Genomic DNA, 122,271 nt, shown 5'->3' on the forward strand with positions numbered 1-122,271 from the left:
GTTGATGAGACATCTGTTGACCACGGTGGTCCTTTCTACCCTACTGCTTTATCATTGTCAAAATGTAAGTTCACAGGTTAGGGAAGAGCATATGTCTCCTTTTAAGGACTCCAGATTGGCCAGAACTAAACTACATCCATTTGTCAAAGAAACTTGGAAAATATAGTGAGTACTGAAGGTGGTCATAGGATTAGCTGAAACCTGGGGTTCCATAAGGGATAACTGGAGAATGGATAATGGGGAACAAACCCATCTTTGAGCCTACCTCCTTATCAGCAAACATTGTGGCTAGTTATTTGGTGTAGCCTTTATAAGATATTTTATATAAATATATATGTATATGCATGCACACATACACATCTCTATCCTAAAAAAATAGAAACATACAAATTATACTTGATTTTTTTTCATAAAGTGTATCTGGAAGATTGTTACATGTCTGTCAATATAGATTTATCATCTTTAATGGCTGCAAAGTTTCCCACTAAAGTGATAATCACAACCTTACTAATGACATTTAATTGTTTTTGGTGTTTTGTACTATATAAATGACTCATACTAAAGCTGCTCATTTAATTTTGCAAATAAATCTGTAGGATATATTTCTAGAAGGTATGAGTAGGTTTAAATTTTGATAGCTATGTGTTCCATCAAAGTGTTCCATATTATACCTCCTCTTAAAAACACGTGATAATGCCTATTTCCTAACATTTTAGCTTCATGGTGTGCTATAAATATTTTTTTCATTTGCCTGGAAGGTGAAACATATGACATTTTACTTGCAATTATCATGTTCTCAATCATTTTAAAATCCCTTTGCATTTTTTCTATGAACTCTGCTTATGTTATTTATCATTTTTCTACTGAAATGTACATTTTCTTAGTGATTTCTCTTTGAATATGAAGAAAATTACCTCTTCTGGTACATGTACTGCAAAGCATTTTTCCCTAGTTTTGTCTCTTGATCTTTAAGGTATTTTGCACACTAAAATATGTTATTTAGGTGTCTCAAATATGTAAGCTGGCTCAGCTTTTTAAAATCTTGCAAAATTTGTTTCTTGCATAGAAAGGGCTTACCTATTCTAATATTATAAAAGAAGTTTTCCAAATTTTCTTCTAATACATTTTTACTTTCATTTTAGGCTTATTTTCTATGTGGAATTTGTTCTGTTATTAAACCTAAGGGAAGCATCCAGTTTTACTTTTTGCCAGATGGTTAATCAGCTATATAACCATTATTTAGTGAAGAGTTCATCTTTTCTTTTTAATTTTTAATTTTTTATTAACACATTTGCAGTTCATAATATTTACATTCCTGTGGGAAGCTGGCACATGTACACAACACGTTTTAATTCATTTTTCATCTTTTCTTCTTTGAATTAAAATACCACTTTTATCATGTTTTAACTTGCCATTTGTATCTCAGGCTATTTCTGAACTCTTCATTCTGCTCTATTGATCTGTCCTTTCAAGTACAATTGCCAAATCGTGTTAATTACTCATACTTTCATATATAACATAATGTTTCCTTACTTTTATTATTAATCAGATTTTTATTTTATTCATCAGGATTATTTACATTCCAAGCTATTTTGGCTTGCTTAATTTTTCAATAAAATTCAGGATCTGCTTGTTTAGTGCTAAATTAACAATGAATAATTTGATAGCAAGTAATATGCTTATCATGTTGAATCTTTGATCTCAGGTAATACTGGAAAGTTTTCTTCATACATATTTTGTGTTTTTTATGTATTTATTTTTAAAGGGAATAAAACAACAGTAAAATGAAATGTAACAGTGAGAAGACAGTAGGAAATCCCCAAAAGTTACTAGGGCTGGGGATTTAGTTCAGCAGCATAAGTGCCTGCCTTGCAAGCGTGTGCTTATTAGTTAGATCCCTGGTACTGATATTAAAAAAAAAAAAAAAAAGTTAGTATATTGCATGTTGTTGTCCTCTAAATAGTTGCTCAGACTACCAGTTTTAGGCTGACTCATAGGTGGGGGCTTAGCTTCCTTCCTGGTTCTCCCCAGCTCGTGCTCCTGCTGGTTCACAAGTGGGAGGAGCATAGCTACCTTCCTGGTTCCCCCTGGCCGAGGCTCCAGCTGGCTCAAAGGCAGGGGCATTACTTCCATTCTGGTTCTCCCCATTCCACGCACTGGCTGGCTCACAGACAGGGGGTTAGCTTCTTCCTGGCGTTCCCTGGTCCATGCTCTGGGTGGCTTACCAGCAGGTGCTTAGCTGCCTTTCTGGTTTCCCCTGATCCATGCCCTGGCTGGCTACATTTTGTTTTTTTACTATTGAGTTTATCTCAGTCATATTTTTTGTTGTTGGTATAATTGGTTGTTTCTCCATGGAGGAAAAATTTTGTTGATTTTTCTTATAGTTTGCAACAGCTTTTCAATGCATTTTCCTACGTTTTCCAGATATACAAATCACATCTACTTCAAATAATAATTGTTCAGACACTGCTTTTCTAATTTTTATTCCTCTTATTTCATTCTAATTTATACTGATAATATTTTCAGAACAAAATAAGAGGAAAAAATCATCTTCCAAATATATTGTGTCTTGGAAACCAAATATAAAAAAGCGATGCATATAAAAGTAATGCTGTTTTAGTTGACGTGAGGAACTCCTGACATTCACCACACACACCTATTTCCTTGCCTCTACACTGAGTCAATGTGAGAACATCTATGATTAATGGAAAACAGTTTAAAAGTCACTCACTGATCTTGCCTAATAACTTTGCTGATGAGGAATCAGATCTAAAGACAGTAAAGATTTGCCCAAAGTAAAAAGAGAAAAAAAGTTAATCTTTTTAAGACAAAAATACTTCAGGCTTCTGGGAAGATGGCAAAACAGTAAGCAGCAGAGTAAACAGCCTCTCTGAGAGAAGCAGTCCAGATGCTGGAATATAGCATCACGGGGAAGACAAAGACGAAGGAAGTGGATCCACCGGACCCAGGAAGAATCTGAAGTGAGTATTGAAGTTCACAGAAAGAGTAAAAAGAAAAACTTACATGAAGAAAAGACTGGTGGTGCTCTCAGCCAGAGCCAGACCCACTGTGCCAGAAGAGCTGTTGGAACCTGGGGACACATGGTCACAGTGACAGTGGTGATTCCGGAGGCCTCTGCAGAGAGATACAGCAGTGGAGGGGAGGGAGCAGTGGGCATGGAGCTCTGCACCGGCTGGTGGAGAGTGCAGGGGACTCAGTCTTCCCACAGGAGGGGTGACTGGCCTGGAGCCATTTTTGGAGTTGGGCTGGATAAGCCCAGAACCAGAACTGCTGCTGGCTTCCCCCAGCTGGTCCATCCTCTGTCTAAGCCACTCCCCAGTGCACATTCCAGCAGCCATCAAGGAGATTCTCTGCCAGTAACCAGCTTGGCCTGGAGCCAGTGGCCAGCCCTGCCCCCACATGCACCCCAGTGGTTGTTGGGGAGTCAGCACCAGCTGGATAAAGCAGCAGACAGACCTGCACCAGCACACCCAATAGCCACAATCAGATATCTAGCGAGCGTTGGCTAAAAGAACCAAACAGTCTTGCTTCAGGAAAATTGCAGCCAAAGCAGAGTGTGCCTGGGACCCCACTACAGGAAAATGTCAAGACAAAGAAACAAAAGGTAGACTCGGGCCTGCAACCCAAACAGAACAAGTCCAGGAGATGTAAACACAGAAGAGATCAGGAAACACACACCTGAAATTTCTAAAGTGATGGCATCTGAAGTAAACAAACAATAACTCTCAGGTAAAAAAAACAAAAACACTAAAAAATTGCTAAGCACCTCTATAGAAGACACAGATTAAAAAAATAGAGCACAGGAAAATGAGGGAAACCTAACCTTGAATGAGCAATATAAAAAAGATTTAGAATACATGAAACAGATTCAAAGAGATATCCAGGAAGTTGAAAACTTCATTGTAGCTAGCAAAACTGCTCGAAAGAAACTAAAGATGGACTTTCAGATCTTGAAGACAAGATTGTAGCTAGTGATTGTGAAAGGAAAGATCTCTTAAAAATAACAAGGAACCAGGAAGTAACAATTCAACAGCTGCAAGATAACCAAAAGAAACACAATTTAAGATACTATGTGAAAGTGAAAAAGCAACAGATGACATTAAAAGTCTATTTACAGAAATAATATCAGAAATCTTACTAAGCAGGGGAAAAAGTGACATTCAAATAAGTGAGGCGTATAGAACTCCAGCTAGCCATAACCAAAATAAAACCATACCCAGACTTTCAGAGCCCAGAAATTCAGCACAAAAACACAACAGCACAAGAACAGATTAGAGAAAAGAAATAAATCACCTATAAACAAACCCCATCAGAATCATGACAGACTTTAGCACAAACCATCAAGTCAAGAAGAGTTTGAAGTGTTTCAAAACCAGAAAGAAAAAACTTCCAACCCAAACTGAAGTATCCTGCAAAACTATCTTTCAAAATTAATGGAGAAACAAGATATTCCCATGAGAAACAAGATATTCCCAGGAACGGTGGCAGAAGGAGGAATGGAATGGAGGGGAAAAGTAGACAGCCAATGGCAGGAAGATAGCATGACAGAGACAAGCCAGTGCGTGTTGGCCATAACCATAAATGTAAATGGCCTCAATTCACCAATCAAAAGAAACACAGGCAGAGTGGATCAGGAGACAAGATCCACCAATATGCTTTATACAAGGAACACATTTGACTCAAAAGGAGGTGTACAGATTGAAAGTCAAACGGGAACAATGCTCTATGTGACAGGGAATCATAAACAAGTGGGGATAGCTTGCTCATCAGAGTAGACAAAAAAAATACGGTGTTTTTATACAATGGAAAGCTACTAGTTATAAAGAAAGATAGCCTCGAAGCTCTTTTAGGTAAATGGATATAACTTGAGATCATGCTCATGGGTGAAATGGTTCAGTCACATGAATGAACATTGTGTTTGTTTCCCAAGTACAAAAACTGAAAGAGTTAGTGAGATCCAAAATGCACAATAGATATTGTGAAAGTGAAAGGGGAGGAAATGTCTAAAAAGGGAAGGCAGTGATCATTGTTAATCTATTGTTCCGTTTTGAAACACTGTTTTTTTCATTGTTCTGTTTAGATTGTTTTTATTCTGTTTTGGTTTGTCTAATTTTATTATATTTTATGGCATGGACAGCTATTTCAAAGATAACAAAATATGCTATGGTAGCCATTATCGATTTCCTGTTATCCTGTTTTGAATCTCTGTATTGCTTTGTTTTGATTGATTTTATTCTATTGTTTTGTTTGACTGTATCATGTATGATGGTAGAGGCAACTACTTTGAAGATAATGCATTATGATAGCCACTGCTGTTTTGCGTTTATCTTGTTTTGAAGTCCTGTACTGCTTACATTGTTTTGTTTTTATTGGTTTTATTCTGTACTATTTTGTTTGATTTTATTATGCCTGATGGTATGGACAGTTATTTTGAATATAACAAGAGGTATTATGGTAGCCATTATTGATTTCTTTTTATCTTGTTTTGAAGTCATGTACCATGTTCATTGCTTTGTTTTGACTAACTCGATTCTGTTTTATTTCATTTGGTGCTTCATTATGTGAAATGAGTACTTCATTATGTGAAAAAAAAAAGTATTTTCTCTATAATTATTTTCACTTACTCGTTAATTTGCTTAATAACAAAATGCTAACATAATATTATCTATAAGCCTACAGTCCAGGGCAGAGGTGAAGAGACCAAAGTTTATTGGCCTAACTTTTGCCTACTCTGTTTTTATAGGACATGTGAGCTAAAAAGAGTAAAAAGAAAAAACAAAAACTAAAACAGAGTTAAAATGAAGAAAAAGAGAAACGAGTCCAAAAGAGTTCCTCTTTATTTTCAAATGAGAAGTTTCTGTCCAAGGTTTGCAGCCCTGGATCCACCAGATATGGGGGAGGGCTGTGACTCACTCCTGAGACCTATTTTGCTTCCCTATTTACGTTTTCATGTGTGAATGCTGAATCCTGCCCTGCCTTTCCTGCTGGGTGTCACTCATCAGTGGTGCCTCCGTAGGGCTGTGTACCTCCAGCTGCTCCCAGTTTTTGTACCTGTCTGCCCAAGTCATGGCTTTCTCTGTGTGTCTGTGAGGTGCCACCCCCTGCTCCAGAGGTCCCTGCATTCATATATCCTAGGCCAGGGGTGGTGAACCTATGGCACATGCACTGCAGTGGGCACACAGAGCCCTCTCTTTCAACACATGAGCCAAGTTGCTTCAGCACTGCCCCAGCGAAAGAGCCAAGTGTCAGATAACAGGGCATACAGAGGCCATGTGCACGCTCAGAAAGGAGCAGTGGTACCAGGCTATGACAGCACAAACCATGGCTCATTAGCATGACTTGTCTGAGCTTTTGCATGGCTGATGAGTACACTGCCAAAGAAATATCTGCATGTATTTATTTGTATCTGTAGATATCAGCTATATCTCTATTGATATCTATATATCTATGGCAGTATCAGTATCAATACAGATGATATAGGTATATAGATATATTTGTATAAAAAATTGAAATTTAATATCTAAGACTTAACAAAGATGTTCTAATTAAGAGACAGAGATGCTCTTAGTCGCCCTGGAATATTTGAATCTACATCACATTTAGTTGTCTGTGAAGAATTTATGAAAACAAGAGCAAAGAGACATATATAATATACATATTTGCACAAATGTATATTTATATATGTATATATTTCTGTATATATATTAATTTTTATATATCTGTGCATATTTATATGTATGTATACATATATATATTTTGGGGGGCTTGGACTGGCTATAATTTTAGCAGAAGCCCCCACAAGGTAGGAAACACACTCAGATGCCTTTTCTGAGCAAGCTAAAAGCTGGTGGCCAGTGGAACTTTTCCCCCTTGTGCTAGTGGTCAGCAAATTCAAGAGGAGTCCCAGCCAGAAGTCACTGCTGCAGACTGTTGACTCAGAGACTATCCAGTTCTTTACTGTTAATAAATAATGTTAGCTATTTTCGTATTGCTTCATTTTTTTTAAAAAAATTGTGCTTTTGTAGACTCCAAGTCTTGAATGTCAAAAAAATAAAAATAACCGAAAATGAACAGCAGAAGACCATCCCCAGAGGCCTGGACAGGCCTTTGAAATGGCTGAACATGATGGAAGTTACACATTCTGTGTAGTGAAAGGGCTGTGCACGCACATCAAGTGTTGGACGGCACTTTGACACTACCCGCAAAAGCGTTGCCAAAGTTGGTGAAACTAAAAGTTTCTCTTCAAGGGAAGTGATGAAATATCAAGTTTCTCAAACATCTTTCAAATGTATCATCTGACAGTTCTGTTTTCACATTTCACTGTGCATAGCAAAACAAGGTAACCACTTCTGTGATGGGGATTTTACCAAAATGACCATGTTGTCTGGGAATAATTTCCTTTTTCATGGTTTCCCAGAAAAGCATAAAATTATGCAATGTATCTCTGAGATGCCACTTAGCAGATCGAGTCCTGCACATGGCAAGTAATGATAGTCAGCAGAGCACCAGTGCTTTACAAAAGGCAGCCTGGGATGTGAGGACAATCTGGCTGCATCATCTGTCACCCCACTTATTGCCAGGACTGAGTCGGCTGATCTGGTTTACTAGGCAGGTGTCCACTTCCTCCCTCAGTGCTCCATATGCATCCCTCCCCAAAAGCAGATGATCTTCTCCAATACAGGAGGACCATTGGCTCAGCCACAGGTATACAAGTAGCTGCACTTCCCTGCTAGAACCTTCAAATAGCTCTCAAAGATAGCTTGTTATTCATGTGCTCAGATGAAAGCACAGATATGAATAATCAGGCAAGGTAAGCAGTAATTTTGCATTATGCTGTTGATGACATCATGAGAGAAGAGCTGGTGAAACTATTGTCTTTGGCTGGAAGAATACAAGCAATCAATATCTACAATGCTGTGATGGATGCTTTTTTGTCACAAGACAAAACACCAGAAAAAGTGGTTCTAATTACGAGTGATGAGGCACCTTGCATGATGGAGGCAACATCTGGTTTCATGCAGTTCTTTGTTAAAGAAGCAAAACATCCACTCATTCAGCTTCACTATATTACTCACCAAGAGGCTCTTTGTGCCAGGGAAAGCAAAAATTATACAATAACCTCAAAGATGTCCAAATATGGAGAGTTATGTCATGGCTCATGCTCTTAATTTTTGAGTTTCAAGCACTTCTTGATGAGATTAAGGCACAGTACTTACGCACAATAATGCTTTACTTATGCACAATGATGTCATAGAACAGAAGACAACTCCTGGAAAGATCTGTAGCCTACTTGGATGAAATCAGGTTGTTTATGAATGAAAAAAGACAAGAATATCTATGGCTCATTAATATAACCTGGCTTAACTTCCTCATTTTTATTTTATTTTATTGTTTGTTTTTAAAGATTTTACACTACATTTCAATGAACTGAACAAAAAATTAAAAGGTGCAAGAAAAACTGCAGAAAGGATATTTTGTGATATCAAACATTTGAGAGCAGGCCTTTGAAACAGACCTTGAAAATAGGCAGCTGAAATATTTTCCAAATCTGAAAGTGCATTTAGAAAATTCTACATTTGCAGATAACCCTGCAGACATCATGAAACCTACAAGGAATTTTCTAGCATTCTAACAGCTGCAAAAGAGTTTTAGTAACAGAATTTTACAGTTCCATAAGATGGAGGCAATCCTGTTTTCTTCTCCAGATAATGCTAAGTTTGAAGAACTTGATCTTTCCTAGTTATGTTGGTTAGATTTTGGAAATCTGGAAATGTAGCTATTGGAATTTCAAGAAAGCTCTATCTGGAAAAATAAATTCTATGGTCTGTACACAGCACTTGAAAAGAGAGGGAAGATAGTATGAACAGATGACAAAGGACAGAACAGTTGTTAGTGCTGAAAATGAAATCTGACAGGTATGCAATTCTCTCCAAATCTAAGTGTATGAAATCACTTGGGATTGCTTTTCTTACTTTGTTTGGATTCTCTTATACTTGTGAGTTGTTGTTTCCAACTTTGAATTATATTACATTTGATACAAGAAACAAATGGATGGCCTGACTGTTGCTGTGTTGCTTCCAAACTAATGAAGTATGAGTCAAGGTTTGACAAATTACTAAGTACACATACATCCAGAAAGATCACATTAATTGTACAAAAGCGTGCCAAATACACACTCTTACCTTCCAATTACTGAGTATTGAAAGCTCTGTTTTAGTTCTTTGTAAACTAAAATCTTAACATTCAGATTTAATGGCAATGTTGGCACTTCGTGATAAATAAGTGGGTTTGGGACTGCAGCTGGGTAACTTGGTCTCTGAAAGGTTCGCCATCACTGCCCTAGGCTAGGGCAATTGTCCACACTGATCACATTGGCAGACAGAGAAAGTGACCAGTGCACTGAACTGTGTGCTGTCTATAGGCAGCAGGTTGGAAGTAGCTGTCAAGCCGTCTGCTTGACTTAGTGTAAACACTTTCAGATCAGCCCCCACCCCACCCCTGACCCCCCAAAATACACAACTAGCCCAGCTTCTCATGCAGAGGGCAGGATTCCCATGGTCTTTCCAGCCTAAGCTTAAACTTCTTAGGGGGCCCATGTCTAGCCTGAGCCCTCTCTGCAATTGTCTCTTGTGGCCATCTGCCACCCAGTCACTGGGGTAGCATGATCCCCAAAACTGTTGCTCTGTAGCTTATTATTAACCACTTAACAGTTCACACTAGGCCTCACGTGGGCAGCACACCTGGTTACACACTGAGCATCACGAGCTCCACTGGAGTAGGTATCTTTTCAGTCAATTTCTGCTTGCAGGAGATACACTCACAGGTCTACTTGTTTTGTATCAGCTTTTTTTGCATACTTTTTGCCTTTGATATTTCTTTCTAGTGAAATCTAATAAATTCTAGTTATCTTTTTACTAATTTGTGTTTGTTTGTGAAAAATAACCTGTAATTTTGTGCTACAACCTATAAAAATCCTTATAATAAAGATCCGTCCATTTTATTTCATCTTTCAAAGGATCAACTCTTTAATTCACTGGTTCCTTGTACTGTTTTCTTAGTTTGCATTTATTTCTGCTCTGATCTTATAATTTCCTTCCTTGTTCAAGATTTGGGCTTGACTCGCTTTCCTTTTGCTAGAAGAGGTTCAACATTAGTTTATTTGAGCTCACTGTTTTCCTCATGTGGGTATTCACTGCTATAAATTTCCTTCATAGAAGTGCTTTGGGTCCTGTAGGTTCTGCTAGGTTGTGTTAGCATTATCATTTAATTGTAGAAACTAATTTCTTCTTTAATTTCATCTGTGGCCCATTAGATGCTCAGGAAGGTGTTATTTAATTTCCATGTGTTTATGAAGTTCTTGTGGTTTCTTTTGCCATTGATTTCCAATTTCATTGCATTATGGTCTGATGATATGCATGGCATAATTCAATTCCTTTGCATTTACTTAATCATGTTCTCTGAGCCAGTATGTGACCTGTTGGGAAGAATGTCCCATGCTGCCCTGGATTTCTTCTCCAAATGTTAGCCTGCCATGTGGAAGGAACTACTTTCAGAAAAAAGCTCCATGTTGTTTCTGCAGTTTACAGTAGCTGTGTGTTTTCTTGGGGCTAGCATCGCAGGCCTGGCCCCCCATTTCCCCCTGCAGCTGCTGACCCTTTCTGGGCTTATCCTTTGATAGCAGAGACAAGTCTCCTTCCGTGGAAGGCAGAGTCAGCTTTCCAGGCTGTTTCACCTTTTTTTCTGTATTATGCTGTTTCTCCAGTTTCTCTGCATTTTCTAGTTTTCCTCTGAAGAGCTATTTTTTTTTTTTTTTAACTTCTTCATTCAGTTGTTTTTCAGGCATCTCCATTCCAGGCCCCGAGAGTCTATATTTATTTTGCTGTCAGTCTTTACTCTGCTATTTTTAATCTCATTAGTCTTTTTCATAAGTATTTCTGGAAATTGTTTCTATATTCTGAATATAAGTGTATAAATACTTCCTCCAAATTTAAACTCATTTTCCCTCTTTCGTTTACAAAAGTCCTTACATTTATTGTAGTCAAATTTATTATTTTTATCTTTTACTATCAGTACTGTTTCTTGCTTACAAAATCATTGTGCTGTCCTCTTAAAGATATTTTCTCTATTTTCTTCCAATCATTTTGAAGTTCTGGCTTCATATGTACATCTGTATTGATATTTATCATGTGAGGAAAAAATCAAATTTCAATTCAATCACCTATTACAGCAGGAATGTTTGCCAAGAACTACTTTCTCAACTGATTTGTAATGTGGTATCTTCCATATATTAGCATCAACATTTCTGTTTTTCTTTATACCAAAGTTAACGATCTTACTTAGCACACTTTTCAGAGAATCTTGGTATCCACTTGGTCAGTCTTGTCGCTCAGTTCTTTTTGAATCAAGTTGTGAGACAAAACCATCTTGGCAAGGATTATCATCTTGGCAATATAAACACATTCCTTCATCTATTAGATTGAATGATGGCTCCAAAAGAAATGTCAATATTCTTCCCCCTGGAAACTATGAATATAATCTTACCTTAACAATCTCATAATGATATAGTCCTGGCATAGCCTTAATATAGCAAAATGTCATAAGTGACACAAGAGAAAGATATATGGTTACAGAGGAGACAAGCTGTGTGAAGACAGAGACAGAGATTAGAGTTCCACAACCACCCAGAGTCACCAGAAGCTGGAGGAAGCAAGGACGGATTCTCCCCTAGCATCTTCAGAAGGAATGTGGTCCTGTCAATATCCTGATTTTGTACCTCTAGCATCCAAAACTGTGAGAAAATAGTTTGAAAGCCAGGCGTGGTGATGCACACCTGTAAGCCCAGCACTCAGGAGGCTGTGGCAGAAGGATTATTGCAAGTTTGAGAACAATCTGGGCAATAAAGTGAGCTCAAGGCCTGCCTGACCCACATAGAGAGACTTTGACGAAAGAAAGAAAGAAAGAAAGAAAGAAAGAAAGAAAGAAAGAAAGAAAGAAAAAGAAAGAAAGAAAGAAAGAAAGAAAGAAAGAAAGAAAGAAAGAAAGAAAGAAAAGAAAAGAAACTTTAATAATTTGTTTTGGTAGCCCTAGGAAACTCATATATTTTCCATAAAGTTTTATAACTTCTTATTAATGATCTCATATTATTTTTATATTTATTTCCAAATCCTTTCTATTGCTATCATAAATAGCATCTTTTAAAATTTATTTTGTTAGTGGTTTATTGGTGATATTCAGGAAAGCTATTAGTATTTTGACATGGATCTTTTACCAGAAAGTCTGACAAAATTTTTATTTTAATAAACATGTGATAATATCTTATTAAAACCTTGTATGCAAGCAAGAAAAAAAATGTGCTTTGAAGTTCAATTAAAATATTTATTCCTGGTAGAAAAGTTTATAGGAAAATAAAACAGATATTCACTGTTAGACTAGATATATACCCCAAAACTCATCTCATTAAAGGTCATTTGACCCTTGATTGGCAGCTGATGATACACAATTGACGCAGAATAAGTTTCCATTACATCAAAATTACTGTAAACTTCCAGGAAGATCTGTTAGAAATCCTAGTTCTTAGGGCTGGGGATTTAGCTCAGCAGCATAAGCACCTGCCTTGCAAGCAGGCAGTCGTAAGTTCGATCCCCAGTACCGATAAAAAGGAAAAAGACCAAAAAAAAAAAAAACGAAAACTATATAGAAATCCTAGTTCTTCCCGGAAGGAGGGTATGAATTATAGCCTATAAAAGGATTTTCTCCCCAAACATTATTTCTTTTATACTGAGATCATTGCTTCACCAACAGATCTTCCAACTTTAACTCCTGGTCATTTCCAATTCATTCCCCAATCTTCAACCCTTTAAAAAACACTGTTGCCCAGCTAATCTGGTTACCAGTACTCACTAGCAAAGCCTCCTTGAAGTCAAAATCCCTGAACGGCCGGTTATCCTGCAGAATGTGGTACCTCAGTCTTAAGTCTCACCTCTCGTCACTCTTGTCTTTGTACCCTAGATTATGGCCCCAGTAGGTTTCTCTCAGCTTTAGAGAATAATATTCCTTTGCCTTGTCAAATACAGGTATCCTCCATATCCATGGTCACAGCAGACACCAAATCCAAGGATGTTTAAGTCCTTTATAGAAACTGAAGTATTCTTTTCATACCTACACACATTCTCTCACATACTTTAAACCATCTCTAGATTACTCATAACATCTACTACAAGACAAATGGTATGTAAATAATTGTACTGTATTGTCTGTGGGACAGAGTAATGATGAAAAAGTCTATACATATTCACTACAGATGCAATTTATTAAAACTATTTTCTATGCATTGCTGATTGAATGCCAAATGTGGAACCCATGGATGTTAAAGACTGACTGTACTTCTGTAAGTTATTTCCTCTACTCAGAATCCTTTTTCCCCATTTCTCCCCTAAGTCCTATCTTTTACTGCTCAGTTAAAAGTCGCTTCTGCAGTATCCCTCAACATAAGTTAGAATACCATTTTCTTGTTTCTTTTAATCCCAAAATCTTTCCTATCAGTACTCATGGATTTTTCCCTACTAATTTTAAATTTTTTATTTTTAAATTCATATTCACTGGGGAATTCATTTCCTGTTGTTGCACAGTTCTGAGATTTAACAAGTGTATAGTCATGTTGCCACTACCACACACAAGACTACTCACCCCCAAATTTCTTCATACTATCTTTTTTGCAATCAATCTCTACTTTCACTTGCAACCCATGATAACCACTATAGTATTTCCTTTTCCAAATTGTAATTTAAATGATATCAAAGAATATGCAAACCTCTACATATGACTTCTGGGATTCACTGCAATGCCGTTATAATACGCTGTGTTAGCTTGAGAAGCCTAGAAGCTTAACTAAGTAACTCAGCAGCTCTCCATGCTGGTGTACAAAGTATATGCCCTTCACTCTTGAGAAGGTCAGAGGTTTAACTAAGTGACTCAGCAGGAGGCCAAGGTCTTAACCTTATAAACATCCTCAGCATGTGCAAGAGGAAGGTGTGGCAATGGGGTAAGTGCTACATCCACCGAGTGGCATAGCCTGCTTACAGTGTGAGGGAGAAAAGGGGCTTGTGCTCCCTCTTTTGCTCTTGCTGCTTTTGCTGTCTTCTGCTGCAGTGAACTGTTACCCCTGGGCCATGCCACCTTGATTATGGACTCAAAACCTTCACAAACTGTGAGCTAAATAAACTCCCCCTCCCTTAATTTGGGGTGTTGAGTATTTTGTCTCAGGAATGACAGAAAAGTAACTAAAACAGTAGGTGTTCCATACCCAGAATATGATGAGCCAGTTTAGTTGAGCATTTCTTACATAAATTAACACAATCAGTTACCATCTCACTGTACATTGTCCTAAATACTTGGGCAGTTTGTTTTCCTAACACTGAGTTTTGAGGGTTTTTATGTTTTCTAAACACATATTCTTTATCAGACATATGATTTTCAAATATTTTCTTCTTGTGTATAGCTAATAATTCTTGTAACTGTCTTTTGGAGAAAAAGGGTTTTTAGTTTAGATGAAATCTAATTTATCTGGTTTTACGCCATGTTGGAACTTAGGACTCTGGGAAGCCAAGCCAGCACCTCCCCTCCCTGGTAAGTGGAGGCAGGGTGGCAGACTGCAGCCAATCCAGGGGGAGAACTAGCAGTGTCTCCTGAAATCCACTCCATGTTGGAACTGAGGATGCAGTGAAAACAAATGACCTTCTGCCTCCCTGCTTAGCAATAGTGAACCTACTGCTACATGGCCTAGAGTCAAATATCCCACTTCCCCTATCCTCCTTCTCCTCCCCCTCCCCGTCCACTAGCAACAGCAAGTGGGAACCAGAAATCTGAGCATCTCCTGGGAGGTTGACCATAGCAAATAAGGAGGACTTCCTTCTACCATTTCTTTGAAGGCAAATATTTTTATTACTGTTAGGCTCTTTTCTGATTAGTGGTACTGCTCTATTCAATATTCTGTTTTGATAAGTTCTATAGTGTTCTACATTTCATCTCATTTTGATATACGGGATTGAAAGAACAACTATTATAAAGATAACAAAATATACTATGATACCTATTACTGTTATCCCGGTAAACTGCTGTGAAGTTCTGTACCAATTTCACTGTACGATCTTAGTTGGCTTTATTCTGACTTATTCTGTTGTATACTTTCAAAATAAAAAAAAAAATAATTTATCTGGTTTTTTTGTTTTCTTTTGCTTATTGTTTACTTTTTCTTTTATGGACATGCTTTCCTTTTCATTTTTTATTTTATTTTAAATAGGATGAAATTAAACACAACAAAAGAGAACAAAATAGGACATAAGAAAGCAATGTAAGAGATAAAAATTTCAAAACTAGATGACCTGAGATCTTCACTGTCAATCATATTGTCTCTTGTTTTCTTCCAAATAGTTGTCCATGTCTTCACATACAGAGAATTCATACAAAACAACATAGTATAAAACTGATCCAAACAGAATGAAGAAAGTGTTTTAGGTCTTCAAAACCAGACAATAGGGAAGTCACTAATGGCTATGGCAGAGTCTCTCATTCTCTTAAAATAGTTGTCCATACTTTCGTGTATATTGAAGCTCAACAAAACAAAACAGGCAAGGAGGAGGGATTGCTTGGTTTCCCAGTTCTCCAGGTCCCAGCATGGTGAGGGTCCCAGTAAAGGCTGGTGGCTCCCATTCTGGGCTGCTGCAACCCGCCACACTCACAGCTGTTCACGGTGTGGGGTGGGGGCTGCTTCAAGCTGTTTCTAATGAATTGACCATTTCACTGCCCAAGTTCTGAAATGGCCAACGGACCATAGAAAAACTTCTCTTTAGGCTCCTGCTTGAAACCAGCAGCATCAGGAAACTGCCGACCTTGATTCAGGGCCAGAATGTGGACACGCTTTGTGTGTCACAGAAGTTTTTGACTCACAACCACAAAAATTTTTCCTTTTTTCTTCTGGGAAATTATACAATACTTTTGCATTTTACATTTATCTCTGAGTAATTTTTAGGGTTTTTTTAAAGTATGAAGTATAGGTTAATGTGTTTTTAGTTTTGAAAAATGTAATTGTTTGAAAAATGTAATTGAAAAATGTAATTGTTTTAGCACTATTTGTGAAGAAACTATGTTTTCTTGACCTTTGCCTGTTGGCCACATGCAATAGACATAAAAATCTATTTTTTTTCATTAGGGTCAAAGAATCTACTTTGTAAGACTTCTATTCTTTACACACTTTAAGGTCTACTTTAGAACGTACTACATGGTCTGCCTTAATGAATGTTCCAGGTTATACTGCAAAAAAATCTCCAAGGCTTTTATCCTTGTGGGTTTGCTGCCTATTTGTTCTACTGATCACTAAGAGGCTGGATCTGTTGGCAATTATTGTTCTAGAGATTGCTGTGGGTACTGCAGTACACACCTCTTTCTTCATCTGCTTGGAGCTAGTATTTTGCAACCTCAAATAAAACCAGGTGCCTTCTAGTCTAGTTGATTCCTTCACATTTGCCCCTTTATATTATAGTTGTCATTTGTATTACATTGCAACCACTGCTGGACAATGCTAACCTTTTTTGCTTTTAGCTATTACACACATTTGAAAGAATTTAAGGGGGGAAAGTCTACTGTATTTATCCAAATACATGCCACTTTTGTTGCTTATTTTTATTCTTGAAATTCCCAGACCTTCCTGCATGTCATTCCCTCCTGTCCAAAGAACTTGGAACTTACTTTATTATTTCTTTTAGAGTCCATTTGATGGTGACAAATTCTGTTCATCTTCCTTCACATGAAATATTATTTTGCCTACATTTGTGAAGGATATTTATTTTGTTGTATGTAGAATTCAGGGCTGATAATTCTTTTTCTCTCAGTAATTTACATTGCTTCACTCTCTTCTTAATTTTTATGCCCATTTTCCTATTCTAACACTGAGTTTTACAAGTTTTTATATTTTCTAGTTACAAGTTCCCTATCAGACATATGATTTCCAAATACTTTCTCCTGATCTATAGCTTATTGTTTCATCCTGATAAGAAATCCACCGTCATTGGAAACATTATTCTGAGCTTTTCTCTTTTCTTTTGTTTTTCTTTGGTTTTAGGAGTCTGTAAATTTTGTTAGCATTTTTAAGAGCCAAACTTTGACTCCACCCGCTCATTTCCACCTCTTTTTCTTTTATATTTAAATAGACTGTAGCTGTTTCTTCTTATTTTGTTTTTCCCTCTACTGGTTTGGAAGACACGTCCTCTTTTTTCTATTCTCTTAGTCATTAAATAAAAATAGATACTTAGCTTCACAGAATACAAAGTTATCCTGTAACTATCTCACATACAAATATAAAGATTTTGGAATGTTTTCACTAGATCTACCTTGTTGCTGCTTGTTATGCAGTCTACCTTAATTTTAGCTTCATACCATAACCACAGTTAGTATTCGTACCATGCATATATTTTTACACATCCCTACATGTTACCATAATCTTTTCTCACTGTTTTATCTTACACCTCAAGATATCTTGAAGTACATTTCTTCTTCTTCTTCCTCCTCCTCCTCCTTCTTCTTGAAGTACTTCTTTTCATAATTGTTTGAAGCAAGAGCCTTTTTTTGGTAAATTATATTTGTCTTTTATTGAAATGGCTTCATAATTTGTCTTTGTTCTTGGAAAAGCATTTTTCTGAATGTACATTTCAGGTTTCTGGCTGTAGCATCTCACACTTTGAAAGGCTCTGTTACATGTTTTCTGTTTTTCACACCCTTAAAGTAAGGTGTCAACAGCAGCACTGTCCTTCCTTTGTGATATCTTTTCTCTTTAGCTATTTTGAGAATCTTAATTCTGTAAGTTGAATTTGAATTATCTAAACTTCATCAAATTACCAACCATAAAGTCCTGGAAATTTTTATTTTAATCTTTTTTCAACTTTGTCACCCTTTCTTCCTCTATCCTTCATTTGTCACATTTTCCCAGATCTTACTATTTCTAAGCAGCTGTTACTTCTTTTTATCTACATACTGTTACTTATTTTTATTTTCCTTAATTTTTACTTCATTGAGTTTTCTGCTCTTTAGAACTTCCATTGTATTTTAAACTTTACTTATTTCTATATCCAGAAGGTAAATTCAATGAGATCAAATATTTTGTATCTTTTGCTCATTGCAATAAATGTAATTACTAGGAGAGTGTCACACAACAGATGCTCAATAAATATTTGTTGGCAAACAATATTCCTGGAAATTGTATTTGGTTTTTTTTCCAATCTATTTGTTCAGTGCAGTGTTCTCTTGTTTTTTGTTGGGCATTATTTCATTTTTTTCTTAAGCAATAACATTTTATTTTGTATCTTAAAGCCACTAATTGTAAATATAATTTACTGTTCCAGTTTTGCTGCCCGTTGTTTCTAATAGTCCTTGATCAAAGTAACTTGTTTCCTCTTAGGTTTTAGGTTTGCCTGAATTTTGTTGTAGGGATTCTTTGAGACCTAAAATGAAAGAGTAGACTCCAGGGAAGTTTGGTGTTAGTTTTCTATATGCTTGAGGACACTTTCATGTATTTTAAGCTACAATCCTTTGTCAATGGTTCCTAGGACCATGAAAAGAATATAAATTCTGCCAAGTTCACAAAAGAGGTTTTTAGGGGAAGACATTTGTTTTCTTTAAACTCTACCCACAAACATGTTCAATGATGCTGTCTACTGAGAAACTTGTTTTTCTAGTTTACATTTTACCCAGGGACATAGCCTTCCTGTGTAAATGTCCTGCATTTATACAAAATGGTTTCTAACAAATCTGTGTCTTACACTAACAACGCAATGCTTTGTTTTAAAATGACCTTTATGCCCCCAAACTGTAGACCATTCATATAGTGGCTTCAATACATGAAGAGGATTCAGGCTGTGTTTAATGTATCAGATTGCTAGGGGATAACAGCAAAGCACCATAGACTGTGGTGGCTAATACAACACACAGTTATCTTCTTACAGGTCTGGAGTCATGAAAGTTCAAATCAAGATCCCTGCTGACTCTGCTTCTGGTGTAGACTCTTCCTGACTTTGTACTGCATCCTTACATACCCTTTCTTAGAGTGTGTTTGCAAGTATAGACACAAAGCAAACTCTCTGGTGTCTCTTGCAAATCAATCAGAACAGATCAGAAGCCTGTCCTCATGATTTAATTTAATCTCAACTACTTTTTAATGACCCCCATCTCCAAAAATAAACCACACTGACTTGAAATGGTTACAGCTTTAAAATAGAAAATGGGAAGGAGGCAATCTCTGCCTGGAAACCAGCCCCATATGCAGGCCACTGCCTGATTGGGGACAGCCAGACGCAAGCCTCTCTGTGAGTTAATGCTGCAGAGGGAGAGAACCAGGTCTCACTAGGAAGAGATCCCTACCTGGAAATCATATCATTGTCATTGTTTTGTTGGGCTGGGTTTTATTGTCTTTTATGTTAAATCTGATGGCATGAGCAGCTATTTAAAGCTAGCAAGACATATTATGGTAGCAATTTTGGATTTACTGTTGGCTTGTTTTGAAGTCCTTTATTGCATTCATTGTTTTGTTTTTATTGTTTCTATTTTATTCTGTTCTGTTCAATTTTTACTACATCCAAAGTTATCTGCAGCTATTTTAAAGACATCAAAAGGCATTATGGTAACTTCTGTTTATTTTGTAATGTTTTGAAGTCCTGTATCTCTTACACTGGTTTACTTTGATTGGTTTTATTCTGTTTTATTTCCCTTTCTTTTATCCTCCTTAAAATAAAAAAAAATAGAACTTGGGGAAGATATGAAGGTCTTTTTGTGACAGTTATCTCCAGGTTCTCTTGTCACACTTCATTCCTTACTTCATAACATTTTGATTAGTTTCCCAAAAGGCTTATTTGATTATTCCAAAAGTTTTAACAGAATATTTTTAGATGTTACATAGCCAACATAAGTTTCAGACTCTCTAGCTTTCCATAGTGCCAGAAAAACATCTCTCCTCTATGTATAATCTTGCAGTAGGCAGTTCCATCCAAGCTCATATATATGCTTCAAATAACACATCAAATTTATATTTCCACCCTGACTTCTCTCCTGAGATTGAGACTCATAGCCACTTGCTACTTGGCATCTTTAGTTGGAAGTTTATAGAATATCAAAAACAAAGTATCTCAAATCAGAACTCATGGTTTTTCTAACAAATTTATTCTTCCCTGGACTTCACTACTCCAGTTAATATCACAGCAAACTACTAAGCTGCTCAAGTCAAAACTTTACACCTCAAACCTTATTCCTATTTTCCCTTTCTCCCAGGTGTAAACCAAGAACAAGCCCCATCTGCCTTATTTTTGAAATTAACCTGCACCTCCTTTCCTACCACCTCCAGCCGAGTCATCCTCATATCTCATCTGGTTCCTTCTCCTGTCCCCTGAGCAGGCACCCTGTGTCTATACTCAGCCTCACCCCAACAGCTCAGGCTCCCCAAAGCTGTTACAGGCATCCATTTAAAAGGCAATGCACACCATATCTCACTATGTTAAAATTCTCCATTTGCTCCCCAGTATCCGGTCCTGACCTAGATTCCCAATCTCCCAAACAAGTGTACTGCATAGGTTAAATAAAAAGAGACAAATTGTATGATTTTTTGGGGCTCCAGGAGGGTCAAAACCCTTTGATCAAGCTCAGGACTCCGAGGGATAAGACAAAGACTTCTCTGGACCACCCACTTTATTTATGAGGTCCAATAACAAGAGGTGGGGAAACTGAGGAAAGCGTAGGCAATGAGCAGGACCTTGGGAGTCACTTCAAGGATGTCTCCAAGTAATGAATCAACTCATTTCAGTAGCACTATCTTATCATGAAGTCATGGTAGGAGTAAGACAGTAGGAGTAATTCCTGCAGCTGCAATCTCTATCTACTTAATTGATGTTTGAGCCAAGTGTCCAAAGCCGTGGCTTTATCTTGGCCTTTGAGGTATCTCTGGCCTCACAGGCCCCTACAGGCCTCAGCCAGGACCAGTGATTCACAGAGGTTCACTTACTATGAATCAGCTCCCGTCACCAGGCAAGAGGCCGAGGCCTTGGGCAGACTCACAGATAAACATGGAAAGCCAATTAGTAAAATTTAAATCCTGCTCAGAGCTGCTTCATAGTGGTCTCCAACACCCCAGAATACCTCAAATAAAATATAAACTTGCTGTTATCTACAACTGTCTGAGTTATGGTACACACTCCCCTGTGCTTCATTGCTCTAGGCATTTTTGGTCCTCTTTTTACTTGTTAAAAAGTCTATTCCTATCTCAAACCCTGGATACTTGCCTTATTGCATTCATTGTATCCCTCTGTAGGAACACACTGCTTTCCTGTGGTCTTTGCTTCATCAAGGTTTCAGCTTAGATCCAACTCTTCAAAAAGACCTTTTCATATAGGAAGTTCAGAATCCATGTTTATTTTAGAAAGCAACATTGCAAAGAATGAGGACTTTTTGTTGTTGCTGTTCCCAGATCTACCACTGACTCACTGTTTAAATTGTGAAATCTTGTCATCTCAGATCCTAAATTTCTTCACATGAGAATAAAAAGTCTCTTCTATTCCTAACATCAGAAGACTTGTTAAAGATTACTATGAATCTAAACATGAATATAAAATGTGAAGCAAGAAACAATTGCAAGCTTTCATCTTTTTATAATGATTGTAATTATTAGTGGGACATTATTTGGATCAGAACTTTTTTTGTGCATGTGGTATTGGGGATAGAACTCAGGGCCCTGTGCATTCCAGGTAAGCACTCTACCACTGAGCTACATCCCCAGCCCTCAGAACTTGTTCTTAATGGTAAAATGCCTTTGAAGAAAATAAAATGGTTGATCAATGAAATTCAGGGAAGATCATGTTAAAGTTTTCTTCAGTCATTTTTTGATGCTGAGGATTAAACCCGAAGCCTCATGCATTCTTGGCAAGTACTCTACTACTAAGCTATATCCTCGGCCTTAAAATAAAGTTTCATTATCTCAGTGAGACTTAAAACTCTTAATACACCAGAGTATATTTGAGTTTTGCACTTGAAAATAGCATATACTGCTTTTTCTAAATGTACCTGCCCATGAAACATCTTTTATTCAATGTATATCATAGGATTAGGAGCTAAACAAAGCTACAGTGATAAAATCAGCATAGTACTGGCAAACAAATAGACCTGAGGATCAGTGAAACAGATTGGGAGATGCAAACACAACTACAAAGACACTCAGCCACCTGATATTTGACAAATGGGCTAAACATGTTCACTGGAAGAATGACAGCCTCTTTAATAAATGGTGCTGGAAAAATTGACTTTCCACATGCCAAAGACTGAAATTAGACCCATGTCTATCAGCATGCACTAAACTAAAGTCAAAATGGATCAGGGATCTAAATATTAAAATAGAAACAATAAATCTACTGGAAGACAAAATAGGTAGAAATCTTGAAGACATAGGAATAGGCAAAAAGTTCATGAACAAAATGCAAACCACACAGGAGGTGCTTCAAAGAATCAACAACTGGGATCTCATTAAAAAGTTTTTGCACTTCAAAAGGAATCACCAACAAAGTGAAAAGAAAACCAACAGAATGGGAAAGAATTTTAGCTAGCTGTCCCTTAGACAAAGGACTTATATCCAGAACATATAAAACATTGAAAAACATCAGGCTCCCCAAATTCAAAGACCCAATCCAAAACTGGGCATCTGAGATGAACAAACACTTCTCAGATGAAGAAATACAAATGGCAAATAAATACATGAAGAAATGCTCAATATCACTAGTCATTCAAAAAATGAAAATTCAAACAACATTGAGATCCCATCTCACTCCAGAAAGAATGGCTACCATCAAGAAATCAACCAATACAAATGCTAGCAGGGCTGTGGGGGAAAAGGAACACTTCTCCACTGTTGGTGGAAGTGTAGACTGGTGTGGCCACTGTGGAAATCAGTATGGAGATTTCTCAAAAAACTAGGACTGGAAGTCAGCTATTCCCTTTCTGAGTATTTTCCCAGAAAAATTGAAAACATCATGTCACAATAATGTATGTGTACCATATGTTTATAGCAGCACAATTTGTAATAGCTGAATCTTGGAAACAACCAAAATGCCCATCAACCCTGGAATGGATGAAAAAATATATGGTATTTTTATATAATGGAATATTACTCAGTTAAAAAAGGATAATCTTGAGGCTTTTATAAGTAAATGGATGCAACTTGAGACTATACTAAGTGAATAAATCAGACTCATATTTATAAATATCATATTGTTTCCCTAGTGTAAAAATAAATAATAATAGTAATAATTAACTGAAAGGGTAATAAGATCCAAAATGTACAATAGATACTATACTAATGAAAGAGAAAGGAAGTGCTCAAAAGGAAAGAGCATCTGTGATAGGGAAAAGGAGAAATGGAAAAAAGGAAAAGACTATATGTATATAGGTATACACATTACAACTGCATGTATGTATAACTGTTCTCTGTTAGTTCATCAAGAAGAATAGTTTGTGCTGTCATTGTTTGTGTTCATTTTTTATGCCTAGATTTTGTAACTTGAACAATGAACTGCTTTTAAAAGAGCAATATGCAGTATATTAACTAGTGTTGATTTCTTACTGTTTTTTTAAAATTCTGTATTTTTTTCTGCTTTGCTTTTTTTATTTTAAAGAAAATAAAACAAAAGAGAACAGAACAAAGAAAATCAGAACAGAACAATGCAATGCAAGCACTTCACAACAAGACAATTGGACATCAACAATAGCTATCATAATGTGTGTTTTCTTCCACATGGTTGAGCATTCCTTCACACACAATAATAACAAACATTAAAAAATGCTATAAAACCATTTAAAAGAATGAAAGCATTACAGGAGTTCAAAGCCAAATGACAGGAAATGAACAATGACTACTATAATATCTCATTTTCCTCAAAAACTTTTATACCATCTCACACAATAAAATCAAATAAAACACAATAGGATAGAACCAATCAAAACAGAAGAACAAAAGCATGGAAGGACTTCAAAACAAGATGATAGTAAATCAGCAGTGGCTGCCATGTCTTGTTTTCTTCAAAATAGCTATTCATACCAACACAATAAAATCAAACAAAACAATAAAACCAATCAAATCAATGAATGATAGCATTGTAAGACTTCAAAACACTATAACAGGAATCCATGATTACCATAAAGTATTTCATTATATTCAAAATAGCTGCCCCTATTATCTGACAGCATAAAATCTAACAAAATAAGACAACAAAGCCAAACCTAACAAAACTGTGTAAACAATGCAAGAGTTCAAGATAAGACAAAAGGAATTGACAGTAGTTTCCACCTTTCCCTCCCAGGTGTTTCCTCCCCTTTGCTCTTACATTAACTGTTTTGCTTTTGGATCCCATTGACTCCTTCTGTTTCTTATGCTAGGGTCCCAGCATATGAGTTTGAACTCTTTTGCACATGAACATGATCTACAGAAGCCTTATATAGCTGGGTAGCTTTCCACTGCATGAAAATACCATATCTTTCTTATCCATTCTGAAGTTGATAGGAAAGTTACTCTTGCTTTTTTTCTTTCTTTTTTTTTTTTTTTTTTTTTTTTTTTTTTTTTTTTTTGGTCTCTCGTCGCATGAAACAATTGTTCTCTCTCCTTTGATTTTCAGTCTGTGAACTTCCTTTCCAGTTAGATGTTTCTTGTATGCAGTATATCGATGGATCTTGTTTCTTGATCCACTCTCCTTGTCTTTCTTTTATTGCTGACCTGAGGCCATCTACATTAATGGTTACAACCAGCATACATTGGTTTGTCTCTGCCCTGCTATCCTCCTGTTGTTGGTCCTCCATTTTTCCCCTTCAATTGCCTGTCTTGCTTGATGATTCTTCTCTGCTGCTGTTCCTGGAACCATAGTCATCTTTATCTCTTTATATAATATTCTTTAGTACTTTCTGTACGGTTGGTTTGGTAGTCATGAATTCCTTCATTTGTTCTTTATCATGGAAGTTTCTTAGTTTTCCATCAATTTTGAAAGGTAGTTTTTCTGGGTAGAGCAATATGGGTTGGAAGTTGTTTTCTTTCAGGGTTTGAAACATTTCACTCAAAAGTCTTCTTGACTTGATGGTTTGTGTTGACATGTCTGCCATGATTCTGATGGTTTTCCATTATAACTGATCTGTCTCTTTTCTCTAACAGCTTTTAATATTCTGTTCTTGTGCTGAATTTCTGGGATCTTGATTATTATATGGGTGTAGATTTACTTTGGTTATGGCTAGTAGGAGTCCTATATGCCTCATTTATCTGCATGTTTTCTTCTATTATTTTTGTGAATATCATTTTAATTTCAATTGTGTTGACCCGATTCTTCAGTGATACCTATCACTCTTAAATTATGCTTCTTTGCATCATCTTGCAGCCATTGAGTTCTTCATTATTTTTAAGAGTTCTTTGTTATTTTTAAGAGATCTTTCCTTTCATGATCACTAGCTGCAATCCTGTCTTCAAGGTTTGAAAGTCTATCTTCAGTCTCTTTCAAGTGGTTTTGCCAGCTTTTGATTGAACTTTTAGTTTCCTGCATCTTTCTTTGGATCTGTTTCATGCACTGTAATTCCTTTCTACATTCATTCAAGGTTTCCATCATTTTCCTATGCTTCTGTCTATGCCTTCTTTAGATGTGCAGAACAATTCTTTCGATGTGTTTGTGATTTCTTCTTTTACCTGAGACATTATTTCTGATTTGACTGCTTTTACAATCTCATGAAGTTGTTTCCTTACTTTGCTTGCTATCCTCTCAGAGATTTCAGGTGTGTGACTTCTGTTTTCTTCCATGACCATATCTCCCAAACTTATTGCTAGAGGTCTGTGTTTGCCTTTTGCTCCTTGGTCTTGACATTCTCCTGAGTTCCTCCCAACAATCTGGTTGTGGGGTCCCAGGCACTTCCCACATTGGCTGCTCCTAAGCAGTGTAGGGGGATGGGACAGGCACCTGGGTTCCTCTAATTCCAGATTTACAGGGAGGAGGTTGGGTATGGAGTGGGCTTCTCCAGAGCTATGCAACTATACTGGGGCTTTGCTGATGATCAGGGGTGCATGTAGGTGGGGTTGCTTCTCTCAGCCTGTGTGTCTACACTAGGACTCCCATGATGGTGGCAGACATACACAGGTGTGTTTGTCTGATTCTGCTAGTGGATGATGGCTGTCTGAGGGAACCAAGGGCCTCAAATGGTGGCCTACAGATGCACACAGCTTAGCTGGCTGTGTGTCCTTGCTCCTGTGTGTCCTTGCTGCTGCAGGAAGGAGCCTCTGGTGGCAGCTCCCTAAAGGTGAAAGTGGATCTGCTGGTTCTCTGAGCCTACACCACCCTCTGTAAGATGTGGCCTTTTGGTGGCGGTGCATAGTGGGCAGAGATAGATTTGTCTGTCTCTTTTCAGCCTGCGCTGGGTACATGGGGCCTTCTGGCAGCAGCACCTGGCAAGCAGAGGTGAGCCTTCTCCTGGTTCTCTCTGCCTGCTGAGCACAAAGAGGAAAGGGCCTTCCAACAGTGGTGTCCAGCAGGCAGAGGTGGGCCTTTTCCTGGTTCTCTCTGCCTGCTTTTTAAAATAAAAAAAAAAAATTAGGAGCTGAGAAATGAATTGAGATTTCTAGAAAACTCCAAGTTACCTGTAAGGTACAATACACTTTTATATCAAAAGTGGAGAGAGAAAAGAACTGCCAGGTCTAGATGCAAACAAATCATTGTCAATATTATCCAGCTTCAAAGCGGCATAAATTGAATGGCATAGAATGAGAAAAATTTCACAGGTAAATCTCTTTCCTTGCAATACGTATTACAGGGCTTTTGAACTCTGCTCTTACCCTGCTGTACATCCAATGAAAATTACACCCTTTCATGTTTTTTGTCATTACTATATGTATCACAAAATAGAAGAAAGTTTTCAGATTGTGACTCACAGTGGTGACCTCCACTAGGTGCATCCACGTTTTCATGAGGTCAAGCACATCTGTGTGCAAACCTCCTCTTACTGTGAATGAGACGTCAGGGTGCCTGGGCTACAGAGTCATTTCCTACCATGAGATTGAATTGTCCAGCAGAGATGCTATGATTCCTCATGCTGCTCCCTGAAAGTGGAGTCATAAACTTGACCTACTAGGTTTATGAGTAGCTAGAGCCACAGAAAACTGTAATCCAGACCCCTTACTATAAAGGTACATAGTGAGTTACCCGAGATCTTCAGAGACTTCTGTATGGTCACAGAGGCAGCCATCCCAGGGGCAGACAGCTTTGCCTTGATTTGCCTGGAGAGAATGTGCCCAAGGTGCTCCAGCTACCCAGCTCTAAAGACTTCACTCCCAGCTAGCTTGGCTTCCTGGACTGCACTGAGAAGCCTGATCCTAGAGACTAGATATTACTAAGCTTCAGAGAACAACTATATTTCTTTTTTTTCACGGACAACTATCTTAAGAAACAAGCAGACAACCAGAGAACTCTGAGAGAAAACTGGAGTCTGCTCATCTGGTCAGACCTTAAATGCCATCTTGGACCACAGCCTGCTCCAGCCCTGGGTAAGCTCCTCCAGATACACAGCCTACCACAGTCACTCGGTGTCATCTACCCTTCTCACGAGTTCTCATACCCACACCAATCTGGCATTCCCTCCTCCTCCGCCCACCGTATGTGGCATCGGCCTGTTATGTGGAGGCCTGGACACCAGATACCGAGAAAGCAGTTTTTCACTCAAAGTGTGAAGGCTGGAAGAGAGAACATAGACACAACTTACAGAGGCATGCAACAGGTAGTGAAGACCAGCACTGCATTGCCACTCATGCATAGACCTTCAGGGTTAGCAAGGTGAAGACTGAGTCTCCCACTGTCCTCCCATCAGGTGCCATCCTCCGCCATACCTCTGCTTCTGCTCTGACTGAGCTATGCAACACCTTCCATACTGACTCACTACAGCTCATTTAGTAAACTGCTCAGGGTTGAGTGTTTGTACTATATTCCTATTTATGTGTGAATATTTCTTTAGAATAAATTAATGGAAATGATAGTACTAGAGGACTAAGGATATAGCTCACTGCACTTTCCTCTTATGTACAAGGCCCTGGGTTTCATCCTCAGTACCAGAAGGAAAAGAAAAGGTGGAAATGGGCAAACACTAACTTTTTCTAAGCCTTTTGTCACACATTGCTTTCCAGAAAGCATATCAGTTTTCAAATACAGTCTGACAAAGTCATTTTTTTTACATACTCACTTTTAAATTCCTACTGTTTATTACTAGACCATAATAAACTACCAATTAATGTTATTTTTTTCTCTTTAATATCTTCTTGATGTTTTTCCTTTTGCTTCAAATATCTTCATTATAATCTTTCCTTTGGACCCAGTGAACCAATATTAGAAATTTCTTTTTTCGAATAAAGATGACATTTTCTGATTAGTCAATCAGCAAAGATATATTCATGTAAATACAAACTCTTAGATATTAGCCATGGGGATATTTGCCTTGATACATATAATATATATTGGTATATATAATACATTGATATATTATATTATAAATATATATTAATATGTATTAATATAATATATATTAATATATATTATCTATATTGCCTTTCCATAGGGAAGGTTTGTTTCTCTGACACCTACTAATAGATATGGGTATGGATATAGATATAATATATATATATATATATATATATATATATATATATATATGTTATGAATGTATAAGTTTTGGTGAATGCGAGAAAAACAATATACAGTGTGGGGCTTCCTTAAACTGATCACTGGATGTCTTGAGTTGTGGGATGGAGATTTCCATCTGAGATGCTCTAGGAAATATGACTGCCTATGAGATATTGATACACAAATCAATAGCACTATATATTGCATGAGCCACTGAATATAAGCAATTCAAGAACAATTCAAAAACAGATAACTTAGTGATTACAGTGGAAGAGTAGTTATTGAAGAGTAGGAAGGCTGACTTGAGAAGGAGTGTGAGAAAGGCTGATGAAAATATTCTGTATTTGATCTGAATAGCAGACATGTGCCTCTACACAAATGTAAAGTGTTACTGCGAAATATAATTTAGATTTGTGGTTTTCATAACATAATATATTCAGAAGTATGTATGTGTTTACTGCTTTCTCAATAGGGATGTCAATGGAAGATATGAAGTTTTAAAGAATGACATGGAAAAATAAATGATTGCGTGAAATACAAGGGAAAGAATGAGTGGAATATGATAGTTTTATTTATGAAAAATCTAATAAATTGACGTGATTACATCTGAGTAAGACATCAGGAGAATGCCAAGATATGTGATATGTGATATGTGAGTGTACCAGTTTCAAAGGTGAATGTAATTACTAGGGATCACACACTAATAAAATTTTTATTTTATTAATCTGAAAGTATATATTAATTCATAAGGAAACACATTTTAAAAATGAAGTTACTTTCCATGTGCACCAAGTACTGATGTAAGAATTATATGTTTTGTTGGTTTTTTTAAAGCCCAGGGCTGTGGATGTATTTCAGTGGTAAAGCAGGCATTTAGCACACATGACACCTTGGGCTCCATTCCCAGCACCAAAAAGCAAAAATAAGTCAAACTGCATACTTTATATAATCAACAAAATACCAACATAGATTTGTATATCCAAAATAATTAACTAGCAAACCTTTTGCCAGTTTTATAGTTTCATTATCAACTGACTTGGCCTTTTTATATTCATTTAACAAGTAGAGATTAAGTTCCACACAGAGGAGACTGTTCAAGTATAAAATTTGCCTGTTTTCTTGGGCAATTTTTACTGTTTAAACCGTTTGGAACTTAGGCACTTGTCGTTGATTTCAGTTATAACTGGATTCAGTTCATCAGGAATTTTTTTTCCCAACCTTTTAACGACATTCAAATTGGGAAAATTCATGAAGAAGATAGGTAGGTTATAAATACCAGATGTGGATATTTTTGGCACTCTGACAATTCCTTCTCTTGCATTTTAATAAATACCAACTTCTGTTAACTCTCAGCTGATACTTTTCATTATATGTATGAACTTTCACAATAAAAGTATTAGTTTATTATTTATTTATTTTTGAGACAGAGTTTCACTATGTAGTTCAGGTTGGCCTTTAACTCACTATTTATGCCAGGGTGGCCTTGAACTTGAGGTGATCCTCCTGCCTCAGCATGCTGAGTGCTAGGATTACAGATGTGTGTGATCATGCCTGGAAGAAAGCATTAGTTTTTGAAGAAACTCAAATGAAAGTTTGCCGCTTAACCACTAGTTAGGATTTCTAACAAGAAATTATTTTAGAAGCATCATCTACTTCATTTCATATTTTTATATTAAACAATTATAATTCAGGGGAAAATAAAGGAAATAGTATTCAGTGATAAGACATTTCAATTTAAAGGGTTCTGAAATTAGATGATTTATGGGAAATTTTTTATAAAGACAAATGGCTGATTTTTCTTCTTTCACAAAATTTTTATGTGTACTTCCTCAATGAAATAGATGAAGCTTAGTAGCCTTTCCCCCTTTTGAAAATTGCAAACATGAATGTGTAATTATATTATCCCCCAGGAAAGCTTTAAAGGTGGGACATGCCTTTCCCTCCACCTTCCTTTTGACTGGGATGACAAGAACTGTCTTTCTCGGTGTTTTTCTCCTCCTCTGCCTCTTCCACGGTAAGTCACTGAGAATGTAACCCCAAAGGAGGGGTGGTTACTTAATGCAGAGTCACTGCATGACCAAGTGAAGTGGTAAGTGAGATCATTTCAAAAGCACTGCTGTGTACACCACCACCTCCTGCTTCTTGTTCTAAACCCCCTTTTCTGAATGTTAAGTTCCACCCTGTAAACTCCAGACACTTACACCAAAACCTGAGTAAGCTCAGCTAATAATAATAAGAGCTAGCACTGATGAGCACTTACTGTATTTCAGCTCTGATCTGAACATTTTACTTACACATATGAACGTATTTAATCCTTGTGACAGCCCAGTAAGTTAGGCAGGTTTTCTGTTCCCCCATTTTATAGAGGAGAAAGCCAAGATGTAGTGTATTATACATTATTATTCCTAAACTAGAACACACACACCAAACTAAATTGAAAGTACTTATAAATATGGCCAAATGAGTAAATTAAATTGAAAAAGAGGAAGCATAGATGCAGCTTCCTAGCACTTATTCCTCTTATGAGTGTTCTTTTCCACTAATTTCAACATTCCTTCACTTATAAAAAGAACCACAAAAGGAAATGATAGTTTTCAGTTCCTTTAGAGGAATTGAAAGAACATTTACAGTGCCTCAAACTAGGTGCTATTCATAAGCATGTCTTCAACAGATGCATTCAAACACCATCATGGGATGTTTTTATCTCTCAGTAAAATGCAGAGATGCTCTGTGCTGGATCAAAAGTTAATAAAGCTGAACCTCTTAAAGTCAAGGGATTGCAGAAGGAGCAGAGAAGACCGCAGTGTCAGAGATTTAATGTACACAGGCACCCCTGGGGGTCTAATGAAAAGGAAGTGGTCTCGCATGAAGCCTGAACTCTGCATTTCTAACCAGCTCAGTGTACGGATAATACTGGGTGTGGAGACCACAGCTCAGTAGGAGGAATCTATATTCACAAGCATCTATATTCATTCTTGGAGACTTGTGGTTCCAAATCCTGAGGTCAACAGCTTGTGAGCCTAAAATGAACAGATGCTATACACTGAAGAAACCGAGCAGCTGTACCCCAATGGGTCTGCAGCACTAGGCATTGCCACTAGGGAGAAAGCAGAGCCAACCTCTGCCAAAGCTCCTGGCTCTTCCTGGAAAGCTGGAAATGTGAATGGTATGAGAACTGCCCCAATTTTAAATGATTGACAATTAATATAAGTTTTGAAAATTATATGCAAGAAAAACACACCGAGCCTGGTCTACAAACCCACAGTGAAGGCCTCTGTTTCCTGCATCCCTTCTATGACTAAATGCAGTGGCCCACAGTTCTGATTGTTCCTTGTAGAGATGAGCCAGACTCAAACTGCATAGGTTGGGCCTCTGCTGCATTGTAATTCCTTATAATTCTCCCCTGCAAAAGAGAGGAAAAATTAATAGGTAAAAACTCAAAGAAAACATCTTCAATGTTTTGGATAGTGAAAAATGATTCAGGGGAATTGCATTACTTTTGCTGAACACATGGGAAGACAAGAAAAAAGAAAATTCAGCATAAAAGGAAATTTGGTTTTTGATACTTCTCAGAGCTGTCCATAGAGCAGAAGGTAGTTATTTTAAAAGATATCATCATCTTGTTTATAACACATGTTTAAATATCTCCATCTATTCATGACTCTATATAAAATAAATTGTATACAGGATATTCTTCTATTAATAAAGTCATACATGGATAACACACTTCAGAAATAGTCATATAAAAAGAATATTCATTTTATATCTACCTTAAAGCATTATACACACTCAGTGGTTGAGTTGGAATATATCGGGTAGTAGACATGTTAATAAAATCAGTACATTTTTAGAGACTGGAGAAAGGATATGGGATCTGAGAGCATAACTAAGTATTCTGGAAACTGAAGAACTAGTCACCAAAAAGATTTGCAAGTTAATGTATCTTTAGCTGCAGTGAAAAATGTCAGGACAGAGGTGTTGGAAGGAAGAAGGCTATGAATGCTGAGTGTGGAACCCAGTAGACAGCTGAGAGAAAGAGACACAGAGACAGAGAGAGACAGAGCTGAAACTGCCAGAAGGAGTGCAGGACCTGCAGAGAGGTCGAGGGTAAGGCCCCATGTGAGCTCTCCAACTCTGGGCCCCTAGCACAGATCTGAGTCCTGGGTGGGTCTCCAAAGGCAAGCGATGCGCTCCATTGATCATAAATGCAGGAGGAAAACTTCCTCGGGCCTGTCCTAAAGAACAGATTATATAATCTCCCAGGCAGCTGATGCAGTCCAGGAAAAACTAAAGCATCCAGCAGGAAGGGATGACAGAAGGCCTGGAATACACAGAAGCAGCTGGGGACACCGTGCATTTGCCAAGAACAAAGGCATGGACTTCAACCAAATTCTTTGTTTTGTATTTGTCTCTGCCATTCATGCAAGTTTAATTATTAAGACTGCATCTTTCCTTAATTGCAAATATAGCAACTAGCTGAAAGGAATGTTTTGGGAAACAGTTCATTTTAATTGTCTAGTAAAAGCTCCTTTCTTAAAAAAATTTTGTTGTTGTTGCTTGAACATCAGCTAAGGATTGAAAATCTGTTACAGTCAGTGAGAAAACAAACATGAATGTTCCCAAGTGTCTTTAGATGAAGTTGAACCTAACAACAGTCAACAGGTAAATAAGACTCATCAGCCAAACTGTTTTCTATTAAATTGCCTCTTCTAAATAAAAAATAAGTTACAAATCCTAAATTGGCATAGGGAGATAAAAAATGTATCATACAGAATATCTACTATGTTTTTTAGATTATCAATTATCATTATTAAATTATAAAGTACAAACACGGTGGTGATCATTATGTATTGAAAGATGGAAACAGTGAATCCTAGGTTTCATTTTTTTCTCAGGTACAGAACAGTTTTGTTTTGTTTTGTTTTTTGTACCAGGCATTGAACTCACAACCGTGAGCTTACCAGGCAAGCGCTTATGCTGCTGAGCTAAACCCCTGATTCAGAAGAATATTTTATTCTGAGCTATTTTTAATGGTAACGAGCTCCTCATCACTGGTCAGAGTTCCCCGTAGGAATTATTAGAGAGCAGAGTTCCTCACCATCTGGGCCTGTTAGGAAGCAGACCCCACAGCAAGATGTGAGTGGTGGGCCAGTAAGCAAAGCTTCATCTCTAGTTGCACGCTCTCTCCCATTGCTCTCAGTGACACCTGAGCTTCCTGTCAAATGAGCTGTATCATTAGATTCCCATGGGACTGTAAATCCTATCATGAATTTTGCATTTGAGGAACCTAGACTATGTGCTCTTTATGAGACTCTAAAGCATGACACTCTGAGGTGGAGCTGAGGACGTGATACTAGCTTTGGGAAGCAGCTGCAAATACAGACTAACGTTAGCAGACAAGTTTGACTACAGAAGGACCATAATAAATCAATAGATTTCAAAACCCTATCAGTAAGTGGCAAGTAACAATTAAGCTGCACCTGGTGGCAGGTTTGATAGTGGCAGGGGAGTTGATGTAGTTCAGCTATATAGCTGCATCTGGAGAGGGCTTTAAGTCAGAATCTGATATTTATCTTAGTGCATGTGTGGCCCACTCATTTTATTTACCACTTCTATGTCTTTTTCCTCCACATTGTGCTCTTATCCCAGTAACAGCTTTTGGTAACTCCACAAATCAATCCTAGCCAAAATGAGAAAAAAAATCACTGGAGAGCTTCTAAGACTGTTAGAAAAAAAAGAAAGCTGAATTAAAAGAAAATATCAGGAGTTCTATTTAAATTATGCCTTCATTACAACAAACGCTTTACATTCTTGAAGCCCACTTTATGTAATACGTGTCCATTTAAATCATAAAACCTTCAAAACTGCTTTGCCACATGGAAGCCAAGCACCATACAATAAAAGACAAGTCTGGAGTCTCTTTTTTAAAAAAGTGAACACAAAGCACAGAAGCATTGATGGCCAACACTCCATCAAATGTGTTTCCAATGGAAGCATCATTCTTAGTGGACAATATTGCTAAAGCTAAGAAGCCCTTTACCATTGGTGAAGAGTTGAACTTAGTCGTGAACTTTTAGGAGAGGTTACAGTTTTAAAAAACCAGTATGTGTGCCTCTTTTGGCTAACACCATGACTAGACAAATTGATGAGACAGCAGATGATATTGACACATGATTGTCAGATTTAATAAGTCACTGTGGCATCTGATCCAGGTTGACAAGTGTACTGATGTTGACAAAAAGTAAACAATGCTTTTGGAGAGGCTGTATGTGAACATATGTTATGTGCACATCTGTTGGGGACCAACATCCCAGACACAGAACTATTCAAGTCTTTGATTATATATCAGGAAAACTGACTTGGTCATTTTGTGCTGGTATGTGGATATAGTGGTTATCATGTCTTGCTGGCTTTCTGGTTTCACTTCTCTGGTGAAAGAGGTGGTTTCAAAATTAGTCCACACTTTTGTGTCATCCAGAAAGAAATGCTGGCTAGCCAAAAAAAGTCACCTGAACTTGACAACATTTTGCAGGATGTGACTAAAAATAGTTAAATTACAGAAAGTACATTCCCTTTACTCATGTGTGTTCATACAGCTGAGTAAGCAAATGGATGCAGGACACACATCTCCTGTACACAGAAGTGAGGTAGCTGTCTTAAATTGCTGCCCAGAGTTTTGGAGTGACAGTGACACAGAATGGGTCACAAAACATACTTAGTTGCTTGACATATTCAGCCTGCTCAATGAAAACCTTCTCTCACTTCGGTGGAAAATGATAGCTATGTTGAAGCTGGTGGGTAAAAATGGCTACACTCAAAGTCAAGCTGGAATTATGAGGGCAATGGGTGGACACTGGGATTTCTGACATCTTTCAAACATTAACAGGGATTTTGAAAAAGACTGAGCCAGGTTTTTCCTTCCAGCTGGTGACTGGTCATCTGTGTCCTTTCTAAAAAGTGTTCCACTTATGAATAACATAGTCAAGCCCACTTCATTTATGCCAGAAGATCAACTGCTTGAGATCACAAATAACTGTGACCTCAGAACAGTACATTTGAGACAACTTTTAGTCACCATTTGCTCTAGGTCAAAGGCAAGGCAGAATATCATGAGACTGCCCCCACTGCAGTGAAAAGTCTACCCCACTGCCAGTGTTCTACCTTTGTGAAGCAGAGTTTTGTGCAGTGACAGCCACTAAAATGAGATTTCAGAATAGAGAAGACAGGAGCAAATCACTGTCTCTCATCACCATCTAGTTACAGGCAAACAAGTGCAGGGCTCCCACTGCTTGTGTATTATGGTGAGTGATATACTTATTTCATTATGCCTTACAATGTAGTAATGATAGAAATGAAGTGCACAGTAAGTGCTATAATGCTCTTGACATCACCAAATCATCCCTCCCCATCACCGCAACCAGGGAAAAGTCATCTTCTACAGAACTAGTCCTTGCTGCTGGGTGGTCTGGGAACTGCTGCTAGAAAGGACTTCTGAATTGATAAACCCAGTGGCTCCCCAATGCTAGTTTAGGCATCCATAGCCAAGTCATACCCCTTCAGTTATGTCTCCCTATCTACAAGGCAAATTCCCAGGCCCATCTCCTACTGACTAACACAGGTCCATGCTAGCTCTAGGCATCTGTAGATTTGATTTTAACCACGCAGATACGTCAGATACACATAGAGATTTAGAAACCAATTTCCTAGATAACGTCTTTCCAATCTTATTTATGCCACCTGAATTCAAGAATTTATAGGCTAGTTTCTACATTATCAAAGTTAATAACATTTTTGAGCCACTGAATTTGAGTACTAAAGATAACAAATATGTATTATTTATCATGTAACAAATATTTATGACAAACTATTATGGATAATATGCTACCTTAGGCATTGAAATGAAGTCCTAACAATGGATATATCACTGAAATTAAATCAACTGTTTTAATTAGGTACCAAAAATTCAATAAATCTTAATCGACTAAGTTGTTTAGACCACCTGTCCTCATTTCTAACTAGTCCAATTCATTAATGCAGTATACGCCTTAAAATTTTTCTCACTAAATACTCAAAATAATTTAAATTTTGTGCATTTTCATACTTTTTTGAAATGCTCCTACTCTTTGAAATTTGAAAATCACAGCTTTAATTTTGGATCTCTCACTTGCTCATTTTTTTCTGATCTTTAATATTTTCCCTTTATTTTTATTCCCGTACTTGGAGATGTTGGAAGTGTGATTTGTAGGTCATGTAATCTCTCAGTCCCCTTCCATGGATGCCTTCTAGACTTTGGAACCTGCAAAACAAAGCCTGGTCAATTTTGCATAAAAGAGACTCATGTGAAAGGTAAGTCTTTATAATAAAATCCATGTATAATTACAGTTAAGCGCTGGGAAGATCCTTGTAGCAGAGAATATTCACTGAGCATTCCAGATATTATACTAAGGGTTTTGTTGGGACAATACTACACCAATAATGCAATGACATGAGTTGGATGTCTCCTAGTAATATTATCATTTTAAAACGGAAAAATCTAAGGTACAGAGAGATTAAGTTATTTGTGCAAATTACACAGCTAATGACTGCTGTAACCAACATTCAAATACAAGTAATTTGACTCCTACAAACCTCATCATTTAAACCATTCATATTTTTATGTGTATATGTGATACTGGGGGTTGAACTCAGGTCCTTCATAATGACCTACATTCCCATATCTCTGTTAAATTACCCAAACTTGGTTAAAATTCACCTGTAATTCCCACCTTAGTCTCCCAGACTGCTGGGATTACAAGTGTATACCATGAAGCCAGGCTCTTACAAAAATCAATGCGTAATTTGTGGAGCCCTTCTAAAGGTAGCCCTGTGCATCAAGACAGAGCATGTTCATACGAAGCTGCTTTGTTTACTGTTTTTGACTAAAAATTTAAATATAAAAAAATCCAAACAATGAAAGCAGTAAAACTGCATGTCCTATTTAAAATTTCAAATAAAGGAGGCCTCTTTAACACACAAAACCCAAAGTCAGAAAGGAAATGATAAATTCTAAAAAGAAAAAAAAAATCAATGAAATAGGAAGGTAATTCTTAGAAGAGACAATATAAATAAACCAAAAAACAAAAAGGCTACTTAGTTTTGTTATCAGAAAAAAAGAAAATTCAATGTAAGTTACCGAAATAATGAAGACTTCTTACCCTTCACACTGGAACGATGTATAAAGTTTTAACCAGGTATGGTAGCCCAGGCTTGTAACTCTAAGTACTTGGGAGGCTCAGGTAAGAGGACTGTGAGATTAAGGCCAACCTGGGCAACTCTGTCTGAAGATAAACTGAAGAGAATAGATACATAGCTCAGTGGTAGACTGCCTGCCCTTGGGTTCCAGACCCAGTACACAATTTTATTTTTAGCAACGTTTAATGACAGTGTGGGGAAGTAGTAACTCTCATACCTTTCCAGTCACAGTTTAGATTCATTCAATATATTTTACATAATTTGTATATTTTCATTAAAATTTAAATGAGCACAGATCTCTACAAAGGAGTTCTTTTCCTTGGTATTTACCACAGAGAACTGTGTATATGTAAAGGCATATATCAAAGTTATCATTACAGCATTATATTTAATAGTGAAGCAACAGAACTGGCTTAAATACCTAGAAGAGACTGTTACATTATGTTATATTAGAGCTATGGAATGCAATGGTGCAATGCTTGGAATGAACTAGATCCATTTGTTAACATGTAAATGTTAACAAATGTTGCTCTGTGTACTGGTCAGCTTTCTTGGTGCTAGGACACAACATCCAACACCCACACTTTAAAAGGAGAGAAATTTAATTCAGTTCATGATTTTAGAGGACTCAATCCATGACTAGCATGCCCTAAGGCAGGAACATCACGGTGGAAGGGTGTGGTGGAACACAGCTGCTTAGTTCATAGTGATAGGAGAGCAGAGGGAGGGAGCAGTACCAGTTCAAGGTCCAAAGCCTGGAAGCCCATTGTAAAGCTGTTGATCTGATTCCACACTGAAAGACAGAAGAAATGATGTCCAAAGGTAGTGGCAGTAAGACACCTGCTCGAGCAGTCTGGAGCTGTTTCAAAAGGAGCCAGTTTTCCCTGTTTCTCTTTCATTATTCCATCCTGGCTACAAGCCTATTAGTTGGGGCCATCCACAGCCAGGGTGGGTCATCTTCCTTCAGTTTACTGGCCTGTCAAGTTACCAGTCCTCTCTGGAAACTTGCCACAGACACACCCAGAAGTATACTTTATTAATCTAGGTATTTATTAACCCAGTCAAGTGACATAATTAACATTCACACTGAGAAAAAAGTCAGTTGCAGAATTATACAGACAGCGTATCACATATGATACCCTTGATCTTAGCCCAAAAGCCACGAACAGTATTACATGTGCATATAAATCAACAAAGCAAAACTCTTAAATTTCTCCATGGAATTAGAAGTAGAGAACATTTAAAGGGAATCAAAGTTAATTGGGAAAAGAAGGAGAATCATGGGGTCACTTCTCAAAGGCTTTTGGTATTAAGAAGATCCCTGAGCTCTTTTCAACAACCTCCCCTCTCTAAGCTCTGCGTCCCTCCCCTCCGTTGGCAAAGCCAAGGCCCCTTGTGGCTTTACATCATTGGCTCCCAGATGCTACCTTCTACTCCTGAATGAGGACAGAGACCCCGACACCAAAATAAGAATGTGTTCTCTGTCTAAAAAAGAGCCTAGGAGCTTACACAGCAAAATATAAACAACACCTCCTGACAGTCAAAGATCTAGAATGAATGACTGTAATGCTATGGGAGGAAGAGTTTCCTAACGGGAAATTTTGCCATTTCACACTAAAACAACAAAGTCAGCCATAATATTTTAATAGTTTCTTCAATAGGATTTCTCAACATAGCATTATTGGCATTTGGCACAATGACAGTAATTCTTTATTATGGAGAGCAGTTGCTATTATTTGGACCTTGAATGTAGCTGAAAGGTCCAGATGTATTGACGGCTTGGTCCCCCATGGGCTGCTGGCAGGTAGTGGAACCTCCAGGAGGTGGGCCCGATGGGAGGAAGTTAGGTCATTGGTCGCATGCCCCAGCCTGCACCCCACTCCATTCCTGTCTTATTTCCTGGTATGAAGCAGTGGCTTCCTTTGCTGTGCTCTTCCCTCATGTTTGCACTATCTAATTGACAGGCCCCCATGCAATGAGCCAATGGACCATGGACTACCAGCCAACATACAGCTTTCATCTTTTTAAACCAGTTATCTTAGATATTTTGTCAGTGTGCAGAAAAGCTAATAGAAGAGTCTTCTGTATCGTCAGCTGTATCACCCTACCAATATCTACTTCTGGAGTGCCCAGAGCACCTCCTCTACTTATTTCACTGCCCCATCCAGTTGTGATAATAAAAATGTCTCTGGGCCTGTCTAACATCCTGGAGTCAGGGATGCAAAAACACTTCCAGCTGAAACACCACTGTTTCTCGTGGTGTTTCTCATGCCGCTATACGGGAATTGTTCCTCGTGTCCTCCTCCATATGATCAAAGCTCAGGAGGGCAGAACTGAGGGAAGTCATGTCATTTATTCTGTTTATACTTTTATGCATTTTTGTTTACATTTTCTACAGTAAATACTCTTCTTAAACCAGGAGAAGAAATAAGTAGGATCATATATAAGCCCCATTGCTGAGAACTTTCTTATTTCTGTGATTTTTCTTTGGATTTGGCCACTGAGTAACTTCTGACCTGGGCAAGTTAGCAAATATTATCAGCCAGCTTCCAAACAACTGCAAACACCACAGAAATTTCTACACAGTCAGTGGCAATCACATGGCTTTTATTAGCCTGACGTGGAAAGCTATTCTGCTTTGTAATTTCAAAACCTGTGTATTGCAACTAAACTAAAGTAAGAGTTCTTAAAGACAAAAGGATGGAATGAGTCATTCTTGGAGGTAGAAACTCTAGATTTGATAAACCTGGAGGTTTACTGTGTTTTTCTTTGTCTTAAAAGTTAATTCAGTGAAGCATCTGAGGCCAGATGGATTGTACTTCCCAAGATATTACCCTGTCTCAATGTGGTTTTTTTCTCGCAGGTGGCATTAAATGGTTTACAGTTAAAGGTTGTACAGAAGACGTATCAGAGTGTTCCAGGCTTAAACATATAAACGTCTATGAAACTCACTTTACCATCTGCTGCCGTGAAGCTCTGTGTAATTTCTGAAAAAGTGGCCATATTTCAAGTTGGTCGGTCTCAAAGCCTGACTTGTTTCTCATAAGATGACAGCTACTGCCAATTAGCTGTCTTCAAAAACCTTAGACTTTTGCAAGTCATGGAGCTTACAATCTGAAATTGACTTTGGCTTTCAAAGTACTCGACTCCAACTCAGAGACAACTCTCAACACCATCTCTCTCCTCTCCTCCTTCCACTTATTAATCCCATTTCCTGTCACGGCAATTTAAAACAAGGAAAATGAGTCTTCACGTGAAACTAAGCACACTGTGTCTTATTAGTTTATTTCCCAAAATATTCCCATACTGCAAAATATATTTATGAATGAACTGAATTTCAAGACACTAAGTGATGTAAGAGTTCATTCAGCTTCCAAAATAGACTATCTTGTCCCCATAGAGTATGGTAGGGGAGGAACTGACTTAATAAACACCATACGAAAAAAATAAGCCATGAATCAGTAAACCACGCCAGTGACAACTAAGTACCCAAATGGCAGAGACAGGGTGAGGGCATTTATTTCTTCCATTGGCATCAGGATCTATCTAAACCCTGTATCTCCATACCTCCCACGCCAAAGGGCTTTGTCTAATGCTGGTAGATTAAGCAATCCTAGTTAAGTGGGGGAACTGGCTGTCTTTAAAAGTTTTAAAACAGGTGTGACTATATTTTAAACTACATCTCACATTTTTCTGATATTGATTATTCCAATTTAGTGCCTTATTTTTGCTACTGAGTATTGTGTTTTAAACTTAAAGTTGTGTTTCTCTGCATTTTCAGGAGCTCAAAAAATAAACAGAGTAAACAAAAGCTTCTTTGGTTGTCTTTTTCTAAGGTCTTAAGACGTCTCACATGTGGGCTTTAACTCATCCTTTTCTATACATTTCGATGAAAAACAAATGTTTTTTAAAAGCCCAAGAAAACTAGGCTTTATCCTCCCACTCATTTTAGTTTTGTTCCTCAGATCATATTTCTGGGCCTAAGGGAAAAGAAAATTCCTTCAATTTTATATTTAAATCCAGCTGCCCCCATACTGTTACTCTGCATAAGTCCCACCGGTAAACAGTGGTTGTACGATCAGCAAACTTCAGAGCAATTCAGTTTTTCGCTTTTGTTTTTTTCATTTTTAGCCCAGTATTATGGGACACATGATAAGAATACACAGTCAGTGACTTGATCATATGCACAGTCCATAGTCCAGGGGACATCACAAGAAGAGAACCAGGAAGCAGGTGCTCTTAGCTTGTGACTAACTAGTCGCTGACCTTGGCACGTCAAGTTGGCTGTCTATAGCCTGTCTTTCTTGAATAAAGAGGACAGGGTCACCCAGACTCTTAGGTCCCTTCAGGTTTTCATATTTTACAACTAAAGATATCTTACTTTCTTGTCTCACTGCTGAGACAAAATACCTAATACCCAGTTACAGGGCGAAAGGTTTATTTAGCTCACAGTCTGCAGAGGGTTCAGTCCACCAGCTGGTTGCAAACAGAGCTGCGTCACAGGGGAGCACAGCTCACAGTGGACAGAGAAAAGCCAAAGCAACAAAGGACGGTAACAGCTTCTTTCTGCCGCTTTTATAATGTATCTAGACTGCTTGGATTAGGGCAGCGCTAGACTAGTCAGTGGACTAATTTAGTAATCACCCATCCTTAATCTCAGCATCACACACTGTGAAGTCAGCCAGCTCCCTGTGTGAGGCTTTAGGGGGACATCTAGACACAAATCAACCCAAGATTGATCATTACTTTGTTGCTGTTTACTTAGATTAAAAATAAGTCTTGGTTTGACAGATAATGATTCCCCAGTTTTGTATGATCCAGAAAACCCAAAGGAGAAATGGAAGCCATGAATGTAGTCACTCTGAAGCCAATTTGACCCCAAAGTCACCACAGAAACAAAAATAACGATCACATCTTCATGTGGTTGGCTGAACTGTGACCTCTGATAATGTCAATGTCTTAGTTCCTGGAACCTGTGACTATATTTCTTTCTTTGTCAAAAGGACCTGTGCAGATATGCGTCAGTTAAGTGTGAGATTAAGAGACCGTCTTGGACTGCCCACCTAGGGCGCACATAACCACAAAGCTCTTTACAAAAGGGGAGTGGGCAGAGGCAGAGGAGAAGGTGTGATGGAAGCAGACATTGCAGATTTGAAGATGCCCCCGTGCTGGCTCTGAAGTGGGAGGAAGGAGGTCATGAAGTGGGAAAGGCAAAGACAGAAGAATGCAGCCCAGCTCACATTTGGACTTTCCACCTCCTGAACTGCAAAAATCATCTTGCTTTAAGTGTGCTAATCTGTTAGAGCAGCCATGGGAAATGAACACATTGGGTGTGTGGTGAATGAGGTGGCGTTTCCTCTCCCCCAACTCAATGGGGAGAATTACGCTGGGCCTGCTGGCTTCAAGAGAGGCACCTCACATCCCACGGTCCTTCCCTCCTTTTCCAATTTCCCAGTCACAATTTCCCTTGAAACCCACACAGATGGACTGCGGACTTTCCATCACCTCTCTCCTGATGACACCTCCCCCTCCAGCCTCTATTCTTTCAGGATTTCCTCAGCTAACAAGTTTTTTTCTTTTCAAATCTTCACACCTACATAACATGCTACCAGATTAGCCTGCATGTGGTCTATTTATAAGACATCAGGCCAAAGGACTGGTGAATACTAGTATCATCTTTGATCTTCTGTCAGGCTGGCTTTCTGCTGGATTACATTTTTTTCTCTAAAGGAAACAGCAACTTCAGTGGTTCCTGGCTTTTAATTCATTTTAGAGAAAAGTCTCTGAGGTTGATAAGTTGGTGACATCTGAAGAAAGTGGCAGAGTAGAGGCTGAAATGACTCTATAAGCAAAGGAGGGACAGAACATTCTGCCTACTGGCTTTCCATTGCTAGGTTTCTGAAATCCACTAAAGCTGAGACATTGTTGCTTTCCCTGCTGTCCAGTGACTGGGCAGGAGCCCAAGCCTTGGGAATGTTGCTCTCTTGTTCCCTGAGAAATGAGGCAGGCTCGGGGCTCTCGCAGCAAATGAAAGAGTAACGAGACAGATAGGCTGATGATTGATCCGTTCTGTGGACAGAAAGGCAGGTTCATACTTATCTTAACAATTAACTTTTTACTAGACGTATACTACTTAACTTCTCATCCCTATACCAACACTAAAAAGAATGAACACTCCCGCCATCTAAAATCACTGTGCAGAGTAAGGCGCATTATAGGTACATGCCTATAATCCCATCTACTCAGGAGGCTGAGGCAGAGGATCTCATATTCAGGGCCTACCTAGGCAACTTAGCAAAACTCTTGTCACAAAATTTAAAAATTTACAAGGGCTGGGAGTGTAGCAATAATAATGTTTGCCTAGAGTGCACAAAGATCTGGATTCAATTTTGAGCACAAGGAAGAAGGAAAGAAGGCTGGAAGAGAGGAAAGAAAAAAAGGAAGGAAGGAGGAAGGGAAGAAAGAAAAAAAGAAAAAGTATATGTACAACAGAATACCCAAAAGTGGAACTAGGAATTCTGATGCTGGGGCCAGAATAAAACATGCCCTCAAGTCAACTTTGTAATATGTGGTAATTTGTGATCTGGCTCACATATGGGTGCTATGAATACCTCCCATCTGGTAGCTGCCTATTTTAACCATTCTTGCTAAATACGTGTTAAACTTAGCAATACTGCGTGTGTATTTTAGTTCATTTTGTGTTGCTGTAACAAAGCACCTAAGGTTGGATAATCTATTAAAAGGAAAACTTATTTAGCTCACAGTTTTGGAGGTTGAAAGTCTAAAATGAGGTGGCCACTTTTGGTGACAGCTTCAGCTACACCACGGCATGGTATAGAAGATGATATCACACAGCAGCAGCCCAAACACACAGGGTGAGCTCACTTTATAATTACTGACTTTTGTGGGAATTACTCTTGTGCTGTGAGAATTAACTCACTTCCTCAAGAAAGCCAGTAATCCCTTCAGAGAGTGGTGGCCTCCTGGCCTAGTTATTTCCCACCCTGCCCACCTCTCCATGATTCTATTACCATCATATGAGGACCAAGGCCCTGCACATGGTCTTTGGGGGACAAACCATCCATAATCCATAGGAATGTGCTGCTGAGCTAATGGCATGGTAATTTTAGAACCAGATTAACTATAATGTGAGAGCCCTGAGGCAAAAGCTAATTAGTTAGGTTACAGAATTTATAACAGGAACAAGAGATATAGAAATAAAAAGTGGACAATGGTAGCAGAAATTTGAAGCACACTGGATTCTCACTATGTCAATAAATATTTATTGAGCAACTCTTATGTGTCAGGGATCGATTTTTGTGATCTCTTTTCCAACAAGAAAAATGATCATTTACATGTTTATGTGTGTTTCTGGTGGGGGAAGAGACCAAAGAAATTGCATTTGTAATTAAATCTGTGCTATGAGTAAATACGAGGTAATATATGGGATTCAAAGAGGAGGCGCCTGTGGTCAGAAAAGACTCTCAAAGGAAGTGGTATCTAAACCAACATCTGAATGATGGGAAACAGTCTGAAAGTTTCAGATAGAAAAGATCTGGGATGATAATTTTATGTGTCGACTTCTTTAGGCCATAGCACTCACATACCTGGTAAGACAATGCATGATTGCACATTATTGTGGATGGATGTGTACAGGTATTTTGTAGATGAGATGAACATTTAAATCAATAGGCCTCAAGCAAAGCACATTACCCATTACAATATGAGTGGACCTCATCCAGTCACTTGAGGGCTTAGTAGGAAAAAAGGCTAAGGATGCAGGAATCCTGCTACCAAGCTGCCTTCAAACTCAAACTGCAGCTCTTCTCTGACCCTCAAAACTATTCTGAGTTGATTACTTAAAATAAATCTCTCTCAACACATGCAAATGGTCCCTGACTTACAATGTCTTGGCTTACAATGCTTCAGCTTTACAAAGGTGTGAAAGTATACCCTCACAATCATTCTGCTTTTCATTTTTGGGACCAGTATTCAATAAATTAGATGATAGCTGGGCGTGGTGGCTCACACCTGTAATTCCAGCACTCGGGACAGGCTGAGGCAAGAGCATCATTGCAAGTTCAAGACCAGCCTGATCCCAGTGATACCAAATGAGCTCAAGGCCAGCCTAAACTGCATAGTGAGACCCTGTCTCAAAAAGACCAAAAAATCAATAAATAAATGGGCTTTGTGCTAGCCGATTATAGGCTAATGTAAGTGTTCTGAGTGTAGCTATGATATCCAGTCAGTTGGGCATACCAAATTCAATTTGACTTAGGATATTTTCAACTTACAATGGATGTATCAGAAGGTAATTCACTGTACATCAAGAAACATGTGGACACATCTTATTGGCTCAATTTCTTTGGAGAACCCAGACTAATGCATATCCTACATTACAATGGGGTCTTGGAAGCCTGAGGGAAAACCTCATGGACCTGAGGCTCAGTCTGAGACATCAAGGCTCACACCGAGCAGAGAGCAGGGCTGGGCAGGTGGGACCTTAAGGCTTGTCTAGGAATTCAGTTTTATACCCAGTAGTGATATCTGTCTGGCACCTCCTCACCTTTCCTGGGAGCACTGTGATTTTTTGGAAACTCAGCCTCACTCATTCCGCCCAAATGTGTTTCTCTGACTCTACTGCTGCACATGGTTGAGGATCTCTGGATTCATAATCTAAATGAGCCAAATGGAGCTCTTGCCTGGAATTTTAAGCTACATGTAAATAAAAGAGGAGGAGAGTCATTAGTCATCTGCGTGACAGGACAGGAGACCTAGAACTGGTGAGCCGTACGTGGAAAATACCAGTCTGAGGGAAGAAGAAAGAAGTCAGTGACACAGAAAAATATCAGCAAGGAGCGAGCAGCAAACCTGGGCAGCACCTCGGTACCCTATTCTCCCTTTGTTCTTGAAGTCTGCCTGCATTCCAGGTCTTGTCATATTTCAATTTCTCAGGCCTTCTTTAGAATCTTGTGCTCCGGCATCCACGTTTGCCTGGCACAGTGGGCTTCTGTCCCTTGGGTTCAAGGGTCCTGAGTACCACAGAGCTTCCTGAGGAGGTCTGAGAAGGGGAGCAATTTAACAGGTCTTTGTTCTCAAAAACTCATGGTGGTTTGGTTTGGAAAAGGACTGAAAGTGCAGGCACGGAGGATGGTCCAGCTTTTGTAGGGAAGGAAGCCACGTGAGAGACAACCGTGGCTTGGGTTAAGAAAGTGGCAGTAGTGAGCATCTAAGAATAAGCACAATTTCTTGCACTTTGGTGTGCCCAGGGACCTTTCCAGGTACCAAATACAGCAGTGACAGGTTTTTGCTTAGAGATCTTACGTGACAGTGGAAGAATAAGAAAACAGGCAATAGCCAACCTAATTCCTGGAAGTCAATGCTATGAAGATAAAACTGAGTGGGTTAAGGTGATGGTGGGTGCTCTGATTTATACCAGGTGGGAAAAGAAAGGCACCTCTGAACAGAAACCTGAGGACGAAGGAATAATCTTTCACCATGTACAGGCTGGAGGCATCAGAGATTTTTGTGTTCTCTTTAGTAAGTGTGAGTCGCTGATGACACACTCAGTGAAAGGCAGCTAATAGGAGATACAGCACAGATTCAAAGCCCATGGAGAGACCTGGAAGGAGAGAGGACGATTCATCAGCAGGTCTACACTATGAAACGCTTGGAACTGAAATGATGTGACTTAAGAGATACACTAAATGAGGGCTGAGGATCAAGCACTGGTGTCTGCAAAGTTTAAAGGTGGGAAGGAATGCCCTGGCCTGCTCATTAGAGAAGGCCACTAAACAGAAGTGAGAACAGATGGTCACTGAGCCTTTGGAATCTGCCAAAGGTTTCTCGGGAAAGATGATTGGAGATAAGGCCAAGGAATGGCCAAGGAATGGAGTCCAACTTGTGAATTTATGCATCTATCAAAATGGCACTAGGCATTTGAGCAGGTGGCTGTGAATATCAATAGGTATTATGACCTGCACAACTCTTTAGGTTCTTGGTTCTCTTAGGTTTAGGTTCAATGATAAAGAAGAAACAAAGCTGGGTTGGGTGGAGCCCTTACTTTCTGGATGGAAAATGAAATGCCCCCTCACTGCAGGGGCATTAATTTATACCTGTTAGCAACTTAATGTCATATTACACCTTGTTGTCCTAGCAATCCACCTTTTGGATTGTCTTGGGGCCAGGTGTTCTTTGAGCTGGATCACCTTCTTCACATGGTTTGCCCCAGGTACTCTGTTCTTGGGATGGCCATGCCCCAGCCTTGCACATGTGGTCAATATCCATCTTCAACAGCTCCCAAAAAGCAGGAATGACTTGACTAGAGATAGATTCAGACATTCAGCATATAAGTACAAAAACTGAGGTCAACATAAAGAGTGAAGAGATAGAAGATGCCAGAACAGGACTTTCAAGGATGCAGTGGACAACTGAATCCACTAATGCAGCATCCAATCTTATGTACTCATTCACCCTTGCAGCAACTACATTGGTTTACTGGTTTATTTCTTATGCTCATCAAAATAGTTCTCTAGTTTTCTACAGCCTGTATATACAGGCTGTAGAAGTACCCTCAACTTGGGCACTTCCTCCTCAGTGTCCTCCTTTGGCGCCCCTCTTGGTTAGCAAGAGCTTTCCTTTGTTCTTTCTAATAAACTATATTCAGTTCATTCCCCACTCTGTGTCCCTAGAGTTTATATTTTGTCATCTTTAGGACAAAAAGCTAGTGGGAGCGGGAAATTGGTTACATCTTTGGTGCCCAATGTGGGGCACACTTCTCTATGGGGAGGTCAATGTGGCAGTTACAACTGGACCTTTCTTTCTTTCTCTATCCCAAAACTCGGTGCATACTCCACCACCAGATAAAAGCTATTAGAGCAAGACCACTCTCAAGGCAGGGGACAGTTTTCCTGACACCCCTGAGAGTGGGAATGTTGACCAGGCAGGGAGATGGATCCTTTCTGAGGCAGATATCTGGATGCAAGGAACTGTTAAAAGGCCAGTGTGACATTTGTGAGACTCGGGCCAGGACTGCTATCTGGTGGGTGCTCAAAGATCCTCTGGTAGAAGTCAGATCCCAACAACCCTACTGGGTATTCAGCAGAGAAACTTCCACTTGCCTATTGCATCCAGCCTGAACTCCTCCAAGAGGTGTGAGGTGAACTCTCCTGATGCCCTCCAGGTACCCGTGCCAAGAGTGATCTGAGACTTCTTGAGCAAAGAGCCTTTTATAAGCCTCCATTAAGGGCTAAGCCACAGATTTGGGCCTGTCTCCCTCCACTAATATGATAGATCCCTTCTTTTCCAGATGTGCCTTGATAGATTTACTGGGTTAAGAGGTTAAGATCCTAGCCCACATTGTGTTCCCCTTGATATAAGCAGAAAAATGGCAGACTCCAAAGAAATTTTTAAAAGCAGCGACTGTCCCTGATGGCAGTCAGGAAAGTGTGTGCCAGAGCCAGGGGCTGCAGGGAGTTATAAAGTAGCAAGCCTGAAAACTAGAGATTAAAAATGCCAACCCCAATCAGCCTGTCCCTGCCAACAAGGGGAGGGGTCAGGGTCTTAGGATCAGTTTGTCCCCATAAAAGGAACCAGGGAGGTGGAACAAGCAGTTACAGGAACCAGGGAGGCAGACAGTGGGTTACATGGTGGGTATGTTACAAGGCTGCAGCTTAACTGGCAATTACACAAGTTTTACAGAAAGAGAACAAGTTATAATAAGTACAGCACATTATAGGTTTTTGAGCTTAAAACACCCCTGCTCCTTGATATCCTTAGTGTCCTGGTCCTTACCCAAACCTCCATAGAGCCAATACCTGGCAAGTAGTAGCCTAAATTCCCTGAGAAATGCTTGTTAGGACAGAATTTAGAGTGAAGGGAGAATTCTTTGGGCTGCTTACCATTCCATCACTTTAGGGAAGTCAGCCTCGACCTACTCAGCATCTCCCCCAGTGCTTGAGGGCAGAGATTAATTTTAGAATGCACTTCCCAAACTCCTACCTTCTCGGTCAATTGTTGGGGTAGGATTACTTCTTAAGGTTTAGTCAGATGGGCTACTGCAGAGAACGAAATAGATTCAGTCTCAGTCACTTCCTTTTCCTCAGTGGCTACTCCGTAAGGTAGGTAAGGCAAGGACAGGCTGATTGGGGTTAGCATTCTTAATCTCTAGTTTTCAGAATGATTAGTTTCCCAACTAGGTTTTGTTCTCAAGGAAAGAGGGTAGGTTATTAGCTCAATAAAACCTTTATATAAACCCCTAAACTTGGGCACTCCCTTTAGTCCCTCGAGGTAAGTGAGAGCTTTCATTTGCTCTTCCTAATAAACTATACTTAGTTTGCTCCCCCACTATTGGGTTCCTAAACTTCCTATTTCACCATTTTCATCCAGGGGAGGAAAAAATTGGTTAAGACACGTTGCCTCTAAATAGCATAGGACACCTTGTGTCAGGAAATGAATTAACCACTTTGTCCTCTTGTTGTCTCTTGGTGTCCTAGGGATACTGAGTTTGCTGATATCAAAATCTAAGAGTGCTCAAGTCCCTTATACAAAATGTCATAGTATTTGCATATCACTTACATGCATCCTCCATCCATCTCTAGATTACTTAAAATATCTAATACAGTGTAAGTGCTTTATGAATTGTTATGCAGTGTTGTTTCAGGACTACCGGCAAACAATAAAACTCTGACATGTTCAATATTCACTCAACAATATTTAAATATTTCCCGTGGATAGAGATAGCTGCACATTAAATGGAGTAGGTGGAAAATGCAAACGAAATCTGTGAAGGTGGAGTGATAGTCCAAGTGATTGCAAACACACTGAGATTTTGCATACACAAAGTTGCTATTTTGCAACCCTGAGGCTTAGTTAAGATCTGTGGCATGAAATGGTCCAGAGGCTTTGGAACTAAAAACAAACCAAATCAGGTCTACAAGTTTAGTTCCTCTATTTCCCAATCGTGTATTCGCCTGAACAAGTGGCCTCTCCTGCAGAGAACATCTGCCCACCAACCTCCCGCCACTGGGGAGCGCAGGCCTGCGAGGGCTACCTTTGTGCTGTGCACCTCTGCCACCTGGTGGCCCCATAGCAGTACCTGCACTCATTTTGCCAGCATGCTGCTGCCTGGACCCAACAAAGCCAGGATGCTCTGCTTACTCTCTAGTTCTCAGCGGCTCACATGAAATTATACAACGAAAATAGCCTGGACTCCCTAAGATGTGTGCCAAGAGGTATCTGTGGCAGGCAAATGAATCAAAACCTGCAACAAGTCCTGTGAAAACAGTTTGAAGTCTAACAGAGCGGAATACAGTATACTACGCAGGATGAAAACAGGAAAATGATTCTTACAGCCTAAGGAACTTAGGAGGCCTAGAGAATTCTGTAATTCTGCAGTTCAAAAGACAACTGAGAATTCTGTATGTGCTATTGAGGACCATAGCTCTGACTGACATTACTGGAATTGTAACATTTAACCTGGGTTGCCGTTCTGAAAATTAAATTAAATACTTTTGTGAAACACTAGTCTAAGGACCAGGAGACAGGAAGGGCTAAGTTTTTGGTGCCTTAACCAATGTTTACTACAGAGATGGTTCAGAGTGTTAGAATTCTTTTTGTTAAGGCAAACTGTCAGCACACCATGTGTTTATGGTAAAAGAACGACACTAAAAATTCGAAGAGTTGGAAAATTACATAAAAAATAATTTTTTAAAAAACCAGAAAAGTTGGAAGTGGATGTTTTTATTCATAGGGAAGTCATTTAAAAATTTTTTAAGCTTTTAAAAGTCTTCCTATGGAGAACAATAAAAGGTCATCATCATGCCTCATGTCTACTAAAGAGAGAAAATGAAGACAAATGTTTTGCCAGCAATTAATTTAAAAAGCTTATAGATCCTTCTACATTTTTAATCTTGAACCTTCTCCATTCACCCAAGATAATTACCACACATGGATTGGCTCATGATCTGAATTGCCATCAAGGAAGCAGCAGACTGTAATCACACACCAGGAGCTCAGCAGTGTTCCTGAGTCTACGCAGTGGACATTCAGCATCCGACACAGCTAGCAGGTCAGCCTTGGAGAGGGGCAGCCCCTTCGGCTGGGCAAATGCAGAGCCCCCAACTCTACCATCACACTTTCTGCATCTGTGAGCCCACTGAGTAAGCCTTGAGTGGTCAGGGACAGTCACTGGCTGATATTCACTGGGGAAGACCACTTGTCCTCCTGCTTGTCAATGCCTCCTCTTCAGATGCTGTCATCTCAGGAGCATGTGCCCCCTTTGTAGGTCCGCCCTGTCTAGTCCATTCAGGTTACCGTGACAAATTGCCATAAACTGAGTGCCTTGCAAATCACAGAAATTTCTTATAGATCTAAAGGCTGAAGAGGCCAAGATCAAGGTGCCAGCAGATTTGGTCATTTCTTACTATCTACTTATGTGGTGGGAGAGGCTAGTTGATTCTCAGTGTTCTTTTTTATAAGGCAAGGCCTTTATGACCTAACCACATACCATCTTCTAATATATAGCTTTGTGATGTTTCAGCAAATAAATTGAGGGCACAAATATTAAGACTATAACAATCCACATGTCTCTAGTCTTCTAATATTGCTTGCTTCATACTTTTGACCAATAATCAACTCATCCTCCTTGTTATGGATTAAAAACTAGTCAACTTAACACCAGCTGAATTAAATCAGTTTGAGTGTAGACTGGCCTACCTAAGGAAAGTTGCCAGCATAGAGACATGGAGGAGAGTGAGGCATTGTGGGTTCTCCTAAGTCTTGCTGTTTTGAGCTGTTGGCTCTCCTGGAGGAGCTTGTCATGCTGGCTTCCCCAGTATGAGTTTGGCCATTACCATCAGAGAAACTTGGGACCTTGTTGGTGAGAGTGGCTGTGGTTCACTTTGGGGGAGCTCGGTCCTTACATTGAGCATCACTTCCTGGCCCTGGAGGGTAAGATGTCTGCTGTTTAATCTCCAGAAGCTTGTCATGCTGTCTCCCTGGCATGTACTTGACTGTTCTCATTGGTGGAGGAGCTTAGGACCTCCTTGTCACTGAGGATGGCTGTAGTACTTTCCAGGGCAGCTCTGTTCCTTATTTTGAACATGACTTCTTGGCTCCAATGTAGAACCCTCAACCTACCAGGACAGCTCCTTCAACCCACTGGCATAGATTTCTAGCTTCCACCACTGACCTTTGGGTCTTCCCAGCAGATCTGTAAAACAGACTGATATGAGTCCTTGTCATGGGCTCTAGACCTCCATGGGAGGCATTGTCATGGGCTCTAGGTCTTTAGCTGGTCTCGTGAAGGGCACTGTTATGGGATCCAGGCTCTTGGCTGAATATTCCAGGTCTTTAAGTGCTGTGGACAGATTTCCTCCTCTTTTCTTTTTGTGTTTAACTTTGGGTGACCATCATCAAATAATATAAATTCTGTGTCCTGATTGTAATTGTTCTCCTTAAAACCCCTAACTACAACATTCGCCAACCTAGAAACCTATGTGTATCCCCATCTCTGACTACTTTTCCCACACAAAGTTGTCTTCGTTACTTTTCTCATTGCTGAGACAAAATACTTGATGCTCACAATGAAGGGAGGAAAGATATACTTAGCTCACATTTTGTGTAGATTTCAGTCCATAATCAGCTGGCTCCAAGTCAGGATGGCGTGGTGAAGGATGACAGCTCATGGCGGAGGAAGACAGCAAAAGCAACAAGAGTAAAAGAGAGAAGTATAGAAAGAAGATTCTTTCTGTCCCCGATATTGTATGCAGGCTACCAACCCTAGGGACGGTGTAGCATTCACACCTATAATCCTAGTATAGGAACTATGAATTAGTCACAAACTCTAGACTTCAAAATCCTTCCTTCAAAATCCTCCTACCCATGACTATATGAGGCTTTGCAGGGACATCCAGACAAACCATAACATTCTGCCCCTGGCCCCCCAAAGACTCATGCACATCCTTTATGCCAAAGACATTTAGTCCATCTCCAAGAGTTGCTAAAGTCCTAATAGTTTCAGCATTGCTAAAAAGTCCAAGTGCCAAGTCTCTTCAAAGATCTAAGGCAAACTGCACTGTGAGCCCCTGTACAAATGAAAAGAAAGGTAAATGCTTCTAAATGCAATGGCACACAATAAACATTTCCATTCCAAAAGTTACAAATAGGGATACAAAGGAAAGGGTCCAAACTAGTCAAAAATCCAGCAGGGCAAACATTAAGTCCTGCAGTTCCATGTGCAGTATCTGAGTCAATCTTTGTCTACTGTGGACAACAAAGGGCTTAGGTGACTCTTAGTATCACCCCTGTGGTAGTTCTGGTGGTTGTAGCTCCTAGGGTTTCTCTCTTAAGGCTGCTCTGCTCAATCCTTTCAGCTTTTCTTAGATGACCCATGTTCCTGGGTTTTCCAAACTTCTGGGATCTCCACTGCACCTTTAGCTTTACCCTCACAGCTTCACACATTGCCCTCTCAGGAACATACTCCCTGACCTCCAATGCTTTCTGAAATTTGGGGAAGCCTTTTTAAAATCACAATTCCTGCATTCTGCATGTGCCTAAAACCAGCACCACATGGATGATGTCAAGGTCTAGAACAGTAGCCAGGCTTTCTTTCCCTTGGCTGTAGGGGTCAAGTGTCTGAGTCTAATTCTAAGGAACAAATTCTCTAGGCCACCACCATTCTGGAACCTGGTGCTCGACAACTTCCTCCTCAAAGCATAGTCTTTCACTTTTGCAGTTTTGATGCTACAAAAAGACTTGCCGCTTCTTGTGATGTCCTCAGACCATCTTTTTAATTCTCCTGTTTCTTCTCAGCAATCAAAATCTTCTCTGCTCTATCTTTGCAGCCCACAACTCTACTGGAGTTCCCCTTCTGGCCAAAGTCACATTTTAAATAATTCTGCTGGATCTTTGCTCTTGATTTGCAACATAAATCTGGCTAAAAGCCCCCAGCAATAGTCATGCCACAGCCTCAACATTCAATTTCCTTGAAATTTCTTCTGCCAGATTAGTCAACCACCATTAATCTCATTCTCAGACAGTCTCTGGACATGAACAAAATGCAGACAAGCTTTTTGCCAAGTCATAATATACATTGTCTGGAATCCAGCAGCCAATGAAGTCCTTCTTTCTAGGAGAAACTTTCCAAGCCTGGTCTTTACTGGTAGGATTTCTACCAGTTTTCTGGTCTTATGAACTCTGACCACAATCTCCCATACAGAACAGCCTAAGGCATTCCAGCATGACTCTTTCTTTTTTTTTTTTTTTTTTTTCTTTTTCCTTTTTATCGGTACCGGGGATCAAACACGACTGTTTGCTTGTAAAGCAGGCGCTTATGCGGCTGAGCTAAATCTCCAGTCCCCAGCATGACTCTTTCAAGTGACATCTCTGAATCTTTCCAACCTCTTCCCACAAGCCATTCCCAAAGGTTTTTGAACCACATAGTCAGGTATAGTCACAGCAATGACTCCATCCTCAGTACCAAATTCTGTCTTGGTTACCTCTCTCTCATTGCTGAGACAAAGTACGCAATGCCCAAAATTAAGGACAGATGGAAATGTTTATTTAGCTCACAATTTTGGATGTTTCGGTCCATAATCCACTGACTCCAAGGCAGGGTGGCATGGCAGCAGGCAACAGTTCATGGTAGCAGAAGATAGCAAAAGCAACAAGAACAAAAAGGGAATACAGCAAGAAAAGACTCTTTCTGTCCATTATATTGTATGGAAGCTACCTATGGTAAACCCAAATATCGAGTTTAGTCATCCAAGTATTATAATCCTCTCTCTAGTCTTCCTCACACTCCAAGAAGATATGTGTATAATCCCATTGAGACGTTATTGGAATCCCAACAGGTTAATTCCAATCTGCCATCACCAGTGCACTCCACGGTGAGAACAAAGACACAAAGGCATATTCCAAATTAAGGGCAGTCAAGGGGTCCTAAGTCCAATCCTCATGAGGGCATGCAGACAAAGGCCTCAATCCTAGGCCTCTCCCAGCATTTATTATCTTGTAAAGAAGTGGGATGGCTCAGGGATAAATGATAGTGAGTGTCATGGTTTATGTCTGTGGCCCCCAGGCCTCATGAATTTGTATTGTGCATTTGTGATTAGTTTACTGTCTAGAGCTTGGATTGATGGGGTCAGTGCTACACCCACATAGAGGAGGAGCCAGGATGTAATGTAATGGCAGGAAGGTGTATCTCACTCTTTTGCCGGTTTCTGCCTTGCTGTTTGCAGCTGCCATGAACTGTGGCCCTGCCATGCCACCCTGACTTGGAGCCAACTGAGAATGGACTGAAATCTCCAAAAACTGTAAGAAATAAACCTTTCTTTTCCCAACTTTGGTCATCAGGTATTTTGTCTCAGTGATGACTTAAAAGTGACAAAGACAGTGGGATGTCAGGGATTACTGAGTAACTTGAACTGGCTGGTCACGTGCAATGGCATCTCTATAATTTGCAGAGATAAAGATATGCAGAAGGATCAATTTACATAACCCAATTAAGGTAGCAGTGGAATTGTTTTGGGGGGCTATCCCTTTGGTTTTTGATATGCAAACTCTTGTGCCCTGGGGAGTAAGACAGCCTAAGATAGCCTTTTATCTTGAGGCTCTACCCAGTTGACATTTCTGGAGCTATTTGCTCTAACATCTCAAGTGCTCAATCCTGTATTGTAGAGAACACTATGTGAGGAAACAGGACTGCCTGATGGGTATAGATTTTGCATGTTAGTACCTCGGCTAGCCTTATTTTCAATGTTCAGAGCCAACTGAAGAGAAAAGGAAACACCCTAGCCAGCCTTTTACATATCAGTATAAGGAAATGAGTCTCCAAGTAATCAAAGTCATAGCAATTGCTTTGGATTCAAAGCAAGTCACTGGAGTTGTCTCCCACACTACCCTCTCTAGGGTAGGTATAGCATTCACATCCATAATCCCATTATTAGACCATGAATTAGGCACAAAGTCTAGATTTAGCCTCCTCGGAAAGCCACCTTGCCATGACTTTATGAGGCTTTGTGGGGACATCCAGACACAAACCATAACAAAAGTCAATAACCAGGTTTATTAATTGCAGCTCTGTCCACTGAGAAGATTTCCCCTCACTTGGTCTGGAGGTTTAATATTGAATGAGACTAGATAAAATTTATTATCTGTCCATTTTTTCACCAAATAAAATTCCCTGTGAATGACAGCCAAGAGTTTTCTCTTCCACAATTAGATCATGTCCATGAGCTGAGGAAGAGACACCAGTGCTCCGAATTTGACCTGCTTAAGCCTGATCCTGCAGATCATGTTCATCATACACATGACACTTCCTTGTGATTCACTGGTTGTGACATGCCAAATCCATGGTGACTTCACTCTTGTGGTCACTCGATAGCTCATGATTAGGTGCTCACTTCCCCCACTGCAGTAGTAGCGCACAGGTGAACTCTCAGGGACGTTAGAACTCCTCCATCATACAAGCGGCTTCCTTGATCTTATACAACAAATCCATTCTGTTCTGCCTTCTTTTCTGAGCCCACTGACCCCTTTGTCTATATACATTCACATTGGTTCTGGTGTGCCCAGCTCATTTGTTAAAGGTCATCATTAAATTTAGGCTCCAAGGAGCCATCTCAGTAGCATATTAGGATCCAGCTCCATGCCAAGACATTTAATCCTGAATCTTAGGGAGAGAACTATGTATGGTCAAAGCCCTTTCTGCACAGGGTCTCTTGGTTCCTGGTGGTACATATTGGCTAGGCCTTGCAGTTATTTTGGTGAATATCAATTCCTATTAAGGGAAATATGGAACCTTTCCTCTTGGGCTATACTAAGATCTGGCCCAAGTTATTCATCTGGAACAATGAGATGGAGAATGGGAAAGGAGGGTGGGAGGAAGACCTTTGTCTCTGCCAGGCAGGAAAAGTTAAAGAATGATGCAGGGAGGGTTCAAGGTTTGCAGACAAATCCATACTAATTTCTTCATTCTGAAGCCTTGATTTTATCATAGGAATGGAAAGCAGACTATAAATCCACATGTTCTGCCACCTTGTTATTACATCTTGGGCTTGGCCTTAAGCACAGATGGTCCTACAGTGGCAGGAGACAAGAATTTTTATATGCTTTCAGAGAAGCCTTCTGGGTATTACAGTTCCCCTTTAGTAATTGGCTGACCCACCTCTGTCTTTTCCTTCAAAGTCACCAAGGCAGGAATCCAACCAGTTCCATCATCTTTATAAATATCCTGCCCATACCACCAGGTACTGAACAATTCAATGCTCATCCTTCTATTTCACCCCAACCCATTACACTGAGAGGCCTCAGCAGTTATGAAGCTACAGAATTAAAGGGATTGACATCACCTTCCTCACCACCAGCCATTTCGTCAGTGATTAACAGAGCTTAGAAGCCCATTTGAAGGGTTTGTGCAGTGGTGCTAACACTGATGAATTGCATAGTTTAGGATCTAAATCCAAGCAAAAGGAGTGCATGAGAGGAGAGGGTAAATCATGCAAAAAAGAGGAGCCAAAAAATGAGAGCATCAACAAGATCATTCCTGTCTTGGTCATCTGGTACCTCCTGAAAAGGGGACACAGTCACCTGAGGGATGGGAGCTGGGGACATTTACTACTCAGTTCCTGTTTGCCCTTGCCTAAGAACTGTCCTGGGGACATGAACTGCCCTCTTGTACAGGTTGCATCTGGCAACTGTTAATTAAATCCATAATCCACCAACATAGAAAATCCTCGTGAATTTTCAGCTACTTGAATACAAGTCCTTTCTTTTAGCCTAATAACTCTTGAAGCATATAGACAGTAATCAAAGCTTTTGAGTTTTGTTATAATCCATTCACAGCAACACTACCTGTTGACTACATAAGCTCAACAAAATGTTTCTTTTCAGTTGTTTTCATAAACTAGAAAGGACTAAAAATAAACAAACAAATCAGACTGTAGGGATTTTAAGGGAACAGTAAAATTAAATATAGATGCTAGTTTAACTGAGATTTCAATGGCTCTATTATATCTTTAGCTTATTGCTTAAAATTTTAATTATTTTAGCACTGAATTTGAGATTTCAGAAGGTTGCTCCTGTATGAATTTCACGGTTATTAAGTGCTACATTAGAAACTCAGCATGTTCATGCTTTTTCTTGAGGCAGAGTCTCACAATGTAGTTCAGGCTGGCCTTGAACTCATTATGTATCCCAGGCTGGCAATGAACTTGAGGCAATCCTCTTGCTTCAGCCCCCTGAGTGTTGGGATTACAGGTGGGTGCCACCACACCTGGTGTACAATCAATACTCCTTTCAGCACACAATTACATTTAATAAGATACCTGAGTATTGGAAATACTTGTACATTAGAAAATAATCATTAAAAATTTTAAGATATTAGAAATATGAAAAGTACTCATAGAAAAAAGAGCTGAAGAATATGTATACACACACAATCATAGAATTCTCTTGGTCAAAAACCAAAATAACTTAAGTCTGCCTCTTTGTAAATTTCAAAGATAAGTATCAAATGGGTCAGATCAGAAATAAGATATGAACAAATAAGAGTGGAGATAAATGGTTCCAGGGCTATAGATAAAGAAGACTTCCTTGTGAGGCCTTTACTCCCACCCTCCTCTATCGCTAGAGGACTCCTCTCTATGTGAGGAATTGCACCTTCAGGGTTCTAAAGCTGCATCTGTGGCCAGGACTTCAGAAGGGTCCTGCCCCTTAAATCCTATAACTCCCTCTCAGCAAGGATCTAGCAGTAGCTTCTTTATCCAAGCATCTCAGTAAATTAATACCGAGGTCATCTGCAGTGCTGCTGAGCCCAGCTTGAAGGACTTCACCTCCAGATTGAGATGGTTCCTCTAAGAGACGCTAAGAGGCAGTAGAATAAAACGAGTGTGTGGATACGGGGTTTCACTGGATTGGATTCCCAGTTCACTGAGTCATCTTGGGGAAGGTATTCTCTGAACTAGCTACCACATGAGGAGGCTAATAATGGCCATATATCATTGTTATCATCACACATAATTAGTGTAGAGTTCCTGTACGCACTGTCCATTCAAAAAGGCATACAATGGGGTTGAAAGTGCAGGGTCTAGAATTCTTAAGACTCACTTTGTTTGATGCTGGGTGCATTTTTAGCCTTTCTATGCCTCATGTTATGGTGTATGAAATGTCCCCCGTAGACTCACATAAAGAAAGCATGATCCAATGCAGCTGTGTTCTAAGGACAGATTTTGTGGGCCAAATTGGATCATGAGGACTCTAACTTCCTCAGTGGGTTAATCCACTGATGGATTTATAGCTTGATGGCATTCTTGGCAGATGAAGGAACCTGTATGGTGGGGCCCGGGTGGAGGAATAGGTCCCTGGGGCCATGCCCTTGGGGTCTGTATCTTTCCCTGGCCTCTTGCTTTCTCAGGAGCCCCCTACCCTGTTTCCTGGCTTCCATGAGATGAGTAGCTTTCCTCCACTATTCCCTTTCACCATGATACTTCCATCTCACTGCAGCCCCACCAACAATGGTGCAGTTGACCATGGACTAGAATCTCTGAAACCATGAGTCAAAATACACCTTTCTCCCAGATATTTTATCCCAGTCATAGAATGGTGATCAATCACTTCAGTTTTATTCTCTGTAAACTTAGAATAATACCAATACCCTCCTGCTCCAAACACATGGATCTTTGTCTATCCATCAAACCCCCCACGTTTATTTTTCTCTTGAAACTTTTCCCCTTCCTATTCCTGTAATGTGTGTTGTTTGCTTCGTGTGGCTTAATGAAATGTAAAACATTCAGAATATTCCCCAACACGTTAAGTAGTCTTTATAGCTGAAGTAGCGCAAAAATCACTGTTATACCTTAGCCCTTATGGTTTGAATACATCATTACTTGAATACAGCAGAAAAGCACGCTGACTTCCAAACCCCATTTTGAAATATTGTACTAAGAGGTAGGACCAGCTGGAGATTTTTAAAGGGATGAGCTCTGCCCTCGTGAATTTGATTAACCATTTCACATGATTATGAAATCAGTGGATTAATGGGTTAAGAGTATGTCTGCTATAAAAACCAGCTTGTCTAGGATGCTCAAACACTCCTTATCTCTTTCACTTTGTGCTGCCCTAGGACTCTTGAGCAAGAAAGCTGTCACCAGATTTGGCCTCTTGACTTTGGACCAGAAAGTAAGCCAAATAAATGTCTTCTATTTACAATTTGCTAGCCCATGGTACTGCGTTATGAGCAACAGAAAACAGACTCAGCAATCTGCAAGGCTAGCTGAACTTCTCTGATAAATGAAATGGTCCCCTAAGACGTACAGCTTCCTCAGACATAGTCACACATATCAACTCCTTTACCATGCACTCAGAATATTCACAAATAAAGGGCAACATTCACCTCTCATCCCTGTCATTAATCTTACTTTGCACTAGCATGGTGCACAGAGGAAAACAGTAGACTTGGGAGCTTAAAGATCCAAGTTTCAGGCTCTGCTCATAGCATTCCTGGGGACATTTGGGTCCACCACATAAAGTTCAGCATTGTTTTTACTCTTTAAGTACCAATTACCTCATTGTTGAAAGGATAAACAAATCATCTACTTTATATATCTAAATCCCTATTCAGTGGCTGTCCTTTGTTCTTGGGCTATGAGCTGAACTTTCTACAGCACTTGTCTGGAGGAGCTCATCCCACTTCTTTCCCTTCCCTTCCTTTCCCTACCCACCTCTTTCTATTCACCAGACACCCCAAGTCCACTGACAGCTCAGGAACTCTGTCCTTGTGTCTTCCTCTATCTGGAATATTTATTTTTCCTTCAGATCTTTTCAAAATTGGTTGGCTGATCTGTCTAGGGCACACAGGTCTCAGCAAGATCCATCCTCAGAAAGCTTTATTTTCCCTGCTCCATTAAGCACTGCTTTCAATTGCATCATCTTTTGTTTTCTTCCTCTGAAGTCTTTTTGCTCAGTTCTTTCTCTCAACAATGTCTCTGAGGGCAAAGGCGTATTGCTAGAGAGCCACGCCTGGGCTGCGGGAGGTGTTCACTCCACATCTGTGCTTTTTTGATATAAATAAGCTTACAGGAGGTGGCAAGTGTCGGGGCTGGATTAAAGAGACTGGCTGTGTGGAGACTGGCTGGCCGTGGCTACACAGGTCACAGAGGGCTTTTTCTTAGGGGTGCTCCAAAGGCATCAGCATGGCACAGAAAAGAACCTTTGTGAAGTGTTGCAAACCCTGTGTGGAAAAAGACAGCACTTCCTAGCACCCAGAAAAAGGCAACAACCACTGGGGAAAAAAGCCAGATCCAGGCAAACCACATGGAGCAGAGAAGGTGCAAAGTGTTACAAATTGTTTTCTGAAACTGTGAGGGAGACAGGCCAGGGCATGTGGTAGGACGGTCCACCCCGGCAGCAAGGTGCATTATAAAAACACACAGTGACTTTTGCTGAGTTTTATTACTGTCATTAACTTCTCCCCAGACAAGGCACCCCCTAACAGACTATACCTGGTTAGGGAACACACACACACACACACACACACACACACACATACACACACATCTGGGTTAGGGACCCCTCACACACACTCACAGACTACAGCACTGAAGCAAAATATTCCTGATGCGTTACCAATAGAGTCACTCACACCAGAGCATCACTCCTGATTCTTGTCACATTTCATAAAGGCTGCAGGAATTGGGTGGGGCATTAATGCGCCCAGAAGGCTGTCACATGCCACTCTTCTTATAGCTACTCTGAGAAGGCAAAACTGTGAGTGATGTCCAGCATGTGGAAGTGAATCAGGCTGACACTCTGAAAAGGACTTTCCTAGATGAAATGACACACTTCACTGATTTCAGAAAATGCTGTTGATGGTGATATTTAGTGATGCTGTTTGCTTTTGCCTCAAGTTTGACTCATTTTCAGGCACTGGAGGAAATGTTGGCGGCACAGATGAAAGCTTCAAAGCAGCGTATGTTAGTTAATTTCTTCTGCTAGGACAAAACACTCAACACCCACAATTTTTAAAGGAGGAGAGTTCAGTGGCAGAATGTTTCCTTTGTATGTACAAAGCCCTGGGTTCAATTCTTAGTGCTGCCTAAATAAAGAGGGGTTTATTTTGGCTTGCAGTTTCATAGCACATAGCAAAGGACAGCTTCTCAACCCACAGCTGCCAGAAAGCAGAGAGAAAAAGGCAGGAGGTCACATCCTCAAGTGACCCACCTCCTCCAACCAATGAACAGACAGCAGGTTCAGCTATGAAGGCATCAATGGATTGATCCACTGATAAGTACGCTGCCACCAGGAGCCAATCACTTTCCAAAAACCCCAGCTCTGAACACCTGAGATGCGGAAGACAGGGCTCATTTTGGATCTAAACCAGAACACTATAACAGGACCTGCTTCTGACCTCCTCCTTCCTGGATGTGGTAACTGACTCTGCTACTCTGGGCCAGCCACGGTGTGGTTTGGTTCCTGAGCATCCATAACCTGGCCAGGCCAGCTTGATGCACACTCAGTTCTGGTTGTTGGTTGGTTCCAGGGTCTTGGTAGCCTCAGGGGCAGTACATGTGTTGCTCTTCCTTCCCTTCACAGGGACAGACTCTGCCCAGATCACATGCCCGCTCCTTCTCACTGCCCTGGCTTCACTTATGCTGTTCACCTCAGTCAGCTCCTGGCCCTGGAAAGTAAATTCCTGGAGGACAGACACCTGTGCCTAATTTGCCCTCCTGCCCTCCACTTCTGAAGCAGTACCTGCCCCATAATAGGTACACAATAAACACCATTTCATTCACAGAACAGCATATAGAGTTCAGGTTTCTTGCTGTTCCATTTGATCACAATTCTGCATTGCAAACATCTCTGATCTCCATATACTTTACTTTGCTGAGTATCTTCATAGCTTCAAGCTAAGAGTATAGATTTCAATAGATCAGACCTGGGTTTGAACTGACTCAGTTATTGCTCTAGGATCTTAGGCAAATTAAGCCTTGTTTATCTCCATTTTCTCAATTTTAGAAATCACATCCTTCTCTATAGGCTGATTTCAAAATTAAGATACTGCATCTAAAAGGCTCAATATACTTAATATGGCCTCAACCGATATTAAAGTGATTGCTGTTATTAGTGATTTTTTAAAAATGTATTCACTTGTACCTTGATCAAGGACACGGCCCACACATCCAGCTCTCTCCCACATGTTTCCCGAGTAGCCACCCAGGACAAATCCTAAGGGACAGGTGGGGACCTGAAAAGCTAGAGCGAGGCCTGAGGTGGCCATCATATCTTACAGAAAGGAGCTTGAAACAGGCACAGCCCGTGGGCACTTATGGCTTTATCCACTCGGAAAGCGTCTTTTTCTGCAGGCGCCATGCTACAGGCCCGGCTCAGAGGACTGCAACGTAGCCCCTGCCCTGAAAGCACGCGGTGGCAGCCTAGATTATTACAAAGGGAAGGCAGGAGGAGTCTCTGCTTGAGCCTAGGGCTGGGACCCCCTCACCCCACCCTCACGCCCCATGGAATCCCTGCACCTCCTGCACGGGTGCCACGAGCCTGCGGCCTCCAGGGTCTCTGATCCCAAAGCAGGGCCTGCGGAGTACTCTGGCGGCACCGTGGACAGCAGGGATCCAAGATTCTGGAAGAAGTGGCGCAGGGCCAGAGACTTTGAAAAGAGACTTTGCACATAGGGCCAGAGCACTGACTGAAAGGCTATGGAGGAGTGGGAAGCTCCGGAGGGCCCACAGATCCTCGCCTGTGACAGCCACCGTGCTAACGCAAGCTGGGAGCCGGGAATGCGGCCTGGTCCCAGGAGCTCAGGCTGGGGAGAGGCCACGGGTGCTAGGCACCGGGCAAGGGAGGCTCCGTGCTAAGGGCTGAGCTCTGCGGACGTGGCCATGCCATTTTCCCCCCCTAAATTTTATACATTAAATTTAAGGTAGGGGCTGAGGTGAGGCTCAGTGGTAGAGTTCATGTGCTTGGTTCTGTCCCTAGCTCCAGAACTGAACAACAGAGCCTGACCTGGCCGCCTGCGGTGGTGGTGATCTGTGCCACCGTGGGCGTGCGCAGGACCTCCTGGACCTCTTACACCTCCATCCCGCAACGCAACCACCGCGCAGTCTGAACAAGTGAGGTGCACATAAAGGAGAAAGACGCTTTTATGTCCTCACACTGTCTCCTTGATGTGTAGCTCTGCACAGTCCCCAGAGCAGGGCCTTGGACTTTACGTGAGCCTGACAACTGTGTGAAGTGAACTGCATAAGGGTCCGACATCTCTTCACACGCAGAGACACTCTACAGCCTCACCCATTTGTTCTCATCGGGCTGTATTTACCCGGTGAACTCTCAATCACTTGCTATTATTCACCCAGAGCTCCAGCTTCCAGATAGCAACACACGCTCCATAAATACAGATCTTGTCTTCTTCCTTGCCAAAGAGTGTGCAATACCTCCTATTTATTTCACTGCCGGGGCTTGCCAAGGTTATAGGCTGTTTTTGAAAGAAAACTATGTATGAAATTTCTCCCAGTCATTAGTTATCCTTCAACACCACCTACGGATCCCCTTTGGAACTAAGGTTCCCTACATAAGCTTCCCTCCTCATCTGCATTCTTGTGTTATGTGCCACTCACGAATACGGGTTAATCTCTTTCATGTCCGCACAGGCCCGAGGGTCTGAGCACACAGGGGTGAGAAGAGGTAGGGACAGCTACGAAGTGATGACAGTGGAGTCCTCACCTCATGAAGCTTCTCTGCAAACATCAGCATGGTGGTCAATAGAGCAGGGCGCACCAAGAATGGAGGAGTGGACAAACGGGGATTCAGACCAGGCCCCAGGAGGGTGGCCAGGGGCCCAGAGTCCTCTGCCCTCCCTCATCTGCCCCCCTTCACCTGCCCTGTTCATGTCTCAGGCAAAAGGCTGCACGAATCCTTAACAGGAAGTACCTGAAAGAAAGAGGAGAAGCAGGCCCAAGAGGTGACTTCTGCAGGGAGTAAGAACAAAAGCAGATGGGTGAGAGCAAGCTGGAGACTCTTGTGGAGGATGAGTCCTCATCAGTGTCCACAGACACACCTCATGGCTGCCTCATCCTGGAGGTCCACGCTTCGGGGCTCACTCACCACCAAGCCCTGCATAAACTACCTGACCTGATTCTGAAGAGGACTGTTGTGAGTCTTACCCACACGTGGATTATTCTTTACATACAGTGGCCACTCATCTACTCTGGATGACAAACGAACTTAGAGCATTTTTCTTGACTTTAGATCTGTGACATCCACTTCAAGCAGCCATGTTTGTGTTTCAAAGCCCAATTAGAGACCAAATTCCATAGACTGCAACTCTGGGGTTCTCATCCAAGAGTCACACCATTGACAACACTGCCTCATTCCTGGGCCAACTAGATAAGGGGAAGGGAGGCGGGACATGGTAGCTATTTACAAATACTTTGTAAATGTAACTTTAATTAAAAAAACAATATGTGTCTTGCCTGGCACATACAGAACAAGGGAACTTAGGAACTTTCAAATGATAGTTTATGCATAAAAACCAAACTTTTCAAAAATATTTCATGATCCATTCTCACAAGTTGAGATTAAAAAAAAATATTTCATGGGATCCTCATAAAAATCAGTTGTTTCATACGTGAGGAAACAGGATCTGAGAAGCACATCATCTGCCTGTGATCCCACAAAAAGCACTCAGAGCTAGAACTCAGTCCCCCTAATGTTCTAATGTTCTTAAGAGCAAAATGTTAGCCCTCTCAATACTCAAAGAAATACAGTCAATATTATTAACAAGTTTTCTCCAAGTTTATGCCAACTTTATGTTCACTTATTACATACACAAAAAGCTAAGCGCATTAGATTTTGGCCGTCCCAAGATAGTACAAGACGTGAAGTTGAAACAAGTATGATGCTTAGTGCAAAAACAATTAGCCAAAGCAAATTCTTTATATTTTATAGCTTCCCTTCCCTTCCCTCTATGGGTGCTTTTGTTTGTTATGAATCAGGCATAGCCAGTCACTGGATAGCCAGAAATCCTCAAGAAGGAGAAATAGACACGCACACACATAAACAGACACACAGGAAAACAGGTACAATGAGAGAAAACAAAATTTAAAAAAATTTTTAAACTTTTTCAGACAAGGTCTCCCTGCAGAGTCCAAGCTGGCCTTGAATCCACTATGTAGCCCAGGCAGTCCTCCTGCCTCAGCCTCCCCAAGTGCTAGAATTAGAGGTGTGTGCCACCACACCTGGCTAAAATATTTTTTTAAATTGTCATGATTTATGAAATTAAAGAAGACATTTCACCCACAAAACTAAACAAAATACTATGACAAAGGCATTGAGAATTTTTAAAAAAATCTTAAAAACAGAGCATGATTAACAATTAAAAATTCAAGTAAGAGCCAGGCGTGGTAGCTCACTCCTGTAATCCCAGCACTCAGGAGGCTGAGGTGGGAGGATCCTTGCCGAATTCAAGACCAGCCTGGGCTACAAAGTGAGCTCGAGACCAGCCTGAACTGTATAGCGAGACCCCGTCTCAAAAAAGACAAAAAAAAAAAAAAAAATCACTTAAGGATTGGACAATAAAAATAATTCCCTATGAATATAGAATTCTAAAAGACAACAAGATGGAAATAGGAAAGAAAAAGCAAAAGGAAAAAGATAAAAGATATTTATCAAGTGACTAATAACAATTCTAGAAAAAGTAAACATAAAATAGAAGCAGTAATAAGAAAGAATGAGTAACAAAGAACTCAGAGGTCGACAGGAGAGGAGGGAGATCCTGGGCACTAAGCTAGAGGCAAACAGAAGTAAAGAGGCTCTAACTTTGGTTTTTTTGTAACTTCTTATTTCAAAGAAATTAAAAGAAAACAAAACAGAGCAATAAAAGTGATATAGGATTTCAAAAAATGATGATAGGGAACTAACAATGGTCACTATATTGCATATTGTTATCTTCGTAATAGTTGCTAAGATTACAAGATACTGGCATGGAAAACAGATCAAACAATATAAGCACTCACATTTTCTTTCCATGAACGAATAGGAATAGTAGTGCAATTATCTTAGCTATGATATGTGTGTATGTGTGTGTACATATATACACACACCTTTTTTTTTCATTTTTTCCCCATCCTACTTGTTCTTTCCCTTTGAGCAGTTTCTTTCCCTTTCATAATATCTATTATATATTTAAGATCTTATGTACTCTTGGTTTATTATACTAGGGACACAATACAGTTGTTTACATAAGCAAGTCTGATTTATTTCACTTATGAGTATGTTTTCTAGTTGCATACATTTACCTAGAAAGTCCTTGAATTTATCTTTTTATAGCTGAGTAATACTCCACTATATAAAAATACTACAATTTTTTTATCCATTCCTCAGTTGGTGGGCATTTGAGTTGTTTCCGAGATTCAGCTATTATAAATAGTGCGACTATAAACATAGGTGCATACATATTGAGTTAGGTCAAATGGGACCTCTAATGCTACTTTTTTGAGGAATCTCCACATTGATTTCTACAGTGGTTGCACCAGTCTACACTCCCACTAACAGTGGAGAAGAGTTTTCCCCTCAGACCCGCCAGCATTTGTTAGTGGTAGATTTCTTAATGATGGCGGTTCTTTCTGGAGTGAGTGAGAATCTGAGTGTTGTTTTAATTTGCATTTCTCGAATGGCCAATGATGTTGAACATTTTTTTCATATATTTGTTTGCCATTAGTATTTCTTCATCTGAGAATTGTTCGTTCATTTCAGATGCTCATTTTTGGATTTGATCTTTGAATTTGGGGGGCCTGATTTTTTAAAGTTCTTCATATGTTCTAGATAGAAGTCCTTTCTTTTTTTGGTACCAGGGATTAAACTCACAACCTCACACTTGCCAGGCAGGCACTTATGTGATTGAGCTAAATCCCCAGCCCAGAAGTCTTTTTGTCTAAGGGATAGTTAGTGAAGATTTTTTTCCCAACTCATGGGTTTCCTTTTTTACTTTGTGGGTGACTTCTTTTGGTATGTAAAAACTTTTTAATAGGATGAGATCCCAGTTGTTCTTTGACGTATTTCCCGTGGGGTTTGGTTTTTTTTCCGCGAAGGAGTCCTGGTTTGTGACTGCTCCACAGAGTGACTATAGATGGTCACAGTGCAAAGACAAGGTGCTATATATTTTCTTTTTTTAATAATACATATTTTCAATCAACTAGAACAAAAGATTTTAAGTTTTTCACCTTAATGATAGATGTTTGTGAAGACAGATGTGTTTAACATGCTTGAAACATTCCACAATGTATACATGTGTCAAAACATCATATGGTATCCATTAATAGCTACAATTACCATTATGTTTTAGTATCTGTTTAAAAAATAAATTTAAAGTAAAAGAAGAATTTAAAAAATGTATTCCAGAATGGAAGAAAGTAAGCCTTCAGCTATAAAGAGCTCACCAACAGGCTAATTTAAAGAAAGGAAAAAGATCCAAAGATATCAGAATATCATAAGACAATTTTGGAGAAACAAAGTAGATTCTAAACATAGAACAAAATAAGTCATAAACAAAGGATAGAGAACCAAAAAAAATTCTCACTCAAACACCAAGAAAAGTTAAGAAAATTACTTTAAAATGCTTAGAAACCAAACCTGTCAAATCTATATCAAATTCCAAATCAAATCTGAAGATGGAATAGAGTGTCACAGATATACCAGGGTACCAAAAACTCACATGCCCTTTCTAAGCAGCTTCTAGAAAGTGTTCTTCAGTCAAATAAAGGGATTACAGCAACAAACAAGCAAAATGAGACAACACAGGGTAAATCAACTAGAGAGCCTGGAGCAGTCCTCCAGGACTGAGGGAGCAGAGGTGAGACACACGGTCAGCATGAACTCACACCCAGGAAAGCTCTTCTCTTCTCCCATTCAGAAAGAGACTAAGATTATTTCACTAAAAGTCCCCCATGAAAGAAGTATTAAAAGACATTACTGATGCTGAAAAATGATCACAGAATGAAATACGCAGTGAAGAGATGGAAAAGAAAGAGGTTACCAGGTTGGTAAGCGGAAGCAACAGTGACCCCGTAAATCAGTAATAATGGAGGCTAGTTGGGGAGGGGAAAAAGACGACAGAGCTTAAACCCTAACCAAGATAATATAGTCACATGGAACTGCTCCAAGATTCTGTCTTTGGATGGAAGAGAATCCTCACTTAGTTGTCTTTCTTTTTCTTTTTCTGTTGTTTTGTAGTGCTGGGAATGGAACAAGACTAGGCAAGTGCTCTACTGAGGAGCTATATCCTTAGTCCTGTCATTTAGGTTTGTTAAATACACATATTTAGCTTTAAGGGGGAAAAGTGAAAAAATTAAACCTTTATACTGACTTTGCAGTAAGTACTACAATGAAGAAAATCAAACAGCCCCAACCCAAAAGAAAAGAATTCCTTATCAAATAATTCCACGTAATACATGTAGAATAAATTAGTAACTATAAAGTTATTTTATGACCCATTATTCTAATAAAACATACATATATGTACATATCTTCAACAAGGAGTACCAAAGAGTGCTAAAGCCATTAGTGAAAAAGCATATGGGGAATGGATTATGTCTCAGAAAATGGCTAGTATCCTACTAGTTAGCTGTAAGTCACAATGGGAAAACCAAATATTAAAATGAAAGTATTAGATTCTCAGAGACTTCCAGAAAGATGGCAGAGTAGTACACAGCAACAAACCAGCTCTCCTAGATTCACAGTCCACATGCTAGAAAATAAAATAACAATTTGAGGAAGAAAGGAGGAGGATCCCTGGGACCCAGGAAGGATTTGAAGGGAAAATTAGGTCCTACAGAGATATTGAAGAGACAGACAACAACAGAATAGGGAAGGCGTCGTCTGTAGTTTCTCCCCAGCTCCTGCCTCGTGGCATGAGAAAAGAAGATTAAATCACAGAGTGACTCAGGAGGTCCTCAGAGAGAAACACGGCAGTGGGATGGGGCAATGGGTGTCATGTAGGACAACTCCGGTCTAAACACCTGCTCTAGCCATAGGACAGAACCCCTGGTTGAACACCAGTTTAGGGAGGGGCCAAGTGAACACAGGACTCAAAGCAGCCACGAGTTGGCTTTATTTCAGGACTTCCAGTGCTAAACTCCCATGATGATGGGGTGAGGGCCACCAACGGGAAATGCAATGGTCATAGAGCTGTGCTGAGGCCAACAAGAGACATTCGGAGTGTTATTTGCTAAACTACTCACCTGGGCCTAGAGCCCAGGTTCAACCAGAATTTCTATGCAGTTGAAAGTTCCTCAATGGGCACTCTGTCTTAATCCTATTGCCAGTTTTCAGGGACTAGCCAGCATGTGCCTGGGCTCTGACCTGTCTGCCAATAAGAGCAGGGTCACCCTCCAACTGAACATCACCACAGAACTGTAGAACTGAGAAGATAGCCACAGTCGTGAAATCACAAAGAACTCTTTCATATTTTTTTGCTGTCTTAAAAAAATTTTTTTGTTTATTTGGGGTTTTGTTTATCTGCTTGTTTGTTGATTGCAAAAAAACGTTTTTGAGGTTTTTTGTGAGTATGCATACTGTCTTTAGTCATTTTGTTTTGTTTTTGTTCCTGGATACTTTCCTTCCCTCCTATCTTCTTAACCAGTTTTCTGGGGCTTATGCAATCTTCCTGTAGCCTATGGCCTTTCTTCTAACCTCTTTTTCTCTTTCATTTCTCTACTTTTTCCTCTTTACCCTTTTAAATTTTCTATTGAATGGATTTTTACTGGATATAGTTTGCTAATCTGTCACAGATTTTGTTACATACCTATAAATCTTGGCTGGGGATTTAGCTTAGCGGTATAAGCACCGGCCTGGCAAGCATAAGGTTTTAAGTTCAATCTCCACTACAAAAAAACCCTAACACTATAAATATTGGCAAATAATTAGTTATCACAATTTGTCATTTTCCAATCTATGTTTGATGTTATTGTCATTATTGATGGTACCACGTTAGCCAAGGTGACATAGTTGTTATGATCAATTGATTTTCCTTGTATGCAACATCTAGATTGTCTGGGGGTCATAATACTACATAAACAGGATGAAAACTTTTATCCCTAATAAACAAAAGAGACAGACTTCTAGGAGAGATTCAAAGGCCAAAAGTCATCTATGCCTACAAGAAATCTCTGAAAAGCACTCATTTCCTTAAGAGGTCTTGATACTAGTAATAAAGCTGTCATTATTACCAGCAATTGATAAGCCTCAACACACAAAACAAATAAAGGAACAAAAAAATAGAAAATGAGAAAATGTGGAGTAAGATTCAGCCCAGGACCTCATGTCACCCAAGGTGAATCCAGGAGAACTGAGGTGAAAGAAACCGAAAGCCACCCACCTGAAATTACTGAAATGGTAGTAGTGGAAGTAACAAAACAGATGGATAAATATCTTGACAAAATCAAAACAGAAATAAATACACAGATAATTAAAGAGGGGATTACCATAATGAAAGAAATGATTAGTGAAACTAGAGTAGACACAAATTAAAAATAAAAACAAAGGCCAGGGATTTAGCTCAGTGGCTTAAGTGTCTGCCTGGCAAGCTCGAGGTTGTGAGTTCCATCCCCTGTACCAAAAAAACCAACAACAACAACCAAAAAATAAAAACAAAACAACACAAACAAACAGAGGAGCTCAAGAAAGACATGGAAACCATGAATGCTCAACATAGCAAAGAAACTGGATTACATGAAACAGATTGAAATTATACACAGTAGAATTAGCCAATGTGATCACAGAACATCAGATGTAGAAACAGGGTTGCAAGTGGTAATCATCAGATGAAAGACTTCTTAAAAAATAACAAGGGATCACAAAATTCAATACAACAGCTGCTAGGCAATGCAAAGAATACTATAAAATTAATAGGAATCACTGAAAAATCAGAAGATAGCACAAAGGACATTGAAATTTGTTCACAGAAATAATAGCAGAAAAACATTCCAAGCATGGAAAAAAGCATTTGACATAGATAAGTGAGACATATAGAATGCCAAACAGCCATGCTCAGAGTAAAACTACACCAACGCATATCATAGTTAAGATTCCAGAAATTCAATACAACAGAATATTAAAAGCTTTTACAAAAAAAAAAAAAAAAACCCTCCCATAAAGAAAAACCCTTAAGTCAAGAAGAGACTGCAATAGGGCTGGGGATTTAGCTCAGTGGCATAAACACCTGCCTGGCAAATGCAAGGTTGTGAGTTCAATTCCCAGCACCAAAAGAAAAAAAAAAAAAAAAAAAAGAGCTTAGAATGAACTATTTCAAGTCCTAAAAGAAAACAACCTCCAGCCCAGATTGATGTACCCTAAAAAATAATCTTTCAAGATGGATTAAGAAATTAAGAAAGAATGCCTGAAGATATTCATGATCACAAAGCCAGCCTCTGAAAAGTTCTACAGGGTATTCTAGAAAGAGAAAACCAAGACAATAATTCCAACAGTCTCAATAGAATAAATCTGCAAGGGAAGGCAAGCAATTAAATGGAACAGAAAGAAAGAAAAACAACAGGAAAATAATATAATGACAAGGACAAGTCAATGGCTATTAGCGATAACCATTAATGTAAATGTTCTCAATCCACCAATCAAATGAAATAGATGGGAAGAGTGGATTAAGAAATAAAATATAACAATATTTTGCATACAATAAATGTATTTAACTCAAAAAGAAATTCATAGGCTGAAAGTCAAAGGATAAAAAACAATACTCGGTGTGACGACAACCCAGAAAAAACAGGGGTAGCTATTCTATTTGCAGACAAAATGAATTTCCAGTCAAGACTAATGATCCAAGACAAAGAAACTCACCCATACTTTTCAAGGGAAAAATCCAACAGAAAGAGAATACAATCATAAATATATATGCACCAAACATGTGCACACCCAACTATAAAAAACAAACATGAAAAATCAAATAAACGTCAATACAATTGTAATGGTAGACTTCAATACCCCATTGTTGATATGTCTATCAACTGGATTACAAAAATAAAAAATATCAGAGTTGAACCAAATCTTTGAGAAAATATACTTAATAGATGTCTATGAAGTATTTCACTCAATAACAGAATATATATTCTTTTTAGCAGCGGGTGGGATTTTCTCCAAAACGGACCACCCACTACCTCATAGAACATGCTTAAGAAGATGCAAAAGAATTTAAATTCCGGGGCTGGGAATTTAGCTCAGCAGCATAAGTGCCTGCCGTGTAAGCAGGCAGTCATGAGTTCGATTTCTGGTACCGATAAAAAGGAAAAAGACAAAATAAAAAAAGAATTTAAATTCCCACTCATATTACCAGATTGTACTGCAATGAAATTGGAAATAAACCTGACAAAAGAAACCCACAAAAACAAATGGAAATTAAACCCTTTTGAAAAACCAATGGGTCAGCTGGGTGCAGTGATACAAGCTTGTAATGCCAGCATTCAGGAGGCTGAGGCATGAGAATCACTGTGAGTTTGAGGCCAGCCTAGGCTACAAAGTGAGTTCAAGGTCAGCCCAAACCATATAAGGAAACCCTGCCTCAAAAAGGATCAAAACAAACAAACAAAAAAAAAAAAAAAAAAAAAAATGAGTCACAAATGAAATTAGAGACTAGACAATTTCTACAATTGAACGATAATACCAATACTACATATCTGAAATTATGTGATGAAATGAACACAGTCCTATAGGGGAAATTTATAGCAGTGACTGCCTATAGAAAGCTCTTTGGCAAAGCTATTTTCGATCCCAAAGGAAATTTCCTGGAATTCTACTGAGTTAATTCTAATCTACCACTTTCAGGGCAACCCACAGTGCCAATAAAGACCCAATTATAAATCTAAAATGGTAGGGAGCCAAGAGGATCCTAAATCCAGTCAGAACAAAGGCTAAATGAAACAAAGGCCGTGACCCGGGGTGGAGCCCACATTTTATTAGTTCATGAAGAGGGAGTGGCTCAGAGAGGAGTGACCGTGAGAGTGGTGAGAAGGGCTTGAGTGCTGGGTTGGACTAGGTAGGAGCCTAGCCTGAAGGGAAGAGCCTGAAATCACCTCTACAGTACGCAGAGAGAAAGGTATGCAGAAGGAGTGATCTGCATATCACAGAGTGGAGCACTTTCTAATGTTTTGGGGTTGGTGCTTCAGTTTTGATGTACCATTTTTAAGCCCTGACAAGTCAAAGCCTCTTTTCTTGAGGCTCATTCTTGGCCCACACCATGGGACACTAGCTCACACATTATTGGAGCTACAGGGGCGGGGCTTCCCTAACCTGCTGCACTGCTTTATTGACTATACATCACCACCTCTACACATCAACACCTCAGCTAGACCTATTTGCACTGCTTAAAGCCAATGGAGCAGATAAAAACAAAACCTAGTCCACTCTGCACATATCAATACACAGAAATAGAGTCAGGGTTAGCCAGAATGGAGACCATTGCTCTTCTTTCAAGGCAAGTCATCCATGTGGTCCTCCAAGACCCCCTTCTTTGTTTTGAAGAAGCTGGAGCAGAGCCAGTCACGGATGTATAGTGTCTAGTCATTGCTGGGTTGAAATCCTTTACAACACACTTTACTAAGAATTATACCCAAGAGAAAGAACATGCTAATTCCAACATAAAACCAAAAGTGAGCCTTGAGGTATGCAAATGGATTCAATTGTTCTACAGCATCAGCAAACTTATCTCAACATTTAATGAGGGCATACAATGTGGCTATCTGTTATGACACTGGCAGCACTTTCTCTAAAGGACATCTGTAGCTATAATAATATTTTAATGGATTGTTTCAAGGGTATAGTATTTTATTATATGGTAAAGGGGTGATATAAAAATGAATCATATTATAATGACATTTTAATCCTTGTTGCAATTGCAGACTTTCAGTTTGATCTCCCATCCAAAGGATGGAGGTCTCTAGAATGCTTACTGTGTTTGCAGTTTTATAACAATTTCTTGCTGAATTTTCCAGTTCTCATCAGCTATTCTTGTCCAGTTGTCTACAAAGTGAGCAGCCTGTACTGAATGAGCTAGTGATGCAAAGCCAATAGCTACTCTGACAATCAAAAGAATTAGGGAGGTTTTCCCCACTATAATTTAGCCAATCTTCCTCTTGGTGCAGCTGCTAAATTTCTTAATTAATGTCTCTATCAAGAGAGAAATAGGCAAATGATACCAAGGCTCCATTACATTGATAGGAAGCCAAACTCCAGGCATCCTGTCCATGATCACTACTGTGCAGAAAGATGTTCAGGCTTGATACAGGGGGTTAGGTAACAATTAGTACATGAGAACACATTTTGCTGACATTCTATCTTCCCTACTAACAGTACATGAGGATCATGAGCACACAAGTTTACTTTTATAGACCTGTGACTTTGTAATACTTTTACTTTACCTCCACTTAGTGGCTGCATGAAAGGCAGGGCTAATTTTAAGAAAGTATGGGTTCAGTTTTGTCATAGATACCGAGTTTCAGGGTGGGAGGACTGAGGCTTCTACCTGACCATATCACACTAGACAAGGCCTCTGAGGTCATGGTACAATTGGAAGAGCCTGAAAAGGAAATCTCATGCCAAACTCGATCTTTTCCCATAAGGAAGTCTCCAGGGGACCAATTTACAAAGAAATAAGTTTACTTAGAGCCTGTACATGGTATGGATCCCTGCGGTCTGTCAAGGGCCCATATCATCTTCCTCAAAATACTAAAATGGGCTTCTGGATTACAGATAGAAATGTCAGGTTTAAAATTTCTGGCAAGATTACCATCTGAGGGAATAGAATTTAAGGTTAATAGGCAAATTGCCCTTTAAACAGTTATACTCTAAGTCTGATCCACAACTAGGCTAGAATCTTGTCTAGATGGGCTAGAATCTTGCTATAGATGGGCTATACCCACAGGTCGATATACAAAATGGTAGGTAAGTTAAGCTTAACCTGTTCTCGTAAATATATTAAAATTTGCAAGCCAGGCAGAAGAGTATATGTAAGGTTATTGCTCTCTCTAGAATGAAAAAATCTTGGGGGGCCTGTCTATCCATGTAAAAGGTCTAAGTAAGGGTGGATTGTTTATGTGGGTCCAATTTTCTTCTTCCTGAGTCACAGGAATACATAGAGTAGTTGATAAGCGAGCAAGCATTGCATGGAAAAGATTTTCAGGTGACTGAACCAAACCCTTGCTGTTAACTAGGCAGTGGCCCTCACAAATGACCTCAACAGGCCTTCCCAGGACAGTGGATAATGCACTGCTAGGTTCACTGTTGAGATCTTGGAGGGTTTGATGTGTTGTGCAGGTAGGCTGGAGTCTGGTCATGGTGCAGCTCCAGTGGTCATCATGTCCCTCAAATATCTGAGGAAATACAAGCATGCCCTTAGCCCCAATTCACAAATGCTACTGGACTATTCCCAATACCTTTTTGAAGGCCACACTAAGCAAGATTCAGAAAGGTAAAAAGAATATATGCAAAAAGTCTAAATGCATTTGAGGAAAATTTTGACCCTGTATTTCTCCTTTCTTTTAGTTAGTTGATTTTTTAATTTAAGGTATGTTCAATTACTGTTTAACCTTGGGGGTCACAGGGGATCCCTGTAACATGCTTTATATTCCAGTTACCCAGAAAACTCTGAAGACTTTTACTAATATAGGCAGAACTTATATCGGTTTCATTGCTGTGGCTCTCCTAAGTTAGCAAAGGCTGATCTACAATATGGTACTAAATGTTGACTTTACCTGAATGACAGGTAGCATAGATCATATGTGAGAAGGTATCTATAAGAGGCATGAATATATTTAAGTTTGTTAAAAGAGGCTATATGGGTAATATCCTTGCCGTAACATTAGTTTTAAGACCTCTGGGATTGCAATTTTGTTGAATAGGCCTAGGAATGAGCTGACAGGAAGGACATGACATCACGATTTGTTGGAGACAACTGCTCTTCTTTCCAGGAAAGTCGGATATTGATCACCGTTGATTCAGCTGATCTGGCTGGCTAGGTGGGTGTCCCCTTCCTCCCTCAGGTGATCCATGCACATCCCACCCAAAGCTGCACGCTCAGTCAAAGAGGACAACCACTCCCCATAGAAAAGGACCACGCCTTGTCAAGAATACAGAAGTAGCTGAATTCCCCTGCTAGAACCTCCAAACAAGCTCTCAATTGAGGGAAGTCTTGCAGATAGTCCTTCACAAATACCCACATCAGAAAAAGGGAATGAGCTTAAATAACTAACCTAATGTTGAACCTCAAGGTTCTAGAAAAAAGACAAGCTAAACCCAAGGCCAGTATAAAGAAGGAAATTATTAAGATCAGAGCAGAAATTAATGCAACCAAGACTGTAGAAAGAATACAAAAAAATCAATGAATTGAAAAATTTGGTTCTTTGAAAAATTAAGCAAAATTTTAGCCAATTTCATTCAAACAAGGAAAGAAAAGACCCAAATCCATGCAATAAAGGAGAAAAAGGGCAAAATCACAACAGATCCTTCATAAATCCAGAAAATCATCACTACTTATTTTGAAAACCTATTTGGGGGGGTGTTTGTTTTGTTTTGTTGTTTGCACTTGGAAATCAAATTCACACCTTTGTGCTTGCCAGGTACACCTTGTGCCACTGAGCTATATTCCTGGCCTGTTTGTATTCTAATAAGAAGGAAAATTCAGAAAAAATGCATAGATTCCTAGATACATATAAATTACCAACCCTGAGTCAAGAAGATAGAAATATTCTAAACAATCCAGTATCAGACAGTGAAACTGAAAAAGTAATTTTTAAAAAATACAAATAAAAGCCTAAGCTCTGGAAGAAATATTGTTCAATTTTACAAGAACTTTAAAGTAGATTTAACGCCACTACTCCTCAAACTCTTTTAATAAAAATGAAAGGGAAATAATACGCCCAATGCCATTCCTGGAAGCGAGCATTACCCTGATTCTAAAACCAGAGAAAGACCCAACCAAAAGAGAGAACTTCAAGACAATTTCTTTAACAAACATAGATGCAAAAATCCTCAATAAGACACTGGCAAACAGAATGCAACAAATTAGTAAGAAGATCGTACACCGTGACCAAATAGAATTCATTCCAAGGATGTAGGGATGGTTCAATATTATACATATCAATAAATGTATACATTAACATAACCAAAGTCAAAAATCACATGATCATCTCAATAAATGCAGAAAAGCCATTTGACAAAGTCTAACATACACTCATGATAAAAACCCTAAAGAAAATTGGAACAGAAAGACCTTATCTCAATCTGATAAAAGCCATTTATAAAAAACCAACAGCTAGGGGCTGGGGATTTAGCTCAGCAGCATAAGCACCTGCCTTGCAAGCAGGCAGTCATGAGTTCGATCCCCGGTACCAATAAAAAGGAAAAAGACAAAAACAAAAAAACAAGAAAAAAAAAAAAAAACAGCTAACATCATACTAAATGGTCAAAAACTGAAAGCTTTCACTCTAAAATCAGGAACAACACAAGGATGTCCACTATCACCATTTCTGTTCAACATAGTTCTGGAAGCACTTAGAGAAATTAGAAAAGAGAAAGAAATGGAATATAGGTAAAAAAGAAGTTAAATTATTTGCTGTTAACCTGATGCTTTACATAGAAGATCCCAAAAATTCCACCAAAAACTACTAGATTTAATAACCAAACTTGATTGCATATCAGGATACAAAGTCAATACTCAAAAACCAATAGCATTCTTGTACATGAATAACTCTGAGAGAGAAATTAGGGAAACAATAGCTTTCACAGTAGCATCAAGAAAAATGAAATATTTAGGAATCAATTTAACAAAGGAAGTAAACATTTTTTTACATTGAAAACTACATTACTCTGAAAAAGGAGATTGAAGAGAATATCAGAATATGGAAAGATATTCCCTGTTTTGGCAAGGCAAAACTAAGATAGTAAAAATTGCCATACTTCCAAAACTTTTATACAGTTTAATGCAATCCCAATCAAAATATCAGTAGCATACATCATCACAAAACTAGAGAAAACAATCCTAAAATTCACATGGAACTAGCAGAGACCTGGAATAGCAAAATCAATTCTTGGCAACATGGGCATGGCAAGAGGCTTCACAATCTCCCATTTGAAGTTATGCTACACAGCTACAGTGATTAAAAACTGCATGGTATTAGCAAAACAAAACCAGACTTGAAGATCTATGGAACAGAATAAAAGATGCAGAAATAACTCCAAGCATATTCAGCTACCTTATCTTTGACAAAGGTGCTAAAAACACCTTCACTGGAAGCAAACCTCTTTAAGAAATGATGCTGGGAAAATTGTCTTTCCACAGGCTGAATATTGAACCTAAACCCATACCTCTTACCATGAACTAAACTAAAATCAAAGTGGATCAAAGTTCTAAATATTAAAACAGAAACAATCTACTGGAAGATAGGATAGAACTTTTTTTTTCTTTGTCTTTTTGAGACAGGGTCTCACTATGCAGTTCGGGCTGGCCTTGAGCTTACTTTGTAGCCCAGGCTGGTCTCGAACTCGCAATGATCCTCCTGCCTCAACCTCCTGAGTGCTGGGATGAGCCACCATGCCCAGCTTAAGGACAGAACTCTTTAAAGACTGGGTATAGGCAAAGACTTAATGAATAAAATCCCAATTACACAGGATATATAAAGAATCAACAACTGGGATCACATCAAATTAAAAGCTTTTGCATAGGAAAAGAAACAAAAGAGTGAAGAGACAACCCACAAAATGTGGGGAAAACAATTTTGCCAGCTACTCCTCAGATAAAGGACTAACATCTAGAATATATAAAGAACTCAAAAAAAAATCAAATTTCCCCCAAATTTAAAGATTCAATCCAAAAAAAAATGACCTCTCAATCCAAAAGACTTCTTAGATGAAGAAAAAACAGCAAAAAAAATGTATGAAAAAATGTCCATCACTGGTCATTTAAGAGATGCAAATTAGGGGGCAACCCACCCGGGACCCCCTTGTGTCTCTTCAGACATAAGCTTTCTTTCCCTCAATAAATATATTCTACTTTTCACCTCTGTTATTCCTAAAATTCATTCTTCGATTTTAGAGAACAGGACATACTAGGTTGTGGACATACTAGGTTGGGAGTTTCATTTCCTCTATATCATTTGGAGGTTCCATTGAGATCACTGGATGGGATCATTTGGAGGTTCCATTGAGATCACTGGATGACAACATGGGCAGCTCAATGCTAAATCCCCTAACTCCTTTGGATGCATTCTTAAAACACTGGAAGATGTTCAACCCTTCCGTGTTGAAAAAGAATCTATTGGTATTTCTCTGCACAAGTGCGTGGCCTATCTGCCCCCTAGAGCCAAAGTAAAACACAGAGGGAAGTATTAATTATGATACTCTTTTGCAACTAGGAATATACTGTAAAAAGGAGGAAAAAGAGATATTATGTTCAGATTTTCTATGCATTGAGAAACACTCCTTATTTATATTCTAAATGTAAATGTGACCTACAGGAAAACTCATCACCTCAGGCCCTTAAAGCATCTACTACCTCAGAGCCTAAAATTGCTCCTCCCAAATCTTTGAAACCTGAGGATAAAATAGCCTTAATTAATACTACCCCCACCTTTACAGAACCTGAGGTTTCCCCAACTTGCCCTTCTAGCCTTAAGGATAAGAGTTTTAGACCAGCTGTAATCCAGGCTTCTACAGGACTACACCCATCCTTGGCTGAGTTTAAGCAAGCTCCTCAAGGGAAATATCCTTTACAGGAAGTACATGGAAGATCTGGAATTTCAACAATTCATGTGCCTTTCTCTCTTGGTGACCTAGAACAAATAAAATTAGATCTTGGGAAATGTTCAGATGACCCTGACAGGTACATTGAGGTCTTCAGAGGACTTACTCAGGTATATGAACTAGATTGGAAAGATGGAATGTTACTCTTAAGTCCAACATTGACTTCTAGTGAGAGACAGGCAGCATTATAGGTTGCTATTGCCTTTGGAGATGAATACTATATTGTTAATTTTAGAAGGCCAGAAGATCAACAGCCAGGGGAAATACCAGTTTCCACTGGAGCACAAGCAGTCCCTATAAAGACCCTTACTAGGCTACACAACCAGATGGGTGATTGGATTAGAAAACATTTCCAGACATGTGTTCTTGAAGGTTTAAGAGTGAGAACTAAACCATTCAATTATTTTAAGTTATTAGCTATTCAGCAAGAAAGTAAGGAACACCCTTCTGCCTTCTTAGATCGACTATGAGAGGCATTGATAAAACATACTTACTTCTTTAAATCCTGATTAATTTGTCCCTGATAGAGGGAAAAGTTATCCTTAAAGATAAGTTTATAACTCAGTCAGTCTCAGATATTAGAAAAAAGCTACAAAAGATGGCTTTTGCTCCAGATAGTTCACTTGATACTTTAGTAAAAGTGGCCTCCTCAGTATTTCATAACTGTGATGAGAAGGAGATCAAGGAGAGAAAACAAAAGACCAAGAAAAAGCAGCTGCTTTTGCTGCAGCTTTAAGGAAAACAGACCCTAAGTCTGATTCTTGGGGCTCCAAGAAGAGCTCAACAACAATTACCTTCTATCACTGCCACAAGCCAGGTCACCTTAAGAGGAGCTGCACTCAGAAACCCCTGGGCCATGCAAAGGTGACCACTGGAGGTCAGACTGCCCTCTAAGGCCAAGGCTCCAGGGTTCAGACTCATCCTGTCAGCTGCTCCAGCAGGACTGAAGGCCCCCAGGACACTCGCTGCCCTCTCCCTCTGGCTGGACTGTCATCTCTGCAGGGGAGCCCTGGGTAATCACGACTATAGAGGAAAAAGAAACCAGCCTATTGCAGGATACCGGCACAAGTCTCTTGGTCCTTCTGTTCAATCCTGGCCTTCCTTCTAGTCACACACCTCAGTGAAAGGAATCACTGACAGAGAGATAATTCGCTATTTTTCACAACCCTTACTGGGATGGTTTTCTCTTTACACATTCATTTTTGATTATGCCTGAAAGTCTAGTTCCTCTCTTAGGAACTTTTTTATCATACTTAAATACTGTGATATATATGCACCCAGGTCAGGTATGCTGGCTGAATATGAATCCCCTCATGGAGACTGAAATAAATCCTAAAATATGGGCAACTAAAGGTAGATAGGACAATAAATCCATAGGCCCAAGCATCTCAATTAACATGGACTGTGCTCCCGCAAGGGTTCAGAGATAGTCTATATCTTCTTAGACAAGTACTTTCCCATGACTTGGCATGATTTGAGTCCTCCCAGGTCACAATCTTGCAATATATAGATGACATATTGTTATGCGCCCCCTCAGAAGCACTCGGTAGCCAAGGCCACTTGTGCTCTGCTGCATTTTCTAACAGACAAAGGTTATAAGTTCTCTAAATCTAAGGCATAACTTTTCTGTCTTGAGGTAAAATGTTTAGGCCTCATTTTATCCAAAGGGACTCAGAGGCTAGGAAAGGGAAAGATTAAATCCATTCTCTCCTTCCCACAGACCAAAACTTGTAAAATAGCTAAGGAAATTCTTAAGAGTTATATAGGCGTTTGCTGCCTTTGGATACCCAGATATGGGGAGAGTATACAACCCCTCCATCAATTTATAAAAAAGACTCAAAAGGCAGACACTCATATTTTATGCTGGGATCCTGATTCTCACATTCCTGATTCTTCTGCTAATATCTCAGTAGCTATTCAAGATATTAAATAACAAATCAATGACATGTCAGATTCTAAAATTCCATGGACTTTATTCTTATAGAAATTAATTCTAGTTTCTCTTGGTGGAAATCTTTATTAACTATACTCATAATTGTCTTACTGATTTTACTCTTTGGCCTACATGTACTTAACTGTTTCTTTGGCTTTGTCTCCTCCAGACTTAAAACTGTGCACATACCCAAGATGAAAATGCCTGGTGTCTATTGAGGGCCTCTAGACAGGATCTCTGCAGAAGTACCTCTGACTGCCGTTCAAACACTGCAACCCTGTTCAGCCTGCAGCAGCTTGATTGGTCATCACCCATTACCCCCTCATGGAAGTTTGAGTTACTTCTTCACAAGGAGGAACGTTATAGGCAGCTGAGCCAGTTAGAAATATTATAAGTAGTCAGACAGGGCTAGGTCCTCAAGGAAGCTGGCACAGAGGACCAGATGTCTGATGACCTTGGAGGGGACACACACCTCTTGCTGGGGACCAGATCTCAGGACAGAAGGCAAAACAAGTGCAACAACACCCTTATGTATAATCCTTAGGGATTAAGTCTGGATCACCTTAGCTCAGCGGCATAAGCACCTGCCTCCTTGCAAGCAGGTGGTTTTGAGTTTGATCCCCAGTACCCATAAAAAAAAAAAGAAGCTAAGAGCCACCATCCCAACCCCCTATAGGAGGTCATTGATCTCTATAAATGCCAGCTTCCTACCATGACTTGCTTCCCTATTTGTCCCCAATTTAATCAATTTTACCTAAACTAATGATCTTATTGGCTAACTATAGTTATGTCCCACCTTATGCCCATCTGCTTTGTGAGTTCCCAGTCTCCCCCACCCACACCTTGAACCCATGATTTTACTCTATAAAAGTCCCTGGAAAAGAAAGAGTCCTGGGCAACCCGCTCAGGACCCCATTGTGTGTCTCTTCAGACAGAAGCTTTCTTCCCTCAATATATATATTCTACTCTTCAAAAAAAAAAAAAAGAGACTTCTGGGAGAACATGGCAGATAGATAGCAGCAGCTTTGGAGGCTCTCTGAGAAACTACACTTAAAATCCAGGAATGGTGCCGGACGAGAAGTCCTAAGCATGGGGAGATATACCCTGCTGACCCAGGAATGGACTAAACTAAGAGAAGCCAACTGGAAATGCAATCCTGATGATATAACAGGAACAGATAAGGTCTCAGCGCGGAAGATGGAGCCTGCGCCACTAGCAGCCACGATTTGAATTTCCTGCAGCCGCTGCTGCATCCCAATCGGCACGGTAAGGAGAGAGGCGCGAAAGCTCTGAGAGTGGGAAGCAGTGAATGGAGTTGAGAGCAGGACTGACCGGGAGCCTTGCATTGACCTGCAGTGAGTGAGCAGATCGGAGACCCTTCCACAGAGTAGGAGGCTTCATGACTTTGCAAGCAGGCGGTAGTGAGTTTGATCCCTGGTACAAGAAAGGAAAAAAAAAAAAAGCAACAGAGAAGGAGGCTTCAGCAAAGGACATACTGGGACCAGGCAGATTAGCTGGAACAGGAGGCGGCAGTGACCTTAGGCGTATATTCCCCTCAAGCAGGATTGGTGGGGAGTGCCTGACCTGGGTGACACCGCAGACTAAGACCCAGTAGGCTAGCCCAAACCAGGTCCCAGCTAGCAATGCACCCTAGCAGTGAAGCCTTCAGTAGGTTGACCTGGAGGGGAGGGCCCAGCAGAGGCTGCCCAGGTCTGTGTCTCCCTAGTACACTGCAGTGGGCAGGAACACCTAGCCGGCACAATTCAAACAAACTGTAACCAACAAAGAAAGAAACTGGTCCTCCTATATATGCTTGTATAGCAGGAACAAAAAATATGAGAAGAGGGAGCAACAAGAAAGGGTCCTTGGCCCCAAACCTGAGAAACATGCAATAGCAGACACAGCACCAATAGACATAAAGCAATATCTCCAGAGCCTCATAGACAAGTTTAGGAATGAAGTTATTAACGACCTAAAGCAAGATAAAAGTAGAATAGTTAGAGAAATGCTAAGCACTGCCCAAGAAAAAACAGATGGTGGAATGGAAGAACAGAAAAAAAGGGGAGAATTGTTTGATGGAGAAAATAGAGAAAACATAGAATACGTGAAGCAGGTTCAAAGAGATTACCAGGAAACTAAAAACTCTATTGAAAGCTGGCATAACATAAAGAAACTAAGGATAGATTATCTGAACTGGAGGGCAGATTGGTAATATGGGAGCATGAAATGAAAAACTTCTTAAAAATAACAAAAAAAACCCAGCAATAATACAAAGGCTAGAAGATGATAAGAAGATCCATAACTTAAGAATTAAGAACATAAAAGAAGGAGTAGGGACACAAACAAATGGACTACAAAAGCTATTCACAGAATTAATCCAAGAGAATTTCCCTAATTTAGCAAAAGGTAAAGATACTCAGATGTATGAGGCACACATGACCCCAGCCACCTACAACCCAAACAGAGCTACACCCAGGCATATAATAATCAAAATTCCAGAAATCCAATATAAGAACAGAATATTTAAAGCCATCAGAGACAAAAAACAGATCACTTACAAGAGAACACCCATCAGAATTACAGCAGACTTCTCAGCACAAACCATCAAATCACAAAGAGCATGGGGGGAAATAATTCAAGCTTAAAACATAATAATCTCCAGCCAAGATTGATATATCCTGCACAACTGTCCCTAGAAATGGACAGAAAACAAGACACTTCCAGGATAAAGAGGAACTAGGGGAATTTGCAACCACCAATTCAATTCTACAGAGAATACTGCAGGATATTCTCAAAAAGGAATATACCAAGATTCCAGAAATAATGGCAGAGAGGCCACAATAAATGGAGCAGAAAGCAAAATGAAGACAAACTGACAACAAACAACAGAAAAAGATCTCAACAGAAATGAGGCAGAGAAGGTTGGATGGTAGGAACAGCTATTTTGGAGAAAACAAGACATCATAATAGCTAGTGCTGATTTAGTATCATCTTGTTTTGAAGTCCCATCAAGCTTGTATTCTTCTGTCTCCATCAGTCTTAACAGGTTGTATCTTATTGGATTTTATTATATGTGATAATATAAGCAAAAACTTTTATAGACAAGGAGATTATACAGAAACCATGGTTCATTTTCTGTTAGCTGGTTCTAAATACCCTGTAATAATGTCATTCTCTTGAATGGTTTTACAGTGTCTTGATATGTTTGGTGCTACAATATACGAAGTTATATTCAAAGATTTCAAGGAAAGAGTCACTGTGGTAACTACTTTTATGTCAGGATATCTTGAGGTGAAACACTATTTTGCTTAAATGGTTATGTTTTGACCTGCGCTACTCTGTTGTTATGCCCTCTTTTATTTCAATCCCCTTTTTTTCTTTTTTTTTTTAATTATGTACTTCTTTATTTTTATCTTTTTAATTAAGGGAAAATAAATTTTAAAATAGCAGGATACATTATAGTAACCTACTTTGGTTTCCTATTAACTTGATTTGAAGCCCTGTATTGCCCTCACCATCTTGCTTTGACTGATTTTCCCCTATTCTGCTTTGCTAGATAGTACCAAGTTCGAAAGTATAGGCAACAACTTGAAGACAATAAGATTCATTATGACACCCTTTCTGGTTGACTATTATCTTCTTTTAAAGTCCTGTAAAGCCTCCAATGTAAAGCCTCCAATGTTTTGGTTGTATTCTCTACTGTTTTGTTCAATTTTATTATAATTGATGATATAGGCAATTCTTCTTAAGATAGCAAGAGAAAGTATGGTAACCAGTATTGATCACCTTGTATTTTGTTTTTACATTATCTATTATGTCCATCCTTTTGATTTGACTGACTCTGTTCTGATATGTCGCATTTGGTTTTACTCTCTTCAAAAAAAAGTAATAAGAACTGTGGGAGTAATAAAACCCAAAATGTGTAATTGTCATTGTACAAAAGAAAAGAAGATGCTCTAAAGGTTATAACTGCATATATGTTTGAGTGTATAAGATGGATGACCATATTACTGATTTTGTTTGGATCATTGAACAAAACTGTTTGTATTCTCAATGTTTGAAAGCCCACTTTATATGCTTCAATTTAGTAACTTGAACAACTATTTCTAAGATGAGAATATGTAATCTATTAACTAGTGATTTCTGTTTATTTTTTTAAATTTTGTATTACTTGTACCCTTTCTGGGTTTTTTTCTCCTTAAATAAATAAAAAAAAAAGAGATGCAAATTAGAACACCACTGAGATTCCATCTCATTCCAGAAAGAATGGTTACCATCAAGAAATCAATCAATAACAAATAATAAAAGAAACCTTCTCCACTATTGGGGGGGGGTGGTGTGTAAATTGCTACAACCATTATGGAAATCAGGAAGGAGATTCTTCAATAAACTAAAACTAGCAGTTCCTTTTGACCCATTTGTTCCTCTTAGGTATCTTCTTTAAGAGTTAAAAGCATCATATCATAGTGATATATCCATACCCACATTTATAGCAGCATAATTTATAACAGCTAAATTTTGGAAACTGCCCTTATGACCATCAACAGATAAACAGATAAAGAAAATAAGATTTTCATATGTGGGTATTACTCCATAAAGAAAAATAAATGAGACCATAATTTTAAGTAAAATAATTCAGACACAGGGCCGGGGATTTATTTATTATTTTTTTTTTTATTTAAGGAGAAAAGAAAAGAAAGAAAAAAAAACAGTGAAGGGGTACAAGTTATACAGATTTACAGAAGAAAAAAATGCGCAGTAGGAAATCACTAGTTAATGGATTACATATTGCCATCTTAGAAATAATTGTTCAAGTCACAAAATTAAAGCTTGTAGAGTGGACATTCCAACAATGATACTGCAAACAGTTCTGTTCAATGATCCAATAAAACTCTGTGATATCATTTTCTATCTTATACATTTAAATATACATGCAGTTATATAGTTTAGAGCACTTTCTTTTCCTCTCTTTTGTACAGTGACTCTTACACATTTTGGGTTTCATTGCTCCCACGGTTCTTATTGCTTTTTTGGAAGAGAGTAAAACCAAATGTGACATAACAGAACAGAATCGGTCAAGTCAAAAGGGTGGATATAATAGATAATATAAAAACATAATACAAGGTGATCAACAATGGTTATCATAATGCCTCCCGCTATTTCTAATAGAATTGCCTATATCAATAGTTGTAATACAATTGAACAAAACCGTAAAGAATAAAACCAACAAAACCAAAACATTGGAGATATTGTAGGTCTTCAAAAGTAGATAAAAGTCAACGAGAATGGGCGTTATAATGAATCTCATTATCTTCTCAGCTGATGCCTAAACTTTCGAACCTGATACTATCCAGCAAAACAGAATAGAGGAACCTCAGTCAAAAACAAGATGGTGAGAGTAATACAGGGCTTCAAATCGAGATAATAGAAAGTCAAAGTGGGTTACTATATTATATCCTGCTATATTTTTCCCTTTAATTAAATGGATAAAAATAAAAAAGTAAATAATGGAGTGGAGATTGAGAAAGAAGAGGGCATAACAGCGAAACAGGGCAGATCAAAACATAACCATTTAAGCAGAATAGTGTTTCACCACCAGATAATCCTGACCCAAAAATAGTTACCATATTGACTCCCTCCCTGAAGTCCTTGAGTACAACTTCATATACTGTAGCATTAAGTATATCAAAACAATGTAAAACCATTTAAGAGAATGACAGCATTATAGAGTATTTAGAATCGACTAACAGAAAATGAACAATGGTCTCTGTATAATCTCCTTGTCTTTAAAAGGTTTTTGCTTATATTATCGTACATAACAAAATCCAGTAAGATACAACCTGTTTAGACCATTGGAGACAGAAGAACAAAAGCTAGATGAGACTTCAAAACAAGATGGTACTAAATCAGCATTACCTATTAAGATGTCATTTTCTCCAAAAAAAGCTGTTCCTATCATCCAATCTTCTCTGTCTCATTTCTGTTGAGCCCTTTTTCTGTCAGTAGCTGTCAGTTTGTCTTCTTTATTTTGTTCTCTGCTCCATTCGTTGTGGCCTCCCCGCCACTATTTCTGGGTTCTTTGTATTTTTCTTTTTTTAGAATATCCTGCAATACTTTCTGTAGGGTTGAATTGGTGGTTGCAAATTCCCCCAGTTCCTCTTTATCCTGGAAGCACCTCGTTTTTCCATCAATTTCCAGGGACAGTTGTGCAGGATATCTCAATCTTGGCTGTAGATTATTATCTTTCAAAGCTTGAATTATTTCTCCCCATGCTCTTCGTGATTTGATGGTTTGTGAAGAGAAATCTGCTGTAATTCTGATGGGTATTCCCTTGTAAGTGATTTGTTTCTTGTCTCTTACAGCTTTTAATATTCTGTTCTTGTATTGAATTTCTGGAATTTTTATTATTATATGCCTGGGTGTTTCTCTGTTAGGGTTGTAGGTAGCTGGGGTCCTGTATGCCTCATACATCTGAGTATCTTTACCTTTTGCTAAATTAGGAAAATTCTCCTGGATTATTTCTGTGAGTAGCTTTTGTAGTTCACTTGTTTGTGTCCCTACTTCTTCTTTTATGTTCTTAATCCTTAAGTTATGGCTCCTCTTATCATCTTCTTGTCTTTGTATTATTGCTGTTTGTTTCTTTGTTATTTTTAAGAAGTTTTTCATTTCATTCTCCCATGTTTCAAGTCTGCCCTCCAGTTCAGATAGTGTGTCCTTAGTTTCTTTCAAGCTGTTATGCCAGTCTTGGATAGACTTCTTAATTTCTTGATAGTCCCTTTGAACCTGCTTCACATACTCAATGCTTTCTCTGTTTTCTCCATCAAGCAATTCTCCCCTCTTTTTCTGTTCTTCCATTCCACCATCTGCTTTTTCCTGGGTGGTGCTTAGCATTTCTCTAACTATTCTGCATACTTCTAGCTTCAGGTCATTGATAACTTCATTCTTGAATTGGTCTATGAGGCTCTCTATATGGCACTTAATGTATATTGGTGCGGTGTCCACTATTGCCTGATTCTCAGGATTGGGGGCCGAGGAGCCTTTTTTGTTGCTTCCCTTCCCCATATTTTCTGTTCCTTATAAAATGCAATCTTACACAGGAGGCCCGGCTTCCCTGCCTGTCAGCCACAGCCTGATCAAATTGCGCTGGCTAGTTGTTCCCGCCCACCGCTGCGCCCCAGGAAGTTGCGGAGGAGGCAGCCTACGCGGGAGTTGGTCGCTCCTCCGGGCCACCGTCAGGCTCTGGGATCTGGGTTAGGCCAGCCTAGGGAGTCCGCCAGCAGCGTCACTCAGGCCAGGCACTTTTCACCAATCCCGTCCAAGAGGGGAATGTGTGGCTGGAGTTGCCACCGCGCCCTGCTCTTACAGGACTGCCTGAGCCCAGAAAAACCTCCGCTGGAGTCAAACTGTGGTAGGGGATCAGTTTCTTGCTCACCTCGCCACCAGTCAGTTTTCGTGTACACCTCCTTGTCCGTCCTGTTTCCGACTCCGTTCGCAGACTCCCGTTCCCAGAGCTTGGCGCGTCTCTCCTTGCCGAGCCGCTGTGGAGGCAGGCAGCCGCCGGGCAGCGGGAAATCCAAACCGCGGCTTCCAATGGCGCGGGGTCGAGCCTCTACACCGAGTCTTTTCTGTTCCTATTTTAGCACCAGGACTGTATTCTAAGTTGGATTCTCTCAGCCCAGTTCGTTCCTGAGTCAGCAGAGCATATCTCTACTGGTTTGTATCTCCTTAGTCCGCATCATTCCTGGCCTCTGAGCCGAGCCTTTCAGAGAGCCTTCAGTAGTTGCTGTTGTCTGTCCGCCATGTTCTCCCGGAACGAGTATCTATCTTGTGGGGAGGGCCGGGGATTTAGCTCAGTGGTGTAAGCACCTGCCTTGCAAGCCTATAGTCATGAGTTCCATCCTTGGTACAAAAAAAAAAAAAAAAATCAGACACAGAAATTTAAATATCGGGCTGGGTGTGGTAGCACATGCCAGTAACCTCAGAACTCAGGAGGCTGAGGCAGAAGAACTGCTGGGAGTTCAAGGCTAGCCTGACCTGCATAGTGAAACCCTGTCTGGAAAAGACAAAAAAGAAAGAAGGATTTTATAGGGTAAACAAGGAGTAAAATGGAGGACAGACACTGGGAAGTAGGAAGAACAGACTCAAATGAGAAGAGAAACAAAAGAGAAGGGAAGAAAGGAAAAGGGGTTTTAAAAAGAAAAAGCGAAAAAGTGGAAACAAGGCAGCTATAAATGGGGATGGGATGAAGGCTTGAAAGGAAGGAAGGGGAATGGGAAAAGAAGAAGAACTCAGATTTATTACGTACAGGTACAAATTTCCTGTGATGAATGTGATTATTATGTGTGGCAAACATGTACTAATAAAATGAATAAATAAAATTTCAGGCACAATAAAAGATTTTTAAAAATGAAAGCATCAGGCTTATGACCTCTGAACACAATGATAAAACACAGTATCAACTTCATGCGTCCTAATGTGAGTGAAGTAAACATCTACCTACAGCTATGTTGTATTTTCTTTCTTTTCTTTCTTTTTTGTTTTGTTTTTTTGTACCAGGGATCAAACTCACGACCTCACACTTGCCAGGCAGACTCTTACACTGCTGAGCTAAATCCCTGGCCTCCTATGTTATATTCTTGCCCCAAATATCTAACCCAAATTTAATCAGGTGTTCAGCTCCCATTTCTAGTTTATGGGGAGTATAAGGGTTAAAACAATGAGTAAATAGGGGCTGGGGATTTAGCTCAGCGGCATAAGCGCCTGCCTTGCAAGCAGGCAGTCGTGAGTTCCATCCCCGGTACCGATAAAAACAAAAAAAGACAAAAAAAAAAAAAAGAACAATGAGTAAATAACACCATGAGCAAGTAATTAGACAAATCCAGAATTCGACATTTCATAAGACAACTGACCTGACCTATAAAACTAGACCATGAAAGAAGAGGAGGAAAAATATTCCCAATTCAAAGAAGTTTAAGACACAATAACCAAAAACTAAGAATAGAGCAGGATGAGGTCTTGTTCATACTAAACAACCATAAAGGATACAGTATAAACAACTACATAAATCTAAACACTGACTGGATACTAGGTGATACTAGGAACTGTGATTAATGTTATTAATCTTGGTACTGGTATTGTGGTCTGCTACTGGTATTTAAAGGTCTTTTTAAAAATGTTTAACTATAATTGTGGCATAATTTGTGTAACTCATTTTTAAATGTGTAAGGCAACACTTAAGGTGAAGCAATTATGATAAAATGTTAACAGCTGTTAAACATACGAGATGTGTTCATTAAGGCAGTGCCACGCACATTTTAATGCATGTAGGAATCAGCGTGGGGTCCCATTAAAAAACCAGGGTGGCACACAGAGGCTCTGGGTCAAGCCAGAGATACTGCGGTTCTAATCAGCTCTCAGCTACCAGTCCAGAAACCACGTTTTGAGAGGAAAGATACAATAGTTTCTCTGCACAGGTTTCAAAAAAAAATTATTCACTAAAGACATAAAAATGAGTGCAGCAATTCTAAGCAGAAGAAAGTACAAGTCAAAAAATAATCCAGAAGAAGAGCTGGGAATTTAGCTCAGTGGCCTAAGCACCTGCCTGGCAAGCCTGAGGTCATGAGTTCTATCCCTGGTACCACCAAAAAAAAAAGAAAAAAATCTAGTAGAAAGTAATCATAGAAAAGAGAGAGAATATAATAAAAGCAGGATGAGAAAGTAAGAGGAAAATTTAGAAATAAATTTGAGGAACAGGAGTCATAAAAAATATAAACTCTCAACTAATCAGTTAAAAGACAGATTATTGGACTGAAAGATTAAAAAAAAGACTCATGTCCTATACATGAGACAAATCTAAAATACAAGGATATAGAGCACTTGATAGTAAAAGAATTGAAAAATAGATATATAGCCTATGTATTTATATACAGATACCAATTTAAAAACTGCTATAGTTAAAGTAATATCTACAAAAATAGAGTTTAAGGTGAGAAATTTTATTATGTTAAACATCACTAGGTTAATAAAAGTTTTGGGCACTAAATTGTGATGTTTTCATAAAATGGAGAACAGTAAAAAAAAAAAAAAAAAAAAAAAAAAAAAAAAAGAATGAACCAGAGTAAAATACTGTATTTCAAAAAAAGTATGCATAAATTACACTGCATACATATAATATATATGTATGATACTCATATATGTATATAGAGTAGAAAATTACAGAGAAGTGCATGAGAATATAAAGTGTGAATTTACAGTAGTGGAGCTTCTGGTAGGAGTACATAGGAACATCAAGGAGAATGAAGCATTTTATGTAGAATTAAGCTGCTGTTGTATCATTCATTATTCCAGTCTTCCTAAGTTTTATCAAATACAATGGGATAAGAGCATGAATCTCACCATCTCATTGTAATGGACACACACGTACATAAAGAATTTTTGTATTGCTTTGTTTTTTAGGACTTTTTGAGACAGGGTCTTCTTTGTATTTCAGGCTAGCTTTGAACTCACTATGCAGCCCAGGCTGGCAGCGAACTTCCTGCCTCAGCCTACCGAGTACTGAGATTACAGAAAACTGCCCCCACACCCAAATCTATAATGAACCTTTAACAGGCCCACAAGTGACAACAAAAAGGGGTAAATCAATAGACTAAAAATATTGAGAGTTCTCAGAATAGTAAAAGTAGAAAACCCTAGCTCAAACGAAAAAAACCACTCTCCAAAGGAAAATATAACGCTCAGTCAGGACTTAGAAAACTCCTGGAAGCAGCCCTTGAGTGACTGATGTAGCTATGGACTAAGGGACCAGCCTGAGGCAATCATTGCAGAGTAACTGGGCAAGGCTGATTTTCTCCTCCCTCTTCCCTTCCCTCCCACCCTCCATCCCTCATCCCTCATCTAAAACCAACACCGAGCTACGGTCCCCAATGGCTTTTCAACCAGAATAAAACCCCAGTGGTTCTCTAACCCAGTGTAAAAACAGCACCTGGCGTGGTGGCACACTCCTGCAATCCCAGCACTTGGAAGGAGAATCGTTTTCAAGTTCAAGACCAGAGCCCAAGGCCAGTTTGAACTGCATAGAGAGACCCTGTCTCAAAAAAAAAAAAATATATATATATATATATATATATATATATATATATAGCATGACCTGTTCCAGCTGTGTTATGTCAGACTTATAGATGTTTGGCCCACAAAGCACTTTACTTACTGAAAATTTTTAAATAAAAATCCAAGTTTTCAGTTTATCTTAAAAACTAAAAGTATATCGCATGCATGTATGCAGATGCCACAATGAAGCTCATCATTCTGTACAGTTAGTAGGCACTAACAAAAACATGCACATACGGGAATAAAATAAAAATTTAAAAACAAAACCAAACAGTAGAGGGAGCAGTGTATCCTTTACTTTTGAACGCAGAACCTGAGTTTATTCTTTTCAGGGGTTGAAATTCCCACCTATCAGCTTCAGTCCTTTGCCTGCCTGACCCCAGCTAGCACTTTCTTCCTTCTGCCCTAGATTCATGTTTTCCAGACTTTTTTTTGCCAAATATGCAGTTTCCAGGTCTTTCTTTTAGGATTCTGATCTGATGATGTTATGAGTTGAACTGTATGCCCCAAGAATTCATACGTGGAGGTCTTTAACCCCTGGTACCTGGAATGTAACCTTACTCCGAGAGAGTCATACAGAGGTAACAAATTAACATGACGGTTTTTTTTTGTTTTGTTTTGTCTTTTAATGTCTTTTTGAGCCAGCTTCTTGCTATGTAGTTCAGTCTGGTCTTGAGCTCACTATGTAGCCCAAGCTGATCTCGAATTTGCAATGATCCTCCTGCCTCAACCTCCCGAGTGCTGGGATTACAGACATCACCACACCCAGTTTAATGTGAGGTTATTAAGGTAAACCAGGTCAAATCTGACTGGTATCTCACTAAAATAATAATAATAATAAAGACACAGAGATAGGCAAGAAAGAGGACAGATAATGGGGAGAAATAGAGTGAAGCCAGAAATCAACAAATTCAGAGGTGGGACAAAAACAGACCCTTATCTCTCAACACTCATGGAATCAATTCTGACACCACCATGGTTTTGGACTTCGGTACGTCTCTAAAATCTGGGTTTTTATTCAGCAGGTCTATGTGGAATTTTAGATTCTGGGGGTTGCACGCAACTGTCTGGGATGCCACGCTGCTGATTCACAGGCCATTTTGAGCATAAAGCCTGGAAGTCAGAGTCCAGGCTTCAGTTAGCCAACCCAGAAGACCCCCGAGAGTTACTCCTAGGTGGCCATCCCACGTGTTAAATGCTAGCCTGTTGCTGAAGATTAGGCCAATCAGGTCACGTTTTTTTTCTTCCTTAGTCTAACACTTAGGATCTACTTTTCTATGGGCTCTCCATATTCCTGGCAATACTGATTGGTGCAATCTTAATCTGAAACTCTCTGCACACAGGCTGCCACCTCAGTTCAAAAGAAAGTTTAATAACAGCATTAACTACAGGATGTAGGTAGAGGATAGGCCACTGATGTGACTTTTAGAGACTGAGCACCCAAACTGCTCCTGATGTCACCGCCTGACACTGCTACTCCTCTTCCAGCATGCGCAGAGTCAGCTGGTGAGGCCATTAGGGGTGACTTGGCGTAATGAGCCTTGGGTTCGCCATGACTGCTATAGGCGATCTACAAAGCATGGCACATTGAAATATCATGAAGCTGCTAACAGGATAGCACGATTGCCATCCCTAGACTTGAAAAGGGGGAACGCTTTTCCTGAACTGTAAGACAATGTGTCTGTGAGTAGAGGATCATCAGGGCATCCAATCTGTCCACAGTAATCCCATACCAAGAAAGCAGGACTGTTCTCTCTGGGGTTTCCATTGACTAAATCCAGTTGGAAGTCAAAAGGCAACTCAGATAAGTCGGCCTCCCAGACACATAGCAGGGCTGAGTACAGTCAATAGTGAATCTAACAGGACAAATAGAAGGCATGTTGGTGTTTCTTCTATAAAAATACGCTGGAGAGAAGTCCCATATCAACACACAGACAATTTTTACTTTTTTCTCTTCAGTGTTGGAGACTGTACTCAGGGCTTTGCACACTCTAATCACTCTACATGGAGCAAAATGCTCAACCCTCAAAGAGGCTATTCTGATGGTAATATATTATGGCATTGTTTAAATATATCATGTTTCATTTAATCTGCTGCTGGTGGACATTTTGTTTGCTTCCAATATTTGGGACCATTTGGAACCAAAGATGGATACCACTGCTCGCGGCTGTGGTAGCTCCCAGGAAACACAGCCAGGACAAGTAGGAAGAGGGGCATGTCTTGGTTATTTTTCTCTCCTAATGGAGACAAAATACCTGACGCCTAAAATGAAGGAAGGGAAGGTTTCTTTCTTACAGTTTTTGGAAGTTTCAGTGCATACTCAGCTGGCTCCAAGGCAGGTTGGGGAGGCTGAGGACCAGCTGCTCACGACGGCCCCAAGCACCAAAACCAAAAGCGGGAAGCAAGGAAAAGTATGTCTGCTTCCTGCCTTACATCGCACAATGGCTCCGCCTCTGGGCGGGTGCAACACTCACACCGCCAATCCCAGCGTTAGAGAATGAACCAATCCCAAAGGCTAGACCCAGCAGCTTCCTTGATTGCAGAAGGTTTAAGGGAGGTGCCATCTGAACGCAAACCATAACAGAGCAAGCAAGGCTTTGGTGGCGCCCACAGAAGTGATGAAACAGGATTCAGGGGAAGGTCAGAGTTTCAAGGTCAGAGCCTAGAGATGTGCTTATGATCTACAATGACCTGTGATAGGATGTTACTAGGTTGTCCAGCTTCCCAAGTAGCAGATGTGTGCCACCATGCGGGGCTGTCCAGTGGTTTATAAATTTCACTTTTGTGTTTGCACATTCAGGCTCCCCAACTAACTATGAATCCCTAGAGGTAAGAAAGTGTCTTGTCGTCTCAAGGATCCTCCCATAACACTTGGGACAGTTTAGCATGAATGAATTAGTGAAGACACTTCTGTACCCAGAACTATACCACAATATTTCTACAGACCTAGTTACAAACAATTATCTGGAAAAATAATCCTCTGCCCTATGTATTCTAACAGAAGGACATCAAATGACTGGAACGCAAGCACAGCATCTCGAAATGATCAGACCAGGTCAAACTCTGATGGCATTTAATATGGTCATAGCTAAACTGAGATTTTTGTCTCTAATGGAGTGATTTCACAGGTAGATACCAGCCAGTCCAGCCCCTATTTTTATTAACAATGTTAAAATGTATTCTTTGACATCAAAACTGCATAGTCTGCAGCTCTGAAGTGATAGCAGTAATTTCCCACCCATTATGATAAATTTCCTTTCCTTTCATAGCACATTTCTGTGCATTTTGCTAAGTGACTCTGGTTTTCATTTCACTAACACAATTTTCTTTCCTGAATGCCCTTCAAATGTGCCTTGCTCTGAGAACGAATGGCACAGTACAATTTTCAGGAATTTGTACGTCTCTGGGGCAGGCTGAGTCCTTTTATTGTGCCTTGATTTGTTAGGAGGCATTTAACCTCCTGCCCCTGACAGGAGAGAGTGGTGTCTTTTTCTGCAGATAATAAAGAACAGGCAGAATAATTTCCTACTTTTATTATAAGATTAGAGGAGTGAAGAAGAGATAGTAAAGGGTTTCTATAAGAGATTTAATCCTCCAAGTGTATTGCTATGGAATGTAAGTCTTGAAAACATGCAAATGTTCAAGAGAAACCAAGGGCTTAAGTAGGGACCACGGGACTGGGAGTGTAGTTTGGCGGTAGAACAATTGTCTAGGATGCACAAGGCCTTGGACTCAACTCCCAGCACTGAGGAAAAAGTAAATGAATTAAATAAATACATAGAGAGCAAACATTCCCTCTCAACTTGAACCATAGACTGACATATACATTTAAACTTAATATTAACAGGAGTTCAGACTGCTATGTTCATCTTTTTAACACGTTTGAACAATAATAGTTTCTCAAGTGATAGTGGGCTGGTTTGCAGTTGTTCCTCTTGAGGATTACATTTCCATTTTTGTACATTTACTGAAGAGTAAGAAACCGTAAAGTGTTCCAGGTTAAGAATATAGTTCAGGGGGAAAAAAAAAAAAAAGAATATAGTTCAGGGGATTTAGCTCAGCTGCATAAGTGCTTGCCTGGCAAGTGCTAGATCATGAGTTCGATCCCCAGTACCAAAAAAAAAAAAAAAAAATCTGCAAAAGAATATAGTTCAATATACAAATGAGTATAGTTCAATATATACATGTACTTATGTGTGTGTACCATGTATATATGTGCATGCACATGTATGCCTAATTATCACCAGCTTAAGAAGTAAAGCATTTCTACCACTTTAAGAGGTTTTCTTGTATAGTATTCTACCTGCAAGGGTCATCAGTGTTCTGACCTTGATTACCACATTAAATTTCATTTAAAAGGAGTAATAAAATAGTACTTTTTTTTCTATAGTACTGGGATTGATTCCAGGGCCATGTGTATGCTAGGCAAGTACTTTACCACTGAGCGACACCCTCAGCCTATGTCCAATTTTTTGATCATTGTTACATTGTGAAACTCAACCACATCATTGTGAGCAACACTAGTTTATTTTTTATTGTGCAACACTGTTTTTGTTTTGGTACCAGGGATTGAACTCACAACTTCGCATTTGCCAAGCAGGCACTTACACCACTGGGCTAAACCCCTGCACTGTGCAACACTGTTTTATATTTTTATTGAGTAATCTGTATTCTTGTGTCATATCATATTTATTTATTTGATCATTTAAATGTCTTTGAATAAAATTTAACAAATATCACACTTAGATATAAATCCCAGACACCTTATCAAGAATACATTTCCTGGGAGGCTGAAGCAGGAGGAACACCATGAGTTCGAGCCCAGGCTGGGCTACTAGTGAGTTCAAGATCAGTCTGAACTACGTAGCAAGATCCTGTGTCAATAAAATAAAATACAATAAAATGAAATAAAATAAAAACATTTCCTTTTTCTTTGGGCATTTCTAGAATTTTGAAAATATTTTTTCCCTCTTGTATAGCAACACATATGCAGCTTATGAAGGCTACAGTTCTGGAAGTATGCAGCTACAATTTGCATGGACTTTTAACTCTAGACACACTCAGATAGTATCTAAGACATCCATTAAAGCCGGATAACAATATCTGGACACACCGCCCCCCCCCCAAAATCATTTAAAGCAGCCCTGGAGAGAGAGCCAGGGATTGATATATTACAACAGCTGCCCAGGCATAGCCAGGGCCAAGTACTACTAATCTAGACCAGAAGTTCTTAAGCTTTTGTGGAACATCAGAATCATTAAGGTTCCTTTAAGCACAAATTGCTGGGTCCCACACCATCTGAGGCAGAACCCAAGGATATGCATGTCTAACAAGTTTCCAGAGATGCTGATTCAGCTAGGACCCACACAGCAAAAGAACCACAGATTAGACCAACTCTATTATTTTATACAAGGCAAAACTGCAGGCCAGACAGCGGAAGTAATTTGCTGGAGTCCCTGGGCAAGTTAGTGATAAAGTTATAATTAAAACAGAGACCTAATCTCTTTGATCTGATGGGTTCAAACTGGATATTGCTGAATGTTATCTCATACTTAGCCATGATAAGAGACTGTTTCTCACTGATGAAACTCAAAGAGGTGGGAGAAGTAGCTGTTTCCCATATACCCACTTGCAAAAACTTAACCAGAGGCTATGGAAGCAGATTGTTCACACTGCCACCAAGTCTTAAGAAGACCACAGGGGATTGGGACATGTAGGCGGGGGTGTGCCTTTGGGGGCTGAGTGTGAATACCTGCTCAGGACAGGGTATATCTGTACTACAGCATGGCTCTGCCTCCTTCAGCCACCACCCAAAAGCAGGGCTACCACAACCTGCCTGGCCAAACAGCACAAGTCACTGGTCACCTCAGTCAATCCTTTTCTTCCACAACACAAGATTTACTCCATTTTGCTGTCTGCAGCTCCTCAATTTCACTCTCACTTGCCCCTTACAGCAGAATTTCCCCAAATACAAATGCTTTGTCCTAGACAGCTGTGGTCCACACCTGCTGTTCAGACAGCCTTGTGCTCAGGGCCTGCACTTGTGCTAGCTGTGGGGCTGGGTGTGGGCTCATGCTCCTGGCTGTGTTATATGACACAACGAACTGACAGCTTGGATCCTGGGCTGCTGAGCCATCAGGGTCGCGTTGGTGCTTCACCATATTGCATTAATGTGCATCACATGCCAAAGAGCTGTGCTATGAGACTGGAGAATCTGCATTTTAAATTCATCTCACAGATAGTTGTGATGTAGGCAGACCCAGGTCTGGGGAGCACTGCCAGTATCACATTGGATGTTTAGGAACTAGTCATTACCTCCCTAATTGCTGGGTATTTTTTTAGAGGGATGTGTTTAGGAGAATGGTAAGTCTTTAAGGTCTTCACCTTGGGGCAGTGTAGAAAATATTTTCAGCTCAAGATTCAAGCAGGAACTGATTCATTCTATCAAGTGAGAAGAGAGAGCAACAGGTGCAGGACACTGGCACAGATTTTGAATTTTTTTCCACCGAAAACAACTGTTGCAGATGCATTTTTAAATAACAATATGAGCAAAGACTTAAAGACTCTTGGATATGGAACAAAGGCAGCCCATCCAGGAGTGAACAACAGCAACTTGGAAAAACAAAAGGGGATCTATAGTCCAGTTACTGTTTTGTCTCACGCAGTCTCTGGTTGAACCATTGCCTCCAACAAGCAATTGAGGCTATTGAAGCAATGTGCACAATACTTTGCGTACTTTCTAGAGTGTATGCTTCCTTTCTTTCTTTCTTTCTTTTTTTTTTTTTTTTTTTTTTTTTTTTGAGTGCGTGCTTTCTACAACTTCCAGTTCTGAAACTCTCTTTACACAATTAAAACTGCACATGGATTGGTCGTTCTGAAATTTCTGTAAATTATGAAGCTTATCTCCTACAGGACCAGTGGATAGTCCGTCAGGCTGCACGACCCCAAGCCTCTGTCACCACACACAGGGACATGGTTCCATGTGAAAGATAATTTTTTAACTAATATATATAATAAGCCACTAACTGGAAGAAAATATTTCCAAATGATACCCAATAAGGGATTTGTATCTAGAATAAAATAAACAATTCTTATCACTCAGTAAGAAAACAATGTAATTTTATAAAGAAACAAAACAGCTGGGCATGGTGGCAGACACTTGCAATCAAAGCACTTTGAAAAGCTGAGGCAGGGCCAGGGATTTAGCTCAGTGGCAGAAGTGCCTGCCTGGCATTGCTGGTGAGCACACAGTCATGAGTTCAATCCCCAGCACACACACACACACAAAAGCTGAGGCCGGAGAGTGATAAATTTGAGCCAAGTCTGGGCATTTTAGTGCAACCCTGTCTCAAAATAAAAGAGGGCAGAGGGCATGGGTTCAATCCTCATTACTGGGGGAAAAAAAGGTGAAATAATTTGATATACATTCTATTGAAGAAAATATATGATCACTGGTAAACACATTAAAAAAAAGCTGAATCAACTCCATGAGACATTAGAAATAAAATACTGGGATTTCCCGTACCTGCTCCGATGGCAACATCAAAGCAGACTGGTAGTTTTTACAAATGTCAGTGAAGACGTGGAAACTCCCTCCATGGCGCCCCCACACAGGTGACAGGATCAGAAAATGATGCACACACTTTGGAAAGTAGTGTGGTGGATTCTCAAAATTACTATGCAATCTAGCAATCTCAATCTTTGGGATATATACTTGAGAAAAATGCAAATATCTGTACCCAAGAAGACTATATATGAATTTTCACTGCAGTATTTTTTTTTTTTGTCTTTTTCTTTTTTATCAGTACCAGGGATCAAACTCACAACCACACACTTGCAAGGCAGGTGCGTATGCCGCTGAGCTAAATCCCCAGCCCCATTCATTGCAGTATTTTTAGAATAGCTCAAAGTAGAAAAATATTCACCTTTGAATAGGTAAACAAAATTATTTTGTACAATACAATGTTATTCAGGAAAAAGGAAAGAAAACAGAACGAGTGGTACCTATTACATAATATGCATGTACTTTAAATGTATGTTAGGAAAGAGCAACCAACCTCCTTTCTGTGTCTATATATTTCTGTGTCTCTGTAGGCACATAGAGACTAGTTGCTTGGGGCTAGGAATTGAAAATCAGGAATGATGAGTTTAAGATGCAGATGGGTTTAAGATACATTTCTGGGGTGATGTCCAAAATTGGACTGTGGAGATAATTGTGCAATACTATAAATTTACTAAATTTCTAAACTAGACCAGAAAATAGGTTTCATGGCATTTAAATTATAGCTCAACAAAGCATTAAAAAGTATAGAGACAGAAGTATCACTATATGGTAGAAAAAGCTTTTACAGCACTTTACAGAATTTATAGCACAAGACTGATGTATTTTATCAGTAGTTCCTAACTATTCCCAGGCCAAGAATCTCTGAGCAGCAAAAACAGGAACAGACCTGCAATAGTTGAACTGAAGCCTAGGGATAAGTTAAAGAAATACATAATTCCGGGAAAGCCTCAAGCTCAGTATAATCTTTGTAACTGAATTTGCATTTTGCTGATCACAACTGTGCATAGAGTATAGACAGGTGCGACACATTGTCAGTCTGCCAGCAATGCTAAGTACACAGGTGGCATCACCAGCTCCTTAAGACAGTGGGGTCACCTGAGGCACAGCTGCCTCCAACTTGAAATTTCTGCAAACACTCACGTCTCTTTATCAGCACTGAATAAAGGAAAGCAAAACTTACTAGTTTAGAATTAATTCCATGGTGTTTTGAGAATCTCTGCAATTTGTTGTCAACTGGGGAAAAACATAGTTTATTTTTTAGACTGTAAGCCTGTCACATATTTTGGCAAAATGTAGTTGAGAAGATCACAGAAAAAGAGGACATTTCATAAGTGGAAAAACAGAAAGGCTGACTGGTCGGATGCTTGTCTAAACATACTCTAGCTGTTTTGTGGATTCCTGTTTTGTCTCCACTTTAGCCCTTAGGGGCTCTTTCTGCGCATACCTGACTATGTCACCACACGTCTATATTGCAAGCCTCGCATGAAATATTCATGACCCTGCAAGGACAGCCTGCCCATGAGCCTTCCAGCCTCTTGAATTTTCATTTTCTGTAGGATCCTCTCAAAACTCACATAGCAGCAGAGCACCATTACGTATTTCCAGCACTTCCAAATGAGGACTTAAATCAGTCACTTAGTAGCATCTAAAATGTCCTATTTCCATTGCCAAGAAATAAATTCCAGAATCCTTTCCAAAATGTTTATAAGAAACAGTTGTTTGCTTTAGAAAGTCTTGTTTTTGTCACCGTCCTTAGGTAACTCCTCCCACTGCACCTGCCTGCGGCAGCTGCCACCAACAAGTGTTAGGAAGGCAAAGAACACAGAGCGACTTACTTTTAAAGTGGGTGATTGATTGTTCAGTTACCCAGCATAGCAGTATGCTCGGGACTGTAATGTATGCACTGTTTTACCTGGGTTTCCAGACTTTCTGGGTGCTCGGTAGAGTATTAATTATATATTCTTCAAGCATTATTAATTAGATTTACTACTTTAGAGTATTTCACCAGAAAATATATTGATTATACTATAGGAAAGTACAGTTTAAAAGTCATTTTATTTTATGTTTCCTGACTTTGTGGATGTGTTGTAATATCCTCTGCAAATGTCATCCTGTAGTAGACCACTTTTTCTAAGCTCAACTGGTCCTAGCAATTTTTCCAAAGCCAATTCATTTCCTGGATCATTTAGGTCATTGTTCCTATATTACCTTGATTTTTCTTAATAATAATTAATGAGCCTGGCGTGGTGCCTCACGCCTGTAATCCCAACACTCAGGAGGCTGAGGGAGGAGGATCCTTGGGAGTTTGAGACCAGGCTGGGCTACAAAGTGAGCTCAAAGCCAGTCTGAACTGCATAGACACACCCTGTCTCAAAAAGACAAAATAATTAATGAAATAAAGAACTCTTGACATCAAAAAAAATCTACAGGTAAATTTGTGCTAACCAATTAAATAAAAATAAAAGGTGAAGTAAGATCAGCTGTGAATCCATCATTTCCTGGACTTTTCTTATGTGGTAGTTGTTAGGTTGTTTGTTTGTTTCTTGCGTCAATTTCATTGCTTGTTGTTGGATTATTCAGAATTTTGTCTCCTTTTTTAGATTTGCTAATTTGTCTGCTTTGAGATTTTTCTATTTGTTGGAATACAGTTTTTCTTAGTAGAAATTCAATTTTACATCTAATCCTACACAATCTAATTAAAAAGGTGTTCATATAAAGATCTGAATATTTTCATATTCTTTTTTAATGCAGTACTGGGGTTGAGCCCTGCACACTGAGCTACATATTCAATCCTTTTTTCATTTTTTTATTTTGAGACAGAGTCTCACTAAATCACTTAGTAGCTCAGGTTGGGCTCAAACTTTCTATCCTTCAGTTTCTTATCCCTGAGAGTTTAGAATTACAAGCATAACCCACCACACCCAGCTTCGGCATGTTTTCCTTTCAGTGTGAGGGCCTCAGAGCTTGAATCTAATTCCTTTGTCCTGAGCTACAAGTTCTGGCTAAAATGCTAAGTTTTCCAGGCTGGAGTTGAACTTGCCATGCTCTTGCTTCAACCAGGCAGAGTGCTAGAATACAGGCATGCACCATCACCCACAGCTACTACAGTATTTCATTAGAGTACCTGTCTGGTATTCAGAAAAGAAGGAATCTGTTCAAATAATATTATTGGCCTGAATGAAAGTCTGAATGTCTTTAGAGATTGGTGAAGTCAGTCATTGTATTTGCTCATGAAGAAATTGAAGAGCAGAATGATGAGCTGATTGGTCATAGGGTGTGCAGCTGGTTAGTTAGGGTTGAAGACTGCAAATCTGGTCTTCTGAATATCACCTCACTGTGTATATAATAAACACCTCCTGGTTGGTAAGGTGGGGAGAAACGTTTTGCAGTTAAGCTTCGTAACTAATATTAATTAATATGTAATTGTGTTCTACGCTCTTTCAAAAGAAACTAGATTCAGTCTATACAATAGCACATTCCAGCTTTTAGGAGGAGAGCATTTTGGTGGGGAGTCCTGTGAGAATAGTTTTCTGTGGAACCTGTGGCAACCCCATGTGAAGGACAGCCGTGTCCTTCACTTTATGTATGCGGTAAGCACCACATCATGGTTGGTTGAATCACGATAAAAACAACGTATGCCACTGATCTTGGACAGTAGACTGACTCCCAGATAACTTTATTTATTTTCTTTGAGGGGGTACTGAGAATCCAACTCAGGACTTAATGCTTGCCAGGCAGGCACTGCGCCACTGAGCTATATCCCCAGCCCCCCACATAACTCTAAGGAATATTATTTACAGAGTTGAGCCTTTGAATCTATTTGGCTTTCATTTTTATTCTTTGATAAGAAAAATTGGCCAAAATACCTCCTGCATTGTGATTTAAGCGTACCGTGCCTATTCTTTTATTAGCATATAAACAGAAGTTTGTATTTTTTTCATCAGATTGTAATTCATATTTGATACACTGGAAAGCAGTATATACTTCTGACATACTTTTAAGTGCTTTGTGATCTTGTATTACATTTAAGTCTCCAAGCATCTGAGGTCAGACAGGCAGGCAGTGAATTTTTTCTGTATTTTTTGTCCTGAGGACATCTTAATACCTCACCGTGTAGTCATGTCGGTCAGTTTTCTAGGTTGTGACTCATCTAGGTTACAGTTCTAAACTTACAAGAATAAAGCTTGATGTCAGAGAACTATGCAAGGCCACTGCTAACCCCCATATTTGGAGACAGCACCTCACACGTCAGAGGTTTTAATATTCTCTACCAGCTCCTTGTTTTATTATCTCCTCCTCTTGGCTCTGAGTCTCAGCTTTATCTCTCAAAAGGCCTCTGTCTTCCTTCCATTAAGTTTATTCTTATCTTGAAGGCAGATTCTCCTTTCATGTTCAGGAATTTTTTTTTGTCTAAGGCTTCCTGGCCCAGAGGGCAATGCTGGTTTACTTACAACTTCTTTAGCCAAAGAGTTAACTTGCTTTTTGATACCCTTAATTTGTAATGAATTTTAAATTTGTGGTGAAGCACAGGTTTGTGGACACCCTATATAGTTCTTTTGTGCCTATTTTAAAGAAATTAAGTGCTTAATTTACCATTATGATTCTAGGCTGTATTCCAAGGGAAATCCATACACACAGGTCTTGCTGGGAATGTAGAATCTAAGGTAGTCCTCAGCGGACAGGAATGAAAAGATTCAGGTGGGAGAAGATAAAGAAAGAGTAGAGCCTGAGTGAATGAGCAACAAATTGTGTGATTCGAGCTAAGGGAAAGGCCTTTATAATGGCGGAGACTAGCAATGTGTGTACTGGCAGACCAAGTAGGTGAGGGCGCTTCCAGCTGTGAGAGAAAGATGTGTCTGAAGTATCTCTGTGCCAGAGGGCTCTTTAGGAGGAGATGTCTGGGAGGCCTCCAGGGTTGGGTGCATCTAGGTGATGGTTTTTGAGACCTCTAGGGGAGAACTCTGTGCAGGGCCTCTGTGGGGCAGAGGCAGGCCTCTGCATCCTGTGTCTGCGTTAGTCTTGTGGGAGTCTAGTGGGTCAACAAGTCTGCAGGAGCTCTGGGAACTTCAATACAAGGTCTCTGAGAGGTCGCTGTGCCGTCTCCTACTCACTGGGTACGTCTATGGGGAGGTCACTGCGGGATATCTTTTCCTCAGTGGCTGTGAGGTCTCCGAACACGTTGTGTGTGAGGGTCCTTTGGCAAGGCATCTGTCTGGTGCCCATGTGTGTGTCCCGTAGGGGAGGTGTATATGTGCTTATCTTTCAGGAGGCTCTGAGAGCTGTGGAAGGTCTGAGAGGCTGAGTGATTTTCTTGAGGCAGTCACTGTCTGAGATTTCTGACTGAGGTTACCTTGAGACATCACTGAAGTCGCTCCTGGTGTGAATCTCCATCCAGGGCTCTGTGAAGGTGTAGGTGGATGTGTTTGCAATATCTGTGCAGTCCTTGAAGTTGGTCCTTCCATTTCTGAGGGAGCTCCTCCTGAGATGTTTATTACCTAATTGTGTCCATATGGGGGGGGGGTCTAGGTCAGGCAGGGTGGGTGTCAGTCGCCAAGTAGGGCTCTTTGGGGTTCCCTCAGTATGGGTCTCTGAATAAGTAGGTCAGAGTAAGTCCCTTTGTGGGTGTCTCTCAATGTGGGCCTCTGTGGGAGTGTCAGTGTGTCCTGGGTTTGATAGAGCTGGTTCGGGTCTCTGGATCTCTGGAGGTCTGTGTGGGTGTGCCTGCACATCTCTGGGTTTCTGTTGGGGTGTCTTCTGGTGTGTGAAGCATTAGGTCTCTTTCTCAGTATGAATCTTGGTCAGGGACTTTGCAAAGGACTCTGGGGGATCCTGAGGGAGAACTCTCGGGGTGTTTCTCAGTGTATGTGTTCATGAGGGGCTCTGTGGAAGTGTCTGTCATGGTATGAGGATGTAGGTGTCCATGGAGGTTTCTGTGAGAGTCTCCATGTAGGATTTTGAACATTCTCTGTGTCACTGGATATATTAGTGCACTCATGTAGGACTGGGCCAGTGGCAGCAGGAAGGACAGGAACATGCTCCTGTCTGCTTCTAACTGGTCCATCAGCATCACCCTGTGTGGAACCATTCCTCTACCCAGTCCTAGGCCCCAAGTCTACTTTTTCCTGATAGAATTTTCAGTGCGGCTAAAAAGAAATATGAAATAAAAGTGGCCTTTAAGAATGCAGAGAGAGAAGCCCTGACCACTGAGGCTGGACATATGGTGTGGGGCATACATATAGCTTAGGTTTGGGGTGGTGCCTAAGGGGCATTACTGATGCACAGGTAGCCCATTGGAATTCATTTCAGGCCACAGGTAAATTGCTTAGGGGCAGGGAAGGTGATCTACTGCCTCCCAACCTCCCATTGCTGCAGAGTCCCATTTAGGGCAAAATCCTTTCATTTCCCACCCAGAATGTGCTTTTCAGGTCTCTGAAAGTGTTTCAGGCAGCTGAGTTAGTTAGAAATATTATAGGCAGTCAGACAGGGCTAGGCCCTCCAAGGAACCAGTGCCAAAGACCAGATACCTTGCAACCTTGGAGGAGACAGACACCTTTGCTAAGGGCCAGATCTCAATATAAAAGACAAAACAAATGCAACAACACTCTAAGTATAAACATTAGGCATTAATATTCTAAATAGGTATGGATTACCTGGAGCAAGCCAGGAGTCACTCGCCCACCCCACTGCTCTTTAAGCAAGCCCACTTGCTAGGTGACTGGCTTCCCCATTTGTCCCTGATTGAATCTATTTTACCTGATTTAATCTTATGGGTTGACCATAGTTCTGTCCTACCTCATGCCCATCAGCCTTGTGAGTTCCTATGTCTTCCCCAACTTGAACTGATCATATTTCATGGTTTTGCTCTATAAAATCCCCTGGGAAAGACAGTGTCCTTGGCAACCACTTGGGACCCTTTTTGTCTCTCGCTCAGACAGAAGCTTTCTTTCAATAAATATACTCTGCTCTTAACCTCCTTGGTCCTAAAATTCATTCTTCAATTTTACAAAACACGAACTCTTACTGAACCTCTAGTAGGTTGGAAATTTCATTCCCCTGTATCAAGGGTACTCAGTGGTGTCAGAGTCAAGGACCTCACTCTGCTTTTACTGTTTGGTCTGCCCTGGAGGCTAACATGGTTTGCAAACAAAAAACAATCTTGACCAAAAGAGGTGTGTGGGTCCCCTATCCACACAGTGAGGGGCTGTATAGCCCCATCTCTAGGGGCCTGGAAGATGCTTGGACAGGGCACATCACAGTATCATCTACCTCAGTGGCACTTGCTGTTGTAGGATTCTGCCCCAGAGGACAAATTGAGGCCCTCTAGAAGGGGATTTATAACCCACTCCCTGTTGGGCACAGAGCAGACACTCTGGAATGAGGATTCCTTGGGGTCATTTCTCTTGACTGTCAACATGAATAGAAGGATACTAATCTCATCAGTGGAAGAGTTTGCACTTGAAGGAGCTCTTAGGTGGTGGCCCTACTTGGAAATAGGGTGCTAGGGGCAGGATTTTGAAGGCTATATATTTCTCAGGCTCTTTCACCCACTCCAGTTCTGTGTTTCATGAGTTGAGCCACTGCTCTCCACCAAGACCTCCTATTGTGATGTATGTGCCTTGAGGCCAGTTGCTCATGGATTCAAACTTATGAAACCATAATCAGAAATCTGCCTTTCCTCCCTGAAGTTCTTTTCTCTGATTGTTGGATATAGAGACCAAGACTGGGGGATATCCTGTTTTCCCCTGTACATGAGCTGTGGGAGGGGGAAATGTGGGCTGGCAGCAGACTGGGCACAGTAGAGACCATTCCTGGCCAGTATCCCATCCATGAAGCTCCTTCATTTTACCCCCGTCCCTCCCCCGATGTGCACAAATCCCTGTGATTGCCTCTTCCCCCTGCTGGTCTATGGGACAATCAGGGACTGGTCCAGGAACTTGTTCCTGTGACCTAGGCCAGGCCGTTGGCCATTTTCAGTGCTGATCTCTTCCCTGAAAGTAGTGTAGGAGCCATCTGTATGGGTAAACATCAGCAGCCTGTGAGTCACTCCCAGAGTTCCTTGACCCTGGATTTCCCAGCCATTGTCAAGTGGTCTTTGTGGAATTCAAGAGGTGAAGACATTCAGGCTTATGAAATATACTGTTTAAAATTAATCTTCCTCAACTAAGGCACTGTTTTTCCTTGGATCTATGTTGGAACCGAAGGATCTTCTCCAGGTTGCAGGGGATGAGACCTAGCAGGGGAAGAAGATGAACAGCTCAGCCTGTGAGGTCTACTTCCAGGCTGGGACATGGCACTAGGTGGGCAGACGGTTCCCCAAGAGGAAATCCAGACGCCCTCTGTCTCCTTCCTTGGCTAAGTCTCTGTCTTGATCAGTAAAAGCTGTAGAGCACAGTGGTGGAAAGAGACAAGCTGTTGGTTTGGACCCATGGTTCCTTACCTTTCTAGTGTTCTTTTTGCCAGTTAGCCGGAAAGCTAGCCTGGTCCAGAGGTGAGCACCACCAGTCCACAGCAGAGGCAGGGATGACATCTGTTGCCCGAGGAGTGGAACTGGGGTTTGTCCAGGATTTTCAGGAGAAAACCTCCTTATCATCTGAACTGTAGTGTTACCCTCAGGCAACTGAAGTCTGAGAGTTCTCTTGGGAATTGGGGATTCCAGACGCATCACAAAGGGCTCCTGAGTCTAGGGAGGGGTGACCAGTGGGTGAGGGGTGATGAGTGGGGGAGGGTGAGGAGTCCAGAGGCATCACAAAGGATTCCTGAGTGTGGAGAGAGGTGAGGAGTGGGGGAGTGGTGAAGGGAAGTGTTGGCTCAACCACAGGCCCTCCGTCCTCCTCTAGCCCAGCAGATTTCCATCTTCCTGGGCCTTCCTAATCCCTCCTTAGACCTCACCTGTGCTGGCTACCATGGAATCCAGATGTTATTACTCCCATTAGTTCCTGGTGTGTTACCTAAATGTGAAGAAAGCGATGTTTTATATTTTACATGTTAGTATAATTCAGTACAGCTTATGCGATGAGTAATAAGATGGTTTATCATTTTTATTATAACAGTGTGAATCATGGGGGCTAGGGATTTAGCTCAGCAGCATAAGCGCCTGCCTGGAAAGCTGTAGGTCTTGAGTTTGATCCCTGGTACCATAAAAAAAGGCACTGAGGCTGTGTAAACAAGATGTACAGAACTGTACCAAAAAAGGCCAGTTGTTAAGTCGAAACAGTGAGCCTCAGTCATAACTGTACAGCCATATGAGAAGTTGTTCATGAGGAATACCTGTATCTTTCATGAACTGGTCACTGACCACAGCCTTAATTTCTAGTGCTGACCCTCTGTCCTCACATTGGCTACTCTGTTGCCCATACTTTAGATAGAATTTTTAATCTCCTAAATTTCTATTTAGAGTGTTTTTATGAACTCTTACTCTTTTCTATGCTGGTCATTTATGTTTTGCATCATTTTATTTACCTTTGCTAGCACTTTTAAAAAATGTCTCCCATAGACTTGCTGATTGTTTCATTTGGCCCATTATCTGTTTGCTAATTTCTTGTGTGAGCTTTCCAAATGCCTTATTGATCTGTCTTGTTATCTCCTCTGACATCATTTCACATGATTCAGCTGTGTGGCTTTTGGTTTGCTCTCTTTTGATGCCTCATGGATCAGTTGGGGAAGTTGGGAGCTTTGGGGCATTTTATTGGCTTGTGTTCTCATTCTTTTGCTCATCTTTCTCTGTCAGCCTTGTGAACTAGAGTGGAAAGCCTTGTCTCTAGTATGGAGGGCTCTTTAGTTAAAGGCTGATTTTCAGTTGTGTTCTCTGGGAATGACTAAGCACTGACCTTTGCCTGTCACCGAGGATCCAATCACTTCCACTCACTTGGGATGCAGGATGGCAGGGGATTTGGCCCAATACTCAGTTCTGCAGTAAGGGGCTTCTCTACTGTTAGTGACGCCAAGGCAATTCAGATACTGACATCCCAAGAAAACCAGTTCAGAGCAACAACTATGTCACCTAGGCGATCATAAAATCAGCATCATTTATGACATCAAAGAGAGATTAAATACGAACAAACCTTAAGGACCAATAATATGCCACCTCAGAAGTACAAGGAGACCTGTAATTACAGTATGAACAATGAGACGGCCTGCTGACCTACTGCTGCCATACCTTGGTACTCATCAGCTTCAGAACTCCTCGTCAAACCCACTACCCTTTGGATTTTGACCAGCAAAACGTTTCAGCACTTGTCTCAGGACAAATTGTGAACAGGGTAGAACTCTTGCATATTAATTCCTCCCGCCAAAAGATGCTACTAAGGCTATCAGGAATGTATTAGTCCAGCAAAAGGTGAATATTAGCCCAGTAATGTGTACATTCTAGGAAAACTTCATACTTTATTTCCAGGGGTTTTTGTTTTGTTTTTTGCAGACAAGGTGTTGCTCTATAGATGAGACTGGGCTTGAACTCACTTTGTAGCCTAGGCTGGCCTGAATTTTCAGTGATCCTCCTCCTGCCTCTGCCTCTCAAGTGCTGGGATTAGAGGCACACGCTACCACACTGAGCTTCACACTTTATTTCTAATTACATTATTTTTTTTGTCTTTTCTTTTTTATTGGTACTGGGGATCGAACTCACTGAAAGGTTTTGGCCCAGACACGACACTGTAGCCAGGAAAGCCACAACCGGAAGCAGGAAGCCCCATCTTGCCCTGCCCCTAGGAAGTTACCTGTGACGCCATCTTCCCGCCCCTGGGGATTTACATATGGCGCCAAACCTAGGACCAATGGGCTACCTGTATATCCCTAATGCCCGCCTTAGGTTTCACCCCAAACCGAGGCTATTTACAGGCCCCCACACCACGTGTCCGCCGGAGAGGTCGCTGGACGCCAGCAGTGGGGGTGCCGGTCATCTCTCTCCGTGTTCTCAGAATAAAGGCCGCTTTTTATTTTATATTTCTCATCTTTTGTTAATATTTTTCATCTTTTGGAAATAACTCTATCATTTGGTGCCATGACTCGATCGGCAGGCAACTGACTCTTGGGCCACATACCCAGAGTTTCCTCGCCGATAACCAGATAACATCCTGGATTAAACCCGAACTTTTTCCTCTCCCGAGACGTTCCTGTCGCCAGCCGCCTGCACTCCACATCGGCCAGACTGATTTCAGGTGAGCACTCCCTGGGGAACTTTTCGCACTGGGCAGCCCCAGTGGAATGTTCTCCCCGTCTGCGTGGGTCTGTGTATTTTCATGTCCTTAGGACTGCCCAGGGCAGGGTTCTTTCTGGGCAAACCTGCGTCCACAAAATCTCTCACGTTCTTTGGGTTTGGATAGCCCAAAGCAGGGATCTTTGGGACCGCCCACACTGAAAGAATGCCTCACTTCCCTTAAAGCCTTGCGCTTTCACGGGCAAAACTGTTACTGACCCCATGTAGACTCCATTCGTAAATCTCTCAGTGACGACTGGAATTTACGAGTTTTTGGAACCGTAGCCGCCGCGTGGTACCACAAATAAGTGACGACTTTTTCTGGACCTCCGGTTTTTTTCTTGCCTGAATCAGTCATGGGGAACGTATTTTCTAACTCCCAAAAGACGCCTTTACAATGCCTAATTTCCAATTTAAGTACTCTAAAAATTAAAGGTACCATAAAAACTAAACAACTAACTTTTTACTGCCAGGAGGTCTGGCCAACCTATCCGCTTATCGGCAAGCCTTGGCCCAAAAAAGGAACATTTGACCCCTGCATTCTCAGGAACTTGTATGATTTTTGTCAAGCTGGCAACAAGTTATTAGAACTCCCTTATGTCCAAGCCCTTCTTATTCTGAGAACACGCCCATCTCTCATTAAGTCTTGTGCTCCCGCTGAGATACTTTTAGCTAAGTCTACTGCGCCGCAAACTTTTCCATCCTGCCCTCTGTTGTTTTCCCGGCCACCACCTGCCTACCACCAAACTCATTCCCTGCCGTTACCTCCTGCTGGACCGCTCTCCCCTCCCCCTATGCCTGATTCTCCCAGCAGCTCTAATTCCTCTCTGTCGCAGATACCTCCCGCGGTGTGAACCTCTCCCTCTCTGCCTTCCAGGACCCATAACTCTCCCAGCAGCTCTAATCCCTCTGTGTCGCAGTTATCTCCCGATGTTCAATCCTCTCCCCCTCCATCTCCAGGGACCCATATCTCTCCCAGCGGCTCTGATCCCTCTGTTAGTGCTTCCTCTCAGTCTCCGACCTCTCCTGAGAATTCTGTATCCCCTACAGCATTCTTACCGCCTGCCCACCATACTAGGTCTCGGTCGCTATGTCCTTCCAGCAGGCTGCGTGATTGTTCCAGCTTGTGCGGGGAACAGTCGCCATGTTGCAACCCTCTGCCATGTGGTGTGGCGCCGCCATGTTCAGGAGGGCCACATGGCGACAGGGCGCCGCCATGTTTTGGGCCACGTGACAGGGCGCCGCCATGTTCCCAGGCGCCGCCATGTTTTGGGTCACGTGATAGGGTGCCGCCATGTTTCCAGGACCCTCACTGTCAACAGGCGTCTCCTTGTGGCTCCTCTTGTGAACTACAACAGCCGCCCTGTTGCAGTGCACATGATGCTTCATTGTGCTGCCGACAGCAGTCCTCTCACTGCAAGGCACACAGTGAGACACCATCTGCTCGTGTTTCCCAGGGTGACCGGCAGCAGCTCTGTAGCTGCTCTACAGATGATTGCTCACATGCACCTACTGGAAGGATAGCTGCTCAATGGCCCTCTGCTCTGAAATCTTCTCCTCAGGCTCTGCTTCCACTTCGGGAGCAAGCTGGCCCCAAGGAACTTGTTAACATCCATGTGCCTTTTTCCCTTTCTGATCTATCCCAGACTGTCCATAAATTAGGTAGCTTTTCTGTTGACCCACAGAATTATATCAGGCAATTTGAATTCATTACTAATTGTTATGATTTACATTTTAAGGATGTTTATGTGATTCTAGATACCTCTCTCATCTCATAAGAATGGAATCAGCTGTGGCAAGCAGTTCAAGAAAAAGCTGATCACAGACATGAGGTAAACACTGCTGGTAATGACTCTAGGCCTATAGCTGTGCCAGAGCAGGACAAGCATACTAACTATAACAAACTTTTAAAACAGGCCCAGGAGGCTAATCAAAACCGAGCTGTGTTCCTAAATTGGCTTTCTAATCCTCGAGCCCTGCAAGCAGTTCCAGCTTTGCGCGCTGTGTCAGGCCGCCTCCCAGCCCTTCCCCCATGCGCCGTCCCAGCCCCTCCCTCCCCCATGCGCCGTCGTCGCCGCTGCCACCTTACATGTTTCCGGGGGCAGTCTGAGCCCGCCCCTGCGCGCTACATCCCAGCGCTTGCCCCACCCACTGGGCGTGCTCTGCCAGAGCGCCGCGAAACAGCAGCTCAGCGGCTCTGCTCAGGCATGCTTTTTTTTACAATTTGGCTCTGCTCAAAAGATGCTTTTTATTACAATTCTCAAACCATTTAACAAAGGTTATTGGCCACCTGATAATTTTACCAGCCTTGTTTATCAATCAAAGCCTTCACCAATCTCCTGTTTAACAACTAAGGTTATAAATTCCTTTTTGCTGGGAACCACTAGCTCTATTTCAAGACAAGGGTTTTCTTCAAAGTTATATTTTATTTGTCTTGGTTCATACTACTGCAAATAACAACTTTAAAAGTAAATGTGTTCAGAATTTAACAGTATTAGATCAGTTTTGATAGATTTATTCATAAGATTGCTAAACCTTTACTGCAAAATGTTTCCATTAAAGCCTGCTCTCTGATCCAAAATGCCAATATTAAATTCCTGCATACTTACTTAATTCTACTGTAGTCCAAATCCCAAACAAAAAGGCAAAACTTGACCTTCAAACCTTAGAGAGATCTTAATATGGTTTTTCATAATTTTAACACTTGTGACACTTGGAGTTCTGAGACAGGTAAACCTACACAAGTGGAGCTGCCTGGCCCCTCCATGGACTACGCTCAAATGCAGCAGAAGATGCTGGGCAAGAAAATGCCCCACCCTGTCATTCTTTGAGACCTTACTCCAGGGCTACTGGACTGTCCTAGCCACCAGAGAGTGGGTAAGTCATCCTAAGTAATAGCCCTCACAGGAAATGTCAACACTGCCAGATTCGTCACCAACAGAAAATCACTGCTGAAGACTGAGAAGACTCAGGGCCAGCAGCCCCTTTGTGGGTGTCCGTCACAGATTCCAAGTCGCACTAAAGTCTCAGGTAAGACATTCTCTATATTTGTGGACATAGAGGCCATATATACAGAGGTCTTCCTGAGTATTCAGGCTGCTATATTAAGTCCTCAATCTCTATGACAGGGTATTGATTATCAACCTATGCCATTTACAAACAGGGCCTATTTTGTGCAGGTCCCAGTCTTCTCACTTGGTTTATACTTTTTCAGGATACATAAAAGTCTTTCTCATACTTGCTAAAGTTCTGTTACAGCAAATCATTCCAAGGACTACAACCAGGTTACAGCGACCCATGCCTAAATCAAAGTTGCTAGACTGCCATCCTGGTTTCACATCACTCAGGCTAAGAGGTGCCCTTCCAACCCTAAATCTGATCATTCTGAGTGGTCACCTCATCTTCTGTTGCCTACCTGTCTCCATCCACAAAGGCCTCGCAGCCACAGTTAACAGGCTAAGTCATGTTTTGTTATCCACTTTGGTTCCTAATTTCTTACATTCTATTAATGATCATTTTTACAGCAGGACTCTTTAACAGTATTGCCTACAGACTCCAACATCATGCATTCCAGAGACAAGCCTCACCAACCTACCGTCTTAACTTTTATGCTTTCAGATGGGGGAGTAATCACCTCTCATAACTCCACTCCTCCTAACCCCACGTTTAATTTTCAGAATTCTGCCTTACCATGGAACATGTCTAAATCAAAGGCACCTTTCCTTCTACCTCACCTGGGTCCTTAATATGACAGTGCCATGTCTCCTCATAACATCTTGTCTCTTTGTTTTTCCAGTCTGACATACGTGCATTCACCAGTGAAGTTGTCCTGGCTAAAACACCTGGCAGCAGCGTCTACCCGGGTATCAACCTTCATCCCGTCGACTCCCCTAGGCTCCAGTACAGCGCCCTTTGCCAGCAGGAAATAGTTAAAGAGAGAAATCTTCGCCCCTTTTCATAATAATAATCATAAGACGGGATATGAAAGGTTTTGGCCCAGACAGGACACTGTAGCCAGGAAAGCCACAACCGGAAGCAGGAAGCCCCATCTTGCCCTGCCCCTAGGAAGTTACCTGTGACGCCATCTTCCCGCCCCTGGGGATTTACATATGGCGCCAAACCTAGGACCAATGGGCTACCTGTATATCCCTAATGCCCGCCTTAGGTTCCACCCCAAACCGAGGCTATTTACAGGCCCCCACACCACGTGTCCGCCGGAGAGATCGCCGGACGCCAGCGGTGGGGTGCCGGTCATCTCTCTCCGTGTTCTCAGAATAAAGGCCACTTTTTATTTTATATTTCTCATCTTTTGTTAATATTTTTCATCTTTTGGAAATAACTCTATCACTCACGACTGCCTGCTTGCAAGGCAGCGCTTATGCCACTGAGCTAAATCCCCAGCCCCCACATTACTTTTCCTGGGAAACTTCATTCCATACTTGTCAGCTTCAGCATTCTCAAATTCCAGAATGCATTAATGACACATGAGAAGTGTATTTGTGGTAGTGGGGATAGAAGCCAGGGCTTCCCACGAGTCAGGCAAGTGCTTTATCAACAGAGGTACATTCTTTTTAAAAATGCTAATTACTAGCTGGGCGTGGTGGCACATACCTATAATCCCAGCACTTGGCAGGTTGAGGCAGAAGGACTTTTGCAAGTTTAAGACCAGCCTTGGCTATAAAGTGAGCTCAAAAACAGCCTGAATAGTGAAGCCTGCATAGTGAGATCCTGTCCCAAAAACACAAAAAAACAAAAACAGACACCAAACAGCTAGTTACAACTTAATGTTAAATTAAAAAACATTTGATTTGCTGTAAAAGAATGAAAAATTAATTTTAGCTATTTCAATAATTTAATGTAAATGTTTAATATTGGAAATTTTATTTATATACTTAAAAATAATGCTCCTAGAGATTTACAGAAGCATACAAACAAGATTTGGATGAAAGACAGCACCACTTAACTTCTGAATGTATTTGCATATTTGTTTTGGTTGTTGAATGTTTCATCTTTTTTTTGAGATGAATTTTCAACAGGTTTGCCAGGCTGACCTTGAATGCTGGAGCTCAAGCCACACTTGTGCCTTAGCTGCTGTATACTGAAGGCACATGCCACCACACTAGGCACATTATTTATATTTTTACAGCCAGTACATTTTAAAAGCCCACGTTAGCACAATTATGTACTAAACAAATAATGACTGATAATACAAATTATTTTGTTTGTAATAAAGTAGGATTTTTAGGTTATAAAATTTTAAAAATTGAAAATCACATAGTATTATACTCCATTTTCTGTTGCTATTATACCAGAGACTGGGCACTTTATAAAGAAAATAGGTTCATTTTGGCTCTCGAATCTAGAAGTAAAAATGCAAGGTGCTGGAACCTGCCTGGTTTCTGGAACCTCATGGCCGAACAGGGCAGCTCGTGCTACATGGTGGAACAGTGAGTGGCTGGCCAACAGATGCCTGTGAAAACAGGAGGGGATGGGGTCGCGGGTGGACGTGAGCAGACATTGCGTAACAACCCACCCCTAAGAGAGCTAACTCATTTCCAGAGAAATAAAGTCATGAGAAAGCCTTCAATGCCTCTTAAAGCCCCCATCTTTAACATCACGTTGGCAAGAAAATTTTAACATGAAATTTGGTGAAAACAAAACATAAACAAACAGTAAGTTATAGAAGCAAAAGATTCAACTTTATGTGTGGTTTTTTGTATTAATATTTTTTTTGAAAGCCTGATAGTTTCATTTCTTAAAAATTGAGATGGATAGGAGTAAAGTTCTTGTCTAGTATGTGGTAAGTCCAGAGCTCATTGCCCCACCCTACCCCCACCACATAAAGCTTTATGTTTGAGTTTTAGTGAGACATTGTGTTTCCTATGTGCATGTAATTGTTGACAGAACTGTGGGACTGGTGTACAATTCAACAAGTACTATTAATGTACTTCTTTAATTTCATACTGTTGACCAATCAACACTGCGGAAACTTTAGTATTACTGAAAAACTTAAACAAAAGGAGTGATGAAAATTCTGTGCCACAACAGAGCTGGAGGTGGGGTAGAGTACTTGCCTAGCATACCGGAGGCCCTGGGTTTGATCCCCAGCACCACACGGACATCCCCTACTGCACAACTTTGGGATACCTAGAATAAAAAATGATTTCCATTGTTGAATAGGGTACTCAGTACAGAAATATTACAAGGAAAGAAAAAGACCTAGAAGATGAAATAAAAGCTTTAGAACTATGCAGACTTTGTATCTCAGGTTTTTTCATTTACTTTGCCAAGTTTCTTAACCTGAGTCCGTTCAGTCATATTGAAAATGGAAAGACTTTGTCTGAACATTGCTCTTTATCTTACATTATTTTAAAAAGATAACATAACTGCCAGTTATATATAAAACAACATTCCTGACCTCCTAATAATTATTACTGTCCTGGGAGGTGGTCACAGGTTATCCTCCCAATACAACTACTACGTTGTCCAGAGCTATTTGCAAACACTTTATTTACATGATGTAAGGAGACCTCAAATTAAAGTGACATAAGCTAACTGGAAAGATTATATTGTTTCATATGTTGTGAGGGAGTATAAAAAAGTAAATTGAACTATGGGGAACTCTAAAGCAGTATACTGAATTCAACTACGTCAGCAATGGCTAAAAACCTCATTTTGGTCTTTTTTTTTGTATTTTTATCAGTACCAGGGATCGAACTCACTACCACATGCTTGCAAGGCGGGTGCTTATGCCACTGAGCTAAATCCCCAGCCCCAGTGGCTAAAAACCTAAAGCAGTAATGCTTGGGACCTGGAGGAGGGTGTGGCGTGATTAGAAAAATGTCTCAGGTTGTCCAAAATGATGGAGGATGACATGAAAGAATGTCAGGTGCAGTTTCCAGAGCCCTGCGGTGGTGGGAAGGTAACAGCAGACTTGTGCCATCAGGAAGTCACAAACGAGGCGCTCATATGCCAACCCCAGTGACGGTTGGATGGTGGTTCAGGGTGGGATCAGAGGGTGGTACAGAGCAATTCTCGAGCCTAAAGCCCACTGCTGGCTGTCTGTGAAATTACTTAACCTCAACTCTTCCTCAGTAAATATGGACGAGAGTCACTGCCCTGCAGGATGCTAGCAATATTCAATGAGCTCATCACGAAGAGGGCTCGGTTAACCCTAACCCCAAGGAAGTACTCAGTTGATGCCACTGGCTTCCAGGACAGCCTTCTTTGGTTCCTTTTCTACTCTGGGAATATTTTGGTTTTCTTTGTTGGGCACAGAACAAGCTTCTGAGCCCTGCACCTGACACCAGTCAGGGAATGCTGCCTGCAGTTCTTCTGGTGTGACATCAAACTGAGCCCTGCACAGGGACCAATCTCCTGGCAGGAGATCTAGTGGGTTTGGGATGGAATAGCTGAGATCTGACGCCAGGGCAGGGGATAAAGCGTCAGAGGCCAGCAAGCCCGTGGCTGCTGTGCGCCCTTCACCAGCGCGCCCACCCTCTCTGCAAGACAATTGCTTTTCTTGCTGGAATAGGCTCATCTCACTGAGGCTGTGAGGGGTTGCTGTGGGGAGGGCCCAGCCGGGCGCTGGTGAGTTTCACACCAAGTAGGAACACTGAGCACGCACGCACTCACTTCCCTCTACCACGGACAGCTAAGTGCTTGAGGAACCACAGGGACCGGGAGACACAACACTTACGCTGGTACTGTCTCCTAGGAGAAACTGAGGCGCACTATCATATACAATTTTTGTAACAAAACGGTCATCTCAGACTTTATCAAAATGAAAAAAGAGACTAATATAGTAGTATAAGTCTGTTCACATGGATTTCAGATCCCATGCTTTAAGCTCTCCATGTGAAACACCCATCTATATGTTGTAAAGAAAACATAAACTGGGGATTTAGGTGAATAGCAGGAAAAGGACTGTTTTATTACTTTGCTCCTTTCCGTTAGGTTTGAGATTTTTCCAAAACAAAAGGGAAGGGTTAAAATCAGCCAAAGCTAATGTCTACTGTTTTGGGGTAGAAATGCGGGTACTAGCTGATAAAATAATTACCAAAGTCTGGCACAGGGCGAACACAGAGGAGAGCCTTGTGCGAGGCTCCTGGTCTGCCTTCTCCCCCACGTGCAAGCGTCCTGTGTCCTCTGTAACCACTTATTCAACCACACTCAACCACTTATTCAATTTTAGGCATTTTTGGATGGACATTTCACAAAAGGAAAAACTTTAAAAGTGCTGTACACTTCAAAAATAAACTTTTCCTGTGTAACAGGTAAGCATAAGGGGAGACTTTGGCTAAGTGGACTTTTTGTTTTTTAAACTTGAGCTCAATCATCAAAAGGTACTTTCCATGGACTTTTTTTCCCCCTTGAGATAGGGTCTTACTATGTAGCCCAGGCTGGCCCTGAACTCACAGCAGTCCTCCTGCCTTAGCCTCCCAAGTGCTGGGAGTATAATCCATGGACTAATTTTTTATGGCTGATGAAAGTAATGCCTCTTAAGTTTTACACTAGCCTGGGCAGGGGATTTAGCTCAGAGGCATAAGCATCTGCTTGGCAAATGCAAGGTTGTGAATCTGATCCCTGGTACAAAAAAAAAGAAGCCTAGTTTTTTGAGACAGGGTCTCACTGTGTAGTTTAGGCTGGCCTTGAACTCGCAGCAATCACACTGCCCTGCCTCCTGTGCTGGGATTATAGGCATGTGCCA

General features: G+C 40.3%; 1 long non-coding RNA gene and 1 other non-coding gene across 2 annotated transcripts; both read right to left on the reverse strand.

The window, feature by feature from the left end:
- Positions 1-15,788: 15,788 nt before the first annotated feature.
- On the reverse strand, positions 15,789-15,924 carry LOC111757528 (small nucleolar RNA SNORA2/SNORA34 family). The gene has a single exon (XR_002791855.1). It is a non-coding gene; the product is annotated as a small nucleolar RNA SNORA2/SNORA34 family (small nucleolar RNA).
- A 13,669-nt stretch (positions 15,925-29,593) lies between these two features.
- LOC134476323 (uncharacterized) lies at positions 29,594-114,462 on the reverse strand. The gene is made up of 3 exons (XR_010047878.1): positions 110,805-114,462; positions 36,948-37,026; positions 29,594-32,133 (listed from the first exon to the last, which is right to left on the reverse strand). It is a non-coding gene; the product is annotated as an uncharacterized LOC134476323 (long non-coding RNA).
- Between the last annotated feature and the right edge of the window lie 7,809 nt (positions 114,463-122,271).

Source organism: Cavia porcellus, unplaced genomic scaffold (assembly GCF_034190915.1).
Source record: "Cavia porcellus strain 051 isolate PalLab524CR breed Dunkin Hartley unplaced genomic scaffold, mCavPor4.1 scaffold_1, whole genome shotgun sequence".
NCBI classification, from domain to species: Eukaryota; Metazoa; Chordata; class Mammalia; order Rodentia; family Caviidae; genus Cavia; species Cavia porcellus.